Source organism: Castanea sativa, chromosome 4 (genome assembly GCF_040712315.1).
Source record: "Castanea sativa cultivar Marrone di Chiusa Pesio chromosome 4, ASM4071231v1".
NCBI classification, from domain to species: domain Eukaryota; kingdom Viridiplantae; phylum Streptophyta; class Magnoliopsida; order Fagales; family Fagaceae; genus Castanea; species Castanea sativa.
The window spans coordinates 9,072,213-9,203,781 of NC_134016.1; the positions used below are offsets into that span (position 1 = coordinate 9,072,213).

The 131,569-nt window shown below is 33.2% G+C and overlaps 2 protein-coding genes, 1 long non-coding RNA gene and 3 pseudogenes across 3 annotated transcripts; 1 reads left to right on the forward strand and 5 right to left on the reverse strand.

Moving 5' to 3' along the window:
* Positions 1-12,097: 12,097 nt before the first annotated feature.
* LOC142630326 (UPF0481 protein At3g47200-like) lies at positions 12,098-13,547 on the reverse strand (annotated as a pseudogene).
* Positions 13,548-26,957: 13,410 nt separating this feature from the next.
* On the reverse strand, positions 26,958-30,708 carry LOC142630885 (uncharacterized). Its single transcript, XR_012843465.1, has 2 exons — positions 27,238-30,708; positions 26,958-27,142 (listed from the first exon to the last, which is right to left on the reverse strand). It is a non-coding gene; the product is annotated as an uncharacterized LOC142630885 (long non-coding RNA).
* Positions 30,709-35,204: 4,496 nt separating this feature from the next.
* LOC142632413 (UPF0481 protein At3g47200-like) lies at positions 35,205-38,133 on the reverse strand (annotated as a pseudogene).
* A 32,252-nt stretch (positions 38,134-70,385) lies between these two features.
* On the reverse strand, positions 70,386-83,644 carry LOC142632414 (UPF0481 protein At3g47200-like; annotated as a pseudogene).
* Positions 83,645-87,528: 3,884 nt separating this feature from the next.
* LOC142632415 (uncharacterized) lies at positions 87,529-93,666 on the forward strand. The gene is made up of 6 exons (XM_075806821.1): positions 87,529-87,672; positions 89,868-90,104; positions 90,294-90,443; positions 91,358-91,450; positions 91,550-91,651; positions 93,478-93,666. The coding sequence occupies exons 1-6, from the start codon at positions 87,529-87,531 to the stop codon at positions 93,664-93,666; spliced, it is 915 nt and encodes a 304-aa protein (XP_075662936.1).
* A 7,110-nt stretch (positions 93,667-100,776) lies between these two features.
* On the reverse strand, positions 100,777-102,206 carry LOC142632416 (UPF0481 protein At3g47200-like). Its single transcript, XM_075806822.1, has one exon. It carries the CDS (start codon positions 102,067-102,069, stop codon positions 100,777-100,779), a length of 1,293 nt encoding a protein of 430 aa, XP_075662937.1. The 5' UTR covers positions 102,070-102,206.
* Between the last annotated feature and the right edge of the window lie 29,363 nt (positions 102,207-131,569).

Genomic DNA, 131,569 nt, shown 5'->3' on the forward strand with positions numbered 1-131,569 from the left:
TGCGGGTGCGCGGGCGATGAGTAGTGATTTTTGATTCTAAGTTGAGAACAAAAGTCTCGGAATGTGTCGTTGTCGAATTGTTTCTCGTTGTCTGAAACGAGCACCCTCGGAATTCCATATTTGCAAATAATACTTCTCCACACAAAGCTACAGATGTTTTTCTCCGTGATAGTAGCCAGAGCTTCTGCTTCCACCCATTTGGTGAAGTAGTCAATACCAACCACCAAGAACTTCAGCTGCCTCACCGCTGTTGGGAATGGGCCCATGATGTCTAACCCCCATTGTGCAAACGGCCATGGAGCTGCCATAGGGGTAAGTTCTTCCATCGGCTGTCTAATGAGATTGCCAAATCGTTGGCACTTGTCGCAAGCTCTAACGTATGTATGGGCATCCTTTTGCATTGTTGGCCAGTAGTATCCTGCTCGGAGTAGCTTGTGCACTAGAGACCTTGATCCAGAATGGTTTCCACAAACTCTTTCATGGATCTCCCTCATCATGTAGTCTGCTTCTCCGTGGCCGAGGCATCTTAGATATGATCGGGAGAATCCTCTTTTGTATAGGACGTTTTTAATCACGACGAATCGGGCAGCTTTAACCTTCAACTTCCTTGCGTCTTCTTTGTTATCGGGCAGCTTGCCTTCCTTGAGATACGCCATAATTGGAGCCGTCCAACCATCCTCATTGCTTACCTCCTGCATGCTAATGTCTTCTAATAATGATGAAAGTTGGACGAAGGACAATACCTGTTCAGGAACGATCATGGGTTCGGCCGAAGCTGCCTTTGCGAGTCGGTCTGCTTCTTGGTTCTCCTCTCTTGGGATTTGAATCATCGTGAGTTGGAGGTCATTCGTTCGACCCTTCACTTCCCCAAGGTACCTTTTCATCCTCTCATTCTTGCAATCATAGCTCCCATTAACCTGATTGGCCACGATTTGAGAATCGGAGTAAACGACCGCCTTCTTAGCTCTTGCCGTTATTGCAAGCTCCAATCTCGCAATCAGGGCCTCGTATTCTACTTCATTGTTAGTAGTGGTGAAGTCCAAACGGATCATGCATTCAATCTTGTCTCCTTCCGGGGTGTGGAATACAACTCCAACACCCCCAGCGTGCTTATTGGAAGATCTGTCTGTATGAATTCTCCATATGGGCGTCTCTTCTGCCCCCTGCTCCTTTGCGGTAGTAAATTCGGCAACGAAGTCTGCCAATATCTGTCCTTTCATTGCTGTCCATGGCTAATATTGGATATCGAATTCACTTAGCTCGATCGCCCATAAAGCCATCCGTCCAGCAGTTTCTGGATTGCTCATTGCTCTCCGTAGGGGTTTATCTATCAGGACATTTATGGTGTGTGCTTGAAAATATGGCTTGAGCTTCCGAGCCGCAATCACAAGAGCAAATGCGAGTTTTTCCATCTGAGGGTATCTTTCTTCTGCTCCTCTTAGTGCCCGGCTTATAAAGTACACGGGCTTTTGTACCTTTCCTTCTTCTCTGATGAGAGCTGTACTGACCGCGGCTGAGAAGACGACAAGGTACAGGAACAATTCTTCCCCTAGCATAGATGGGCTAAGCAAAGGCGGAGCGGAGAGATATATCTTTAACTCTTCAAATGCCTTTTGGCACTCGTTTGTCCATTCGAAAGATCTCTTCAGTGTTTAGAAGAACGGGAGGCATTTGTCCGTCGCTCTTGATACGAACCTGTTTAGGGCTGCTATCTTTCCGGTCAAGCTTTATACTTCCTTTACCGTCCTTGGAGGAGACAGTTCCATAATCGCCTTCACTTTCTCTGGGTTGACTTCAATGCCCCTCTAGGACACCATAAATCCCAAGAATTTTCCTGCGGTTACTCCGAGCGCGCATTTGTTCGAATTCAGCTTCATTTTGTACGTCCAAAGAGTATTGAAAGTCTCTTGGAGGTCCCTCAGATGGTCAGACACCTTTACGCTTTTTACCAACATATCGTCCATGTAAACCTGCACGTTTCTGCCAATTTGGTGCGCGAACATTTTGTTCATCAATCTCTGATACGTGGCTCCCGCGTTTTTAAGCTTGAAAGGCATTACCTTGTAGCAAAAAAGCCCCTGACTTGTCACAAATAGGTTTTCTCTTGATCCGTCTTATCCAATTTGATTTGGTTGTAACCGGAGAAGGCATCCATGAAGCTCAAAAGTTCATGTCTTGCAGTGGAGTCTATCAGTGTGTCAATACGTGGGAGTGGGTAACTATCCTTACGGCAGACCCTATTTAGATATGTGAAGTCGACACACATTCTCCACTTCCCGTTGGCCTTTTTTACCATTACCACATTTGCCAACCAATCAGGGTAATACACCTCGCGTATGAAATTCACTTCTTGCAGCTTCCGTACTTCCTCTGCTATGGCTCGGTCTCGTTCGGGGGCGAACACTCATTTCTTCTGTCGGACAGGGGAGAAAGAGGGTGATATGTTCAAACTGTGAACCATGATCGTTGGGTCTATCCCTGGCATATCCTCGTGGCTCCATGTAAACACATCTTGGTTTTCTTTGAGGAATAATGCGAGTGCTTGTCGGACTGTGAGGTTGGCCAAGGTGCCGATTCTCGTGGTTCGGTCAGGCCTAGAATCATCCAATTGTACTTCTTCTAATTCTTCCACTAGTTCTGCCACCGTTCTCTGTTCCTCGATGCTCATTGCTTGTAGGTGGTCATCCATTTCCATCATGGCGATGTAACACTCCCGTGCAGTCATTTGGTTTCCACGCAGCTCTCCAACTCCGTGTTCGGTTGGGAATTTGACCATTAGGTGGTACGTAGAGGTAACAGCCCTCTATGCGTTGAGAGTTGGCCTTCCTAGGATGGCGTTATAAGCAGAAGAGCATTCGACCACTAGAAAAGCTACCTCCTTGGTTACTTACTGTGGGTAATCCCCCACTGTCACAGACAGCGTGACGACACCCAAAGGGTAGACCCTTGTCCCTCCGAAGCCAACAAGGGGAGCATTTGTTGGGACCAGTCGTTCTCTACCAATCCCCATTTGCTGGAACGCGGGGTAGTAAAGGATGTCCGCTGAGATTCCGTTGTCCACCAAGACTTGATGCATGTTGTAGTCCCCTGCCCGTATGCTGACCACGAGCGCGTCGTTGTGTGGGTGATGAAGGCGTTGCGCATCTTCTTCCGAAAACCCGATGTTGGGGCTATCTCGTGTTGCTTTTAGTGAGGAACCTGTCGACTGGACGTTTTGAACCGTCCGCAAGTAGGTCTTTCTGGCCTTTTTGGACGACCCTGCAGAAGTAGTGCCCCGTACAATCATCCGTACATCTCCTACAGGTGGTCTGGGACACTCGTTTTCCCGTCGGGGATTCTGTTCCTAGATTTGATCCATTCTCTCCTTCCTCACGAACCTCTGCAACCTTCCTTGCCTGATGAGGGCCTCAATTTGTTGCTTCAAGTCATAACAGTCCGTCGTATCGTGGCCATGATCGCCATGAAAATGCAGTATCTATCTCTTAGCCTCTTGTTCGGATCTCCCTTCAGCTTGCTGGGAAACGTCAAGGTTCCTTCATCTTTGATCTGCATTAACACTTGGTCAATTGGGGTTGTGAGGGGGTGAAGTTCGTAAATCTTCCCGTAGGCGGTTTAGGTCGTAAATCTTCCTGTCGTTCTCTTGTCCTTGCCATTTTTCGTCCTTTGTCCGGTTGTGCATCTTCCTGTCTTTCCCTCTTTCTGGGCTTGTTCTCTCGAGCTAGCAAGGCATCCTCTGCGTTCATATACTTCGTCGCCCTATAAAACACATCGGACATAGTCTTTGGGTCATTCTTGTACAGAGAAAACAAGAACTTACCCTTTCGTAACCCGTTTGTGAATGCTGCCACAAGTATCTTGTCATCTGCCTCATCTATCGAGAGGGCTTCCTTGTTAAAGCGGGCTATGTATGATCTTAATGTCTCGTCTTCTTACTGCCTAATATTCAACAGACACGCAGTAGACTTCTTATGCCGGTGACTCCCGATAAAGTGTGATACGAACTGTGCGCCTAATTCCTTAAAAGTGCTGATGGAATTAGGTGTCAGCTTTCAGTACCAATCCCTCGCAGGCCCTTTCAAAGTGGTGAGAAAAGCCCTACACATGATTTCGTCTAGTACGCCCTGAAGATGCATTAGGGTCCTGAAAGATTTCAAGTGATCCAATGGGTCCTTGGATCCGTCGTAATTCTCCACGTGAGGCATGCGAAACTTTGGAGGAAGGGGGCATGAATTCACGAGCGCTGTGAAAGGCGAATCTGTTCTATGGACTAGGTCGTCCAGGTCGCTGGAGACTCGTCCTCTTAAGGCGTTCATCATCACATCCATACGTTCCTTCATCTCCTGCATCTCAGCTGCTATGTGAGTCGGCAAGGTGTCTAAGGCGGATGGTCGGTTGGTCTCCTGCCGTTCCAGTCTAGTCGGAACGTTGCTACCCTCAGGCCCTTCTGCGTTCCTTCCTTCCGGACTAGCACCTTCCTGGTCTTCCTCAAGTTCACTTTGATGTGCATTCCTTTGTTGCAGTTGCTCTTCTAAATCATGATTTTACTTGGTGAGGCGCTCAACCGCCGCTGCAAGCGTTTGGACTTGCCTCTCTAGAGCTATGGCATGCGGTTCGTTGCCTTGATTGTTGGTTGTTGCCATCGATCGAATGAGTACCATGCAACTTTTTGTCTCAGGAATAGAACAAAGGCTAAATATTCTCGTTTCCCATAGACGACGCCAACTGATGATGCCAAAAAATCACCAGTAAGCTGCAAGCACTTCCCCAAATCGAGGCAATACCTACAAAAAGAAAATAAAAGACCTAAAAGAGAGCATCAGTGTGGTGCCGGCCAAAAACCCTCCAAAGGTCAAGTTAGAATCTTTTTCTTAACCCTAGAGTGCCAGAGTTGAGTTAATTATGCGTACCTTGATGCTAGGGTTTCTGGGGTATTTATATTGGTGTAGGGTTATCATTCCTACCTTGGTCAGGAAACCCTTTCCTTTTAAAATAATACCTCTTTTTATTCTCCATTCTTTCTCGAGCTCTTTTCCATACAGGAGTCTTTTTATTATGGTCAAACGTGTAACACAAGAACTCCCGGTGTACACGCTTGTGTGGAGATAAAGCAAAGCCAAGTCAAACATATCGTGCGACGTACAACTAAGAATTTATGACAACCAATCAGTACCCGACGGATACTGAATGTTGACACCGTTCAATATGTATCCGTGCGGTATCAATCCGTCGACCTACCTCATTTCGACCCCACTTCGTCGTATGTTTTGAAGAAAGATCCGTCTCATACTTTTATCCTCTTCAGTACGTAGGTGGTAATTTTTCAAAACTTGGTATATATTGTCAACAAAATTCTCCTTTAAATATTTTTACATGAATTAATGATCATTTTTGGAATTGTAATAGAATTTCAATTAGTTTCAAAATTTAATTGGTCATATATAATATATTAAAGTAAAGTGGAGAGAAACTTTGAAGACTCTAAATTGCATTCCAAGTTTATGCTAAATGTCATTTTAAATGGACTCCAATTTTATGCAAAGTGTCTTTTCTAATCTAATTCTAATTACATGTCAATGATATTTGCATGCAAATTCAAGTATCTAAACGTAAAGAATATAAGAAGGCTCGATTTGAATAAATTATTTGTGTATATATATAGTATCCATCCATGCACATATAGATTATAAGCTAGTGATATATTCGAAGTATAATAAGAATCTAAATTAGTTTCTAATTGTAGTCTAATTTCACACCAAATATTTATTTTAATTTTATTACTTTTGGTGTCAAGTGACTCATTCAAAATATCAAGCGTTAAAGCTAAGGTAACCACTCCACTCACTTTTTTTGTTTCTGGAATTTTGGAGGTAGAGGAATGTAAAAAGTAAGGGAAATGAGAGGAGAGATGAGGGAATTGTTATTCATTCCCCTTGTTTGGATGTTTTTAAAATTAAGTGGAGGAAGGGAAACATATATCTATCCTCTTTGCTTGGATGTTTAAAAATTAAATAAGGAGAGGACATGGGAGGGGAATGATCATATAAATTAGGAAAATGCTAAAATCATAGACTATTTTATAACTTTTTTTTACAAACTATTTATGTAGTGAGTAGTTATTGGTAAGTAAAAAAGTGATGTTAGTGGTGGGCCTCTAAAAGTATTGAAAAATAGTTTGTGGATACATTACTCTAAATTAACATAAAGATAAAATTTACATATTAAATTTATTTAATATAATGGCCCATACTTGCTTATTTTGAGGAACTACATATAAATTGACATCATAAGGGCATAATTGACAATCAAATTTTTTTAATATAAGTTAAGCCCTCCTCTCTACTCCCTATTGGGCTATGTGGATTTTGGTTTGTGTTTTATCCAGTTTGTGACCTAACCTAATTTGGATGCGTTACGATTTTAAATGGGAGATTAGTTGGCGGGATTTTTTTTTGACTCATTTTGGATCCATTGTTTGGGATATATATACTAATGCTTCAGATTAGGGTTTGATGTATTGAAAATTGTATTATATGGCCACTTTTGTATTTTCTCTTCCTTAAAGTCTTGCAACTCTGTGGACACAGACATATTGTCAAACTTTGTAAATATTTATGTTGTGTGATTTTTCTTGGCACATATTTTTATCTATTTGTCGTTTCTCATAGGTTTAGGGATTAAGTTAAATTCCTAAGACTACCCTCAAAATTTGTCTAATTGGGAGAATTAAAAAAGTGGGGTTGTGACCCCTCCAAATCCCCCTTCCTCCCACCCCAAAAAACATTCAAATCGGGTTATGATCAAACCTAACCCTGGTCCCCTTCCTCTACTCCTCTCTCCATCCAAATAAGCTACTAGGTAAACTAAAATCACTTCATTTTCACTATTGTTAAATGAATTCATGCAAAAATATGAATTACAATCTAATTTGTATATAATTTTAAATGCGTACTCAATGTTATTTTGGTAAGATGACAATGAGAAAATAAATAAATACATTGATAGACAAAAATACTTGAGTGAAAAATGTTATGAAAACCTATCTCAGTTATTGAAGTGTAGCTGTTGATTGAAAGTCTGAAAGAACGACCTTTTAAGTACAAATTAACTATCAACAACTCATGCGATCTATAGTTCTCAGCTCTCACGAAGGCGACATGAATCCCATTAGGATATATTTGTTAGGGAAAATATATAAGATGAATTAAATCAAGCAGATCAAGAGTAAAATTGAAAAGAAAGAAAAATTTATTAATGGTTTAAAGCTGAGGTGTGAAACTTTACTCATTGTCTTAAAAAGTGATTTCACCCCACTAGATATAATTTATCCTTTGTGCAAAATTGGCTCTGACAATTACCCCCAAGATTCAATGGCAAACTTTGATTGTGTATACTCACAAAACAAGGCTTTGGACTAGTATTAATGTCCGAAAAAGTGAAGGAATTTGTAATAGAGTAAGGGACACGAAATAGAGGATTTTTGGACTGCTCTTCGTATACGTGAAGAGAACATTACCTCTGATTATACATTGCGCTAATTAATTAGAAAATTTTAAAGCAAATGGATGACAGAAAGACCAGCAAATCCTTATGATTGAGGGAATGTGCCTTAGCAGCTGTCTTCCTTCATTTTCATTATTGGAAGGAGGAAATTTGTTTAAGAAAAGAGAGATAAGAGATGCCGAAATGATGGGATGCTTTTATTAAGTTTATTATCACCTACTCTACCCCTCTTACTGATTTGGTCAAAGATTGTGGATAAGAGTATAATTTTTTGCTCTTACACACAATGAGTAAGAAGACACCAGCCAATGCTATCATCAATTCAAACTTGAAACATTTCCAACAATGTAATATAAATAAAGGATTTTACTAAATAAAGGATTTTTATAAGACTTTTTCTAAAATAAATGATTAAAAGCATATATTAATCGGACTCATGCATAATTAAATAAAGGATGATGTTAACACCAGTGGTATCCTTCCAAAAATTATTAATAAATTATTTTTAAAAAGTTTTGACATTAATTTTGTGAGAATGAAAAATATAAAAAGTCATCAGAAAAATTAATTACTTTTTTTTTTACATAAAAAGTTTTTAAAAGTAGTTACTTTTTTCTAAGTTCAAAATCATAATTTCTAAATTATGTTAAAAAATAAAATATATGTAAAAGTGCAACATTTTGCATGTAATAAACATAATCCCATACCATAATACTATGTCTTTTTTTCTCCAGTGGCATTACTGTCATATCTGAAATACTAAAGCAGGAAGGTGCAACATCTACTTGTCTCTGATAGGGTTGTCCATGGGTCGGGTTGGCCCAAGTTTAGGCCTAACCCGCACACGACCCGATTGGATCGGGTCACTGAAAAATTGACCTGTACTCACCCAAAATACGGGTTGGATCTGCCGAGTCTGGTCGTCGGTTGGGACGGGTCGGATTAAACGATTTGGTGGGTTTGGACCAAATTTGTAGATTTTCAAGGATTTAATTTTTTTGGGCCCTTTAGGCCAATATTATTGGGCTTTCTAAATTTTGTCATATCAAATTGGGCCTCTTTTACATCATTTCTTTTAAAATGGGTTAGTACCCTTTCAAATCGGCCTTCAAGGTCTGCTTGAACATAATCAATCCAAATCTATACTTCCTAGAGCCCACTTGGAACAAAAAAAATACAAAGTAAAAACGGGACGCAATAGAAAACAAATAATTACACACAAAATACCATTTTTTACCACATGCTAAACATCAATAACATGTAAAACCTAGACATTAATCAAACAAATAAAAATGCACAAAATCCCCTTTTTTTATCACTTGTTAATCGTTCACACATTACAATAAATGTTTTCCAAATTCTCTAAGCCTAAAGGCCTAGGCATTGGGCAGTACCTCAAAATTGCCTCATGAAAACTCAAGCATATAAAAGTCAATCTAAAGTTTAGATTCCAAACACATTAAACCTTCCAACCATTCCACACATCAAGTAATGTTCCAAAACCACACAGCTGCAAGCATTGCTACAAATACTACAACATCTTCATAATTCCATACAAATATATAAACATAGTATACCATAGAGGCAGCAAAGAAGGCAGTTACTGCACAAGTTAGTATAGGCAGGAAACCACCAAGGCAGCAGGCAATATTCCAAGCAGTATATATAATTAGTTACAATTATGAAATACTATAAGTATTTTCAAAAAATAGCTTTCCTAATGCAGTAAAGAACTTTGATTGAGAAGGGATCCATATTAATCATTGATCTTGTATTAGTTATCGTGTAGTACATTTAAAAAAATTTCAACGTATAATATTCTAGCTAAGCTAGGGAACATATGTAAATATAAGATCACCATATTCACTAGTTATTCATGAAATTTTATATAAGTATTTTATTTAAAAAGAACGATCATCAACATTAGGTAACCCTCTAAATGACCGATTCCATGTAATCACACGCATCACTCTAGCAGCATGATCAATATGTCCTTGGCGGCGAATATATGGGCGCGGTATGGGAATGGAAAAGAGAGAGAAGGTTGTTAGGGGCGGCAACGTTTGAGTGGGAAAGGGAATGAGACGGAATCAGTGAAGAGGGAAGGGGGTGAACAGGCGGAATCGACGGTGGCCTCTGCATGTGGCCGTGATTCTCTGGTCTGACTGGGGTTTCTGAGAAAAACAAAGGTGGAGCCGTCACGCCGTAGAGAAGGAGATGGGAGAGAGGCGTGAGGCTGTTGCTATAGGTGAGAGGAAGCAGGGGCGTGTTTGAGGAGAAGACTCTGCCTAACGCTGTTAATGTTAGGGTTAACAGCAATCCAATTAAAATGGGTCATGTGCAACGCTTAAGTGATTGCTTAGGTGTCTTCTTATTTAATTGACACCTGTCCCTGTTTGCAGCAGTGGTTGCAAACTTGTTTGGAGGAAATTCGTTTGCAGCAGTGACAACTCATAAGAGTACTTTCACATCTAGCTTAGTGTTACCAATATTGACAAAATCATCAGAAGGTTCTTGGCCAACACTCTACTGGTGTTCAAGCCATAACCTCTTAAGTGCTATTTGTTGCAAGGTTTGTCTATCCCCAAGCCTAGTAGACAAAGAAAGCTAATTATGAATTTTCACTCTAACATAATTTATGTTCATATTCAAATTCACACTTTATTTACGTGCTAACTCTTGCTTATCTTTATTGACTTATATAGAAGTACTAAAATCTAGGGCCCATTTGGTAGAGTGGTTCAAACCCACTTTACTAAATTTTAAACAACCTTACACACTTTTTCACTCACACGTATTTCAAAAAACTACAAACAACTCAACTCAAACGGGCCCCTAATCAGTAGGTTACTATGGATTTAGATATGAGAATATAACTAAAAAAGAACTCTTGTACTGCATTTATGAGAGCATTTGCATTAGCTTGTCTAAAACTTTCTGTCTATTTTAATATAACAACCAACTTTTTTTTATTTTACACAAACACTCACATCAAATTATCTATTATACATCATCTTTTATTTAAATAATATTTTTCTCACTTTTTTATTACTATTTCACACCTATCCACCGAACACACTCTCTCTCTATTTTCTCTAAACATCCTCTTTGCAAAAGTCACATCTCTCTCTTTCTTCTTCTTTTCCTCCTCCTCTTCTTTTTGTTTTGTAATTTGGTTTGATTATGGGCGATGGCCTATTTGGTATGTGATCCTAAACAACAGTTTTTAGTGTTTAAACATTGATTACGAGCAGTGGCTTGTTTGGTATGAATTTTGACGATTGAAAAGAATAGCTTAGTACCTTTGCATTATTAGTCACAGGTCAGCCATTTACCTTTGCATATAGAAACGGCCAGTTGTCTCTGAAGTGTTAAAAATATCTGTCCAAAGACAAATAGTATCGTACAACGATAACATTCATTACTTGAATTTATAGACAAATAATAGCTAGAGACCAACATTGATTAACGGACAAATAACTGTTATCATACTAAATGAGTTAGATGTGTAAAAATCAACAAAGCTCAAAGCTTTAACAATGGAGATGCAAAACTAAGAGGAAGATTTTCAGAGAGAGAGAGAGAGAGAGAGAGCTTTGTGATGGTGAAGAAAGTGGGAAATAAGGAAAGTATAACTAATTTACAAAAGTAACTTCCAACTATACGTGCAAGTTTAGATTTTTGGAGATTATCTTGTAAAGATTTCTAAATCCTTAACAGTACATTTAGAAATCATCTTTGTCAAAAATTGTGTCTTTGTGTTTGTAAGAAAATGAAGAACATGAGAGTAAAGTTGTAAGAGAAATATACACAGGTTTTTTAACGTGGAAACCCTCTATGTTGGGAGAGAGAGAAAACTACGGGCACAAGCCAGTCGAATATTCCACTATTTTCTGAAAATGGTTACAATGGAGGTATGGTGTTACAATGGAGAAAGAGAGAAACAAGATGCGGGAAGAGAGCTTCCACCGTAGTGTCAAAGTGTCTCTTGTATCTATCCTCATTTTCATTGAGTCATTTACCTTTCTTTAATTATAGTGGAAATAGGCATGTGTCACTTTCCCAATGGGTAAGGTGTCGCCTTTCCATTGAAGAAGGACAAGGTAGAGTCTTGACAAAATGGGACGACTACATGAATTTGGTGCTTCTTTGACATGTGTGTTTGTGCTTATACTACACGCAATAATGCTTCCTCAACAAGCTGGCTTTCTACTGTAATATTCCCAAAACCTATAGCATGCAACTGTGATTTGTTGCTACAGCTGTAATGGTCCATGACTGATCTTGCTATCACTTTCATGCACTATCTTGGACACATGGACCGCAACTATAAAGTAATATAATATATATCAAAGTTTTGTATTTTTCAACCCGTCCAATGAAGTATTTATTGATGGTTGGCTTTCAAACTTCCAGGCATTTTGTTCAATAAACTTTAGAGTGGATATACAAAACTAGTATTCTACAAGGATACTGAAACACAGCAATAGTGTATTTTACCCAACAATAGTGTATTTTACAACAATAATGTCTATGATTAACAATCTTAACAAGATCAATTACATTAACAATAATAACCAAGAAATGCACAAGCAAGATCAATTCCACCGAACAAGGAACAGCCATCCAAATTATACATATAGCCTTTGAACCTATGCTACTAGATGACAGAACATATTGTTTGTATAAAAGTGAGCACCAGAAGAATAATAGCAGCCACTGTTGAAGCGGCTCTCCAAGGGGTGCTAAAATATTGACGTCTTAATGTTGCCTTCCACTTGTGCCAAGGAATCTCATAGAAACTGTTCAATTTCTTATAGAGATCAATGTAATCTTTTCTCGTTGTTATCCATGTGATTCCGTTGTTAAGATTGTTAATCATAGACATTGCTGCATTGTTGTCGCCTAGGTAATTGACCAAGATTTTTTTTTTACAAAGTAAATCCACATCTTCTCTAGTATTTATAAGTGAATCCATCAAGATTAAGTAATCAGTGAAGTATGTATCTTTTATATAGTGAGTTTGCTCTAATGCCATAATGTTTCGAGTAACAACTTCCGTCCAAGCCATTAATTCTAAACTTGGGATTTTCAACACTCCTTTTTCAAAATTTATGTCAAAACGGCATTCACTCTCAACCACCTTGAACTTTACTCCTGCCTCGCGGAGCTGTGTTGCTGAGTACAAAAGTTTAGTATGTTGACTCTGTTCAATGACACTTTCTGGTCGCACCACCGGTGGAGGTAACATGAAGGTTCTAAGAAGATCGGTGAAGTGTTTTATTTTCACATCGGGATTGCGCTGTATAAATTGATTGCAGATGTACTTCCCAAAGTAGATTAAAGTATGCTGAAGTAAAGCATTGGAGAGAGATGGAAATGCAAGGTGGTGTAGTTTCTTAATAACAAAGAATGGAAGCTGATTTTCAAGTAATAGCAAGTCAAGCATTATAGCAGTAGCCCTTGGTTCCACAGCCATAGGATCATCACTTGTCAAACCTTTTGAACTACGTTCTAAAAGCTCAAGAATGAAACTCGCATCCACCAATATCATTTTCACAAACCTATCACTGTTGAGGTCAATAGTCTCGTCATAACACCCGCGAATTCTTTTTTCCATTTCCCTTATTTTGCCTACTAAATCATCCAAGTTTATCTTACTCCGTTTCACGAAACTGCTGAAGTATCTCTCTTTAAGCTCTTCCATGGCTTTCAATCGTTCGTTTTTGTGGTGAAACGGGCCAATTGAAATAACCTGAGGAGTGTAGGCTTCTTCATTCCATTTTCGAAGGTAGTGTGGAACCCTGTAGATACGACACCGAGTTGATGATTGAATCTCCAGCCTTCCGACTATTTCTCTAATTTCAATTACCAACTCGTCATTTTTTTTTTCATTTCCACCTAGAATGGCTGCTTCCTTTCGAGTATTTTGATCTTCATTATTTATTGAAGCAATTGCTAGTTGAATTTCCATACTCGCTGATTCTTCCATCTCTCAAGTTTTCTTCCTTAAATTTCCCTATGACAAACAAAAGACCCACTAGCATTAGAAATATTAGGTGATACTTATATAAAAAAATATTTTAAAAATGTGGATCAACTAGCTAGATGATTATTTATGATGCATGGACAAGCTATCATCGTCTACCATCATCATCCTAGAAATCAGATTGTAAATGACTCTAGTCATTTTGAATGAGAGAGTTCGATTTTGGTTTTGGAAAAAACAATAATTACTAGGACAAACAATTTAAGCACTTAAAATCAATTAATTTAAATCATTAAAAATTATTTGATAGAGTGTGTAAATTGTTTGTTCATATTGAAAATTGCTCCATTTAAAAAAGAAAGAGAAGGCAGTTGGTTAAACCATTTTTAAATTTAATTTGAGAAATATTATGTTGATAACATTTTTACGACGCTTTCATATCTAATTTTAAGTGGTAAGTTGTTACTTGTGGACAAAAAAAGTAATTTCAGCAGTTGATTCAAATTAAAACCAATAACAACTTATCACTTAAGATTTGTTGTGAAAGTGTTGTGTATGTATCATTTTTCATTTAATTTTTACATACTTATGTAATTTGAGTTTAAATTCTATAAGGATATGGTATAAAATCCTATGTTCACGCCCTTAAAGTATCATATTGCCACGTCAAATTATTTTAAACAAACGGGCCAGCCGCATACAATTATAAATTCCATTAAAATCCTATATTAATTGCAAATTTGGTAAGAATGTGGTGTAAAAGCTTATATTTACCCCATTCAATTAAATATTGCCACATCAGATTACTGCCATGTCAGATTTGCTTAAAAGTAAGAATATAGCCTAAAACACTAGATCACAGTCTCAACATATGATACACTCCAAAATTCGAATACTAAAAAGAAAAAAGAATAAGTAATGCTACAACTACAAACTATTTTACAATATTTTATAAATTATTGATATGACAAATTTTTACTAGTTCTAATTTGGGCCTATCACTAACATCAATTTTTTCTTACCAATAATTATTGGATAAAGTTTAGGTACAATTTTTTTTTTTTTTTGGTTAACAGTTTAACTACAAAATTAGTTATAGCCTAAAATTACAATCTTACTCAATATTTTTTTATTGGAAGTGAATTTTGACAAATCCATCATTAGATTATATCTTCTTCTTATGTCCTCTATGATTGCATAATTTCTAGAAAATTAAAGATCAAGAGCTATGTCATCAATAAATTATTTAAATTACAAATTTTTGTAATATAAAATTATGCCTAAAATATAAGCTTTTAAATCATATAGTAAATAATATCCGGTTGACACAAAATTTGACATGTGTATCAAGAGCGTAGAGAAAATACAATTCAGTGGTTAGGTTTTTAAAATATATAATAGTATTTATTTTATTGAATAAAGTTGTAGTCTTAAGTTAAAACTAGTTTTGTAACTAAACTTTGTCCATAATTATTTGAAAAATACTAAAGCCAAATCAACATTTTTTTTAAACTATTGTAAAATAGTTTGTGTATGTAGCACTACTCAAAAAGAAAGATGAAGTGGATACGGTGATTGGGAGAAGCTGCAGAGCTGCGGCCTTTAACAGTTACAACATTAAAAACTCGTCATAGACATTGTATCAAACAATAATTGAATGGTGATGCTCCTTTCCAAACTCCTTTTCTGTTGTCTCTTTAACTACATCATCAATTTTTCTTTTGTGTATGTTTTCTAAAAAGGGGAAATATATATCTTATACTCCTGATAAGAGGTTTGAGATAATCCTTACAACCAAATTATAATTAGATCAAGGCCGGCCCTAGACATTTTTAGGCCTTAGGCAAGAATTAAAATTGGGCCTTTTATATTTATGTATTAATTAAATTAATATTTATTTAATATTTTTATTATAATATATTTTATTTGAAATATATTTTTCTTGCATTTTGAGATACAAATTGACTAATTAAATTTTTGTATTCAAGTTCTTCCAACATCTCTTTTTCATTTTCTTCCAACTCTTTTTGATGAATTTCTTGTTCATTTGTGATATTTTCATCTAAATTTATTGTTGTATTTTGTTTATTACTAATAACAAATTCATTCATTGATTTTTTGAGACTCAATTAATGTTTCTTCTCTTTTTCTTTTTTTTAAGTTTTTCATATCCAAATACATATTTTCTAGTAAAAATTTCAAATAAAACAATATTTATAAATTTATAAAAAAAAAACACTATCTATAATATATTTATAACGACTGAAATAATAATAAAAAAAAATTTCAAATGTAAAGCAATAAAACCTGATGTATATAAAAAAAAGTACTATTGTAGCTCTAGTTTTGCTGAACAATAACAAGAATCTAGCATTCTCAAGTTCCCAACCTGCACAAATATAAAAACGCATGATTAAAACTCAATAATTTAAAGCCCAGACAGAAGTTCAACTCCACTTACAACCCAGCCAAAAATTGAAAGCCCAGCCAAAACCGATCCTATTACCTAAAAAAAAAAAAAAAACCAAAAACAAAAGATGCAAAAGACAAAAACCAATCCTATTACCTCAAAAAAGAAAAAAAAGAAAAAGAAGACAAAAATAAAGACAAAACTCTAAGGCCCACATCCCAGCCAAAGATAAGACATAAGAGCATCTCCAATAGCTTAGGTAAAGGCAAAATATTGTCTATAATAGAGAATTAGACCATAAAAATGGTCTCCAATAGATTCTCTATGCATGAATATTTTTTATGCTAATAAACAGTAGCTCATCAAATCTGATGGGTTACTATCCATTCTTCAAATGTTTTTTCCTATTATAATAATAATCAGATATTGAATAAAAAAATGTTGGAAGATGTGTAGTTGTTAAAAAAAATAAAGATTGAATGAAGAAATAATATTTAAATAAGATAAAGAATGTGATAGATAATCTGTTGGAAAGTGGATTTGAAAAAGTAAGTAGGTAATAGCTAAATGTCACTGTTCATTCTCCAAACAGTGTAAAAATTTGGAGAATCTGCTGGAGATGTTCTAAGAGTCCTAAGACTCTAGTCCACCCACAGCCACAAGTCTTATTAGATAAGACTAAAAGCCTCCATCCACAAAACCGGTAAACCACGACAAATTTTGGATTCTGGATCTGCAGAGTGCAGAGCAGAGGAAAAGTCATATAGTCTATATCTAGAGAGCATACAGTTCAAACGGATCACTGATCATATAGAAGGAAGCATGAGCCACCAACAAAAAATTTAAAAGTAGAACCAATGTAGAGAAAGAATGAGAGAGGCAGATAGCAAGAGAGAGAGAAGGTACGAGTAAATTTGAAGGATCGGAGTAGCAATGTTTACAAGAATGTTCCAAATTTTTTTGTTCTTTAGTTACAAGGATGTATCATATTTTTTAGAGGTTTCATTTGAAACTAGTTTTTTTTTTTTTTTTTTTTTTCTATTATCCGTTATTTTTCAAAATTTTGGGGTCCTTCTTCCACCTGGGGCCTTAGGCAATGGCCTGATTGGCCTAGTGGAAGGGCCGGCCCTTTATTAGATGGTTTTTGGTCTTTCCTTGACAAAAGAAAGCATTTTTTGGTAGTGTTAATTCCATTTAGAGGACTGTGTTTCATTACATTAGTAGTTTCAAAACACTAAAACCATTTGGGGAAGTGAGCTGGCTACCATGGATCTAACGTAAACAGCTTTTGTATTTATTTGTTTATTTGTTTGTTTTGTCTTTTTTTCAAAATGAGATTGTGATCCAATGCGTTAGACTCCATTATAATCTTTAGACAAATCTGATGCAGCAGGAAATTATTGGAGGGTGTAAATTGTAAATATAGGCTTTTACACAGCAACGTTATTGAATTTAATCTCTTCATTATTTTGCTAACCTCTTCATTATTTTGTGAAATGATAATGCATTATGCCGTAATTAGAGTGTGCAAACCATAGATTTTATATCACATTCTTATCAAATTTGACTCATTTAATTTTGGTTTTTCTATTAATATGGCTTTTTTCTTTTTTTATTTATTTATAATTTGGTACCCATTCCAAACTCAAATTTTTACATTTTAAACAATGTTATATACTTTTTCACATACTTTTTCACCCACATGTATTTCAAAAAATTATAAAAATCTCATCTCAAACTACTCTGCCAAACACACCTTATTAATTTCTTCTTTGAAGTTATTCAATTATCATGAAAGTCTTTTTAAAAAGCGCATTTTATTTTGTTTGTTGTTGTTGGCTTTTGGACTACTATAGTTGCCGTTTGTTGTAGTAGTATTTTGTTTTTATTTATCATGCCTACTTCATGACTTTGGTCTAAAAAAAAAAAAAAAAAAAAGGATGCAACTTTGGTCTTTGTGTTATGTTTTAGAGTCAATATTATAAACTATGTTTTTAATCATTATATTATAATTTAATGAAAATTTTATTCTTGGTGGGGGCATTGGAAAAAAAAAAAGAGTTCACTTTTTAGAGGCTTTTTTTTTTCCGATTATATTCTTAAAGTTTAATTTTCTCTTGAAATTACCGGTTATGATAATTATAATTACAATTCATGTTTTGTAATTATAGTTTTAGAAAAATCATATTCTTGAATTATCCTACAGAATTATATTTATTATAAAATTCAAATATTTAAAAAAGTAATAATTTTTTTTTAAAGAGTTGTCTAATTGTCTTAAAATAAAAGAAGATTTTAAAACTAAAAATTCAATTTGCTATAGATTTATAATATTTTAGAAAGAAAACATGTTTTTTTCTTTTTAAGGAGCCTTATAAATTGAGAGAAAGAATATTATTTTGGATCTAAATTGAATAAGATAATTCAAAAATAAAATATTTCTAAATCTATAATTAAAAACTTAAATCATAATTTATTGCATCACAATAACAAAAATTAACAAAATACACAAGCATGAACAATTTGCATTTTCTACTAAAAAATATTCTTACAGGGCTTTTTAAGAGTTAACAAAATATAATAATGAACATATTTAACTTATGTATAAATTATAAAATGCAACTAATTGCATATTTTAAATTGTACCATATGTATGTATGGGTTACAAGCTAGTTATTACTTTAATGACGAGGTCTGACACGACCCGCAAAATGAATGAAACACAATTTTGTAATGGGTTAATGTTTATTATAAATGGATTTGTGTCAATACAGGTTAATCTACATTGACATGCAAGACATGTTTGCAAGTATTCCGTGTGGATGGAGGATGTTTCTCCACATTTTTTTCTATATTTCATGCTGATTCGACTTTTGTTTGAATAAATTTACAATGTTATTTCTCAAAAAAAAAAAAAAGTTGATCTACATTGATACAATTAATAAATGGTCAATTTTGTGTTGTGTTGACCTTCATAACCCACCATCAACCCCAAAATGACCTAATTTATTATTTCTGTTGAGAAGGGTTTGCCCATTTTAACACAAACATGTTAGTCAATATAAATAAATATATTTTTTTTGATACAACATAAATTTGAATTAGAAATATTAGAGTCCATTTGAGAATATCTTATATAACTAAAACTAAAAACTTTTTGTTGAAAGTATTATAAATAAAATTAAAAAGTAGCTGAAATAATACAGTGAAACATATGAATAGTAGCAAAAATAAGCTGAATAGTAGCAATATTAAGCTAAATAGTTAAAAAAAAAAAAGGCTTTTTAAGCCAATGCCAAATGTAACCTTAGTTTACTATGAAAATCCTGTCATGGTTTTTACTAACAAAAACGAGTGGACATTGTTATTAAAACTTTTATAAAAAAAAAAAAATTAAAAAGGAGAAGATAGGGAGATGTCCTACGTACCTAAGGAGGATTGATATAATCCGTCACAACTTTCCGTATGATTATCTCTTTGTTTTTTTAGAAGATTCCTTATGAATGGATTTTCTAAGACAAAGTATTCAAACTTATAGACGTACCCGTAGGCCGATGCCTAGGTTAAGTAGCTAGGAAGTACAAGCAAGGAATATTAAGGAATTCAAGGTAGGAATATTTAACCATCCAAGGTAGGGATATAATAGGGGAGAAGTAAAGTAAGGAATCTATATAATAAAGAAAAAAAATGAATCTTTTCATTATTGTGCTTTTGGATTTTAAAGTGATTTTGTGAAGTGTTCGCGTCCCTAACTGCATTCACATCAATTTGTGTAAAAGTTTCTGTATATTTTAGCATAAAAATGTACTTTTTAAAACACCATCTATCAGATTATTTATTTTATACTACATTTCATTAAAATATAAAATTTTCTTAAAGTTTTTAATTGTTTTTCTCTTTTCATAAATAACAACCATCATTTACTATCTTCCTTTATGCTTGCAATATGTAATGAAAGAATAAAAAAATTAAATTCAAAATAAATAGCGTTAATGTAAATTTACATTGTTACTGCAGAAACAATGTATTTTTACTCAACTTTATATAACTTGAAGTGAGTGAATTTTGGATTTGGTTAGCTAAATGTTACTTTTTTTTGTTATATAACCACTAGTACGAGTGCTCTAAATTATCTAAGAAAACTATTCAAATTTATAGACGTATCAATAGGCCGATACCATGGTTAAATAGTTGGAAAGTCCAAGCAAGAAATATAATATATCTATGGCTATACACAACACGGTCCAACCGGTTTTAGGGGGCTTTTTTGCACTGCACCTACAAGGGCGGTTTCCCCTCATCCCTAACTGCACCTTACCTGTGTAGGGTTGGGAACTGATCTCCACAAGGTGCGGTGCATCATGCCGGGTCGGTGCGATTAATTCGGTCAAAATAATTAGTCCAAATATTCAACAACAAAAAAAGACCCCCAAAACCACATGAAACAACCCATGTAGAATCATCCAACAACCCAAATATTCATTTTAAAAAAATATATATATATATTCATAATATTTCTCTAATACCCATAAAAAAAATATCTTAAACAAATTCACAATCTTTCTAGAAAGCATAGAAACGTAAAACATAGTAGCCTGACATTAAGCATCAAATAAATTCACATATCTGGTAGCAAAGGAGAATTGGAGAAGCATTGTAGCCTATAGCCCTAGCCCCTAGATATTGAGAATCAAAACCACTTTAAAAAAACTTGTAGAGAATTGTTGTGACAAAATGGAGAGAGGAGAGGGTTACACTTGGTGAACAGCGGCAACGAGCAGCAGAGGACAAGGAGTGATAAAGAGAGGCCGTGTCTAACATAAATGAGAGAGAGAAAAATTTTAACCTAGGATAAAATGATGTTTTTCTTTTTTTTTTTAAATCTGATGTTAAAAACATGATTTTGAAACCTGGACCAGACCGTACAATCCAACTGGAAAAATCGCGAACTTCTCATTTTTATGGTTCTTTTAGCCTTAAGAACCGCTCTGTGGAAAAAAAAAGGGACCCATGTGAACCGTGAAAGGTTCTTGCGGTTCTCATAGGTCCCTTTTTAAAAAAAAAAAAATTAAAGCCTTAAATGGCATCGTACCAAAATATTTACTATATTTTGGTCGGAAAAAAAATATCTGTTGGTAAAGAATTTGAATAAAAGTAAAAAAGAAATCAGAAAAAATAAAAAATAAAATAGAGCTACGTTACTACCCGTTATTTTATGTCTTCTCAGGTTTGTTTCTTGTTTCAGCTAGATACCAGCTTCTCCTTCTTCTTGTTCTTCTTGTTCTTTCAGCTTCTACCTTTTGGAGCCATTTCTGACTTCTTCTTCTCTCTTCCTTTAATTTCAATCACTTTTGTTTGTAGTGCTTTTTTAGGGTTATGAGCTAGTCATATGGGCATTGGAAAGTGAAAATTGGAAAAATAAGTCTCAGACTTTGTTTCTTACAAAGCCTCTTGAACCCCACATGATATGATGATACATCATATCATTCTCTTTTGTCCACTTGTGCCGGTACAAATTGATGCTCTTAATTTTTTTTTAATAAAAACAATGGTTATTATTATTATTATTGGATAGATATTTCATATTTGGGCTTGAGATAAATATATTAAACATAGTGGACCGGCCCTAGTCATTTTAGGGCCTAAGGCGAGAATTAAAATAGGTTTTTTATTTTATACTTATGTATTAATTAAATTAATATTTATTTAATATTTTTATATCATAATATATTTCATTTAAAATCTATTTTTCATTTGAAGGAATATGATTCAGCATGTCATTATTATTTTCATTTTCTTATAGTTGAACATTATTATGATGAACTTGTTCATTTGTAACATTTTCATCATTATTTTCATTTTCTTCTAAATTCTTTTGAAGTTCATTATCAAGAGTTGTTGTATTGCAAAATTGAACATCATTGTTATCTTGTAATTGTATCATTTCATTATTTTCTAACTCTTTTTGGTGAATTTCTTGTTCATTTGTGATATTTTCATCTAAATTTTGTGTTATATTTTGGTTATTATTAATAACAAATTTATCCATTGATCATTTTTGAGACTTAATTAATTTTTATTATTATTTTTTTTTAAGTTTTTCATATCCAGATGCTTATTTTCTAGTAGACATTTCTAATCAAACAATATATTTATAAAGGCTAAAATAAAAACTAACTTTCAAGAGCAAATGAGAAATAGAATCTGATTTATATAAAAAGTATTGTTGTAATTTCACCGAATAATAACAAGTTTTTAGCAATCTCAACTTGCATAAATAAAAATTTATTCATTATATTACCAATGACTAAAATATATATATATATTTATATCTATAAACAAGATTAAATTAAAAAATAATAATAATTAACCACAACCACAACAAAAACAAGCCCAACCCAGCCAAGAAGATGCCTGCCAAAACCCACCGACAAAACTACATAAAATAAATCATATTACATTTACACCTATAACCAAAAAAAAAACACACACACACACAGGCTTAACACACACAAAAAAAAAAAAAAATGAAGGCCCAAACGTGAAAGTTCCAGCCATAACCCAGCCCTCTTAACAAATCTAAAGTAGAAACTAAAGCAAGCCTTATAAGTTAGACACTTTTACCTCAGGTCCTCAAGCTCAAAAGTCAGAAGACTCAAAACCCATTCTGCAGTGCAGAATGCCAGAATCAAAATGCAGGCGCAGCATGACAGCAGCGAAAAAAAAAAAAAAAAAAAAAAGGGTACTCGGCGATCAGAGGAAAGGAAGCCTGAGCCAGGCAACTAGGCCCAGCAACAGTGGAGAGAAAGAATGAGAGAGGCGGAGCACAAGAGTAGAGAAAAAAGCAGAGCAAGAATGAGAAAGAGACAGAAAATTTTTTAGGGATTTGAGGTTTTTTATTTGTTTTGATTATTGATTGTTTTGTGGTTGATTTCTTAGACCGGATTTTTTGTTTATCTTATTGAATTTTGGTTTGTCTAAAGGATAATGATGTTATTTTTGGGACAATTGATTTTATTTAGACCATTTTTTTTATGCTACCAATGTTTAACCAGGTATAATAGAAATTTTGTTTTTTGGTCAAAAAGACGTGCCGAATTTTTTTAGATTCATCTAAACCCAATTTTTTTTTCCTACTACCCCTTTTTTCTAAAATTTTGGGCCTCCCTTTCACTTGGAAGCCTTAGGCAATTGTCTAATTCACCTAGGGGAAGGGTTGGCCTTGGACAGTTAAAATATGGATTTATAGTTTTAATTGGACTATTTTAGTTAATTCTTCTATTTTGTACTAATTTAATATATTTATTTATATTTTAAATAATTATTAAACTAATTATGACATCATTACGGTTCGACCTCGGTTTGACTTCGGTCTAATTTAAAAACCTTGAACCTCTCTCTTTTACCGTTCATTGAACGATTCAGGTCTGACAACTATAATTAAAACGACGTTGTTTTGAACTTGATATTAAAATTAATGTTAAGTCCAAAACAGTGTCATTTTAGTATCAGTTTTTTTTAAAAAAAAAAACCCAAAACAACATCATTTTATAATGTTTAACTTAACCCTAATATGAGGGATTTCACAATTCACTCCAATACCAATGAGCTTGGTCTGCGATCGAATGCTATAAAAGATTTGTGCCCCCTCATCCTTCACCAATTGGTCGTTGGATGGATTGGTAAAGCACACGGTCCGACAAGTGGTATCAGAGCCAAGGTCATAGGTTCGAGTTGTTGGAGCCGCATTGTGAGGGATTTCACAATTCGCTCTAATACCAATGGGCTTGGTCTGCGATTGAATGCTATAAAAGATTTGTGCCCCCTCATCCTTCACCAATTGGTCGTTGGACGGTTTGGTAAGGCACACAGTCCGACACCTAATATATCGTTTTCTTCTTCTTCTTCTTCCTTCAAATTCAACCGCCTCTCGCTCTCTCTCCATCTCTGAGTTCTCTTACCCACTAAAACATATATACAAATATACATACACACATATATATAGCGGTTCAGTGTGGTTCTCATCGGTGGGCAAAACTCACCACCACTCGCTACACCTACTGCTGTCAGTATTAAAAAAAAGCTGCCAACTGTGGGCGCTAGGAAGTACGCCTTGACTAAGTGGACCGTGGCGAAGAAAAATGGAGTTGCCACCTAAATTAGGTCTAGGATCCATATTGGGCATTTTGGGCCAACCACTTACATATATGGGTCTACATATCAGATTATAGGTTCGGAGTCTATGTACCACTTGGGAAGGTGTTAGACACCCAAGACCGTCCAACTTGTGGGCCAGCCTCCATTATGTGTTGCTAAGATATATTTAATTAAAGAGTTTATTAAGAGAGCCCTAATCCTTAACCTAAACATATATCATGCACTTAAGAAAATAACACACAACATATTAAAGATCACATCACAATATAAAAGGAAACAAATATAGCACAATCAAAAAAAATAAATTAAACAAGGAAAGTTGACAATTAAATAAAACATACAAGGAAAAAATATCCAATAAACCAAACATGGCAAAAAGACACAAACAAGCATGGGAAAATAACTAAACACAATTAATTAACCATAATAGAGTCAAACATAAATCAAATTACACAAGGAATTTTTTTTTAATATAAAAAAACAAGACTTTTGCCCAAATTTGGCTTTGGGGTGCATATACATACTCAACTATGTGTATGCATGGTTGAACCATGCGCATGCATACTCGATGGATGCGTACGTATCTTTTAGCACAGATTCGAAAAATTACATTTTTATGAATTTAATCTAACAAAGATATAGCATGTGAGATCAAATAAACATGTTAGAAACCCTAAACACTAAACTAACATAAAGAAAACAAAACAAAGCATCAACATGAACAAATAATAAAGAAACAAAATCAAACAATTAAACTAAACTACATTAAATCATATCAAACTAACTTAGGAATTGAATTAACAATAAAAGAACAAAAAGAACAAATTATAAACCCTAACATCAAATTAATACATATCAAATATAATCATGAACATCAAAGAAATCAAATAAAACAATTATAAAAACTATGTTAAGAAACTCGTGAATCTTATTAAACAAAGAGAGAAGTTCATGGAAAGAATAATCACCTTGCTAAAGATTATGAGTTTAAAGATTGTTTAACCGACCCCTCAGTGCCTAAAACACAAAGATTAGATTGATAGAATAAAAGAATTAAAGAAAACAATAGTTTTTAGGAATCACAACTCAAGAACAAAGTTTAATTGAAAAGGTTTTGAGAAAATAATTTAGAAAACAAACTTTCTACCTTTGAACTACCTAAAGAGAGGTTTTTAATTTGTAAAAAATGTGCAAAGGTGCTGCCCTAAGGTTTTGAAAAGAGATAATAGGGCTTTAGAGAAGATGAAGGCAAAAAAATAACTCTCTCTAGTTAGGATTTTGATTGGAGACATAAAATGAGTATTCGTATGTTAAAATTAGGGTTTTTGGGGTTTTTTAATGGTCTTTGGACATTCCTAAGGGTCTAGGGCCCAACCCACATCAAAGAGCGATGTTTTAGACCCTTAAAAATGAAGTTCAATTGCCTTGAAAATTGGCCTGCATACACATCTTTCGAGGGTGCACACGCACCCTTAATTCATGCTTACGCATGCCCTAATTCCTGACAGTTTTGATGGCCCAACTTCAAATAGTCATAACTTAATATAAATTCAAATTAGGCAAATGTTGTGTTCAAATTGAAGCCCATGATGTCTACTTTCTAATGAAACAAACTTAACTCAAAAATTCTTTGTAGATCAAAATTTATGGTCAAAGCAGTGAGCAAAAGTCATTTTTTATAATCATTTTGAGCACTTTTGAATTGCGATTACTTCCAAACTATTGTAAACTCATTAAATACCCTTAGTTGACATATTTCAAGCTCATCGTTGGAGCTGTGGACCAAAATTTATTAACAGGTATAAAATGAGGTGTCTTCAAATTGTATCAATAAATACAAAACCCAAATTTTATCCCAATAGCCCATTCACAAAACAAAGCCCTCAATTTATCAAAGCCTATAACCCATACCAATGGTTAAAACAATTCCCAGATTTGAATTAGCTCAGACTCAGGTAAGGAGGAACCACAAATTTTTTAGTCTATTTTATGAGCAGCCCAAAAGGGAAGACATGGGCCTTGCCCGTGAGGCCTAGCTCAAAGCTACAGACAAAATCTTGATCATGATAATCTGCATACAAGTAAAGTGATACTATGGGTCCGTTTGAATAGAGCTTATTGCTGAAATCTGAAAACTGAAAACTGAAAACTGAAAACACTGTACCAAAATAATTTTTAAATGTGTGAATAGTACCGTGGGACCCATTTTTAATAAAAAAAATTATGTAAAGTGAAGTTTGTAGGTCCTGTGAACAGTACACGGGACCCACAGATGGGCTGAAAAGTCAGCAAATGCGGCTACTGTTCATGCACAGTATCATGAACAGTAACCGCTGTCCCACCTGACCCGTGCATCAGAAAAAAAAAAAAAAAAAACGCAGCAGCAGCAGCAGACGCAAACGCAGATAAGCTGTATCCAAACTCCACCTATATCAAACTTACGTATTTTTCAGCACGTCAAATGAAGTATTTATTGATGGTTGGCTTTCAAACTTACAGGCATACATTAACAATTGATAATAACAAAGAAAGAAATACCAAATTTGTGTATTTTACACAGGCAAGATCAATTCCATTGACCATATAGACAAAATAAGAAAGAAAAATTTATGGATTTGCTATCGAACGGGAAACAGCCATCCAAATTATACAGCCTCTCAACTTGAACCTGTTACTTGCATGATTAAACATTCTGTTTGTATAAAAGTGAGCACCGTAATTACACCAAAAGTAATGATTGTAGAAGTGGCTGCTGAAGCAGTGCTAAAATATTCACGTTTTAATACTGCCATCCGTTTGTGACAAGGATTGTCATAGAATATATTCAAATTTTCACAGATTTTCACAGAGATCAACTTAATCATCTGTCATACACTCATACTTATCCACAAGATTCATTAGTTAAGATTCTTAATCATAGATTCTGCTGCATAGCTGTCGCCTAGGTAATTAACCAAGATATTTATATCACATAGCATCTAAAGCTTAAATCAAACCAAAAAATATCCACACAAAAAAAAAAAAAAATCAAACTTCAAATTTGTTGCAACTCCATAGCTGATCTGAGAAGAAGGCTGGGTTTTTTCCTAGAGAGATAGTATTCGACGTAGTCCATTATAAATTATAATAGGTAACAACATCATCACCATCATCATGAATTAAAAAGCCATGACAAAAATACCTGGTATTGAGACATTTTCCCTACACCTCATCCAAATATGTCAATGCACTACTTTTCTTGTCTCTACAAAACAAATAAGCTAGTTCAAGATCTAATAACAGCAATCAAACGTTTACACATACATTCACTGTTAAAAAATTTCACCATAAAATTCACATTCCTTATTAGACCATTATTTAAAAATCAGCACCGGCCCTTTTATTGCTTCCCACAATAGTTGGAACATTGTTTGCTGCCAAACACAGCCAAGTAGTGCCCCACTGTCCTGCACCATATACCCCCATCTACCAAGTGCCAAAAAAAGCAGGATACCACAACAAACAAAAGCAAACACAAACGTACACAGAAAATTATTATACTCACTAATACCATGTCTTCATACATTAACAATGAATATAATCATAGATTTAACTAATGAGAGAGAGAAAAAAAAAAGTATTAATACCAAATTAGTTGAGTCGGCAACTTTTGTGGGTATTTTTTGGTTTGATTTAAGCTTTAAATGCTATGGCTTCTTTGGTTGCTTAGAAATGGATGAAGGAACTTGTTTTTGCTGGAGATGATTCTTGATAGAAGTTTCTATGGTGGTGGTAATGTTTGTTTATAATTTTTACAAAACCCTCCCTTTTGATCTAGTTTTCTCTTAATATTTTTTTGTTTTTTATGTTTTGAAAGGAGAGAGACATAAAAGAGAGCAAAAATACATATTTAGCCTCATTTTTAATAGAAGTGGGTGACAAAACCCTAACTGAGCTAACCTCAGATAGGTAAAGTGCTAAATTTCAAATCACAAGTAGACAACTTAAATTTTAGCCAAACCACACATGGGTAAGTTGTAATTAGTCCTTATTTTATTCTCTCTCCCTTTCTTTCTCTTTTGTGAACCATGATCAAAATAAACTCACCCTTCTTTCTTCTCATATCATCACCACACAAAATCAATTTGTACTACCGCAAGGAAATTGACTAAGATTTGTCAAATTTTTTATTACATGGAAAAATCATTCTCATCCCACAATTCACCAGAAAATTAAGAAAATGGATGAAGAACATTGAAACCCATTTCACCACTTGGAAAAAAATATCTATTTCATTCTCTTTTCCATCAACAAGTTCATTCTCGTCATTATTTGCAACTCAGAACTCAACTAAATGAATTTGTGAAGGGTGGTGTTCTAAGAGAAAAAGTAATTTGATAGAAGAAAAAATACGGACCACAGCCAAAACCTAGAAAAATCTCACGCTCAGTCCCACGTTCACTGCATAACCCAGGAAAATCTATCACTGCCAAATACCCATAGCCAAACTCATAGACTGGTCATTGTGAGGAAAACCCATAAAAAAAATTCAACAACCCAAAACTGAAAGGAAAATTTTTTAATAGTACCATAAATGCGTATTCCCCCTCTCACATGAACTATGAGTCTCACTATAAATTTAATTAGTAGAACCCACAGTTATATAAAAGAGGGAGAGTACGTATTTATAGTATTTTGAGAATACTTAATAATTACCCAAATTGCAAACTGATCGGTGACCCACCACCACAACTCGATAAACAAACCACCAACTCAATCACTCCCATCGTATTATCTGTAAGGGGAGAGATTTAAAGGGATGAGAAAGAATGAGAGTTTTGAGGGAGAGATACGGATAAGAGAAAAGAAAGAGAAAAAATGAGTGATTTTTTTATTATAAAAGGAGAGAGAAGACGAATAAAAAATTATTTTGAGTTTCGCATTCTAGCTACAGTAGTAGTTTACTTTAGCTTGCAGCTAAATTTTTTTAGATATACCATACTAATGTGGCATGAATTTTGTGATTTTAGCACTTGCTCTTATAGACAAACTATTCAAATTAGGCCGATATCATGGTTAAAAGTAGCTAGAAAGTACAAGCAAGGAATATAATTTATCAAGGAATTCAAGGTAGGGAGATTTAACCATCCAAGGCAGGGATATAATAAGGGAGAAATGAAGCTATATAATGAAGAAAAAACGAATCTTTTTATTACTGTGCTTTTGGTTTTTAAAGTGTTTCTGTGAAGTATTCGAGTCTAAGACCATTCGCATTAATTTGTGTAAATTTTTTTGTCTATCTTAGTATAAGAACTTATTTTTTTATTTTATATACTCACTTTTCAAAATACTACGCATCAAATTATTTATTTTACACTACATTTCATTAAAATATCCAATTTTCTTAATTTTTTAAATTATTTATCTTTCTTCACACACACGACAATAATCATCAATTCACTTTCTTCATCATTGAGATATGCAAAGAAAGAAAAAAAAATCTTAAATACAAAGTTAATAAAGTCAAGTGTAAATTTATATGGTTATGTATTTTTATACAACATTACGAATGAATTTCGAGTTTCAAGTTTAATAGGCTAAAATGTAATATATATATATATATATATATATATATATATATATATATATATATATATATATATATATATATATATTCTATTATACAAACACTTATGGCGAGTGCTCTAAATTAACTAAGACAAACTATTCAAATTTGTACCCATAGCCCATATGGCAGTGCCCCAGTTAAAGTAGCTAGGAAGTACAAGCAAGGAATATAATATATCAAAGAATCCAAGTCTGGGATATATTAAGGGAAAAATGAAGCAAATAAAGAGTAAAAAGCTGAGATAGAGAAATGCAACAAAGAAAGTGAATAATAAGTCATTAAAAAAATTGACACACGCAGTTGTTAGTGGGATACGTGTGATTTTGAAATTTATCTTCTTTTTTTTTTTTTTTCAGCAAAAACCTGATACTTCTTTTCTTGCATAATCGAGGGTTTTATTAGATAAACATATCAGAGTTTAACAAACGCTACATGACTACGGTACCCAGGGCTGGCCTTTCCCCTACGCGAATTAGGCAATTGTCTAAGGCTCCCAAGTAGAAGGGAGGCGCAAAATTTTAGAAAAAATGGGTAGTAGGAAAAAAAAAAGGGTTTAAGATGAATCTAAAAAAAATCTGGCACATCTTTTTGATCCAAAAACAAAATTTCTGTTATGCCCGGTTATACATTGGTAGCACAAAAAAAATTTTTGGTCTAAATAAAATCAATTGTACCAAAAATAACATCATTATCCTCTAGACAAACCAAAATTCAACAAGATAAACTACAAATTCGGTCTAAGAAATTAACCACAAAACAATTAACAATCAAAACAAATAAAAAACCTCAAATCCCTAAAATTTTAACCGTCTCTTTCTCATTCTTGCTCTGCTTTTTTCTCTACTCTTGCTCTCCGCCTCTCTCATTCTTTCTCTCCACTGTTGTTGGGCCTGGTTGCCTGGCTCAAGCTTCCTTTCCTCCGATCTAAATCATCCGATCGTCGACTGCTTTTTTTTTTTGCTGCTGCCGTGCTACACCTGCGTTTTGATTCTGGCATTCTGCAATGCAGAATGGGTTTTGAGTCTTTTGACTTTCGAGCTTGACGACCTGAGGTAAGAGTGTCTAACTTATAAGGCTTGCTTTAGTTTCTACTTTAGATTTGTTAAGAGGGCTGGGCTGGGCTGGGCTGTGGCTGGAACTTTCACGTTTGGGCCTTTTTTTTTTCTTTTTTTTTTGGTTATAGGTGGTGTAATAGGATTTGTTTTATGTTTTTTGTGGGTGGGTCTTGGGAGGTATCTTCTTGGCTGAGTTAGGCTTGTTTTTGTTATGGTTGTGCTTAATTTTTTTATTTAAATTTTAATCTTGTGTTTATATATATATATATATATTAGTTATTGGTAATATAATGAATAAATCTTTATTTATGCAGATTGAGATTGCTAAAAACTTGTTATTATTCGGTGAAATTACAACAATATTTTTTATATAAATCTTATTTTGTTTCTCATTTTCTTTACACTTGAAAGTTATTTTTTATTTTAGTCTTTATAAATATATTGTTTGATTAGAAATGTCTACTAGAAAATATGCATCTGGATATGAAAAACTTAAAAAAAGAAAAAAAATAAGAAAAATTAATGGAGTCTAAAAAAAGATCAATGGATAAATTTGTTATTAGTAATAAACAAAATATAACACAAAATTTAGATGAAAATATCACAAATGAACTAGAAATTCACCAAAAAGAGGTAGAAGATAATGAAATGTTACAATTAGAAGATAACTATAAGTGCACAATTTGTACCCGGACCCAAAAACAAGTGATGGGTTCAGGCCCAAAGAGCCTTATACAATGAAATTTGTAGAATATGAGTTTGAAACCTAGGTTTGGGATGTTGGAAGTTGATCAACAGGCTAGAATGCCACAATCTATACAAGTGACAAATGAATATAACGAAGAAACCTCCTCGGACGTAAGCCGAGGACAATTTGTATAGTATTTCCTTTACTAAGCCAAATATTACAATTCTTAGTTCTTTTTTAGCTAAGAAGAATGTCCCTCTTTCTTTCCTTTCTCGTCTTCTTATATACTTCTTCTTCTTCCCTGTTTCGTCCACGTGTCACACAAATCTTCCTCTTAGATACTTGTTTCATCCACCACTTTCTTGAAATCTTCAAATAATAGCTGGAAGGCTGAATTCTACTGTTCAAATGTCATTTCTCCATTAATGCGGCCAAGGAGGTAGATGCAGAGCCTTTAATGTGGTGGTAGCAGCTTTTTCCTCAGATATTTCTCACACGTTCCTACTTCTAAAGGGTGCTTGGACCACACTTTTACCCACCAGTTTTTCCAGAATTCTGCTTCTAAGCCGTTTAGAAAGTCCCAAGGTCCTTACAAGGCCTGTCCAAGAATATACTCCTCCTCAAACCAATACAATGCGGTTTGACCAGTGGGCCTAGAGATCCTGACCAAACAGACTTATACCAACCAATCAGGCCCAAAGCCCAAGCACTTTTACACCCCACAATAGTCCCTCAAAACTTTATTTTTCTTCCTATCCGAGGAGGGAAATAGAGTTTTGAACCAAACAGCATACCCTCCACACGCTTTGCAAATCGCCACACGTGTAGGGGTCCTTTCGTTCCCTTAAACCGTCTCTGACGCTTCGAAACCCGAAACACGCGCATTTATGACCGTAAGTTACATCCTGTTCCTCACGTTCAACAGTGAGATACACATCCAATGGCCCAGATTTGCTCTAAAAGATTGAGCGGGAGAATTTTAATTTCGAGGTCGCCTCCCACACGTCAAAATGCCTGGGAACCCATATCTCCATCCATTCTTTCAGAAATCAATCATATCTAAGTGCTAATCATTATCTTTACTCTCAAGAAGCTCGTGAAGAATCGCCTAATCAACTCCTGTAAGTTCTCCACTTTCTTTACTCATTCCTTCTCGGTTTCTATCCTCGGCCACCATCTAGATCCCTTTCCTTCTTCAAACTTTCATTTCATTCCCACAAAATGGGTAGATTTAAGTGTCTAGTTGATACCGACACCGGTATGGAGAATTTTAGGGCCAAATATCAGATTCCTCACGACGTAGGCTTGAAATATTGCTCAGTAGAAGCCATAGGTGACGCTAGGAAAAAGGGAGAGGTTATCATTCCCATGATCGCCTTCATAGAAGGTGGGATAACCCTCCCCATGAAAAATGTAACCAGCGAATACCTACGTAACCACAGGTTATGCCCAGATCAGTGCACACCAAACGTATTTAGGGTCTTAGGTTGTGTCAATACTCTAAATGAGTAAATGGGTTTGAACCTCACATGGCACGATGTTGCCTATATGTACGAGTGCCATAAACTCAAAAGTGTAAGATACTACATTAAATCCAAGTCTAGCGTCGTTAGGCTGATATCCTGTCTTCCCAAATCTAACAAAGGCATGAAAGACGACTATCTCATCACCTCGGGAAATTGGTTTGACGGTCCTCACTGCCCAGTCGAATGGGGAGAGCCAGGTGTGACTCCATAGGAGTTAGATTTCCTAACCCATGACTCAATCCCGTTACTTTTGCCGTTTTTGAATTATATTGCGCATTATTGTTTTTCCTTGATATTTATCACTAATTCGACCATGCTCATCTTCTCGGACATTTCTTTTCACAGATAAACAGCACGTACGTCTGCGTCTAAGCTTTTGCAACGTCACAGATTTGAATCACGTCCTTCGCTCCGAAGTCTTTGTCAGTGAAGACCTACAAGTGAGAGCTGCCCATCTGATACTAGGATACGATCATTTATCAGTGGACTTCCAAGAAATTGACAACACGATCACTGCGGGAGACAAACGATGCAGAAGGATAGACGTGGCACGACCTGGCTTCCTTTCTAACCGCGAACTCCCAGAAGATCCCTCCATCATCCTATACTCTCGCCCGATTGCAGCGATTCCTCTTTCGGCACATTCCCAGACAACTGCCGTCGGAGAAGAGCCAGGGTCCTCGTAACAATCGTTAGACGAAGAGATCGACCAATTTCAACTCGAGGAAGTTGAGAGACCTCCAGAAGATCCATTCGTCATCCTCTGATTAAAGTGGCTCACATGTTCCACTAGGTCTGTCTTGCCATTATAAATGGTAAAGGTGGGCTGGGTGAACCGTCTAGGGAGCCTTCCCTTCTCGATCTTGCTTAAGAAGGGCGATTTAGAGAGTAGGTGTAATGCTCGGCTCATAGCATTGTTCCCCAAGCCCCTGGAAGGAAGCTTCCTATGCTTACGACCTAGTAGGTCATCCCCTTCGTAAGAGAAGGTTTCGCTAGGGGGAGTCCTGGACCTTGGACTGTAACTACTTCCCTAGGACCCCCTTGAGGAAGGATTGGATGGGGGTGAAGTCCACCTTCGTCTGACACGGCGTAACTTTTTCTTGAGGTGGTCAATCTCCCTCTGCATGGCTTTGCCATCATCCTCATGGGTGGCACTGCTTCCACTACGCGTATGACTCGCGCCAGGATATACAGTATGCACACTTCCCTCTCAATCCCTTCGACGCTCAAGACGCTCAAAAAGATCTTCGTGTTGGGATTCTTGAGATTCTGCATGATGCGAACCTAAGCCTGCCATGATGTTCCAATTCCTTCAACGCTAGATTCCCCACAGACGGCGCCAATTGTAAGTGCACAATTTGTACCCAGACCCAAAAACAAGTGATGGGCTCAGGCCCAAAAAGCCTTATACAATGAAATTTGTAGAGTATGAATTTGAAACTTAGGTTTGGGATGTTAGAAGTTGATCAACAGGCTAGAATGCCGTAATCTATGCAAGTGACAAATAAATATGACGAAGAAACTTCCTCGGACGTAAGCCGAGGACAATTTGTATAGTATTTCCTTTTCTAAGCTAAAGATTACAATTCTTAGTTCTTTTTTAGCTAAGAAGAAGGTCCCCCTTTTTTTCCTCTCTCGTCTTCTTATATACTTCTTCTTTTTCCTTATTTCATCCACGTGTCACACAAATCTTCCTCTTAGATACTTGTCACATTCACCACCTTCTTGAAGTCTTTAAATAATAGCAAGAAGGCTGAATTCTACTGTTCAGATGTCATTTCTCCATTAATGCGGCTAGGGAGGTAGATGCAGGGCCTTTAATGTGGTGGTAACAGCTTTTTTCTCAGATATTTCTCACACGTTCCTGCTTCTAAAGGGTGCTTGGACTACACTTTTACCCACCAGTTCTTCCAAAATTCTGCCTCTAAGCCATTTAGAAAGTCCCAAGGTCCTTACTGGGCCTGTCCGAGGATATACTCCTCCTCGAACAACTCCTCGGACCAATACAATGCGGTCTGACTGGTAGGCCTAGAGATCCTGACCAAACAAACTTATACTAACCAATCAGGCCCAAAGTCCAAACGTTTATTCAAGTACTTTTACCCCCCACAATAACAATGATGTTCAATTTTGCAATATAACAAATCTTGATAATGAACTTCAAAAGAATTTAGAAGAAAATGAAAATAATGATGAAAGTGTCACAAATAAACAAGTTCACCATAATGATGTTCAATTAGAAGAAAATGAAAATAATAATGACATGTTGAATCATATTTCTTCAAATAAAAATAGATTTTAAATGAAATATATTATAATATAAAATATTAATTTAATTAATACATAAGTATAAAAAATGACCTATTTTAATTCTCGTTTTAGGCCCCAAAATATCTAGGGCCGGCCTTGTCTCTGCATAAAAAAGAGATGGAAATGCAAGGTGGTGTAGTTTCTCAATAACAAAGAATGGAAGCTGATTTTCAAGTAATACCAAGTCAAGCATCACGGCAATAGCCCTTGGTTCCACAATCAAAGGATTCATTTTTTCCATGGTACGTCTGAAGAAAAGCTCAAGAATGAAGCACGCATCCACCAATATCACTTTCATAAATCTATCACTGGAGAGGTCAATAGTCTCCGCATAACACCCGCAGATGCTTTCTTCCATTTCCCTTATTGGGCGTACTAAATAATTAAAGTCTATCTTCCTCCGTTGCACAAAACTTCAGAAGTATCTCTCTTTATACTCTTCCATGGCTTTCAATCTTTTGTTTTTATGGTGAAACGGGCCAATTGAAACTACCTGAGGAGTGTATGCTCCTTCCTTCCATTTTCGAAGGTGGCGTGGAACCTTGTAGATACAACACTGAGTTGCTGATTGAATCTCCGGCCTTTTGAGGATTTTTTTAATTTCAATTGCCAACTCGTTATTTTTATTTCTATTTCCACCTAAAATGTTTGCTTTCTTTTGAGTATTTTAATCTTTATTATTCATTGAAGCAATTGCTAGTTGAATTTTCGTGCTAGCTGATTCTTCCGTCTCTCAAGTTGTCTTCTCAAATTTCCTTAGGACAAACACAAAACCCACTAGCATTAGAAATATTAGGTGATACTTGTAACAGAATATTTAAAAAATGTGGATAAACTAGCTAGGTGATTACTTATAATGCCAACGGCAGCCTAACATAATTTGGGGACTAGAATTCACGTGGGACCTTTTATATATGTAAATATTAATTAAATAAAATTATTTAATTCTAATCAAATTTAGGATAATTTGATACATTAATTACATAATTTGATGAATAATACCAATTTAATTAATGTTAATTTCATATAGAGAATTGAATATCATTGTTGAGCCATAGATTTTAATATAAAGAAATAAAAATATATTATGATTAAAAAGATACTTTATTTTGGATATATCACAATGCATAGTTAAGTAAAGTTGTAATATAATTTTTAATTTAATTATTTGTTTTTGAGAGAGAGAGAGAGATAATTTGGTGTATGGCTTTGTAGGATATCTATTTATAAGTATTAAAGTCTCAAACTATTAGGGGAAACTAATCTATAATTCGTGATTTAACACATTTGCAACATAGAAAATTCAATAAAGACTTTAAATTAGATTCTAATTAAATTTCAATTTTGTGCCAAGCATAGTTATCAAATCATGAGCAATTTTTTTTTTTTTTTTGTATCATGTATCATATCATGTGTTGTAAAATATACAAACACCTAATAAAATCATAAAAAATTATAGATATACATATATAAAAGGTAAATTGATTATAAATTCATAATATACTCAACTAATGTTCAATTTAATCGTTATTTATGTAATAATATTTCACAAAAATAACTAAATAAATCAAATTAACATATGTTTGAAACATACATATTCAAATTGATTAAACTCGGAATTGATAATACTTTATATATGAGCCAAAATAATAATTTCTTTTTATTATCTTTCCTAATCAACTTCATCTAAGCCATTGCTGCCATGTTCATCATCTTGCAAAATTATATCTTCATTAAAATTTCTTTGTTATCATCAACATTTAATATCTATTTTCTTGTTATTTTATTCTAATAATTTTTTCTTTATATTTTTTCTTGACATTCTTGTTTTTTGGACTTATAAAAATAACAAATTAATAATTAATAATTATATTTTCATTGAATGCATTATTCAAAGCATAGAAAAGAAATTTACAAATATGACAATAAAGTGGCAAGTGTGTAGTCCAAATTTTGTAGGAGAAATAAAAGAGTAGGACAAAACACATGGACATGTAATTTTATTGGCCTTAATTAATTTTCAATAATATTGTGTTAAAAAAAAAAGTCTAAGAACTTTTTAAAATAAAATAAAACCACAAATTTTAAGCCAAAAATAAAATTATTTTAAAACCCACATGTTTATGTATTGTACGATGTGTACGATACGATATGACTTATAAGATATAGACCTATGTATCAAACGATTTATAAGTACTTACGATATGCCCTTACAATACGGAACTTTTTGTACACAATATGATACGTATCGTGTATTGTATGATACCAAAAACTATGATGCCAAGTGCCATACTAAGTGTCATTTTCAATATAATTCTAATTATGTGTTAATTATATTAATATGCAAATTGATGTATTTAAACTTAGAGAATATAAGAAGACTCAATTTGAATTAATTATATGTTTATATAATACTATAAATATGTACAATCCATTACTTATTGAAGTCGAAGTATAACAAGAACCCAAATTAGTTTCTAATTGTATTCTAATTTCAAGCAAGGTGTCAATTTTAATTTTATTAATCTTAGTGTATAATATTTAGCGTCAAGTGACTCATTCATAATATTTAGCTTAAAAGCTAAGGCTTCACCCACATTTTTGTTTTTGGAAGTATGGAGGGATAGGAATGTAAATAGTAAGGGAAAATGAGAGGAGATAGGAGGCGAATTGTTATTCAATCACCTTGTTTGATTTTTTATTTTTTTATTTTTTTTTATATTATGTAAGAAAAGGAAAAGATATATGTGATGAGGAATGAAGATACTCCAGATCGTCCATGGTCATCCACACCAGCAACCATCCAAAAGAAAGCACACCAGCAGCTGTCCAGAAGAAAGCACACCAGCAGCTGTCCAAAAGAAAGCACCAAGACGGGGCTAACGCCCATGGCCGTCCATGGACGAAGACAAACCCACATCACTCGTCCAAGGAAAGTGCCCATCCCCATCCTGAAGGGATTCGTCCACACGAGGACCCCTGGACGAGAATGTTACACTTAGGAATTATTAAATACATTTCATCACTCCGTAATATACGCATAACTTCCGGTGACCATTGTATAAGAAAATATAACTCCTAAACGGTTGTGGGAGTTATCCTTGAACCCCTCGACCTCCTCAAATCTAGGGGAGGTTACAATTCCAATAACTGTCCCCAGGACACTATATAAACACCCATTCAGACCAATGAAATGTACGTTTTTACTTCTCCCAAAAAGTTGGAATTCGAAAGATATAGAAAGAAAACGGCACCTCGATCTCACCGGTGCGCAGTCGACGGAGCGATCTCGTTTGCGCGAGCTTGACGGCGCGGTCTCGCGAGTGCGCAGTCGACGGCGCGATCTCGCACCTCGATCTCGTTTGCACGAGCTCACGAGCGCGGTCTCGCGGGCGCGCAGTCGATGGCGCGATCTCGCGCCTCGATCTCGTTTGCGTGAGCTCGCCGGCGCGATCTCACGGGCGCCAGCTCGCCGACGCGATCTCACTGGTGTGACTGTCGTTGCTCTCTCTCTCTCTCTCTCTCTCTCTCTCCTTTTCTATTTTCAATCTGAAAAATTGTATTTGAAGGTAAAATAGAAACGGAAATTGATTTACAGCTGGGGAGGGTTATTTTCCGGTCAACGTGGAAATGATTTTCAGTTTGACCAAATTTTTCGTTGAACCAAATACACGCAAATGCGGAAAATATTTTCTAGAATTGATTTACCGTCCAACCAAACGCAGCCTTAGTACATAATATATGTGTGTGATCTTGTTGTGGCCATCCAAGATTAAATATGCCCGGATTCTAATGTAAAATATGTTTAATGGTTGTGTTTTGAGAACAAATTGGTTGAAAAACTTGTTTTTGGGAGATCTGGGTTAAATTCAAGTGTTTTTGAAAAAAAAAATCATCTCATACTCATGCATTTCATTCATAAAACAATGTGCTTTGAGGAGTTTCTGCATTAAAATGCTATGTTTTTCAAAAATCTGAGTTTTCCAGATTTTTGATCGATCGATCGAACTTGTTGCTCAATCGATCGAAAATGCAATAAAAATTAAGGTTTGAATATGCTTGGCTCAATTGATGCTGGACCGATCGAAATTGATTTTCGATCCATAGAATCTAATTTTCGACCGATCGAAATTTGTACTGTGAGTTTTTAAAAGGTTTTTCTCTCACGTGTTCTTCACACTTTTCAAATTTTTTAAAAAACTTTTTAATTGTTCCTCTTCGACTGATCCAATCCAAGGCAAATTTTTCGTTTTCTTCCTAAAATTTATCAAGGGTTTTTGTCTTCTTGTGCTTGTAAGTCACTTTTACCCTTTCTTTTTTATTTTATTCACATTTTCATGCATTATTCATGCATTTTAGTTGAAATTTTCGAACTCATAATTTTTGGGGTTTTTGATTTTTAATAGGGGTGTGCAAAAAACCGAGGAACCGAATGAACCGACAGAAACCGACCGAACCGAGTCTAAAATTTCGGTTCGGTTTCGGTGCGGTTTGGTTTCGGTTTTATTTTTAAAAAACCGAAATTTTCGGTTTTGGTTTCGGTGTTGGATTTTTTAAAACCGAAACCAACCGAACCGACCGAAGTATATATATATATATATATATATATATATATATATATATTTATTTAAATATATATATTTTTATGTATCTCTTACACGTAACTGGTCAGTGGCTTAGCGGTTTGCTTCTTGTGGTTTGGCTTCTTGATCCTAGGTTCGAGCCTTCGCGTGGGAGGTGAGTATTTTTTGCTATTTAGTTTTTCAAAACCCTAGTAGTAGCATAAATACGAAAATACCCCTGTTGGCTTTCCCTTCTCTTTTCTTCAGCCGCCCCCTTCCTCATTTTTTTTCTCTCAATTTTTTCTCTCTTTTCTTTTCTTTAGCTTCCCTTCTCTTTTCTTCAGCCGCCCCCTTCCTCATTTTTTTTCTCTCAATTTTTTCTTTGTCTCTCTCTACCCTTTGGTCCTTCCCCAATTTTCTCTCTAATCTCCGCCCTTCTCAGTTCAGCCGCCTCATTCTTTTCTTTTCTTTTTGTTCTCTGAGTCCCATGGACCATGGCCATGCTTTCCTCTCACATATCTCTGTTCTTTCTTCAATGCAAATTGAAAAATCACTACAGAGACTTGGTGGTAGGCTCAAGCATGGTGGTAGGCTCCTGCTATGGTGCAGCAATGGTAAAGTTCTGTCTAGATCCTTTTGTTAATTCAAAATATTTTCAATTTTTTGTTGGAATCTGTGTGTAATACTGTAAATTGTTGAACAAATATTCTTGGAAGTTTTTCTTTCTCTGTGATTCTGATGTTTTTCAATAGCTCTCTCTCTGTTGCTCTATTTCTTTGTTTTTTATATGTGATTAAATTTAGGGATTTGAAAATCTCCGTAACCCTCTCTTTGAAAAACCGAAAACCGACCGAAACCGACTGAAACCAATATACACCGAAACCGATTGATTTCCAGCCATTTCGGTCGGTTTCGGTTGAGAATTTAACAAACCGAATATTTCGGTTTTGGTTGGCCATACCCATACAAACCGACCGAAACCGAACCGAGCACACCCCTAATTTTTAAGTTGTTTTCTTTCACATTTGATCATTGGGTTTTTGTCTCTAGATGTTATTAACATGATTCCCATGCACTAATTTGACTCATTTTGTGATTTGGGAAAATTTTGAAATTCTAGGGCTTGAAATTGAGTTTTTCAAATTTTTCCCAAATCACAAAATGAGTCAAATTAGTGCATGGGAAATGAGTCAAAATGAGTCAAATGAGTCAAATTATGAGTTTTTCAAAATTCTAGGGCTTGTTGGGATTTTTGAAATTGAGTTTTTCAAAATTTGGGGTTTTTGTTCTAAAACTCTATGTTCAAGTAAATTGTTGGTTTATAATATAGAATTGAACAAATTTCAATGCATTAGGGTATGCATCATATGTGCATTCATGTCATGTATCATATAGATTGTTATTTTCTATATTCGTTTTGTCTAACCCTTTCTAATGCAGTCTGCCTTGGGTTTTCTTTTTTTCTTTTTCTTTTTTTGGTTTATGTTTTTATCTTTCCTTTCCAACCCTTAACATCATGGTTAGGAAGACTAGAGCCAACAAGAAAACCACCACCAACCCTTCTACCTCGAGTTTCGATAGTGAGAGGTTTAGGTTTGAGAAAAACCAAGAGACCTATGAGAAGCTTAATATTTTTAGGTCTGTTTGAGCTGAGCAGAAGGTGATTTTAGATGAGCTTGATGGGGAGATTAGGAGGAACTTTGAGCGTAAGGGTTGGTTACCTCTTATGGATATAGAGTACCCTCCTCCGACTGTCTTGATAAGAGAGTTCTATTCGAACCTCTCTCTCCACTCCGATGATTCCAACACTCACTATGTGATGAGTTGGATAAGGGGTGAAGAGTATGCCATTACTCCTTCAATTGTGGCCTCTGCTCTTGGGATACCTTTGGTACGATAGCCTGTGTACCCTTATTCTAAGACCCCTCTTCTCGATGGCATTATGTCATATCTCACCTATATTTCCATTAGTTGGGGTACTGATTCTCGTATCACCTCCCATGAGCTTACTGAGCTCAATTACTTGTTTTTCCGGATTTTTTGTCATTCAGTTTGGCCTATCTCTCATTTGCACACCATTCCTATTGAAAGATGTGTTTTTTTGTATGCTTTTGTGACTGATGCTCCTATGTGTTTTCCGTCTCTTTTCATTCGTTCTTTAGTTGAGGTTCATAAGAGTAGTTCTAAGTCATATGGTCTTTTCTTCCCTGTTTTTATTCATAGGATTTTGTTACATTTAGAATTAGAGGAGTTTCCTATATCTGAGCCTGTCCATATCATAGCTCTCATAGGTGCCACGTTCCTTAGGCAAAGAGCAGCTCTAATGAAAGCTAGCTCTAAACGACCACGAGAAGAGTCTTCCATAGGTGCTGCATCTCATCCTCCTTCTTCAGGTGACCCCACAGTTGAGGAGTTTGTCGATCCTACTGCCTCTGTTGATCCTCCACCTTCTTCTTCGGGTGATTCATCTATTCGGAGTATGTTGGATACTGTCATGACCGTTCAGGCGGCCCATGGACAGCTTTTGGTGGATGTGCTCATGGAGCTTTAGGCAATGCGTGCAGATTTGGCGAGTGCTCGGCGATCTTCTCCACCACCTCCTTTTGATGATGAGCCTTGATTGCCCTTTGGCAATTCGTCACAAAAAGGGGGAGTGTTTATTGATGGAGATAGGGGGAGTGTTGTTAGGTTGTATTTAGGAGTTTCATGATGTATATTTTTTGGCTCATGATGTATTTGTTTTGGTCTTAATGTATTTATTTTTACGGGTTGTATATGTTAGGGGGAGACACTTTATTTTTTGTTTCTTTTATTGTTTCTTGTTTCACATATGCTACATTGATTATTGATTTATATTATGAGGTTATTCATGGTATAGGTCTTTTTTTCTTTTTCTTTTTTTTTTTTTTTTTTTTTTTTTTTTTTTTTTTTCTGTTTTGTGAAATCAAGAACTTTATTTTGTTTTACGTGTATTTTCCACACGTGCGTTTATGTGTTTGTTAAGTGTTTCAAGAAGATACAGGTTACAGGATTATTTGATCGTGCTACTTTCTACACTAGCAACTGATAGATAATAGTTAGGTTGAATTGTTTTTGGGCATGTTGATTTTTAAATGGACTGTTTGTAACTTTGAGCATTTTATGTTTGTAACTTTGAACATTTCATGTTTGTAATGTGTTTTGTCACGAATTACCAAAGGGGGAGATTGTTAGGTTCTAAGAACTTAGAGACTAATATATTAGAACTTCAATGTGTAATGTGTTGGCAAACCATAATCAAAACTTAGAGTCTAGATTTAGACTGCTCAAAGTATGTTTATGTGAAAAGTTGGAATCGAGTGATTGCAAAATTTATTGGACTAAATCTGCAAGGCTCAATCGATCAAAAATTAGACTCGATCGATCGAACTTTGTGCATATTGTTTTTTTCTGCAAAATTTCCAACTCAACCCAAGCCTATGTAATGTGTAGGGTTTTATGTTTTGCTGTGTGTGAGAATCTTCTGTGAGATCTAGAGGTGTTTACCTTCATACACACTTAGGGTTACTAAGATCGAGATTGATGTTAAAAATTTGGTGATCTCTTCGATTGCTGTTTCAAGTGCTTAAAGAAAAACACAAGTATGAGAACTTGTGGTTGCTTTGGATCAAAGAAAGAAGTAGTCCATGAATTCAGAGCTATCACGTACTTGTGGTAGTAAGTTTTCTACACAAGGTAATAATAGAATGTTAGTGGTCTAATTATATAAACTTCAATTCTTTCATAGTGAATCTGTTTTATCTTGAGAATAGTTAGGTTAAATCCTCTTCAGGTTTTTTACAGGTTTGGTTTTCCTGAGTTATCATATCATGTGTTATTTACATTTTCGTATTGCTTTACATGATATGATTTGATTGTGTTAACCTAGATTTGAATAATTTAACTAAGTAATCACTTGGCTAAATAACTAGGTTAAACAACTTGTGTTTTAAGGGATCTAAAAATGTACAGAAGGTAGTTGGTTAACCATTTATATATTTGATTTTTACTTACCAATGTAATTTCTGTTTTTCTATTACTATGGGTCTTTTTGGGTAAAAGTATTACTATGAATGTGCTAATGTTTATTATCTTCTTCGAGGATGTTATTCAACTATCATGAAAATCTCTTTAAAAAGGTAGGTAGTAATTTTTACTTGGTATAAATTGTCAATAAAATTCTCCTTTAAATTTGTACTTGAATTAATGATCATTTTTGGAATTGTAATAGAATTTTAATTATTCTCAGAATTTAAATAGTCATATATCATTTGTATATATATATATATATATATATATATATATATATATATATATATATATATATATATATATGAAATTAAGACGGATGGTCATATATCATATATAATATAATATATTAAATTAAGGCGGAGAGAAAGTTCAATCAAGACTCTAAATTACATTCCAATTTTATGCTAAATGTCATTTTATTTGTTGTATTAATTAATGTCAAGCATCTCTAGATTTTAAATGGACTCCAATTTTATGCCAAGTGTCCTTTCTAATCTAATTCTAATTATGTGTTAATTATACTAGCTTGTAACCCCATGCATGAATACACTTAAAGATATACAATAAGATGCATAATACAATTCCTATATATATAATTTAAATAATATTGATAGTCATTTTTTTTATTTTGTTAACTCTTTAAAAAAATTGTAAGGATATTATTAAGTATAAAATGTAAATTGTCCCATTTTTTTAATTATTGTGAACCACTTTTTTTTTTTTAACGATTCATTTATTCTAGACTCTTTGGTTTTTGTTCTTAATAACTCACTTAGATGAATATTTATGATGTGGTCCCAAATTTAATACTAAAATTAAGAAATAAAACTCTTTAAGAATAAATAATTTAAGACATATGACGCAAAATTAGAATTTTAATTTCTCTCAGCTTCACCTATTAATTTAAATGGTCATATATCATATATATATATAATGTAATATATTAAATTAAGGCGGATGGTCATATATCATATATAATATATTAAATTAAGGCGGAGAGAAAGTTCAATCAAGACTCTAAATTACATTCCAATTTTATGCTAAATGTCATTTTAATTGTTCTATTAATTGATGTCAAGTATCTCTAGATTTTAAATGGACTCCAATTTTATGCCAAGTGTCCTTTCTAATCTAATTCTAATTATGTGTTAATAATACTTTCTTGTAACCTTATGCATATACATGGATACACTTAAAGATATACAATAAAATGCATAATATAATTTCTATATATAATTTAAATACTGTTGATAGTCATTTTTATATTTTGTTAACTCTTTAAAAAATTTTTGTAAGGATATTATTAGATATAAAATATAAATTGTCCTTTTTTTTAAAAAAAATTGTTGTAAAGCACTTTTTATTTTTTTATTTTTTTTACAATTCATTTATTCTAGACTCTTTGGTTTTTATTCTTAATAACTCATTTGGATGAATATTTATGATGTGGTCCCACATTTAATACTAAAATTAAGAAATAGAACTTTTTAAAAATAAATAATTTTAGACATATGACGCAAAATTGGAACTTTAATTTGAAATTTTAATTTAAATTTCTCTCAGTTTCATCTATTATTATATATATAGATTTGCATGCGAATTTAAGTATCTAAACTAGAGAATATAAATTGACTCAATTCGAAATAATTATTTGTGTATATAATACCAGAAATATATATATATATATATATATATATATATATATATATATATATATATATATATATATATATATATATATATATATATATGGTTGAGTTCAAATTACACTTGGTGTAATTTTAAGCAATGTTACATCACTTGATATATTTTACTTTGATGCGAATTTGGACAAATCCACCGTTAAATTACATTATCTTCGTATATTCTCTATACTTGAAAATTTTCAAGGTGATCAAAGATTAATTGTCATGCCATCAATCAATTGTTTAAATTCAAGTTTTTGTAGTTTAAAATAATACATAAAAGATGAGTTTATGGATCGAATTGTAATAATATCCAATTAACATGAAAATAGACATGAATGTTAAGAACATATAGAATATACAATTCAACAATAAAATTTTTAAAATATAAATTTTATAATAAGTTACTGGATGGTGTAACGTAAGGATACCACTTCTTACCAAAATCATCCACTAAATCTCACAAATTGTATATTATAAAACAAAACCAAAATTTCAGCCCAATAACCCATTCACAAAACAAAGCCCGCAAATTATCAAAGGATTGATTGAACTAGTTCAGATTTGGATCATGGAACTAATTGGGCCAACACTCGAGTAAAAAGGGACCAGAAGTGTTTTGCTCTATTTTATGAGCAGCCCATAAGGAAAGAAAATAAGTATAAAAATTAAAAAAAAAAAAAAAAGACATGAGCCCAACCCGTAAGGCCTAACTCAAAGGTACAGACAGCCCCACGTGTGAGGCTCTGTAAACACCTAAAAGGCGAAGAAAGGAGTTCAAGAATTGCTTGCTGGAATTCCCATACTGGAGTGGAAAGTCGGCCAAAGTTTGTAACTGAGACAAATATCAAGTTCAAATCCAAGGCCTTCCTCCACAAATGTGAACCAAGCTCACAAAAAAGGGAAAGCAATCAGCAAATGGAAAAGGGTAAAAGCAGTGGATTTGAGGGCATAAAGGAATTATTTTACATCAATTTGGATCCATGAAAAGTCTAAAAAGAGGGCTTTGAACACTTGAGAGGCCAACGATTAGAAGACGACGATTAGTGGTAGTCAATGGTTAAGGTAAGTGATGGCTGGCATGCTGTACGAAATCTAGTGAATGCCAGAAAAAAGTGGATTTGATGCCATGTAAAAAAATGAATAAAAATAAAAGATGAAGAGAGAGGAGTGAGCAAAAAAAAGGAGAGTTACATGGTTGTCCTAATTATGGGAGATCAAAGTTCAACAAATCTAAATTGTTAATTGAGAGTGCGAGACAAAGATGTGGAGGAAGATCTACCCTCACTTGGAGAGAGAAAGATTGAAAATTAGGTTACACAAGTTTCTTCAGTAATGGATTAGGGCCATTAGGCTTTCTTTTTCAATAATTTTTTCCTTCTTCTCGATGAAATGGTGCTACTCCTCATGCTAATGCTCTCTTCTCATTGACTATCTAGCATGGTATCTCTTTTTGGACATAATGAAGAAAAGGCATTGAGAAAGGGAGTTTAGGCTTGAGAAGAAATTGGACATAAGTAGAGATCTCATGCGAGAGAGCATACAGTTCTGCTATAAGGCGCATTTCTAGAGATTTTCTTTATTTAGGCTTCTACCTCAACAAAATTTACACTTCTATAAAAGTATTAGTTCATTGGATTAACCAGTGGCATAAATGCATATATTAAAAGTCCGTTTGGATAGAACTTATTGCTAAAAACTGAAAACATTGTAGCAAAATAATTTGTAAATGTGTGAATAGTGCCGTGAGACCCATCGTGAGACCCATTTTAAATGAAAAAGTTACTAAAAAGAGAAGTTTTTGGGTCCCGTGAATAGTGCACAGGTGCACTGTTCGCAGGAGAAAAGTCAACAACTGCGGCTTAAAAAAAAAAAAAGAAGCTGAAAACGTGGACGCGCAACGTAGACACACAATCCAAACAAATACTAAATATCTATAGTTGTGCATTAATTATTTATATTAGAGGAATTTATATGATATAAATTAACAATTTAGATATATATATATATATATAGTTTCTCTCTCTAAAGACAGGTGGACTCCATCTTCTCTTTGAGTGTAGAATTTGGTGTCCCTTCTCTAAAGGTGTTTATTCATTCCTCTTGGTGAGAAGTACACCTAGAGGCTTGTGGGGTTGTTTTTTCTGGGTTTGCTGGGAAACAAAACTTCCCCTCTGTTCCTCCCCTCTGTTCCTTCCCCCTAACCCCCCCCCCCCCCCCACTAGATCTTTACACCGGTTTTTTTCTTATCTTCTTTTTCCCTTTCCTTTTTCGTGTTTTTTTTTTTGATCTACTAATTAGAGTCTCAGATGGATGACCTTACAAAAACATGGAGCAAACTTAATTTGTTGGAATGTGAAAGGTCTAATATTAGATTAACGGAAAAGCAAGCTGAAACAGAATGGGTGCTGGCTGCTAAATTTTGGACCCGACGAGCTCTTAACTTAGATGCAATAGCAAGAACTTTCTCACCCCTGTGGAGAGCAACAAACGGTTTCAAAGTCAGAAAGGAGGGTGAACATATTGTTCTCTTTACTTTTGGGGACAAAACCGAAATGATGAGAGTCCTGGCAAGAGAACCATGGAGTTTTGACAAAAATATGGTAGTAATGCAAGTATACGATGGCACAAAGGATGTGAGAGACATGAATTTTGATCAAATATCCTTCTGGGTTCAAGGGCATGACCTCCCACTTAGATTCACGAACCGAAGGGTGGCAGAACAGCTTTGTGAAGCCATAGGAAAAGTAACCCGTGGAGAGGATGAATCAACAAGGGAAGGTGATAGGTTTGTTTGCGTTCAGGTTACTCTGGATATCTCCAAACTTCTGTGTAGGGGAAGAGTGATTACACTGGATGATGGGAAGGATTTGTGGATCCCTTTCAAATACGAACGGCTTCCAAACCTCTGTTACTGGTGTGGGTCCCTACCACACGATGATCAAAGCTGTGAAATATGGGTCGAAAGCAAAGGAAGCCTAGCTACAAAAAATCAGCAATATGGCCCATGGATCAGAGCTCCTCCGTTTGTGCCATCAAAGAGTAAGGTGGTTACGGTTCCAGGTTTCTATGAAACGAGAAAGAAAGCAAATCCACCAGTAAATCCGGTCCAAGGTAGCAAGTTGCCAGTGGTGGTGCTCTAATCTGACAAACCGTCGCCTAAGGTTATTTGGCCAGAAAAACTAGATAGCTTTTCAAATCCACCTGCCATGATGGTCCCGGATTTTCAGCAGATAAATACAGCACTTCCAGAGTTGTATCAAGGTGATAAAACAGAAGAAGAAAGCATGTACGCTAGTGCAGTGGTGTTGGAAAAGGAAACTGAGACAAGGAAAAGCTTCGAGGTGACGTTGGAGTCGTAGGACAAGGAAATAGCAATGTATGGCATTGCACCCTCGGTAAGTCCTGAGATTTTAAACCCCTTGGGCCCTCTCAATCCCAGCCTAACAATACCCACAAATATTCCTAATCCTAAGGGCCCACTTGCCAACATAACCAATTTAAACCCACACCCGAATGGATAAATGTCTAAAGCCTCTCCTAAATGGACTCGGCTTGAAAGACAAGTGGGCTTAAATGAGGAAACTGAGGCTCTCAACGCTGCTCTGGGAAAAAGAATTGCTCACCTCCCTCACAGCGACTCGAAGCCCCCAAAACACAGAATCACTTATAGCGCTACTCAGAAAGAAAACTCCAACACAGCAGTAGAGGCTAGTTCCCAGCCCCGCTAAGAACAATGAGTTGCCTATGTTGGAATGTGCAGGGGCTTGGGAACCACCGTACGATTCAAGAGCTTGCAAAAATGGTGCGAGCATAAGACCCCTCTATCCTGTTCCTAGCCAAAAACTCGGTAAGGATCAAAGTGGTTAGTTCATCATCTCTTCTTTTTATTGATGTAATTGTTAATCATGGCCAAGTTGATTCTTGGAGGTTCATAGGCATTTATAAATTCCCAGAAACAAGGAGGAAGGTGGAAACATGGCAACTTTTACGTGAACTCAATGGAAAGTATAACCTCCCTTGGGTTTGTGCAAGAGACTTTAACGAGATCCTTAGAAGTCATGAGAAACTTGGTGGCTTGCCAAGGAGAGAGGCTGAAATGGAAGCGTTCAAGGATGTATTGGACGAGCTTGGTTTTGTTAATCTTGGGTTCGCAGGGAGGAAATTCACTTGGAGAGGTAAAAGGGGTGAGTCACTAATATTAGAAAGATTGGACAGTGCTTTTTCTACTTCTACATGGCTCGAAATTTTCCCAGCCTCCCAGGTTCAACATCTACATGCCCATGCCTCCGACCACAACCCAATTTTCATCAAACCCAAAGGTATTGTTCAATGCAAAAATAAACCATTTCGCTTTGAGAGTATGTGGATGAAAGAAGATGGTTGCCGGTCCACGATTGTTAAAGCTTGGGGTCTCCCATCTTATGAGAGTAGCATGACTCTGACCTCCTCAAAAATCAAGCATTGTGGGGAGAAACTAGTGGAATGGAGTCGGTCCTCTTTTGGGAATATTAAAAAGCAGCTAACCAAGGCTTCAAATAAGTTGGTTTTAGCCGAGGAGGCAGCAGCTAAGGGTTCCTCGTATGATCAGGTCCGAATCTTGAAGCTAGAAATTAAAGAGTTACTTGACAAGGAGAGCTTGATGTGGATCCAGAGGGCTCGAGCCCTATATGTGCAATCGGGTGATAGCAACACCCGTTACTTTCACAGCCGAGCCTCTCAAAGATATAAGAGAAATTGGATAACCGGGCTGCTAAATAACCAGAACACTTGGTGCACATCCGAGCACCAAATTCAAGAGATTGCAACATCCTTCTATCAGAAGCTCTTCACATCTTGCAACCCTGAAGAGAACCACCCAATTTTCTAGGAGATTCAACCAGTAGTGTCGGCGGATATGAACAAAAATTTAATCCGTAGTTTCACAAGGGATGAGGTGGAAGCTGCTCTCAGAACTATGGGACCTCTCTTGGCCCCGGGTCTAGACGGTATGCCCCCTACTTTCTTCCAAACTTATAGGTCTGTGGTTGGTGAAGATGTAACTTCTGCTGTGTTAAACTGTCTTAATAATTACTCTATGCCTGCTAATATCAACCATACTTTTATAACCCTCATTCCAAAAGTTAAGAGTCCGAAAAAAATCTCTGAGTACAGACCCATTAGCCTGTGTAACGTTATTTACATATTAGTGTCTAAAGTGTTAGCTAATAGGCTCCATGGTCTACTCCCTGATATAATCTTTGAGAACCAAAGTACTTTCCAGGCAGGGAGGCTCATAACTGACAATATCTTGACGGCCTATGAAACTCTTCGTTACATGAAACATCAAACAGGAAATGCTAGTTTTATGGCAATTAAACTAGACATGAGCAAAGCATATGATAGGGTGGAATGGTCTTTTTTAAAGTTGTTAATGCTAAGAATGGGCTTCCATGGAAAATGGGTGGATTTGTTGATGATGTGCATAACAACGGCTTCCTATTCCCTCTTAATCAATGGAGAGCCAACTGAAAAATTAGTACCTTCAAGGGGTTATTAGACAAAGGGACCCAATCTCACCCTATTTATTCCTTCTTGGCTCCGAAGGGTTACATACTTTGATTGAGAAAGCAACTCGGGATGGTTATATTAGAGGCATCTCATTATGCAGAAATGGACCTAGACTAACTCATCTGTTTTTTGCAGACGATAGTCTTCTCTTTTGCAGGGCTTCTCTTCAGGAATGCAATCACATCTAGGACATCCTCTCAGAATATGAGGCTGCTTTGGGCCAAAAGCTTAATAGGGACAAAACAACCCTATTTTTCAGCAAAGCAACCCCTCCTAATACTTAGGAATCCATTATTAATATGCTTGGTGTTCCTGAGATAAAGCAGTATGAGAAGTACCTGGGTCTCCCTTCTTTTGTGGGGAGGGGAAAAAAGGTGAGTTTTTCTTTCATCAAAGAGAGGGTGTGGTCCAAATTGAAAGGTTGGAAGGAAAAGCTCCTCTCCCAAGCAGGTAGAGAAGTTCTCATTAAAGCAGTAATCCAAACGCTCCTGTCTTTTGCCATGAGCTGCTTTAAATTACCTACATCTCTCTGCCATGAAATTGAGCTAATGATCCGCAAATTCTGGTGGGGTCAAAGAGGTAGCCGAAGGAAAGTGAATTGGATGAAGTGGCATACACTATGCCGGTCTAAACAGGAAGGTGGTATGGGATTTAGGGAGCTTCAGAAGTTCAATGATGCTTTACTAGCGAAGCAAGTATGGAGGCTCGCATCGAACCAAGAGTCCTTATTTTGTCACTTCTTCAAAGCCAAAATTTTCCCTCACGGCTCTATTTTCGAAGCAAAAAATAATATAGGGTCTTATGCTTGGAAAAGCATCCTAAAAGGTAGAGATACCATCCATAGGGGTATAAAGTGGCACGTTGGTGATGGGCGCTCCATTGACATTTTCAAAGACCACTGGCTGCTTGGAGGGGGTTCGGGTAAAGTATCATCTCCTTCCCTTGACCATGACTCGGGTATGAAGGTGGTTGCCTTAATTGATCATGAACAGCATTGTTGGGATTCTGCCCTTGTTGATGATATTTTCCTTCCAACTGAGGCGAGGGTGATTAAAGCTATCCCTTTGAGTTTAGTTGATACCTCAGACTAGTTGTATTGGCCAAAGAACCGGAGTGAAGTATACTCTGTCAAATCTGGGTACAAAATGTTGAGAGAGGTTGATGATATTGAAGCGCCAGTTGGTCCAAATACAGCTGTAAGAAAAGAAGCGTGGAAAAAAAATATGGAATCTCCATGTTCCAAATTGCATTTGCACCCTTCTCTGGCGTGCCTGCAGTGATGCACTCCCCACACGGGTGAATCTGGTTTGTCGAAAGCTCCTACAGGTTGATACCTGCCCAAACTGCAACCTGGCCCTCGAATCTACTTCTCATGCATTATGGTCTTGCCCGAAGCTTGATGTTGTGTGGCTCCCTCTTTTTGCTAATCTCATTGAGGCTACCTCTCCCCTCTCGACCTTTGCTGAGATTTTGCATTTAGCCTTTCAAGACCCCAACTGCATTGAGGTGTTTGCTAACACTGTCTCCCTAGTTTGGATGAGTAGAAACAGAGCAGCTTTTAGGGAGGATGGCTCAAACCTCGGAAAAATCCCAGAGCAAGCCGTTTCCTTGGTACATGAGTTCCACCATCTTCAACCTGTTCACTCAAAAATCCGAAGAATAGCCCGAGCGGTCCGATGGAAACCCCCTCCTCCAGGTATGGTGAAAGTAAATTTCGACGGTGCTATTTTCTCAACCCAGTCTTCAGCAGGTCTCGGCATGATCATTCGGGATCAAGCTGGACTGGTTTTGGCTGCTCCTTCACAAAAGATTCCCTTGCCTACCTCTGTAGAGACAGTGGAAGTGATAGCAGCGCGGAGGGCTCTCGTGTTTGCCAGAGAGTTAGGATTTGAGAGCGTGATGATTGAAGGAGATTCTGAACTGACCATCAAAGCCATCAAGGAAAAATCACTCCTTTCCTCAGACCTTGCCCACATTTTGAGAGGTATCCATGTTCTTTCATGCTCTTTTAGTAGTATTTCTTTTCTTCATATTAAGCGTATGGGTAATAGTGTTGCCCACCATTTAGCTCGAAGATCAATTTGTAATCCTCTGTTAGTTTGGATGGAGGAAGTTCCTCTGAACATTGTAAACATTTACAATTATGATCTTGAGCATATTCATGATTAATTTTGGCCCTTCCTTGTGGGCTGGCTTCTAAAAAAAAAAATAACAATTTAGATTTATATAATATAATGACATGTACTTGCACATTTTAAGAAATTAAATATAAATTGACTTCATAAGATTATAATTGAGAATTAAATTTGTTTAATATAAGTGAAACCCTAATGGGCAAAAATTGCAAACTCTCACGGTAACCAAATGAAACCCAAGAGGGTATGTATAAAAGGATTTTGCTAATGTTAAAAAAGGCAACAACTATATCTCATAAATATTACGTCACTATTTCTCAGTGCTATTACGTCATATATTACGTATATAAACTTTATGAAACACGTTTTAGGTTTAAAAGGTGGAATGCTCTTTTCTTGGTCGTTGGGTAAAGGTTGTCAAGTTCTGCATATTTTTCTTCCGTTGGTTTTGAGAGCTTGCTTCTTTTTTTCTTTTTTTTTTTTAATAATAATTATAGGATCACAATTTTTGCTATACACTTTACCATAAATATTTTATTTGCTAAATTGTGATTAATTATTTATTATTTTTTTTTAACTAATTCAATTTTTTCTATCAATCATAATTGGCCGCGTAAAAAGGTTTTGCAGTAAAAGTTGTAATACCAGTTTTTTTGTTTTTATTTAAAGGTACAACAGCCAGCTGTCTCTACAAAAATCTCATATTGCATTTATGAATTCTGACTGAAAACAATAGCTCGGTGCCTTTGCGCTGGATTATTGGGGCGGGCCATTCACCTTGCATATCGAAAGTCACAACGGCCAGCTGTCTCTGAAGCGTAAAAAACATATGTCCAAAGCAAATTTATATCTATACTAGTTAAAGGCAGGTGCCATGCACAGTTTTATCATAAACTTAAATAATATATATTCTATTTGTTAAACAATAACAAAATAAATAATTATTATATTAATAAAATGAATAAATTGTATTAAAAAAATAGACTAAAAAAATAATACATATAAGCAATTAAAAAACTGGAATGAATAATATCATACATATTATACAATACAAAAGCATAAAAAAAAAATTCTTTTTAATGCAAGAGTTACTTCAATTATTTCATAATTAATGTTTCAAACAATTAGAACTTTCGAATGTACAAAGTGCTTGAGGGTTTAGGGAGAAAGGGTTCTAGTTACGGGGCTAGCAGCATTTGTAATTATCTCTAAAAAAAAGTCATAAACTTAGACTCTTAATCAATTTCTATATATTTTCTCAACAATCAAACTAATATTTTAATAGTAAAAAATTAAATACAAAAAAAAATAAAAGTATACAACCCGTAACAATTCCCTAATAGAAAAATTAATGATTGACTAAAAAATCAAATTGTTATGAAAAATTTATATATCATCAAATTTATATAAGGATTTGATGGGAAAAAATTAGAGTAAACAAATACATACTTTCAAGGTTGTAGGTAGAAAAAGAGAAGAATAGAGAAAAAGAACAATATTGTAGGTATTCATTATGTATTATTTGAGATTCATATACACTTCACATTGAAGAAGTTGATATATACAAAAAGTCTAATGTTAGTTGAATAAAATTTTATAAACGACCTTTTTAAAATGTACCATATTGCTATTTTTTTTGTAGTTTGCTTTTTACGTGGAGTATTATATGTTTTTTTTTTATTTGCTATTTTCTTTTTACGTATAGTTATACATGTTTATCTAATAAAACACTAAATGGCAATTCCACAATTATTTAGTATGTGGATTCAACATAATTATTGTGAATTTATTGGCACATTTTTTTAGTATGCTTATTCTCAATTTAAGATTTTTATCAACTTAAAAATTATAGAAGAATAAGATAAGAACAAAAAACTATATCTATTTTTTTAAAATCTAAATCTAAAATGTGTAGTATGTTGCTTTATTTTAATTAAGATTTTTTAATAAAGGATTAGATGAAGAATTTGAATTGTAATTAAATTAAGATTTAGTATACCCACTTGGTGCAACCATGGCTTTTAAACCCAACTTTTATTAAATAGTATATGATATATTTAAAAGCAAAGTAGCATTTATTGTTGCTAAGCTCATGTTGCGCCACCTCATCCACCATGTCATTAGCCTTATAATTATTATTTTTCTTATTGATTTTTTATTTTTAAATTTTGTAGACAATATTAAATACATAAATAAATTAACTTTACACATTCATCTTAGGCGGTTTTAACTTTACATATAATTTTATCTTTACATATTCATATACTTTAATTTAGATATTTATAACTAAAAATAAAATCAATGAATAATCAAAAGCCAAAAACAATGTCTATACATATCTATCTATACTATATATAATACAGACACTTTACAATAAATTTATAAATATTTTTTTTTGACCACATCATTATCATCCTTTCTTATTTTTTATTTTTATAATTTTTACTTTATTTAACCTTTTATCTTCTTCAACTATTGTCTTCTTAGTTCAATCTTCCATCTCCTCCAATCATTGTCTTTTTAAAATTTTCATTTGATTCTTTTATAAGTTTTTAAATTTTCTCCATCTTCTTAAATTCTACTATTTTCTAAATTTTCTCAATCATAGTCTTTTTAAATTTTCAAAAATTCATCTACTTCATCCATTCCTCTTCCATCTTAATTTTCTTATAAATTTATTTTTACTCCATTTCCACCTCTCTCCCCCTATTCCTTCATGGCAACAAAGGTCAATACTCTCTCTCTCTCTCTCTAACTTTGTTTCTCTTTTGGTGGATTCTTTTATTGTTTCAACCATTTTTTTTCCTTAAATGGTGCTTTTTGTTGTTATTGATTTAATTATCACATCACATTTGTTTCTTTTTTTGAAAATTTTTTATCAACTTTTATGCATATTTATGTATTTAGGTATTCAAGTTCCTAATCACAAGTTCGTTTTCTTTATCCAATTGGTTTGATTTGATTTGGGTTAATAATTAGTTGTTTTGTAAGTTAGGATTTGATTTTTATTAGTAATCCATTTACATGTTAAACTATGAGACTTTATTAAGTTTTGTTTATTTTTTAGTCCTTTTGGGTGGAAAAATTTGTAGTGTTTGTAGAGAAAGTACTCTTAATAGTTGTATTTGAAGTACCCTATATTGCCACTTATTTAGATAAAAGTAAAGATTAGTCAAATAAGACTAATTGGGTGAGTGACATATTTTAGCTTTTGCAATTGTATGATTATTATTATTATTATTATTATTATCTATAAGAGGATTCCCCTCTTTGGACTAGACTTTTATGTGGTTCAAAAATACCACTAAACCTTACGCTTAATAAGGAAAAAACTTGATGACAACTCAGTAAAAATATATCTCAAACTTCACTTAAAATACCAACAAAATAGGTCACTCTCCTACGAATCTATCCTTTCAAAACAAACTTATCCAAATTTTTTATAAAAAATGAAAATTATGACACTAGACAAAAAAATAATAATCTCATTGCACACGCAAAGCACATGTGATAAGGCTAGTTATTATATAAGGATGCATATAGAAACTTAATTAGTAGATTTTGCTAATAATTGTTTAATTGTAATATTTTTGGGTGGACAATTTTGCAGTTTCTGCAGAGAATATAATCTTAATAGATTATCAACAAAAAATTGTTTTCATAATTGGTCCTATTAATCATTGTTAAGCGGCAATTGATATAACATTTTGTTTGCTTGCAAAGCATCTTCATATGGATATGTTTTGATTCGGTATATATTTATGAATGTATTGAGATAAGCAATGTATTCAAGAAGAGAGATCATGATCCTACTTTGTATACTTCAAAAGAGATAAATTGGTTTGGGATTAAAGATAAATTGAAATTTTTTTAATGGTGAGAAAACTCTATTTTTATCATTTATTTCTAATTATCATTATTTTAGCAAATTTGCTCATAATATGAGTAGATGAAAATTTTAATATAAAAAGAAAGTAAAAATATATTATTTTTGATTTATAGATAACACAAAATTCATTGTTTAAAAAAAGAAAGCAATATGACATTGTTTATTTTAGAAAAAAAAAATTATTTCTATTTGTTAGTTTTGTAAAGGGTTACATCTAAATTAAATTTTTAAAGTTTTGTGCCAAAATTAATAATGTATTAACACGTAACATAGAAGCCAAAAAAAAAAACCACAATGATAATACTAATTCACCTAGACACTTTTATGGGTGTATATATATAGATTTTCAATTAGTTTCTCTCTAACATCCACAGTTGTTTAACTCAAAATCTTCTAATGTAAGCTTCAAGGGTCACAAATCACAATTTTACAAAGAACCGTTTTTTTTTCTTTCTTTCTTCATTTTAAATAAAGGACAACAAATGTCTTGGAGTATCTTTTAATTTGTTTTTGAAAAGTTGTAGAAATCAAAGTGCATATGTCTTTTTTTTTTTAATTGTTTCCTTGAATGTCATACAATTATTTTTAGATACCATTTGCCAATGAGGTTAAACATTTTCAAAAACTAAAATAGTCAAATAAAATCCAAATTGAAACACATGTATGCATACATATGTTGAAATTCAAAATTTGCAAGACTGTTGAGGATACAATGGCTTTAGTCAATTTTGCAATAGCATCTTCAAATTAATTCTTGGGAAACCATAGGATCATATCTTCATCATTGTTGATGCTCATTTTGGGAAGCGCAGTAGGAAGAAGAAGCCCAACAACATGGGAATAAGAGAGTTAGTAATTGAATAGAAAAGCCATTAAACCCAAGCGGCAGGAATAATGGATCATAGATTCATAAAATAAACAAATGGACCTTGAGGAAGAAAATGGGCCTAAAAAGGCCCGAAAAGAGAAAAGTAGTAAATTCATGGACAGTATGTGATGTAGAAAAGAGAGAATGGGTCACAGCAGCCCAGAGTAATGCAAGTAAAGAAAGTAAGGGGTTAATGGAGAGTCCATAAATCTCAAGGATGAAGGATAGAATAATTGGGCCGAGGAAGCCCAAGGAGTTAGTAAAGGCCCATGAGAAAACACAGAATTGTAAAGGGACAAGGATGCTCAAAAGAAAATAAATGGGACATAGGAGCCCGCAAGCAATAGGAAGCCCAATGATCATACTAGGTCATAAAAAAAAAAAATAAGCAGCAAGCCCAAAAAGGCCCAGTAAGTCTGGGGTAAATAACATCACAGCAGGAATAGCGGATTGATGTGGCAGGAAGTAATAGCAAGATCATAGGAAGAAAGCAGAAAGAGTGGCCTGAAGGAGGGAAAGCCTACAATCAAATAAAGCCCAACCCCAAAGGGAGCAAGCCATAAAGAATGGGAAATCAGGAAACAACCCACGCCATAAGAAATTAAGGATGAACGGCAGAATGTGCAGACGGGTCTCTAGACCGTGGCGAACGCATGAGCAGCAGACAGGTTTTGGACCAACATAAAAATAAGGCACGCGCAAGGCCCAAACACCACCAGTCTGTACCCAGCCAATACAGGAAGTGGTGGGTCATGGGTCAGAGGTAAGAGAGCATGGTCTGGCGGCAGGGAGATGGGAAAAACCTATTTCGTGGTTCCTGTTCAGGCTCTTTTGGGAGAAGTGTTCTACTGGGATGATATACTGCCCAAAAGAAGTAAGGATGAGTTGGAACTACTAGATGCATGCCATGAGGGATGGAGAGAGAAAGCACCCATGTCGTGGCAGGTAAAATGCCAAGGCAAGCAAATAAACAAAATAGTCTTCTTTGTCTGGTGATGTGGAGTGACACGGCCAGCACAGGTAAATGGTGCTGGTTGAGCAACTGACTAATCAGTAATGGTTGGCAAGGGCACCTACACCAAACAAAGGTGGTTAAAGGCTAAAATGGTAAAAGCCATCCGCGACAGGCATTATATAAGGGCCCTTGCCGTGCACAGTGAAGGGAGGGGAAAAACACAAACACAGTAATAGTAACCTCTAAGAGAACCACAACAACTAGGCAAACACTGAAAAAGAAAACGAAAAGAAAAGAAAGAAAGAATTAGAGAGAACAAAGAAAACAAAAAAGGGAGAGAATAGAGTGACAGACATGCACCATATAGGTTGATTCCCTCCCTCTCTCTAAAGCCCATGCTCGCTGCTAAAGGCAAAAGATCCTTCTAGACATCAGTCATTTAGGCCCATTCCCTCAAAGCAGTTAATTTCTTCCTGAAGGAGATTATTCGCATTGAGAAAATGGTTCCCTTCTTGATCTGAGCCCCGTAATATAACTTGGTATGGCAAACTAACATTTCTTTCTTTGACTTAATAAGCTTATTATTATTTCTTCCGCATTTATTTTTGCTATTTCATAAAAGGGTCATTCCTTGTTATGGCCCCTTATTTACTTTTGTCTAAGTAGCGAACGTAACTCTTTTGTTATCTTTGTTATATTTGTCTGCCATAATTTTCTACAGCAACTCTGCCTGCTATGGGCATGTGATCAAAATCTTGACCAACGCGGTATAGTTTGTGCACAAGCCGAACCTAAGTGGGTTGCAATTGGACCGGTCCCGACTCCCTAATCCTGAAAATTTTTGGGCCTAATATGGCAAGAGACAACCCAGCCCAACATTACAAAAAGGCCCACTACAATCATTTCATAGCAGGGACGGACTCAGGATTTTAAGTTAGAAGGGATTGAAGTATAAGAAAAAAAAATCCAAATATGCATCCATATAGTATTAACAAATTTTAAATACACAAATTTCTGAATACATTAAGATGCAATTATCTACCAAAAAAAAAAAAAAAAAAACCTAAATAATGTTTTTTTTAATACTAGACTGGCTATGTTTTTTATTTATTTATTTATTTATTTTTTTACGTTAGAGCATTCACAGTTGTGTTGCTAAAAAAATTAGCTTTTTGCATCTCAAAAAGCTAATTTATCTATTTTACCACCTCACTTTACAATACACCCAACATCAAATATTTTATTTTTTACCACTTTGTTTAAAATAATATAAATAACTTATTAAAATAATAAAAGAAGAAAGAGGATTTGAGTTTTTTAATTGATGGTAAAGAGATAATCTTTATAAAATATTGTATTTTATTTTTAGCAACTTGCTATAGTCAACTGGTATTTTACTTATACTAGTTTACTGTAGTTGCCAAAAAAAAAAAAAAAAAAAATTTAGCTTATCCAATAACACATGGTTTTCTGGTAGTAAAATAGTTTTTTTTTTTTTTTTTTTTTTGCTAAAATACAATTACCATTGTAAATGTTTTTATTATTTTTATTAAGTTTTGGGCTTGGATAGTTGCTAATTGGAGGGGACTTAAGGTTTTGAGGGGAGGCAACTACAAAAATTATATAAATAATGTAAAAAAAATTAAAAAATTTTGGACCAGGGGGCTTGGGCCCCTTTGGGCCCCCACCTAGGTGTGTCCCTATCTCATAGGATTGGAAAGTGCATTTGAGGTGAGTTTTTTCTTTTCTTTTTTCCTCTGATCTTCTTTGTTTTAGACTTCAATTATGGAATCTAATTGGCTTTTCTCCTATTTTTGGCTTTAAATAAAATATATACATAATTGAAGTAGACAAACAATCATAATCCAAATTAATTTTTTATTTTTGTACCGTACGTCAAATTTAATTTTCTTAACTTTGTTGTCAAATAAGCCCTTCATAATACTCGCACAAAAGCTTAAATGACTATGTCATTTACCAAGGTAATATCACCTTATCATCACAATTGTTAAATGTTTTTATGTGTAAACATGGGTTACAACCTAAAAGATATAAAAGTGGAAGCTAAGAAAACAAATTCAACAAACACTCTAAATTAGATTCTAAATAAATTCCAATTTTAATGCCAAGTGTCATTCTAATTGTTCTATTATTTGATGCCAAATATCTCTAGATATTAAATGGACTCTAATTTCATGCTAAGTGTCCTTTCCAAAATAATTCTAATTATGTGTTAATTATATTAACATGCATATTCATGTATCTAAACTTAGATAATATAAGAAGACTCAATTTGAATTAATTCTACGCCTATATAATACTATAAATATATACAAACACAGTCTATTACTTACTAAAGTCGAAGTACAATAAGAATCCAAATTAGTTTCTAATTGTATTCTAATTTCAAGAAAAGTGTTCATTTTAATTTTCTTAATTTTAATGTTAAGTGACTCATTCATAATAGTTAGCGTGAAATCTAAGGAAATCCCTTCACCCACCTTTTTTGTTTTTTGAAGTTTTGAGGGAGAGGAATGTAAAACATGAGGGGAAATGAGAGGAGAGAGGAGGGAACTTGTTATTCAATACTCTTGTTTGGATTCTTTTTTAAAATATATGTATGGAAAGGAAAAGATATATCCCTCCTATTTGTTTGGATGTTTAAAAATTAAGTAAGGAAAAGAGACCGGAGGAAAATGGTCATATAAATTGACATAAGGATAAATTAACAATTTAGATTTATCTATACTAGTTATAAAAGGATTTCCCTCTTTGAATTGGACTTTTATATGGTTAAAAAATACCCTCATTAATGAAGGGTAATTTCTTTTAGAAATAGGGTCATAAATGTCAAATAACGAATTTCATTTTGAATTAAAAAAGAGAACTCCTAAAATTTTTAAGATTTTTTTTTTCCTTCATGTTTATTTTTTTATTCTCAAAATTTTAGCATTTTTTATTCCTTTTTCATTTGAATAAAAGTAAAACACTCCCAATTAAAAAAATTAAAAATTAAAAAATTAAGAGAACCTAAAATTTAGCCTTCTTTCTATTCACGTTCATCTTATTTTTCCTACCCAAAATTTTCTCTATATCACTAAAGAAATTACAGTTACTGCTTATCTCTAAAGTTTATCATTTTTATTTATTTGAAAAATAAAAATATATATTTTCAAATTATAATAGATGCAAATTATTAACCTTTACCCAAAAAATAGAAGAGCCTCTGAGCACGTGCAACACGTGTGCTTAGAAGCTAGTATAATATAATGAAATGTACTTGCACATTTTAAGAAATTAAATATAAATTTGTTTAATATAAGTGAAACCCCTCTCTTATACTCCCGCTAAAACGGTCTAAGTATCCAACTGTGAACAATTTATTTAACTTTTTACTGAAAATACTGTAAATAAAAGATAAAATTTAAATATAATGAATATGTGACTCACATGAAACTTGGAAATAATAGGGAAAAAAAAGTTGGCTTATAAGTAGATCCAAATGGGCACTAAATGGGGGAGTTAAAAAAGAAGGGTTTGGACTTAGTATATCCCACCAAATCCCCCCCTTCTCCCTTTAAAAAACATCTAATTGAGGTTCATTGAACCTCTACTCCTCTCTCCATCCAAACAAGCTTCTAGATAAAACCACATTTTTATTGCTATTTATTAAATGATTTTGTGCATAAACACAAATTACAATTTAATTTGTATATAATTTTATGTGTAGATAATGTTATTTCGGTAAGATAATAATGAGAAAATAAATAATTAGATTTTTTTTGAGAAAATAAATAAATAAATAGATTGACAGGCAAAGGAACTTGAGTAGGACATGTCAGGAAAGCCTATTTCGGTTATTAATGTGCAGCAGCCAAAAGACTGACGCTTTAAAAGTTCAACTTAACTATCAACAGTTCATGCTATCTATTTTTCTAAGCTATCACTTCTCATAGCAACCCAAAGAAACTCGGAAAGGTATATATAAAAAGACAAGTGTACTGGAACTGCAAATTATTTTACAATTTTTTTATCACGATTTTAATGTAGTAAATTGTGAATGGTTAATTATCATTTACACATAAACTTATAATTTTTCTTCACTAATTACACTCTGCTACGTTATAATTGTGGTAAAAAATTATGAAAAATTATGTGATCTTAATCTTTTCTAAAAGACAACAACTATATCTCATAAATATTACGTCACTATCTCTCGTTAGATTTACATCATAAGTTTTCTTGTCACTTTAATTAATTTGTATGTATATAAACTTTATGAAACACGCTTAGGGTCCTACTAACTTTAGGATACGTAAAATGACACAATTTTAAAAACACACAAAATTAAGTTATATGGTGAGTTGTAATTGATAGATGTATGATGGTGGGTTATGTGAGTATATATATTCACCACTCACAACTTATCATATAACAAATTATAATACAAAATTATATATTTTTATGTGACTTTAACATTAATGCAGTAAAAAATTCTAAGATATTTTTCTTCCGTTGGTTCTGACAGCTTGTGCTTTTAATCTGCTTCAGTACTTGCATTCCTCCATACTAACACAACCGTTACACCTAATTCAGAGCTGAATTGGAACTAAGAGGGCAGCCCATGAATAGATTGTACAAACTACAAAGTTCAACTTGTGCTCAAGCTTTGATAGTCTCCTCACTATCTCCTTCAAAACCCATTTCCTTATAAGTTATTACAAGTAGTATACAACAAGTATGACTGTAAATAAGTTAGAAGTCAAGGCTCATACCAATACACTAAATAGTAGTAAAAATTTACAAAGAAACCAAGAAATTATGAGGGCTAAAACAAAATCAAAAAGCACCTAACCTATGGCACGAAGATTAAGACTATGGGTATGTATATATAAAGCCGCAGAAGTGCAAGAGGTGAAAATAGTAAGTGGTAGCACGAAAAGTTTTGTGTTTTGTGAGAGAGAGGAAAGTTTTGAAACAATGAACCCAATAATATAAAGAATCCTTATCTTTTAAATTTTAATGAGCCCTTATTTTTGATATGGCACTTGAGGAATGTCCTAATACAATGAATCTAAGAAAATAAAGAAATTCTTATCTTTTTTTTTTTCTTTTTTTTTTGAGAGTAAAGAGTTTATGTGGAAAAAATTCATTGACAAATAGATCTCTCTCTCTCTCTCTCTCTCTCCCTCTCATTTATCAGACTCTCTCTCTCCCTCTCATTTATCAGACTCTCTCTCAGTCTCTTTCAATTTAACCGTGTTTTTGTTTTAAATCATGTGGACAACATAGTAAACAGATATTATCGTAACTATTAAATTGTATACGTGGCAAAATTTTAGATAAGTTTTTTTTTTCTTATGTGGCAACACAGCCTTAATTGTAGGGAAATACTTCTGCATTTATATATAAAAAATACTCCCTCCGTCCGAATTTGTTTGTCCTCCATTCCATTTTGAGATGTCCCAAAATATTGTCATGTTTCTAAAAATAAAAATAATTAATTTACTAATATTCCTATTATACCTCTACTTTATTTTCAAAACTATTTGAAAATAAAACTAACAAATATTTAAAAATAAATCTAATTGGGGCACCTTTTTAGTTGCTTTATTAAGAATAACTTTTTTTTTTTAAAAATTTTTAAAGTTGATAAATTTATTTAAGAGTAGTTTTGTAAACTTATACATTTTTATAAGGCAGACAAAACAATAAATGATGTTCCCTTCAAAAGTTGACTTTTCAAATAGGATTCTTTATGAAGCTTATGGTGAAGTTAACTATCCATGGTAAATCAAGAAATAGGGAGTACCAACTACAAATTGTAAAGGCTTCTGACCTAAATAAAAATAATTTAATATGACATACATGGTGATATTGTCACTATACAGTACAAAGTTGATACACTAGCTGCAAATTTTGTTGTTGTTGTTAATTTTAATGCATAAACTACAATATTAAGTTAACAATTGTGCATTAGGAATACAACTGAATGGCAAACACTAACAAGTAAAAATTTTAGTCACAGACTGAAGCCCCATTACATATCATGGAACAATTGATGTGCATTCAGGAAAGTAACATTAAAAAGAAAATAATTTGACTCCAAAATCTCATAATTAAAACAGTGAAGAAATTAGCAATCCTGATAAACAAACCAACACATTAATAACATAAAATAAAATTAGCCAGACATTAATGTAGCCACAAATCACTATATACAACCTCAAGAGAAAAATTAAAAATAATAACTAAAAAATACCCACTAATTTTTTGCCACCATATCATAGCACTTGATATTAACAAAATCTAATTGCATAATAAAACTCTAAAAAAAAAAAAAGAAGCCAAAACCCATATATTATATGTATAGAGAGAGAGAGGGAGATAGAGTATACTGTTGACCCTCATCGAAGGCAGCAGGAGGAGGAGCATCTTCGCTGTTGTAGTGAGAGACAAGAGTGTCGAAGCAAAGCACAACCATTTCACGGTTAGCCGCCACCATTTTTTTCTTTTCTTTAAGAAACGTCAAACAAAAAAAAACGTTTTTTGTTTTGTTTTGTTAAATGTAAAATTTGATTTTTTCAGGTTAAAAAACGATCAGAACATATAAGGTTTTGTTGGGTTTGGTTTTGTTTTTGGTCTTCGCTGGTTTGTATGTAATGGGAAATAAAATGAAAAAGAGAGAGTCTGAGAAAGATTAATAAAGATGGTCCCTGAAATAATTGAGGATCATGGAAGAGAGAGAAAATCACAACTCATAACACAACACTAACACTGAACACTAAACACAAAGCAAAGCTTTTGTTTCCACTCTTCACAAAACTCTCTCTCTTTCTCCCGCTATTGCTATTGCTATGTCTTTTTTTAGTGTTTCTACTTTCTACACAACCATACGGCTTCTTTCTGCAAATTAAAATAGTTTAACTTTTTTTTTTTCTCTCTTAAAAAAAAAATAATAAGTGTGCGTTTGGTATTATTGAAGTATGTAGGACTTACTCCTTTCCTTACATTTATTTTCCTTGTTTAGTGGGTAAGTGTTTAGGTAATGCAATTTTTTGAGTGATTTTTTCTTCTTCCTCCTTTTTTATTTTTTTTTTTATTTTTATTTTTTGTGTGGAATGAATAGCTCGAACTTTCAATAAAAAATTAGCCAAAGTCAGCAATTATTACCTTATAAAGATGTGGTGGAACATCTTCCCCGCAATAATCAATAACATGTCTTGCATATCTCAATAGGTTATGAGTTAAAGCATTACCTATTCTACGAGTATGTGAAAAAGAAATCTGATTAAAAGACTCAACAATCAGCTTAACAGCAGAAACTAAATGCCCAAGGGAAGCAAAAGACTCCTCACTCTGGAAGGCTTTGATAACTGTCTCGGAGTCTCCGTCAATAATAATGTTAGAGAAACCCAGATCAGAGGCAAAGGTGATGGTTCTGACAGCAGCTATTGCTTCCGCATCTTTTGGAATATTTTCTTGTAGACATAGTGGCGTTACGTACGGGATTGAGGCCGGTTGTAATTATAGACTATCGTGGAAAGATGCCTGAAATGCAGGAACGACTATTTGCGTTGGTTTTACTCAATACTCTTTGTTAGTAAACTGTCTTGGAGTTGCTTACCGCCACTGTTTCAAATTTTATTGATTTATTTGTAATTCTTTCTCAAATAATCATCAGTTGCAGAACTTATCTTTTTTTGTTTGTGTATTAGTTTAATTTTATGAGTTATATGTTAATATCTCCCAAAATTCAGTGTTGTAATCTGATGTCTTAGATCTAACATAAACTGATTGCGTTTCCTTGTTTTGGACATCTTTTTATTTGTGCACTCGGAAATCAATATTAGGTACACAAAGGAGGGTGTTCCTTTTCTCTTCCAACTCACTCTTAGGAGAACCTACATTTAAACCCCCACTACCCCACCTCCTGCGACTACTCTCATAGTTTTGGGACTGAAGTTTTCTGTTTTGTTTTGTTGTCGGCGTATCTCTTAGGATATGTTTGGTTGGGGTGAAAATAAGGAAGATAGAAAATAAGAAGAGGAAAATAGGGTGAAAAATGTTGTTTTCCACTATTTGGTGGAGAAGGAAAATAAGAGAGACAGAAAACAGGGAGAAAGTTTTCTCTCCTGGGCCTACTTTCTGTTTTGTTTTGTTGTCATTGTATCTTTCAGGGTGTGTTTAGTTGAGGTGAAAATAAGGAGGATAGAAAATAGGGAGAGGAAAATATGGTGAAAAATGTTGTTTTTCACTATTTGGTAGGAAGGAAAATAGGAGAGACAAAAAACATTGAGAGAAATGTTGTTCTCTTGAGCCCACTTTTACACAAATACCCTCTCAAGTCTCACCTAACCCTCTTCTCATCCTTACACCTGATGACTTTTCCTCATCTCATCCTTAACACTTTTGCCTCTTCTCATCCTTACCTTCACAGCACACCAACGTCAAGTTTGCTTCTTTTTTTTTTTTTTTTTTTTTTCAACATGACCTGATACATTTTTGTGGTTACAAAATTTTTTGTCCAATTAAATTTATATGTACACTATTGTAATTTTTACATTACTAATTTTGCATTTATTATAATTTGAGATTTCTACTTTTTTCAATTAAAAAAAAAATCTAAGGGTGTGATGAATACGTAGGGTGAGTTTTGTACATTGGATGAGTTTTAAAACTAACAAAAGAGTGAACTTATTTTGTAGGGACTTAGTGAGTAGATGTAGGAATTTAAATCAACATAAAAGTAAGAGTTTATTAGAAGCAGGAAGACATTTCAACGTAAATGTAGAAAATTATTATTTTTGTCAATTTACTATTTTAACTCTATTTTTAAGTTTTAGTTAGGGGTATTTTTGACAATTAAAAATGCAATAACTAACTTTCTTTTGCCAATTTACTATTTTAACCCTATTTTTAAATTGTTGGTTAATTAATTTAGGGGTATTTTTGATAGAAAAAAAAACTAACTTTCTAAATCCTCTTAATATATACAGATAACAATATAAATTTATATGTATGATATGGTAAATTTTATATTATTTAATGAGTACAAATAAATCTATTTCTTAAATATTATGTAACAAGGGTATAATATTCAATTTATATAAATTACACTTTCCATCATTCTCTTTTTCTCTCCAACTAAACAAAAGAGTTTTCCACTCTCCTACTTTTCCACTCCTCCAACCAAACACATAAGAGAAAAACCAAATATTTTCTATCCTCTCACTTTTTCATCTTCCCATAATTTTTCATCCTCCCACTTTTCCATTCTTCCAACCAAACGGATAAAAATCTCACCCAACGTATTACCCTAACCCCTTTTCAACCCAAACACATTCACCGCAATTCGATACACAACATTCTTCTCATTTCACGACCTTATTCTTCCTAAAACATTTCCCCCAAAAAATTCCAAAGTCCTTTTTTCATTTTTCTTTTCCAATACAAATTAATAACAACTCGATGCAATCCAAAATTAAAAAAAAAATTTGGGAATTATATACAACACCTACAGTACCAAAATGAAACTAAAAGCCTAAGTTCATTTCCGAGTGAAAATTAAATAACCATTAATTCATTAAATCTGCAAAATCTAAGAGAGAAAATTCATAATTCATGTGCCTTTTGTAAAACTCACATAGATCTTCAACTCCAAATCCAAATATATATATATATATATATATATATGAAATTTAATAAAAATACGAATACATACGCATTATACATATATAGAGATTGAGAGAGAGAAGGAGATGTGAAAGGATACCGTTGGAGATATCGACGAATTTTCCGACAAGTAGATCTGAGCTCCGGCGAGGTTTTCAGTGAAGGGTTTGGGCACTCTCGAGAGAAAGTGCAGTGAAAACTGTGAGAGAGAGAATAAAGAGAGAGAAACGTAACAGATCAGAGAGTGCGTAAAGTTCTCAAATAAAAAAGGTGGCAGCACGTGCCACGCATGTGCAACCGCGCTGGTCTGTATTGTTTGAGACTTCTCTATTTTGCGTCAATGGACCAATAACAAATTGACACGCATAGTTTAGTGGGATATGTGTAATTTAGGTATGTAATTAATTTGATTTATTTTATTGTTTCAGTTAGTTTAAACTTTTTTTTTTAAACAAAAAATTAAAAATTAAAAATTTAATAAAAAAAAACTTTAGAGAAAAAGGCTGCATGTTTATTACTAAAAACTAGCTACGTTGACTAGGATTACAACATATATATATATATCAAATACTGACTCAAATCAAATACTGATTCAGTGTGAACTTCACTAAACTTGAAAAAAGAAAAATCGTAAACCCATGCACCCATATCAAATTTTTGGCATATCATGGGCTCATCTTCTAAACAAAACAAGAATCAGAGTAAATTCAAGGTAAAAAAAAACTCAAATGAACAAAAACAAAAGAGTGACAAAACAAAATTTTCGAACAAACCTCCAAGAGCAACTTTCAGCCAACCCAAAGAAGCCAAGAATCCTTCAAAGATTTCTCTTCTACTCCAAACCAAACCAAGCAAGTCAATATTTAAAATCACTAGTGGTAGTGAACTTTCAACAATGCGGGAGAGTTTCTTCTTCAGAAACTTTCAAGTAAGCAAAAATAATTGTCTTTTGTTTGCGAATAACAAGAAGGTTCAAAGTCTTTCTGTTGCTTCAGTAACGGTTAGCTTCAACCGCGGAAGAAGGCTTCCGTTGAACACTCCTTTGTCGAGCTAGGGTCGCCGATTGTGGCCGTGGGAGTGGTGTTGGGGTTTCAAGCTTTTCAGATTTGGGGATTTTTGAGACTGGGGGGTTGACCAGCTAAGGTTTGGAACATTGGCTTGGGTCATGTGGGTCAGTGGGTGTGAGCCTTTGAGGGTAAATTTGTCTCACTAGAACTTTTTAATCCATGTGGGCCAATTATTGTGCGCCATGTGTTTATAAGTTTAAAAATAAATTAGTTTGGTCAATATCAAATACCACGTCAATACTCCGTTAAACCACATAAGACCTAAACTAACAGATATATACAGAAGGACAAAAGTAGAACATTTTGCAAAGTTTAGAAATAAAAAATGAACTTTTCAAAGTTTATGGACTAAAAAACAAACTTTTATGAAAGTTTAGAGATGAAAATGATATTTTACCTAACTTTTTTTTTTAACCAAAAAATTAAATATTAAAAAAAAAAACTTTAGAGAAAATGGCTGCATGTTTATGACTAAAATCTAGCTAGGTCGGCTAGGATTATAGTATTTAGATGAGAAGGAACATCCTTCATCCACACTTTGAAATTGCTAACATGTCTAGCAAAGCAATGAGCAATAGAATTACCCTTACTTTTAATAAGAGAAAACCACAAATAGCAAAGAAACTTGGAATATCTTTCACCTCCTCAATTAAGTGACCATAATTTGCTAGAGAAACCTTGTCATTCTTTAAAGAATCAATAATAGTCACCGAGTCTCCATCAACATGGTAGAATTGAGACCAATTTCTTTAGCACAAGTGACAACTCTTGATGCTGCAATTGCTTCCACTGCAGCCACCAAGTTTGGAAGTGAAACTTGCTTGGCCATGGATGCAAGAACCTGACCCAACTCGAATAAGATACATGGGTTTAAAATTTAGCCTATATAAATAAATTGATAGGTATCTTAGCGCGTTGATATGAACAATCATCATAGAGTAAACATTATAAATTGAAATTCTACCGTATCACGATTCAATTTATGCAAAAGCTCATTGATAAAAGGAAAAAAAAAAAGAACAGCTTCATTGATCTAAAAATGAACAATATTACAAGAAGGTGTTAAATAGAAAAACATAGTTAAAGATCCATTAAATCTGATGAATATATCTTTTGTTAATTTTTTTGGCCTTACTCTTTTTTTCTTTTTTTAGTTTGATAGATTATGAAAGAAATTTGAAGGGAAATCGTTTGATAGGTATTACCGTGTTAGAGTGTTTTTTTTTTTTTTTTTTGCTAAAATCCAAAATTAGGCCTTTAAGTTTCACCTTTTGTTATTTCAGACCTCTAAGTTTTAGTTTTGTTATTTCAGTCCTCTAAGTTCAAATTTTGTCAATTAAGTATTCTGTTAGGCTTTTGTTAACTTTTTCCGTTTACTAACCAAAATGATGTCATTTTGGTTTTTTTTTTTTTTTCTTTTTCAATTTTGTAATTAATAAAAACAAAAAACTTTAAAAAAAAAGGGCAGAAAAGGGGAACGATGTCGTTCCCTACCCCTAAAAACAAAACAAAAAATCACAATACGATTGAGTCCTACTTAAAGAATTGAGGGAGAAAGAAAGAGGGAAGGAGAAAGAGTTAGGGATAGTTGGATTGGCAGGGGAGAGAGAGATATTGTGAGTCGGCGAGGGACTGTGAGATTGAGACTGAGATAGAGAGAGAGATTAAGATTGAGATAGAGAGAGATATTGACATCGAGAAAGAAGGAGATGAATTGTGATTTCTTAGTTACCATACAGAGGCCTAATACTTATTCTCATACTAATTTGTTGTACGGTGCCTGTTTCCTCTCTGATCTGCTAGTCTTTTTTTTTTAGTTGTAAATTGTTTTTGCTATTTTAAAATTTAAAAAGCTTTTCTATTTTTATTTTTTGTGAACTATATTAGTTGCTTGTAGTTGTAAGTCTGTGATTCTGTGCTTGGGAGCTATATTTATTATTTGAATTTGTGTGCTTTGCTATTTTGAACTTTGGATTTTACACGGCGATCCATATTGTGATTTTTTGTTCTGTTTTCAGGGGCAGGGTCATTCCCCTTAGCTGCCTCTTTTTTTTTTTCAAGAATAGTGTTTCATTTTTTTTAATTACGAAACTTTTATTAAAAAAAAAAAACCCAAAACGGTGTTGTTTCGGTGAGTAAATGGAAATGGTTAATAGTAGCGTAACAGAATAATTAATTAACAAAATTTGTAACTTAGAATACTAAAATGACAAAACTAAAACTTAGAGGACTGATATGACAAAAGGTGAAACTTAAAGGATTAGTTTTGGATTTGAGCATTTTTTTTTAACAGACCAACAGTTTTAGAGCCCATAGTCAGTCCAAAGCGCAAGGTCCAATACCCATGAAAATTAAATACCACTTCTTACCAAATCCAAGCCCGTTAAATTAACAACAACTTGTATCAATTAATATAAAACCCAAATTTTAGCCCAATAGCCCATTCACAAAACAAAGCCGTCAAATTATCAAAGCCTATATAACCCATACCGATGAATGGTCAAAACAATTCTCAGGATTAAATTAGCTCAGATTTTGGGTCATGGTACTAATTGGGCCAACACTCAAGTAAAGAGGGACCACAAGTTTTTTGGTCTGTTTTATGGGCCAGCCCAAAAGGGAAGATTTGAGCCCAGCCCGTGAGGCCCATCTCAAAGCTACAGACACAATCCTTTTTTTTTTTTTGGGAAACAAGCTACAGACACATTCTTAATCATGATAACCTGTATAGAATGCTTTCTAAAGATTGATAAGCTACAACACCAGGTAGTACTATAGCAGACTTACGTATTTTTCAACACGTCCAATGAAGTATTTATTGATGGTTGGCTTACAAACTTCCAGGCATTTTGTTATCAATCAATAAATTTTAGAGTGGAGATACAAAACTAGTAGTCTACAAGGATGCTGAAACACAACAATCTGTGTATTTTACACAGGCAAGATCAATTACATAAACTTTTAATAATAACAAAGAAAGAAATACATAATTTGTGTATTTTACACAAGCAAGATCAATTCCATCGAACAGGGAACACCCATCCAAATTATTTAGCCTTTACTGTTGGGATGATAAAGAATATTGTTGGTATAAAAGTGAGGAACAAAAGAATAATAGCAGCGAATGTTGAAGCGGTTCTCCAAGGAGCGCTAAAATATTCACATTTTAATGTTGCCTTCATTTTGTGCCAAGGATTCTCATAGAACTTATTCAATTCTTTACAAAGATTAATGTAATCATCTCTCACTGTTGCCCATACGAGTCCCTTGTTAACATTGTTAATCATAAGTGTTGCTGCATTGTTGTGGCCTAGATAATTAACCATGATCTTTTTATCACAAAGTAAATCCACATCTTCTTTAGTATTGATAAGTAAATCCATGAAGAAAAAGTAACTTGTAAAGTATGCATTTTCTATAGAGCAAGTTTGCTCTAATGCCATAATATTTCAAGTAACAACTTCCGTCATATCGTTTAATTCTATGCTAGGGATTTTCAACGCTCCTTCAAATTTTATGTCAAAATATCATTTACTTGTACCAACCTCGAACTTTACTCGTGCCTCAAGGAGCTGTGTTGCGGAGTACAAATGTTTAATCAGTTGAGGGTTTCTTTTTGGTTGCTTCTCGGGTGGAGGTAGCTGATAGGTTCTAAGAAGTTCGGTGAAGCGTTCTATTTTCATATTGGGATGGGCCTGTATGGACTGAAAGTTTGAGCAGCTAAAGAATTTAATATAACGCTCCAGAAAACCATTGTAGTTTGAGAGACAGGGATCTCCACCGAAGAGAGATGGAAATGCAAGTTGGTGTAGATACGACATTGTTTTGATGATTCAATCTCCGGCCTCTCGACCATTTTTCTAATTTCAATTACCAACTCATCATTTTTTTTTCATTTCCACCTGGAATGTCCGCTTCCTTTTGAGTATTTTGGTCTTCATTATTTATTGAAGCAATTGCTGGTTGAATTTCCATACTAGCTGGTTGAATTTCCATACAAACATTGTTAAACCTTTCCTAATTTCAATTACTTAAAATAAATAATAAATAAAAACCCCAGCCCATCCCCACCAGGCCACCACTACAACCACCAGCGCCGGCCCCCTCAACATCACCGGTCATGGCTAACTACCGTTGCCTGGTCTGAACCACCGTCTCTCTATATTCAAATCCAAACCACTGTCACGCTACCACCCAAAAATAAATCCAAGAACACAACAAAAGTGCAGGTGCGATAAAAAAACTGTCCAAATCAAAGAAAACCAAACCCACAATACAGAAACAAGAAGAAGAAGTGAAGACTCCAATTTGCGCATCACCCATAAATCCTTTTTTTTCCTCAATAAAGCTATGGATGTACAATAGCTTTCTTTTTAAATACTTTTTCCCCTTGAGCTTAGTTTTCCCCTTTTCCTAGTTACACAATAAAGTTATGGCCTTTGTTCAAGTTTTGTTTTTGGCTGAAGAAATTGATACATGGGTTATATCCAACCACTGCCCTCCAACTACCATCACTCCACCACTAGATAAACCCAACAGATCTGAAATCCATGAACAATCCAACACATTCAGTACCAACATTTCCGTATTATTTGAAAATTTAACAAGAAAGTTAGAGAGATCTAAAAGATTTGGATTTGAGAAAATCAAAGTCTTGCTTTGAATGATGGTGATTCTAGATCTGTTGGTGTTTTTGGTGGAGTGATGTTGGTTGGTGAGGAGCAGTGAGATGTCTGGGATGGTGTAGATTGGGTGATGGTTTTTTCCGTGACCAGAGAAGCCGAGGGTGGCGGCTGACGGTGCCTGCATGTTTGGTGGTGGTGGCAGCGGAGGTGTTTGGGTTTTGTTTTATCTTATTTTATTTAGTAGTTAAAATAAAAATAATAAGTCATAATGGTAGTATTTAATCAATTAAGTGAACATGTGGCTAGTTTTTATTGGTAGAGTATAGAGTGGAGTAGAAGAATGAGACAGAAGATTTGGACTCACAAACACAAGACCCACTAGTATTAGAAATATTATAGGTGTGATATTGAGAAGAAGTTTATCACTTGCTCCGCGACACTAATTGCCTTGGTGTTAGCGTGTGAGTGTATTCCCTTATCTTATCCCCTTTCTTTATATATATGTGTGTGTGTGTGTGTTTGTTTGTTTCTCAAAAAAAGAAAGAAAGAAAAAAATTATTGGTGATACTTGTAAAAAAAAAATTAAAAAATGTGGATAAACTAGCTAGGTAATTACTCATGATGCATGGACAAGCATTCATCGTCTACCATCATCATCCTAGAAATTAGATTGTAAATGACTCTAGTCATTTTGAATGAGAGAGTTCGATTTTGGTTTTGGAAAAAATAATAATTAATAGGATAAACAATTTGTGCACTTAAAATCATTTAATATTACTAAAAACAATTTGTTAGAGACTTAGAGTGTGTAAATTTTTCTTATTGAAGATTGTATTCCATTTCGATAAGAAAAAGAAGGTACTTGGTTAAACCATATATACATTTAATTTTTACTTACTAATGTAATTTTTGTTTTTCTATTACTATGGGTTTTTTTTGGGGGGTAAAAGCGTATTAATATGAATTTTGGTAATGTTTATTATTTTTTTTCTAGGAAGTTATTCAATTAGAATGAAAATCTCTTTAAAAGGGTAGTTATTAATCGTTTTAGAACATGCTATATATTGTCAATAAGATTCATTTATATTTGTCTTGAACTAATGATCATTTTTGGAATTGTAATAGAATTTTAATTAGTTTATATATATATATATATATATATATATATATATATATATATATATATATATATATATATATATATATAGGGATTAGGGTTATTTTAATGGGTGTCCTTAAGAGAATTTTTTTTTTTTTTATACAAGATAGAATTCTACTCTAGCCTAATCTAAGTATATATGTGTGTGAAACTCCCTTTTATGAGAGTTTTATGAGAAAAATAAAATACTCTCAAAACATTAATTGTTTTTTTTTCTTTTCCCATAAAAATTTTCTTAAAATAGTTTGTTAATAATTGGCTTAAGATAATTTGCTAACATTTCTCATATATATATATATATATATATATATATATATATATATATAAAGTTAAAGCTGAAAAAAAAAAACTACAATTAAATTTTAAATTGAATTTCAATTATGAGCTAATTTTAAGCTACGTGTTTCATTTAAATTTTTAAATTTTTGTGCCAAAATTAATAATGTATTAACACTTAACACAAAAGCCAAAAAACTACAATGATAACACTCATTCACCTAGACACTTTTATGGGTGTATATATATAGATTTTCAAATAGTTTCTCTCCAAGATCCATAGTTGTTTAACTCAAAATCTTCTTTTCTTCTTCTTCTTCTTCTTTTTTTATTTTTTTTTATTTTTTTATTTTTATAAAAAAAAGGATAACAACTGGGGATGTTTTGGAGTATCTTTTAATAGGTTTTTGAAAAGCTGAAGAAATCAAAGTGCGTATGTTTTTGAGAGGTGCTAGTCCACAACATTTTCACAATGTTTTCACAATAAATCATAAGTGGTTAGTTGATATTGGTTCAAATTTGAACCTATTACTAAGATTATTTTTTTACTCCAACAACATCAACTAGTAACAACCTGCTACTTAGGATTTGTTGTAAAAATGTTGAGAAAATGTTGTGGACATATCATTTCTATATGTTTTTTTCTAAAAATAATAGTCTCCTTGAAAATGAGTTTAAACCTTTTCAAAAACCAAAATAGTCAAATAAAATCCAAAATTTTAAATTCAAAATTTGCAAGAATGTTGAGGATACAATGGCTTTAGTCAATTTTGCAACAGCATCTTCAAATCAATTCTTGAGCAACCATAGGATCATATCTTCATCATCTCACAAGATTGGAAAGTGCCTTTAAGGTGAGTTTTTTCTTTTCTTTTTTCCTCTAATCTTCTTTGGTTTAGACTTTAATTATAAAATCTAATTAGGCTTTCTCTTAATTTTGGCTTATATATATATATATATATATATATATATATATATATATATATATATATATATATATATTATTGAAGTAGAAGAATAATCATAATCTAAATTGAATCCAAATTAATTTTTAATTTTTTAAGTTTGTACTGTATGTTAAATTTAATTTTCTTAATTTTGGCGTCAAATAACCCCTTCATAATACTAGCATAAAAGCCGACATGACTATATCACTTACCTAGGTAGGACCACTATATCATCACAATTGTTGAATGTTTTTGTGTGTAAGCACGAGTTACAACCTAGAATATATAAAAGTGGAAGTTGAGAAAAAAAAAAATTCAACAAAGACTCTAAATTAGATTCTAAGTACATTCCAAAATTATGCCAACTGGGAATAGTTTATTTAACTTTTTGCTAAAAATACAATAGAAAAAAAGATAAAAGTTTAATGAAATGAATATGTGACTCACATGAAACTCACAAATAATAGAAAAAATAAAAAATCAGTTGGGTTATAGGTACATCCCATATAGGCACTAAGTAGGGGAGTTAAAAAAGAAGGGTTAGGACTTAGGATACCCCCTCCAAATCCCCCTCTCCTCCTACCTTAAAAAACATCACAACAAGGTTTATTAAACCTCTACTCCTTTGAATAAAACCGCATCTTTATTACTATTGTTAAACGTTTTTTGTGCATAAACACGAAGAACAATCTAGTTTGTAATTTTAAATGTCATAGACAATGTTATTTCGGTAAGATAATAATGAGAAAATAAATAAGAATTATGCTAACGGGTGCCTTTAAGGTAATGGTTAACAATTTATTTTAATAAAATTTGATACTTTTTTTTTGGAAAATAGAAAAAGTTGTCAATATATTAATTGTTTTTTTTCTTTTCCTATAAAAATTTATGGTGCATTTTCCAATAAATAAATAGATTGATAGACAAAGGAACTCGAGTAGGAAATGTTACGAAAGCCTACCTTATTAATGTGCAGCAATTGAAAGAACGATGCTTTAAAAGTTCAATACTTACGCTCCGTTTGTTTCGATGGAAAACTTTGTGGAAAGATAGTTTTCTTTATTTTGCATTGTTTGGTAGCATAAAAAAATATGAGTCAAAGGAAAACTATTTTTGGTTAACATAAAAAGTATGGCTTATTTTTAGAGATTGTTTTCCATTATTTTTTTTGGAAAACAATACTATTTCACAGTAAGCTAAATAAGAGAAGTTAAGAAGTTGTTTTTTAGCTCATTTAAAGTTTCTACCAAACATTGAAAAATAAGATAAATTTATAAAAAATATTTCTTGAAAAATGACTCATTTTTTAGAAAATATCATTGTTGAAACAAACAGAGCATTAACTATCAACAGCTCATGTAATCTATTTTTCTAAGTTCTCACTTCTCATAGTAACCAAATGAAACCCAGTAGGGAATATATAGAGAAGAAAACTATATCTCATAAATATTACGTCACTATTTTTTAGAGGCATTACGTCATATAGTTACCAATCCGGGAAAATGACTTGCTTGGATTCCACGGATTTTGTTTGATTTATTATTATTATTATTATTATTATTATTATTATTATTAAGATTAAGTACTGGGTTTTCCAACTTATGCTTTTAATTTTGTTTTTTAAAATTGGAATCACAACTAAAATTTATTTTTGGGAGTCAATGGAAATAACACAAAGAAGAATCAGCATCTAAGAAGGATTTGCTAATCTAAATCTCTATCTAGATTGGGAAAAACAACTGCAACATATGGCCATTCCTTTTTTTTGTTGAGTTTTGATTGACTCTCGGTCTCTGGAGGCATCTCTAATTTTTCGAAAGCAAAGACGTTGATTAGTGCTTTCAGAGGCTTTTTCTCGTGGTTTTGATTAAGAATTTATCTCTATATTTTCTAGTAATTCTAGTGTCATATAAAAAAATCATAATTTTTCATACAATTATCTTATGTAGAAGATTGTGACCGGTTGCATGTTGCTTTTATATAAATCTACCACTTGATGTGATAGTACACATGACAATCCATGTGATATAAAAAAAAAATACTTCCTCTATCCCAATTTGTTTGTTATATTTGAAAAGTCAAACTTTTTAAGAAAACATTATTTATTGTCTTGTCTGCCTTTTAAAAATGTATAAGTTTATAAAACTACCCTTAAATAAATTTATCAGTTTTTTTTTTAAAAAAAGAATTATTCTTAATGAGGCAACTAAAAAGATGTCCCAATTAGATTGATTTTTTAAATATTCGTTAGTTTTCTTTTTAAATATTTTTGAAAATAAGGTAGAGTTATAATTGGAACATTAGTAAATTAATGACTCTTATTTTTAAAAACAAGACAATATTTTGGGATATCTCAAAATGGAATAGAGGACAAACACCATAACTATTTTGGATTATATATCACACGGTTATACGAAACATTATGAATCAATTTAAGTTAAGCACTGAACAGTTAATCCTGCCTAGGAGACTAGGAGAAAATAGGTATCGAGATATTTTTCTTCGGTTGGTATTGAAAGCTTTTTCTTTTTTGGAAATATTAAATTTAAGGCACGAAAGCGAAATAGCAAGCTACCTCTAGAAAAAATTAGGGTATGTTTGGTAACTATTTTTTTTCCCTTATTTTCTATTTCCAAAAACAATTTTCTATTTTTGAGATTAAAAAACTTGTTTGGCAATTCAAAATGGACAGAAAACAAAAACTGTTCTCAAAACTCAATTTGTGAAGGAAACTGAAAATATGTAAAAGGCTATTTTTAGTTTTTAATTTTCAAAAGCTAATAAAAATACACATTTAATTTAATAAATCTATCCATTGGCCTTTTTGACCATTATTATGTTGGCCAATCAGTCGGGGTTGTACACCTCCCTAATGAATTTCGCATCTTGCAATTTGTGGACTTTTTCAGCTATGGCCTTGTCCCATTCTTGAGCGAATACTTGCTTCTTCTGTTGAATAGTGGGGAAAGAGGGACACATTCAATCTGTGCACCATGACAGAAGGGTAGATCTCAAGCATGTCTTCATGGCTCCAGGCAAAGACATCCTCATTTTCTTTTAGGAACGTCACAAGCACTCATCGGACCAGTGGACTAGCAAGGGTGCCGATCCTAGTCGTCCGCTCAGGCCTGGAGTTGTCGAGGGGTATCTCTTCCAATCCTTTGACGGGTTCTGCAACTGTCCACTGTTCTTCTATGCTCATGGTCTATAGATGGTTGTCCATCTCCAACATTGCTATGTAACATTCATGTGCCGCCACTTGATCTCCACGTACTTCTCCAACACCGTACTCGGTGGGGAACTTAATCATCAATTGATAAGTTGAAGTCACAACTTATGAATTGAGAGTAGGTCGTCCTAAGATGGCATTATAGGCGGACGAGCAGTCGACCACAAAGAATGTTACATCCTTAGTGATCTGCTGAGGGTAATCACCAACCGTTATGGGCAATGTGACTACATTGAAGGGATATACTCTTGTTCCATCAAACCCAACGAGCAGGGTGATAGTTGGAACTAGCTGTTCTCTTTCAATCCTCATCTATTGGAACGTCGGGTAGTAGAGGATGTTAGCAGAGCTTCCGTTGTCAACTAGGTGTGTGTTGTAGTCACCTACCCATATGCTAATGACAAGTGCATTGTCATACGGGTGATGGAGACGTTGAGCATCTTCTTTAGAGAACCCAATGACAGGGTTGTTGACCTGCACCATCTTCTGGATGAAGCCCGTCAGCTGGACGTTCATAACCATCCTTAGGTAAGTTTTACAGGCCTTTTTAGATGAGCCAGAAGCTATAGTTCCTCCCACAATCATTCTTATGTCTCCTAGGAGCGGCTTAGGACACTTGTTCTCCTTTCGGGCTGCTTGTTCTTGCGACGCATTCGTCCTTTCCTTGCTTGATAAGAGCTTCTATTTGCTGCTTCAAGTCGTAGCATTCGGATGTATCATGAACGTGATCATGGTGAAAACAGCAGTACTTGTCTCTAGACTTCTTACTAGGGTCTCCCTTCAGCTTGCCAGGAAATGTCAAGGCTCCTTCATCCTTGATCTGCATTAAGGGTTGATCGATCAGGGCATTGAGTGGGGTGAAGCTTGCGAACCTCCCAGTGGGAGGCTTAGAGCGTTTATGCTCCCATCGGTCTCTGGTCCTAGCCATCTTCGGTCCCCTATCTTGCCACGCATCTTCTTGTCTTTCCCTCTTCTTAGGCTTCTCTTCTCGGGTTAGCAGTGCATCTTCCGCGTTCATGTACTTAGTACCCTTGTAAAGTACATCCGACATGGTCTTTTGGACGTTTTTGTACAAGGAAAATAGAAACTTCCTCGTCCATAACCCATTGGTAAATGTAGCCATTAATATCTTATCATCAGCTTCATCAATCGAGAGGGTCTCCTTGCTAAAGCTGGTTATATAAGATCTTTGCGTTTCATCCTCCCGTTGCTTACTGTTCATCAAGCACGTGGTGGACTTCTTAAACCTGTGCCCTCCGATAAAGTGCGAGGCAAACTGTGCGCTTAACTCCTTGAAGGTGCTGATGGAGTTTGGCGTCAACCTACTAAACCATACCCTTGCGGGACCCTTCAGCGTAGTTGGAAAGGATTGGCATATGATCTCGTTCGCCATGCCTTGCAAGTGCATTAAAGTTTTGAAAGACTCCAGGTGATCTAAAGGATCTTTGGATCCGTCGTAAGCCTCTACCTGCGGCATGCAGAACTTCAGCAAAAGGGGGAATGAAGTGACGGATGCCGTGAAGGGTGAATTCATTCGATGGACCGTTGAGGTCGCTAGACACCCGTCTTCTGAGGGCGTTCATCATGAAGTCCATCCGTTCCTTTATCATCTGCATCTCTACGACCATGTATGGTGGAGCCGCCTCTGTGGCAAATGGATGGCTTGTGTCCTATCACTCTGGTCTGCTTGGGGCGTTGCTGCCTTCCAGCTCCTCTTGGTCCCTTCTCTTAGTGCTTGTGCCTTCTTGGTCCTCCTTCTAAGTGTTAAGCCCTGCGTTCTTTTGGCATAGCTGCTCCTCTAGATCATGGCTTTACTTGGTGAGGCATTCTACGGCTGCGACGAGAGTTTGAACCTGTCTCTCGAGTGCGGTGGTGCGTGGTTTGTCTCCTTGAATATTATTGGTGGTCGCCATCGTGCGAACAAGTACCATGTAACTCTTTGTCTAGGAAGTGGTAGTATGGCTTACAAGTTTCCCACAGACGGCACCAACTGATGATGCCGAAAACCGTCAGTGAGCCACACAGTCCTCACGTGCTCAAAACAGAACTTGCGAAACAGAAACAAAGAAGACCTTGCAGAAAGTACCGGTGTGGTACCGGCCAAATACCCTCCGAAGGTTAAATTAAAGAACTTTTACAACTCTAGAGTGCCAGAGTTGGGGTAAATTATGCATACCTTGGTTTGTGAGGGCTTTGGGGTTTTTATAGTAGTGTAGAGTTGACATCCGTTCCTTGGTGGAGAGGGCCTTTCCTTGCAGGGAAGATCCTCATTAATAATCGCATCTTATGGGATCCTTTCCTTGTAGGAATCCTCTTGAGTAGGATTAACCTTGGGGTGCAAGATGTTTCCTTATATACACATTCGTGGGGGCCAAGTAAGGCCATGTTGGACCCGTCACAAGTTGCTTTCTCCCCGTCAGCTTCCTATCTTACCTAGGCGTTCTAGTCGTCTAACACAGATGTTGTCGGGTGCAGAGGTGGAGTTCGTCGGCCTATGATATTGTCTTTCTTGCCTTTACTGAATGCATAAGTAAAGCTGATGGGTTTATTGGGACCGTCAGCTTTATCGCATGTGAATGAGTTTAAACTGATTCGGAATTACCCTTATCATTTATCAATAAGATTCCTTTGTTAAGATTCTTAATCATAAAATCTGCTTCATAGCTATCGTCGAGGCAATTAAACAAGATATTTTTATCACGAAGCAAATCCACATCTTTTCTAGTTTTGATGAGTAAATTCATAAAGATAAAAGTAATCTGCAAAGTATCCTTCTTCTAGTTTTCAAAACCCTTTTTTCAAATTTGATGTCAATGTCAAAAGACTGAAAACACCATTCACTTTTACCATCCTTGAACTTTACTCCTGCATCATGGAGTTGTGTTGCAGTGTACAAAAGGTCAATCATTCGATAGCCTCTATATGGTCACTTCCATGGTGGAGGTATCTGAAAGGTTCTAAGAAGATCGGTGAAGTGTTCTATTTTCACATTAGGAGAGGCTTCTATGAACTGCATGTTGAAGTACCTAAACTATTTAAAAGAAAGTTCAAGTAAACCATGGCCGTTTGAGAGAGGGATTTGCATTGGAGAGGGATGGAAATGCAAGGTTGAATAGTTTCTCAATAACAAAGAATGGAAGCTGATTTTCAAGTAATAGCAAGTCAAGCATCACAACATCAGCTCTTGGTTCCCCAGCCATAGGATCGTCACTTGTCAAACCTTTTAAACTACATCTAAATAAAAGCTCAATAATGGAGCTCACATCCACCAATATCATTTTCACAAACCTATCACCGAAAAGGTCAATAGTCTCTGCATAACACCCGCAAATGATTTTTCCCATTCCCCTTATTGTCTCTACTAAATACTCCAACTTTATCTCACTACGTTCCACGAAACTCCTGAAGTATAATCTCTTTATTCTCTTCCTTGGGTTTCAATCTTTCGTTTTTGTGGTGAAAGGGGCCAATTGAAATAGCCTGAGGAGTGTAGGCTTCTTCGTTCCATTTTCGAAGGTAGTGTGGAACCTTGTAGATATGACATTGAGTTGATGATTGAGTCTTCTGCCTTTTGAACATGTCTCTAATATCAATTACCAACTCATTATTTTTATTTTCATTTCCACCTGGAATGTCTGCTTCCTCTTGAGTATTTTGATCTATATTATTTATCAAAGCAGTTGCTAGTCCATACTCGCTGATTCTTCCATCCCTCAAGTTGTCTTCCATAAATTTCCTTATGACATTGACAAACACAAAACGCACTAGCAATAGAAATGTTAGGTGATACTCGTAAAAAAATATTTAAATAATGTGGATAAACTAGCTAGGTGATTACTTATGATGCATGGACAAGCTATCATCTTCTACCATCATCATCCTAGAAATCCGATTGTAAATCACTCGAGTCATTTTGAATGAGAGAGTTCAATTTTGGTTTTGGAAAAAACAATAATTAATAGGATAAATAATTTAATCACTTAAAATCATTTAATATTATTAAAAACCATTTGTTAAGTGTGTAAATTGTTCGTATTGAAGATTGTTCCATTTCAATAAGAAAAAGAAGGTAGTTGGATAAACCATCTATATATTTAATTTTTATTTACTAATGTAATTTTTTTTTTCTATTACTATGGTTGTTTTTTTTGGGGGAAGGGGAAGGGGGAGGGAGAGGAGTCCAAATCTTTTGTCTCACTTTTCTTGCTCCACTCTATACTCCACCAATAAAAACTTGCCACGTGTTCACCTAATTAATTGAATACTACTATTAATTAATAACGGTAGCATTAATAAGTCAATAATGATAGTATTTAATTACTTAGGTGAACACGTGTCAAGTTTTTATTGGTGGAGTATAGAGTGGAGCAGGAAAAGTGGGACAGAAGATTTGGACTCGAGGGGGAGGGGGGGGTAAAAGCGTATTAATATGAATTTTGCTAATGTTTGTTATCTTTTTTCTAGGAAGTTATTCAATTATAATGAAAATCTCTTTAAAAGGGTAGGTATTAATTTTTTAGAACATGCTATATATTGTCACTAAGATTCATTTATATTTGTACTTGAATTAATGATTTTTTTTTTCGAATTGTAATAGAATTTTAATTAGTTTCAATATATATAATTTTGAGCTACGTGTTTCTTTTAAATTTTTAAATTTTTGTGCCAAAATTAATAATGTATTAACACCTAACATAGAAGCCAAAAAACCACAATGATAACACTCATTCACCTAGGCAAGAACATCTCACTTAGACACTTTTATGGGTGTATATATATAGATTTTCAATTAGTTTCTCTCTAGCATCCACAGATATTTAACTCAAAATCTTTTCTTTAATTTTAATAAAATGACAAAAACTAGGGATGTTTGGAGTATCTTTTATTAGGTTTTTGGAGTATCTTTTATTAGGTTTTTGAAAAACTAAAGAAATCAAAGTGCATATGTTTTTTCTAAAAATAATTGTCTCCTTGAAAATGAGTTTAAACATTTTCAAAAACCAAAATAGTCAAATAAAATCCAAATTTAAACACACGTATGTATACATATGTTAAAATTCAAAATTTGCAAGAATGTTGATGACACAATGGCTTTAGTCAATTTTGCTATAGCATCTTCGAATTAGTCCTTGAGAAACCATAGGATCATATCTTCATGAAGATATAATCAAAGTGCCTTTGAGGTGAGTTTTTTCTTGTCTTTTTTCCTATGATTTTCTTTGGTTTAGACTTCAATTAGAAAATCTAATAGGGTTTTTTCTGAATTCAAAGAAAAATCATAATCTAAATTGAATCCAAATTAATTGTTTAATTGTTTAATTTTGTACTGTATTTCAATTTTAATTTTCTTAATTTTGGTGTTAAATAACCCCTTCATAATACTAGCACAAAAGCTAAAATGACTATATCACTTACTTAGGTAAGACCACATTATCATCATAATTGTTAAATGTTTCTGCAAATAAGCACACGTTACAACCTAGAATATATACAAGTGGAAGTTGAGAAAAAAAATTCAACAAAGACTCTAAATTAGATTTTAAGTACATTCCAATTTTATGCCCGATTGGAATAATTTATTTAACTTTTTGCTAAAAATACAGTAAATAAAAGATAAAAATAAAATAAAATGAATATGTGACTCGCCTGAAACTCGCAAATAATAGAAAAAATAAAAAAAATAAGTTGGCTTATAAGTACATCCCATATAGGCACTAAGTAGGGGAGTTAAAAAAGAAGAAGGGTTGGGACTTAGGATACTGGATACCCTACCAAATCCCCCCTCCTCCCACCTTAAAAAACATCAAAGCAAGGTTCAGTAAACCTCTACTCCTTTGCATAAAACCACATCTTTATTACTATCACTACAAAGAAAGAAAAAAAAAAGAACTAGACTATTGCGGCGGTTTTTTTTGCAGCAGGTGCAAAAACTGCCGCTATATGTCACATATTGTGGTATTTTTTGGGACCGCCGCTATAGGTATGATCTTTTGCAGCGACCTACAACGGCAGGACATAAAACCGTCGCAATATATATGTTTTAGCGGCGGTAGCTGAGCTATAGTGGCACTCCAAAAACCCGCCGCAATAGATATATCATTTTGAGTGGATACTATAGCGGCGGTATACAAAAATGCCGCAATATGCGAGCTGTAGCAGCGTTTTGTATGACCGCCATAGTAGGGAATTCTTTTGCAGCACTTTGTCTTAGTTATTTTGGCGGGTTGGACCACCGCTATAGACCTAACTCCCTGCCTCTCCCCAAATCTTCCCTCTGTTTTTTTTGGCTTTTCATTTTTAGCGCCTTTTCATTTTTGCCAAAAACACTGTATCTCTCTATCTCATTTCACTCTATCTCTCTAACTCTTCAAAGTCCCAAAAACACTATTCACTGTATCTTTCTCTATCTCATTTTGCTCAAACACTATTTATCTTTTAAACTCTATCTCTCTTTCTCTCTCGTGATCTGTAAATCATAGGCCCAAAATCCCACCACCGCCGCCACCTTCACAACAACCCCACCACCACCACCAAACCACGTCAACTCAGTGGCCACCTAGCAACCCCAATCCACCTCGTTGCCGCCACCTCATTTCACTCCCAAAAACCAAACACTCTCTCTGTAAGTTGTCTCAAACACTCTCCCTATTTATTTATTTATTTATTTTTTTTTTTTATCTCTGCGTTGGTTTGTTAAAGAAAATTTTACATTAGATTATGGGTATCCCTGTGATTAGGGTTTTTCTCCATTTTTGGTTTGAGTTGTTAGATGTGTCCAAATGCATTATTATTGTCTCAGTTTGTGTTTCATTGCTAACAATGAAGTGGAAAATAAAGGAAAATAGAGAGCTTGAAATTGATTTTTTTTTGTCTTGGTTTGTGTTTGGCTGCTGAGAAAATGGTAGAAAGGAAAGGAAAATTAGAGGGAAATTAGCTTGGTTCAGAAGTCTGATTTTCACCCTCATTTCTTTCCATTTCCTTTTCTTCACTTTCTTCAGCTTCAACCAGGTAGCCAATTCCTTACAGTCCTTGAACTATTTGTTTCACTATATATTTTCTTTACAAAACAAATTTGGTGTTTGATAGTTTATTTATTTTTTATAATTTCTTGGTTTTATCTTAAAGGACTAAAATGAGATTTGGGTTTTGAATTTGATTAGCTTGGTTGGAGGGATATTATACTAATTAGTCCGTTACCTAAATACTTTGTGAAAATAGTGGTTCAATGGTGGGTTTTTATAATTTATTTGCATGTCTTAGAATAAATATTATAAAGTTGATTGCTCCATAAACTGTTCTTCCAAAACCAAAACTACTATTTTCTTTATTAAACTCTAACAGACGAATGAATTATTAGTGGAGGGCTATTTTTGTTATTGTTTCCCTCTTTTTTTTTTCTTTTTTTTTACAAGTATTTTTGTTGTTAATAATAATTAGTTACATGCAGCATTATATTTCATTCATATTACATCTTTTTGCTTTTGTTTTTGTTTTTGTTTCTTTTTTGTTATGTTATGTAATGTGTCCAGCATTATATTTCATTCATATCACCTTGTTTTGTACTTGTTGTTGTGCTTATATACTTGTTTTTATTTTACACTTTGACAGTTGAAATGGCAAGGCAAAAATCAAATTTGCGCACGCGTTTCAAGAGCATAACCGTGGAAGGAGCTTCTACAGAACATGTGGATGAAGAAATGAACCAAGAAATGCACGAAGCTTCTACGCAATTTATGGGCTTACAACTTGATAACAAAGTTGCTATTAGTTTGCTTAAAAATTCTATTAAAAATAAATAAATAAAGAAGCAGCATCTATGTCTCAGCCCCTGTCCTATATGTCTCATGATGGTTGTTGTCTATTTTTATATTTTTTTAAATGCGACAGTTTTATTTGTTATGCATGTATGCATGCTGAAACTCTCAAGTTCTATAGTTAGGTTCATGTTAATCATTTAATTGCTAATCAATACAATCATGCTCAAGTATGTCATTTGATAATGTAAAGAAAATCAATAGGCTGGATGCTCTGGGCTTCAATGGGTTAGTGATTGTTTGGAAGGCCTGAAAAGAAGAACACACAATCAAAGGATAACCGGGGTGGACCAGCCAAGAACCCTCCGATGCCAAAGTTAGTTTTTCTCTTAAATTCTAGAGTTCCAACTTTAGAGGAGTTATCAAAACTTACCTTCACTTGACATGAACGAATGTTTATATAGTGTGGTTTTTGAGCGGTTACTTGTCTCATAACTTTCCCTACAAATAAGGAGGTCAGAGGGTTCAAGGTTAACTTCCACAACTTCTATAGGAGTTAGAACATTTTATTTCCTATAACTGTCATGGAAGTTAAGTCACGAGAAGGAAGTTATAATGATGAACCAATACCTAACTCATGCCTCCAAATAGTGACACGTGGTCCGATTTAGTTCTTGTACACTAATTTCTAGAGTTATTCCCAAGTGTCAGAGCTCATCCAAGGGTTTTCCTCATAGATGAACCACATGCCTATGGACGACCGTCCCGACAGGGGAAGCCATTCTAGCCTTCTTGCCCTAGACGACCCCTATGGACGAGTCGGAGTTCGTTTTCCTTTTGGTTCATCATCATTATTCAAACAATAATAGTATCAATCATAGTTGCAAATTTAATAAGCAAAACACATATCCATGCCTTCTCTCTAATCCACCTAGGTAGTTGAGTTTTATTTAAAAATTCTTAAGTTGAATTTAAACGGAAAATTTGATTCCATTTTATTTAAACTGATGCTAATTTCTTAAGTTGAATTTTCTAATATTATGCCCCACCATCTACTAACTAGTAAACAAGAAGATAGAGAAAGAAAAGACCTTTGTTTACAATTTTTTTTTTTGGTTCTCATTGTTTATCTTTGTGTTTGTGTGTTTTTAGATAAATTAGCCATCTTTAATGAGAAATCGTTTGTATATAGCAAATATGAGGGTCTTTAGGGGTTGGTTTGCTTTTACTTAATCTTTGTTGGGTTTTGATTGTTTAGAGAGATATTTATTTGCAGCTAGTTTGTATTGTATGTGAAATTCTCATTGTATCATTTTCAAGCAATTTCACCTATAAAAAATTGTGATAATGCTTATCTGGGTGCCTTTTATTTTTATTGGGTTTTCATTATTTATCTTTATATTTGTGTGTTTTTAGTGAATTTAACCATTTTTATCATGAGTCATCTGTATATTTGATACTTATAAACAAGAGTCTTAATTAAGAAAGCAATTATGGTTTTTAGTTTTTCTTTTGTTTGGCTTTCTGGGTTGGTTTGCTTTTTTATTAATCTTTGTTGGGTTCTAATTTTTAGATAGATAAGTATTATCTACAGCTAGTGAAATTGGCTATTTGTATGTGAAATTCTGTCAATATGTCATACTTATGTAGTGACTATGGTATAAGAGTCTTAATTGATAAAGTTGGTATTTTTTTAGTTTTTATTTTGATCTTTGTTGGTTCCTGATTGTTTAGATAGGTTTTTGTCTATAGTTAGTGGAATTAGCTTTTTGTGTGTGAAATACTCATTATAAATTATGAAAATGGTTACTTTTTTCTTTGTTTGTGGTCTTATCTTATCCATAAAGTGATTATGAGGAACTGATGGAACTGGAAAAAAGAGAGCAAACATTTTGCTTGTTTTTGTTGTTTAAGAAGTGATAATGGTTAAAATTTTAACATTTGATAAGTGTCTGTATTAAAATATGTGCCAATTTTTTCTAGTAATGCATGATTTATAGGACAATAAGAAAGTGTTATATATTTTTTCTAATAAGCAGTTAAGATAAGCAGACAAAACCACATTTTATTCAAATTATGTTACAAAGTGATCAATCTGATGTGAACTCTAAATAAGCATTATATATTTAATTTCATATATATATATATATATATACTTACTTTAAGGATATTGTCTCCTTTAAATTTTAGATGTGCAGCCACCTGTACATGTCACTCGCGGGCCAAGCAAGTACTTGGAGGTTGGGGATCTTCCCGATGACCAAGTAATTGAGTTGCCACTAAATAGTATGCATCAGCCAGTTGATGAAGGGGCTAGGGCTTTCACTGGTTTCTTGGGAACGATTGCACGGAAACCTCACATGTGCTCAATAAAATATTTGGATTGGAGGGACATGCCAGAAGAACTTAAAGAAAAGTGTTGGCGTCTTGTAGAGGTAAACCAGGAACTTATAATACTTGTAATTATGGCATTTTAGCATGCTTGTTGCAGTTCTAATTCTAACTCAACTATTTGATTGTAATTTGCTAACTCAGTTATTTGATTGTAGCAAAAATATGTTGTCCCTACTAATCCTATTGCCTATGCGGGTTTGAAGAAATTTACCTTACAAAAAATTTCATAGGCTTGGAGGGATCACAAGTGTACGCTGAAAATAGCTCATTACATACCGTATCTAAGAAACAAAGCACAGGTGAATAGCAACCGGCCGAAGGGATGCATACCAGAAGATTGGGATGTTCTTGTTGACCATTGGTATACTGAGGATGCAATGGTATGTTCTTTTAATTTGTTTTTTAAGATGTGCTTAATCTGTGTTTTTGGTTTTCATTACTGCCATGTTGTAAATGTGATGGTTATATCTGCCCAAAGAGCAGGTTTTACTTTACTGATTGTTGCTTGAAAGTTGTGACTTAACAAAGTTGGTGATCTGAGATAGGTCATGTATTATTCAGGAAGTCACAAACTCTCTCTTTTTTTTCTTTTCTTTTTTTAAAGTTTAAAATGCAATGTAAATAATGTTGAAGTTTTGTAGAATTTATAAAATATGAACAGTATACTTTCCTATCTAGTCATTGTTAGCATTGTCATGATTCATAAAGTTTCTCCAAATTATGCTTTGATTAATAACATGTCCAGATGGTCAAGTATTTCCGGACTGTCAACATGCACTTTCCTGTATGTAACAATCATTGACTCAGAACCTAGTGCCCTATTACATCTTATTAAATGATCAAATTCATCACCAAGACTTACCTTATCTTCTTTCATTTCATACTCACACTTACATAAAGTTAAAAAAAAATATTTAGACTGTCATAGTACATATATCAAGAGAGCTAATAAACTGATAAGCAATTCAAAGAGAAGAATAGAGCTTACAATTGAGGTTCTGAACTCCATTGATGAACAACTGCTTCTCCAAAGCTCCATCCATTGGAACCAGTTTGCCTATGATTTTCAACATCCTTCTTCATTAGCTTAAAAATGAAATGTGGGTGAGAGCTTAAATTATATGTACTAACAAAAATGTTGTCGATAACATTACAAAAACAAACTGAACCTCCAACTGCCTTACATGTCTTACCCTTTTTTTTTATAGTTATTTTTTCAAAACTACCCTCTTGAGCTAATCAAAGATTTTGTCTTGCCATTCTGATGGCATTCTCTGACTCCGTAATTTTATAGATAGAGTCAGAGAAGAATAGGGACCGTCATTCTAAACAGGAGGACTTACGTATTGCTAGTTCATGCAGCTTTGTCGTGCACGCTGCAAAGAAGGTAAAAAGTATTATGATTAATTTTTAAATGATTTAACTTATCTTAAGTTTATGTGGAACCAATATTCATCACTACATAAATATGCAGTTCATATTGCAGGCAAAAGCGGATGGACATCCTGTAGAGCGTACAACATTATATTCAATATTGCATACTCGTAAAGATGGATCTACAGTTAATGAAGTAGTGCAAGCAAAAATGGTGAGTAATCCATTTTTGGTTTAATTTTCATTGTCAATCATTGCATCTGCTTCAATAGAGTGGTTTCACAATAACCATACTGTTTAGCATGCTTGTTGTAGTTCTAATTCTATGTTGTAAATGCCCTGACCATTTTTTCTATCAAGCCCATGATGTCCATGTCATTGTAATATTGTTGATTATTGTATGCCTTAATGGCGGGGTTTTGTTCCACATGGTTGATACATTTTTTTTACTGGTTCAACTTCTTGTATTTAACTCTTATATCTTTGTTTCTACTGTCAAATTGATTTATTGATGCGGTGAGTCCTTAGTTTCATCTTGGTGCCTGCTATATTGTTTTACTTAACTACCTTGATATGCATTTTGAGGTATGACCAGTTGCATTTCTGTAATCTATTCTTTGGTATTCATTAGCAGAGTGCTCATAAATTGTGTGGGTGTATTGCTTGTCTGACTATGTATGTTGAATTTTTGTTTTCCTATTGACAATTTTGAATTTACTGATGAGAACTTAATGGTTTTTAATTTATTGGAATCTCAATAAATTCAAATATTTGCAGCATGGTCTACTCTTTGAGGTGTGAATTCAAGGAATTCTCTGTAAAATTTTATAAAATTGCCCCCCCACCCCATGCCCCATATGTGCATAGTTGCTAGATTTCTTTTTTGGTGTTTGAAATTACTAATAATCAGAATTTTGTAACAAGATTGGGCTTCCCTTGAATATTAGTGCTCTAGTTATTACCTTTACTAATTAGTAATTACTACTGTGCCTTGTTGGCTAAAGTAGTAAAGCTACTCTTGAACAAGCTCACTGTCTTAATTTAGGAAATTATACTATTCATATCTCTCTCTCTATTTTAACATTCCTTTATTCTTTATTATTGTGTCCTTCCTCTTTTTTTGAGCAAATAATATTGTGTCTTTCCTAGTACAATGTTCTAAGACTTTAATGTGAGACAATCACATTATTTTTTTTCCCCAACCTCTGAATAACCTTCAACAAGGAATCACATTGGATAACTTAAGTCAATGTAGGTTTGTATTGTTAAATAATCTGATTAAACATGGAGTTGAATTCGGTGCCAAGTTGAGCAATATCAACATTGAATTTAAAACAATGGTTAATGTAATAACACTTGCCAATGCTTTAACTTTTGTATTGTTTGGAACAAACATTAATTTAACATGGAAAACTTCATTTCTCATTTCAGATTATGTATTTTTTTTTCGTATGCTTTATTCATTAAATCATTCATTATGCTATTATCCAAATTTCAATATTTACGTAATGAGCATTTTATTGAATATTAAAAGATGTATATGCATCAACTGCTACTTTTAGGTATTGTTTAAAGAAGGCTAGCTTAGCTGCACGTTCACATATTGTTTAAGGACGTTTTTTGTTTATTTTATGACTACTTTAGTTGGTTAGGGTCTGATTATTACTCTAAGGACTTCACAATATTCTATCACTAACCTCAACACATATAGTTTTAACTAAGCTTTCATCTCCACAAACTTTACCATAGCTTCCTGTATTCTTTCAATCCATATATGGTATATAAGAGACTTTCATTTCATTAATGACAGATGAAATGAAATTATATAGAGAGGACAACAAGTATTAATTTAGTTCCTCTCTTATCTTTATTAATAGTATCTTGTATTGCTATAGAGAGGACATATTTTGGTTGCATCTTATTGTATTCATTATATTGTGTATGCTTCTCAATATAATTTTTGTTGTCTTCAATCAAATGATGTTACTAATTTCTAATTATTTTGTTTTATTCAAACCCAAATATCATGATAAAATGAAGGAGTTGTTGGCTAAACCATCGAATCAACTGCAATTAGATGACACAAGTGGTAGTATTGCATGGGCATCGGACGATGTGTTTGCCAAAGTGATGGGTAAGAAGCGCAAAAGTCGTATTCGTGGGGTAGGATTTGGTCCAAGCCCAAGTGGCCAAAGTAGCAAGAGTGCTCTCACGGACCTTCAAATATGATCAAGTCAATCAAGGGACGACGAAGTTGCACAACTGAAGACTTCCTTGGCTAAGATGCAGGAGAAATTGTCCTCTTTTGACGAAATGAAGGAAAGACTTATCCAATTTGAAGAGATGGAGCAAAGAATGGCTCGCATGCTTCAACAAGTGCAACAAATAACTTCACAATGCAGTTAGGTTGGCATTAATGATTTTGATTTTGGGGTTTCTAATGGTTAATTTGTGTTTTTGGGTTAATTTGCATTCAGATAGTAATAAGGTTTGTGTTGTGTTTTTTGAGCTTTCTTTCTAAGCTACATGATTTATACTTTCAAATTTTGATGTAATATGTAACTTAGTGAAGACTTTGGGCTGATTAGGGCTAATAACGTTGATTAGCACTTAGGCTGATTAGCACTTGGGCTATAGGCTATAGCATATCCCATCCATTGATAGATGATGGAGTTAACCTTCAACCTACCCATAGGGACCTCTCATAGATATTTTCCCCCCATAATTTTGTTTGGTATATGTGGGACATGGATATGCAACACAACTTATTGTTAGGTGTTAGTTGAGTGGATATTCTGAAATTTGTAAAAATCATACCATTATTTATTAAAGGTTAGGTGCTAATTATTTGTTTAGCTAAAAAATATCTTTCAAATTAAGCTACAAATAAAAGAAACAAGGAACCTAACATTCATATATGATGATGCATAATTAGAACGCAGGAAATGAATCTCCACTTTCTTTCTTATACCCAATTGTAAAAAAAGACATGTCCAGTCCATATTAAGAAAGTATAAATAGTTTGGGATTGGGAGTATATAATATAGGTTAAAACTGTTATAGTTAATGGTTAAACCCGGTTGGAGTTGGAGCTGAACTGATTTGGTAGTTACTTTTGACTTTGTGAGAGAGGTTGAAGAAAACAGGTATAGTGAGTGAGTTATGCCTGACATAACTGAAAACATGATGTAGAAGAGAGAGGTAGAGGAGGGTTGTTGTAATAAAACTCGAAAAAGAGAGATGGGAAGGGATGATCCATGTCATGATATGAATAGAATTAGAATCAGAATCAACAAAATTTGTAATTTTCATAACAATGGGATGCTATGTAATTGGCAAGTGCAAAGTTTTTGTAGCTTAGGTTAGCTTTGTCAACTGGAAAGGTAGCTTAGCTTTGTCAAACACTTGAATTGTTGAATTGTTGGGACATGAGCTGATTGTATTAGGCCTATGTTTTAGAAAACCTTTTTTATGAGATGATGGGAATGTAGGCCTCAGGCTTTTGCCTTCTCTTCTTTATTTGAGTATCTGCCACTGTAGACATTTTGTTGTTTAAATTTTCATTTACCACTTGCATTGGCATTCAGTTTATGGATGCATGGTTATAATTTAAGCAGGGTTTGTTCTTTAGGTTGCATACTATTTTCAAAATCTAAGTTTTGCCCATTTATGTTCTTCCTTATAGAAATTGAGTTTATACTTTAAGGTGTTGGATAGTTGTATTGTGATTTCCATATTGTAGTTGCAGCCTTTGATACTCCAAATTTCCCTTGTAAATTGTAATCCTCGCGTATTAAGTAATTTTGGATTCCAATATTTCATATTGTTGTGTCCTAATTATTGCCTTTCTTTTTGTATGTAGGACGTTCCTCCGATCCTACAATCCCAACTCTCCAAAAATCATCAGTTGCATCCCATCAACTAGGCAGTTTATATATTTTATGTTAAGGACATTTTGTGTACAAAGCACCACATTTGAACAAACACATTTGTTGCAAATGTTGAAAAGTTATTTTGAAACACTTTGAAACTTTGATTATGGTGTTAGTTTAATTTAAGTGTTGAAGGATTTTTTGTGTACAAAAGACCACATCTTTCTTTTGTTAATTTTATGATTATAGTTATAGACAATGTTATGTAGTTAATATAATATATTTTGACGTTAATATTATGTTAGTTTGGAGACATTTGTGGTGTTGTTAATTAGTTACATTTGTGGTATTGTGTTAATTAGTTATAGGTTCTTTGTAACAGGTCTCTAAAAAAAAATAGTGGTTTTAAAACCTGCAAAAAAAAAAAAAAAAAAACTATAGCAGCGGTCAAAAAGCGCCGCTAAAGGTGCATACATTATGACCTAAATGAAGCCCCATATTGGCTTTTTTGCCCGCCGCTAAAAGGTTTACACATATAGCAACGTTTCTCCCCGTCGCTAAAAGTGCAATGAGTCTGTTTTAATTGGTTCTCTATAGCAGCGCCTTTTGCCAGCCACTAAAGGTGGACACCAATAGCAGCGGGCATAACCCGGCGCTAAAAGTCAATTGACACGAATTTTGAAAGCATATGGCGGCGGTCTTCTGCCCACAGCAAAAAACCAAAAAGTCACTAAAAGATGCATTTATAGCGGCGTTTTTTGTTACTACCGCAATAGAGCTATTGGGGCAATGCAAGGCTAGCGGGTAAAACCCCGCAATAGGCCAAATGGGCTTTAGTAGCATTTTTTTGGGGTTTTGCGGTGGTTTTGGCCCGCCGCAATAGCCCAATTTTTTTGTAGTGTATTATTAAACGTTTTTGTGCAAAAACACAAAGTACAATCTAGTTTGTATATAATTTTAAATGTCATAGACAATGTTATTTCAGGAAGATAATAATGAGAAAATAAAATAAATTAAGGGCGATCGCCCTTCTTCTTCATCTTTTGTAATTTGTTTTGATTATGGGCGGTGGCCTGTTTGGTATGTAATCCTAAACAATAGTTTTTAGTATTTAAATACTGAAAATTGTGGTTTTAAAACGAAAAGGTGTGTTTGGTAAATATATTTGATTAAGAGTGTTTGAGTTACGATTCTTAATTTAGGGTGTTTAAACACCCTATTTTGTGAACTCATATGAACAAGTCTTTAGTTTTTGAGTAACAATCTAAATAGCATTTTGTTGTAAATATATTAAAAATTGTACCAAGATGATTTGACCAAACACTATAGGTGGGGGACTCTTCTCCTTCTTCCACGGTTTCCTTTTCCCCTCTTTCTTTTTTGTTTCACACCTACAACCTTACATGTCTCTATCTTCTTTGTATCTTGTGGGAAGCACTTTGTTATGAGCATCACCATTAAATCCTTAGATGTTAAGATGATAACAAAGGGCCCTATTTGATATTATGAACCTACGGAGTGAGAACCATGAAAATGATTGTGGTGGAGATAGACCGGGGAGTCTTATCAGAAATCATAATAATCCGATATTTAGAAGTAAATTACAATCATACACAATATCAATGATGCATGTTGCAATTTCCCCTAGAGTTTAGAATTTTTGTACAAATTTCACAAAACCCATCTCACAATATTGATAGATCCAAATGTGAAATCTGTTTAAAAAGAAAGAAAGAGTATGAAGATATCACTAAGGCTTCGTTTGGGAGTTCATAAGAGAATGGAATGATCATAAAGGAACGGTCCAAATGGAAAGGAATAAAATGTATTTAAGCAAGGGAAAAGAATGAAATGAAACTAAGTAATCTTATTTGGATGTTTTAAAATATAGGAACGGAAATAAATGCAAATGAATGGAATGTAATAGCCTGTTTGGAAGTTAAAAAAAGGAGCAGGAGTACAGTAAAGGGAGGGAGAGTAATTTAATTACCTTGTTTGGAAGTTTTTTAAGGAATGAGGGGGAGGGGTTTCAACTACCTCTAACCCCTCATTTTTAATTCTCCCAAATTGGAGAGATTTGGAGGGAGAGTAGAGTAGATAAATTATTGACCAAATAAATTCTCCAATTTACCCTTTTTAAATTAACAAAATTACAAACCGATTAAATATCCTTTGTTTGTTTCCTGAGAAAATTAAAAATAAACAAACAAAAGTGTTGACCGAAATTTTTCTCTTGAAGTGACGAATATGCTCCGATCTTCAACCCAGTTGGTATTGGTTGATGCTAATCCCACATCGATTAATGCGTTGCCAGCGGAGACTATCGTTCCCATTACCTTTGCCTACTTCTTCTTCTTCAAAGCTGTCGTCCACGCTCGTTGCGATCGATCTCGAGTAGGTGGCTGTGCACGAGATTGGGCATTTGCTTGGGCTCGGACATTCATCGGTGGCGGTGGCTTTGGATCAGTATGCGTTGGGAGCAATCGTCATCTCAGTTTTCGCACTAGTCGTTGCGATTTATAGCTTCATCGCCGCGAAGAAAAAGGTCACTGGAGAGGCGCGAATCGAGGCGGTGAACTGCATCGCCGCGGCGACCCGGAGATTGTAGATCTGCTAACGCTGTCGACGCCGACGTTATCATCGTCGTTACTGGCGTCGCCGAACCCGCTCCATTTCTTTTTCTCTTCTTTCTTTCTCGGCAACCAATCAGTGCACTAAGCATTTCGATTTCTTTTTTTTTTTTTTTTTTGAATTACAAAAAATCTGCTAAAGTTTATGGATTTGCTTCAACTTTGGCTTGCTATGTGCGTTTTGTTCAGGAAATTAACATGTTAATTATTGAATATTAGACACAGTAGGCTAATTTGGTTGATGATTTTTGGTAATATGTTAGTAATTTTTTAAAAAAATCGTAATTTACAAAACTGATAAATTAATCATAGACCAATGTTGCAATTCATTTTCAAATAGGGGTAAATTTTTTTATTTAATCATATTCTCTCATTTCCATCCTAATTTTTAGAACATCCAAACAAGGGGGAAAGGCTGATTACTCCATTCTCCCTTATTAATTTTACAAACATCCAAACAAGGTGGAGGGTAATCATTCCCCTCTACTCTCCTCCCTCTCTAAACTTCCAAACAGACAATAAGTAACCTTATTTGAAAATAACATAGAAGGAAATAAATAAAATCATTTTATGAAAATATTACTGTTAGACCCTTATTTTAAAATAAAGAGCTAAATATATAGGGGTATTTTGGGAATTCTAGTAAAAAAATTCAATAAATCTAATTTCATTCCCTCTAATTTCTCCCAATTTAGGAGGAATGAAAATTTGAGTTTTTAAGGGAATAGAGAAGAATAAATGTTCTTTCCTAGTCATTTCATTCCCTACCACTTAAACTCTCAAACAAGAGAATGAATTTTTCATTCTCACTATTAAAACTTTCAAATAAGGGAAGAGATGAATATTCTAAAATTATTCTCTTCATTCCATTCTCTCCTCCCAAACGAGGGTTAAGGGAGACGAAGACCAATGATGGAGATGAAGGAAAGAAAGTAAGAGACTTGAGGGTTTTGAGAGAGAGCAGAGACCCATTAAAGAGAGATGAAAGAAAACAATAGAGATAGGAGTCTCTGATGAGAGAGAATAGGGGGAAGCAAAAGTGATGGTAATAGGTGGGAAAATTTCTCTCCCATCAAATAAAATATTAATAATTCTACTATATATGTTAGATGACAACTCACATTTAAAAAAAAAAAAAAAAAAAACATATACACATATCAAACACACAATTATATTCTTTTCACATTTAGAAAAATGTTATTAGAAATATGGTACCAACCATATTTTTTGCATTATGACTACTTTTTAAACTACAACTTTTACATCATTTTAAACATCAGTACTTAAACACTACTACCAAACAAGACAGGGTTTGTTTGGGCAGAAAAAACCGAAATTTTAGGTTTGCAATTTGTGCAGATTTATCCCCGGCTATTGCTACTAGTTCAAAAGCAACATACGTTAAATAAGTCAAGAGCATCCCCAAGATACATGGATCATTTTCTAAAATATATGAATGAATTAAACAATTCTGAGTCAGTCCATATTCTGTGTGAAATAATATAGTTATGGCATTACACACATCAATTAATCTGCTTCAGTACTTGCATTCGTCCGTATTAACACAACCGTTTACACCTAATTCAGAGCTGAATTGAACCTAAGAGGGCAGCCCTTGAATAGATTGTACAAACTACAAAGTTTAACTTGTGCTCAAGCTTTGATAGTCTCCTCATTATCTCCTTCAAAACCCTTTTCCTTATAAGTTATAACAAGTAGTATACAGCAACTATGACTGTAAATGATAATCAGCGACTAAAATGTGCCAGATCAAAATCATCAAAACAATATGATCAAGGATACAGTGAATATGATCCCAGTTCAGAAAAATCTTTATAAATTAAGAATGCTAATAGTTCATACTCACACGATCAGCATGTAGATGAACATGGTTATGTCCATAGCCATGTTGGTGGAGGCCAAAATATAACAATAGCTCAGAAAATCTGGTAGCTAATTAAACACACGACTGTCATGAACACCATTAAGCCCTTGGACTAGGAAAATAAATACAAAGCCCTTTACAACCAGCAGACTCTTGAGCTGGAACAGAGATGTAACAATCATTCCCCATCACAACACTTGATCACCCAAGTCCTATACCTCAACCGGTTGAATCGTTCAGTCCCTCTTCTAAAACCATAGGCGTTACTGTGTTAGAGACTTTTTTTAAAAAAAAAATTTAACAGACCAACAATTCTAAGAGCTCATAGTTTGGCCAAACCCAGTCCACAATACCCATGAAAATTAAATACCACTTCTTACTAAAATTAGGATTGAGGGCCGATAAAGCCCACAAATTGTATCAATTAATAAAAAACGCAAATTTCAGCCCAATAGCCCATTCACAAAACAAAGCACTCAAATTATCAAAGCCTGTAATACATACCGATGATCAAAACAACTCCCAGAATTGAATAAGTTTAGATTTGGGTCATGGAACTAATTGGGCCAACACTCATGTAAAGAGGGGCCACAAGTTTTTTGGTCTATTTATATGAGCGGAAGACATAAGCACAGCCCGTCAGGCCTAGCTCAAAGCTACAGACACAAGGATAACCTGTATAGAAGACAAGCATTTTTTTTTTTTTTTTTGAGAAGGGTATAGAAGACAACCTGAAACACAACAATAGTATCTTTTACATAGGCAAGATCAATTACATTAATAATAATAACAAAGAAAGAAGTACTAATGTAATAATAATAACAAAGAAAGAAGTACTAATGTAATAATAATAACAAAGAAAGAAATACTTAATTTGTGTATTTTACATAGGCAAGATCAATTCAACCGAACAAGAAACAGCCATCCAAATTATAAGGCCTTTGAACCCATGCTACCTGATGGAATATACAGTTTGTATAAAAGTGAGCACGAGAAGAATAATAGCTGCTACTGTTGAAGCGGTTCTCCAAGGGGTGCTAAAATATTCACGCTTTAATGTTGCCTTCCAACGATTCCAACGTTTCTCACAAAATCCATTCAAATTCGCATAGAGATCGATGTAATCTTGTCTGTTCATTATCCATGTGATTCCTTTGTTAAGATCGTTAATCATAGAATATGCTGCATTGTTATCGCCCAGGTAATTTACCAAGATTTTATTTTCACAAAGTAAATCCACATCTTCTTTAGTATTGATAAGTGAATCCATCAAAAATAGGTAATCAGTAAAGTATGTATCATATATATAATGAGTTTGCTCTAATGCCATAATGTTTCGAGTAGCCACTTCAGTCCAATCATCTAATTCAAACTCGGGGATTTTCAACACTCCTTTTTCAAATATTATGTCAAAACGACAGTCACTTTTTTCAACAACCTTGAACTTTACTCCTGCCTCGTGGAGTTGTGATGCAGTGTACAAAAGGTCAGACCGTGCATGATAGACACGTTTTGGTCGCTTCACTCGTGGAGGTATCTGGTAGGTTCTAAGAAGATCGGTGAAGTGTTCAATTCTAACATTAGACCGGTCATGTTCAAAATTAAAATCAAAGGAGTCCGCAAAGTAATTTAAAGAGAGCTGAACTAAATCACCGCAGTTAAAGAGACCGGGATCTGACTTGCACGGATATCGAAATGTAAGTTGGTGTAGTTGCTCAATAACAAAGAATGGAAGTTGATTTTCGAGTAGCAACAAGTCAAACATTACAGCTGTATCCCTTGGTTTTACAAACATAGGATCATGATCATCCCTTGCTTTAATTCTTGGTGTCTCTCTAATGAAAAGCTCAAGAATGAAGCTGGCATCCATCAATATCATTTCCACAAACTCGTCACTGGAAAGGTCAATAATTTCCTCATAACACCCGCGAATGCATTTTTCCATTTTCCTTATTTTGTTCACCAAGTCCTCAACCTTTGTCCTACTCCGTTTCATGAAACTCCTTAAGTATCTCTCTTTCTGCTCTTCCATGACTTTCAATCTTTCGCTTTTGTGGTGAAACGGGCCAATTGAGACTACCTGAGGAGTGTAGGCTTGTTCCTTCCATTTTCGAATGTGCCATGGAACCCTGTGGATACAACTTTCTGACGATTCCATATCAGGCAAATTCAACATTTTTCCAATTTTGTTTAGCAACTTGTCATTTTCATCGCCAGTTCCCCCTGAAGAGGAGCTTGCTTCCATGAGTGTTTTGAACTTCGTTAGTTATTGGAGCAAGTGCTAGTTGAATTTCCAAACTGAATGGGTTCCACGGATGAGCATCTGTTTGGCTAAGTGTTGGTTCATTGTTTTCATGACTCAAATACTCAACATTTGAATGTGGATGATGAAAGGTGAAAACAAGACTTTGGTGTTTTTAGAACTTGGAAACTAAAACTCAGTGGCAAACTTGGTATATAAGATTACGGTGTGGGCCCTTTAACAGTGCATTGACAGATCAGAATCAGGCTATAGGTTATTACTGTTGCAGCTACCCTGTTTCATTTCATTTCTCCCCCAAATTTTCAGCTAAAATTATCCCTCTTCTCACTTCCCTCTCTCAGCCTCCTCCCACATCAGAGTCAGGCCTCTTCTCATTTTCATTTCCCTCTTCATCCCCATTCCCCAGTGAGCTAGCTCCATGACCAACAGTCTGTGATAGCACTGAACCAGGCCTGAGAAGAACACTGCGTGATAGAACTTTGGTTGGTTCTATGTTATGAGTAACTTTAACTAGTAGTTGCCTTGGGTATGATCAGGAGCTCCTTAGTTCAAGTTCGAGCTCCCTAGGCCAGCAATATACCTCGGTATAGACCCACCCGTTGCGAATAGTGATTAATTTTGAGAAAACACTGGGAAGCCAAAAAAAAAAAACTTTAAAACCAGCCCTTGTTTTACATCAATATAGATAGAACTCACTCCTATGCCACCACAAAAAATGAGAACAATATTAATACCAAAAAAATAAAATATAAAATAGTTAAAGACTTATTTCATAGAAAATTGAATATACCATAGACCTTCTGCAACTTTTTTCCCAGTTTCCCAGGACATGCTTTGCAACAAAAACACAAATCTTCTTAGGACAACACTAGTATTTTGGTTTAATGAGAAACATGCTTAGGCAGGAGCTGTTGGGACTACGAATAGGACTCACTAAAACAAGTAAACTTTGCACATCAGTCTTTCCAGAAGGCCTTAACTCTTCTCTACCACTTACCTTACTACCTTTACATTTATGTGGCGTTTGGTACGGGATAATGTTTTAGGATTCTCAGGAATGTTTAAAGATTCTCATATTTGGTTGCAAATCACGCTAAGGAATCAGATGCCAGGGGCATCTGGATTCCTCTCTCAATGGGAATGTGGATTCCCTTTAAAACAGGTAGGAATTCAGATTCTCAAGCTTAAAGGAAACTGTATTTTTTATAGATTGACAATTTTAACCCTTTTTCATTATCATTTAATCAATTAAGATAAAATATAAAACAAATTATTATGGATTAAAATCTTTTAAAATTATTATTAAGAATAAAAGCATTTGATAATTTAAATAGTTATTTTTGTATTATACCTGTCATTTTGAAATGTTAGACTATAATTTTAATGAATTTTTCATAATTAATTGTTTATATTTGATTTTTCATTATTTATTTAGAGGAATTTTTTTTTTAAGGATTTGGTAGTTCTCATTCAAATCTAAGGATAGAATAGGAAAAATAAATAATTCATTTAAGATTCATGAGAATAAACCAAACATTATTATCTCACATTCCTAGGAATCTTAAGATATTCCCAATGAAACCAAACATAGGAATAACTACATTCTTAGGAATGTGATTCTTAGGAATCACATTCCTAAGAATTTAGATGCCAAGAGTAATATGGATTCTCACGTACCAAACGCCATATTAAGGGTTAATGACAGATGGAGATGCTTGTAAATGACAAAGTTTATGTGCAGAAAAGAGCGTAAAGCACATTTTTTACAACTTTGCAGACAATTTACAACAAACACCACACATCCCAATTTAATTTAATATATCCCAAACAGGACACATAAGCATATGGTGATATTCAAATAACCAACATACCCATCAGAATTTATTCTCACCAATTAGCATACATAACATTAAACCCAAACTCAACAAAACCCACTGATTGCACAAATATTGTTGTGGGAAACGGGATTAAACATTAGAGGCCCAAATCTCATAATTCATTCCGAGGCAAAGTAGAGTAATCCAAGAAAATGGTTGATTCTAAATCAAACCCAAACAGAGCAAGAGACACAGAGCCATAGCCACATGAGAAAATTACCTTAAAGGTTCAGCGGGTCACAACGACGATTAAAGTAGAGTTCAACCCTGAGTTACGTGACTAAGTTTTCTAACCAAACAAGAGTTTTTGACATTTTCAGTGATAGAGGGGTTTGGGTGATGAGAAATGGGTTTTGAGGGCCAATCCAAACGAGCTGTAAATTACTCTAGTCATTTTGAATGAGAGAGTTCAATTTTGGTTTTGGAATAAACAAGTATTAATAGGATAAACAATTTAAGCACTCAAAATCATTTACGCTGTTTGTTTTAATGTTAAATATTTTCAGGAAAATAATTTCCCATTTTACCGTGTTTGTTTCGCATAAAAATATTTAGTTGAAAGGAACCAAATGGCAAATTTATGTAAAATATATTACACTTAAAATTTTGGTAAAACATTTTACATTTGCTCTCTCCCTCTCAGTCCCTCTAATGCATGCTCTCCCCCTCAAATACCTCAGTCACTCTCACGCTCTCTCTCCCTTAGATACCTCCCATGACTCTCTCCCTTCTCACTCTCAACTTCTCCATCCCCACAAAACAAAGCTATCAAGCCACTCTCAAGTTCACGGCGCCACCCATCTCCAACGACTCTAATCGCCAACTACACCTCCGCCATCATCAGCTCCACACCTCCACCCACCGGTTCTCACATCTGACCATACACCCACCGATTCTTGGTCCGACCATACACCCACGGGTTCTACCTCCATTGTCATCAACTCACCCACTGGTTCTCAGATCTAGGTTTTTTTGCCACAACATGGGTTTATTGAATTGGGCTTTTTGGTTGGTTTAAGGGTTGTGGTGAGTGGCTGGGATGGTTTGTGTCATGATGATACCTGAGTTTTTGGTGGCTACAATGGTTTGTGGGCCATGGTGAGGGCTGTGTTTGTGGGTGGTTGGCTGGTTTTGGTGCTTTTTTTTTTTTTTCCCTTTTCCGTGGATTTGAAAGGTCAATAGAGTGTCGGGTGGTGGTGGGTGGGTCTATGTGGTGGTGGTTTGGGGGTAGGGGGTGGGTTGGTTATTGCCAGATCATATGGAGGTTATGAGATTGTTAAAAAAATTTCATTTTCCTGAAACATTCATCTTTTACATTTTCATGAATGCAAACCAAACACTGGAAAATGAAAATATTTTCAGTAAAATATTTTACATGTAAAATATTTTGCTGTTGCAAATATTATACGAGTGTTAATATTACCGAAAATCATTTGTTAGAGTGTGTAAATTATTCATATTGAAGATTGTATTTTCTTACAATTTTTTCATTTTCTAGAAGACTTTTTCTAAAATAAATGATTAAAGGCATATATTAATCGGATTCACGCATAATTAAATAAAGGATGATGTTAACGCCAATGGTATCCTTCCTAGAATTATTAATAAATTATTTTTAAAGACTTTTGACATTAAATTTGTGAGAATGAAAAATATAAAAATTCATCAGAAAAATTAATTACTTTTTTTATATAAGAAGTTTTTAAAAGTTGTGAAACATTTTGCATGTAATAAACACAATCCAATACCATAATACTAATTCTTTTTTTCTCCAGTGGCATTACTATCATATCTAAAGTACTAAAGCAGGAAGGTGCAAAAGCTAGTTGTCTAATAGGGCTATCCACGGGTCAAGTCAGCCCGGTTTGGGCCTAACCCGCACTCAACATGATAGGATCGGGACACTGAAAAATTGGCCTCCGCTGACGACTCACCCAAAATACAGGTCAGATCCGCCGAGTTGGATTAAACGATTTGTCGTGTCTGGACCAAATTTGTAGATTTTCATGGATTTAATTTTTTATGGGCCTCTTAGGCCAATATTAATGGGCTTTCTAAATTTTGTCATATCAGATTAGGCCTCTTTTACATCATTTCTTTTAGTTACAATTATGAAATACTATAAGTATTTCCAAAAAATAGCTTTACTAATGCTGTAAAGAACTTTGATTGAGAAGGGATCCATATTAGTCATTGATCCTGTATTAGTTATCGTGTAGTACATTATACAATTTTTCAACGTATAACATTCTAGCTAAGCTAGGGAAAATATGGAAATATATAGGATCACCATTTTCACTAGAAACTAAAGAAATTTTATATAAGTATTTTATTTAAAAAGAACGAAAAATCAAGAACAACAGCTCAAACGACAACCAAAAACAACAACAAAAGTAACACACAAACAATAACAAGAAGTTAAAATAGAAAGAGATGATACCTCAGAGAAATCTTAGTTGTGACCTTGAAAAGGAAGCAAAAAGCCTACTTGAACAACTTTCAACTCCTGTTTAAAATTAGGATTTCAAATTTTTAAGTTAGGAAAGCAAAATGAATCAAACAAATTAGCATTAAATACAATTAGATAAGTAAATAAGAATGTGTTTGGATTTCATTTTTTAAAATAGGGGTTCATCTTCTTTTTTTTACAGTGAAGATACAAGTATATTGATCATAGAAAAAAAAAAAAAAACAAGGAATAAAACAGGCAGATAAGAAAATAAAAATGTGTTCGGATTTCATCTTGTTAAAATAGAGGTTCATATTCTTTTTTTACAGTGAAGATACAAGTATATTGATCATAAAAAATAATAAAAAATAATAAAAAAAATAATAAAAAAAACAACAACAACAACAACAACAACAAGAAAAAAACAGGGCAAATACAAATCGCACTCAGAGCACACAAAAAATAATGAATTAAACTAACTATAATGTCTGTCAGTAAAGAGTATACATGAAAATAAACACAAAGCACAGTCAGAAAAGTGATAACTCAAGTCTTCGAAAAATGAAAACACAAACAAACATACTTAAATTAGAGGTTCCATCTTTGAAAAGTGATAAATCAAGTCTTTGACTAACAAATCAAATAATAAAAAAAATTAGGATTTCATCTTTGAATCCAATCTCTTGGTCAGTTTTGGTCCCTAATCTTTATGTTTTAAATCATTTGAACAAGATCCCTTAATTTTCTTTTCATATGATTCTTATTACTTATCAAAAAAAAACATTTGAACAAAACACTAAACTCATATCACAAACACAAAATACAGAAAAAGAGGGATGAAAAAGGAAGAAACTTTTCTTGATCTGAGACTAGTAAGCTGAGTTAGAGAGGCTGAAAAGACCCATGGTGGAAAGTGGAAACAAAGTGAGGCGGTGGCAACAGCAACCAGCAACCCAGTGGAGTGAAGAAACTAGAAAGATTTTGATGTAAAGGAGTAAAGGGCTTTGTTTGTTTCAAAATAAAAAAGAGAGATTTTGAAATCACTAGAGACTAGTAGAGAGTAGAGACAACGGAGAACGCTCAGAAAAGACCAATCAATTTATAAGAGAGAGAGATGAGGGTTGAAAGCGTTTTAGCCTTGAGTCTGAGCCGTTTAACGACTATAGATGATTACTATAACAACTATAGATATTTACACCATTTTAACTTAACTGATGTTGGTAATTATAAACCTTAAAGTGTAATTTTAAACTTTAAAGTGTAAATTTAACACATTTTTTCTATTATATACATACCAATATGAATGCTCTAAAGGTGCATTAAAATTTGTTAGAATGAAATTGGAGAGAGAGAGAGAGTTCTCAAAAAGGAAAAAAAAAATGTGTGTATGTATATATATACATATATATAATAAAGTTTTGTGTATGAACACGAATTACAATCTAGTTTGTATATAATTTTAGACTCCAAATAATAAGAAATTGTCATATCGTCATTTTACTTAAAATTCAATACATTTTATCATATCTAATAATATCACATCAATCTTTTACTTAAAATTTAAAATATAGTGTTCATTGAAATAATATCCTGTATGATCAAACATATTTATGCTTTAGAAATATGATGATGTGGCATGTAGACATGGCAAAACGTGTTAGAATTTTCTGACCTGACCCGACTCGAAAAATACTTGACCCGAACCCAATTTTTTTACCCGAAGCAAAAACGAGTCGACCCATGACCCGACCCGATTTTTTTGCGAGTCAACCTAACCCAATCCGGATAACCCATGACCTAACCCATAAAAAAAAATTCGCTAAAAAAATATTTAGAGCCTGTTTGTTATACCATTTCAAACTCACATTTTTACATTTTAAACAATATTACACACTTTTTCACCCACACATTCTTGATATATAAAGCCAAAATTGAGTGAAAATCCAATCTAACTATCGATAATATAATGTATTATAAAAGTTAGATAACCTGGTGGATAAACAAAATGGTGACATGTGTTCCTTTCACAATGCATAAAAAAATGAAACATATCATCATTTGTAATTGCCTCCATTTATTAAGTATGATATGGAAAAATAACGCTACGTGGTAGACAATTATTGGTATATGTCAATATTTTTACCATAAGCCAACAATATATAAAAATTATTATTAAAAAAAAAATCCTTAAATGCACACTATAAATTCCACCATTATGATAAAGATCCACTATAGGCACCTTTAAATACTTTATCAATTATTTTCCTTTTCTTTTTTCCTCATTTTTTTTATAAGAAATGTTATATTCACAACATTTTCACAACAAATCTTAAGTGACAGGTTGTTATTGGTTGTTATGAGTGGGCAAAAGAGTAATTTAAGTTGTGGATTTAAATTACAACCAACAACAACTTATCACATATGATTTGTTGTGAAAATGTTGTAAACGTAACACTTTTATTTTTTAATTGAGTAACCTAAAAGACATGTTTTAAAATTTGCTGAATATGTTTAATGTAATACCATAATAAATTACAAATGCTATTATAATACATGACTTAAAAGGATTTATTTATTTATTTTATAAAGAAAACATTTCAAATATATTTCATTGGCATCTAACTATAGATCTAATTATCAAAATATATATTATATTTAGTAATAAGAATGACTCTTTGTTTTCTAAGGTAATACAAATGTATGATTATATAAGCCTGATATCTCTATTGTTTTAATTACTTTAATTGATAATCAATTGCCTCATCTCCATTATATTAGGAAAAAAATTAGGTTTTAATTTATTTATTATTATTAGTGCACCTCAATAACCATTCAATAGTTAATAGTTACATTCTTGCTCACATATATATGAGCAAACCATAAACTGGAGTCTACAGGTCTGAGAGTAAGATTTTTATTTTGGTCATTATTAACAAGATGAACCTTAACCATTTATTATTATAAAATTTTTACTTTCAAATAAGTTTAACTAAAACTTAATTTGGATTTTTTCTCTAAACACTTGTTTCCTATCTCTCTTTTCTCTCTCTAATTTTTTCAAGGTTTCTTCTTTATTAATTTCATCCATCTCTACATAAAAATCCTCAAGTTAATGACAAAGCAAATGGACATTGAGTGTATATTAAGGAACAACTTATCTAACTTTTTGCTAAAAATGTGTTAAAGTATACTTCTACCTTGAAAAAAGTGAGAAAAAGTGGAAAAAAAAAAAGTGAAAAAAAATAAAATTTGGAAAGAAGTGAGGTTTTAAAAAGCTATACATAAAAGTTAAAAACTAAAAACTAATGCTAAACACACTCTAAAATTCAAAAAAAAAATTTCAAGATAAAGGTACTTTGAAAAAAGTGAGAAAAAGTGGAAAAAAAAAGTGAAAAAAAAGAAAATTTGGAAAAAAGTGAGGTTTTAAAAAGGTATACATAAAAGTTAAAAACTAAAAACTAATGCTAAACACACTCTGAAATTCAAAAACAAATTCTCAAGATAAAGGTAGATCTTATTTTACTTATTATTAAAAAATATACTTTTATCTGTCTGAATTATGCATACAATTTAATCTATTAATTTCTTCAACACATTCATTCAATTTATATATTTTTTAATCATTATAATAAATACTACTATTGTACACTTGATTTCCTTTCTACTCAATTTATATTTTGCATATATATATATGTGTGTGTGTATGCATATTTTTGTATATTTTTATTTTTGTTCTATTTCAACAAAATTCTTTTGAACTCTTAGTTTAATTGTGTAAAGATTAAATAATCGTAAATTAATAAAATTTTGTAAGTCTATGAGAATATAAGTGAAAGTTATTATTTTGGAGAGAAATCTTGTCCATCTAACCCGCTCCTCTTTCCCTCTTTTCCTTTCTTCATCCAAACAAGCTTCTAGATAAAACTACCTCTTTATAACTATTGTTAAATGTTTTTGTGTATAAATATGAACTACAATCTAGTTTGTATATAATTTTAAATGCATAGACAGCATTATTTCAATAAGATAATAATGAGAAAATCCATAAATAACAAAATTTGGTTACAAACTTGGTTACAAAATTTGATCATACAATTTTACTCAATATTTTTTTTTATTGGATTTGAATTTGAAAAATTCACAGTTGGATTACTTTTTCTGCTTATATACTCCATGCTTGCAAATTTTTTAAAAACAAATAAAAAACAATTAGCTATATTATCAATCAAATGTTGAAATTTCAAGTTTTTGTAATTTAAAATTATGTGTAAAAATTAAGTTTATGAATAAAATATGAAATAATATATATGTTTTCTTTTTTTGAGAAAGAAATAATATATATGTTAAGAAAATAAAGAACATATAATCCAACTTTTTATTAAAAATAATATATATTCCAATGGCAACAATTTCACTCAATATCTTTTTATTAGATGTGAATTTTGACAAATCAACCACTAGATTATATTTTTTTTTCTTATATCCTCTATGCTTGCAAAATTTCTAAAAGATCAATGACTAATAGCTATATTATCAATTAAATATTGAAATTTCAAGCATGGTTTTTAAATCCAGATTGAACCAGCCGGTCTAACCGTGTTAAATGTTCACCAGTAATGAAACCAGTTTTTTATGAGTATGAACCGCGATTCGACCTGGAAAACTGTTTGAATCGTGAGCTGGTTCAACTAGGTCAAAGAGTTGACTTTATTTTAAAAAAATAGAAAAAAAAAAAAACCCATCAGTCCACTTGGACTCCTTGTGTTTAAACGTGATCAATTACTATATTTATTTTGTATTTACATGATTTATAATTTCTCAACTTATTATATCACCTCTCTCTCAATTTATTAAATATTACTAAATTTTTTTTCTTTGATAAATTTACTTGTGATTTAATAATAATTCATTTGCATGGAAATTTACTAAATTAATTAAAAGTGATTTTTTTTATTTAATCAAAATGATTTATACTTGAAGGATAATTATACAAAATTATTTCTATGCTTATTTATGTTGTATTATTTTCTATTAACCTTATAATATCATGAAATTTTTATAAAAAAATTCTGTTTCAATTTTTTTTTAGATATTTTTAGTCAATCTTGCCAATATTTACAAATTTAGTACAATTATTTTTATTTTAATTAATTACTAAATTAATTATGACTTCATCACCGTACGACCTTGATCCAACCTTAAAAATTTTGAACATCTTCCTTTACCGGTTCTTTGAATAGTCTGGGTCTAAAAACATGATTTCAAGTTTTGTAATTTAAAATTATGTATAAAAATTAAGTTTATTGATCGAATTGTAAATAATATATAATTGGCATGATATTTGGCAGGTATGTTAGGAACATATAGAATATATAATTTAAAAAAGATTTTAAAAATATGTTGTCATGTATTTTTTTTTTTTTTTAGTAAACATTGTAATCATCAGCTATAATCAAGTTTGTAACCAACTTTCTCAATAAATAAATAAATTGATAAACAAAGGTACTTGAGTAGAAAATGCATGAAAGCCTACCTCAGTTATTAATGTGTGGCAGCTGAAAGAACGAAGCTTTAAGTACAACTTAACTATCAACAGGTCTGCAATTTTGTTTCTCCGTCTATGTTTTAGTTCTCAGTTCTTCTCATAGCAACCAAATGAAACCAAGAGGGTATTTATATAAAAAAAAAGAAAAACATAAATTCCACAAGCTAGTCTGAGGTATGTGATAATTCCATTTCTCTAAACCTTGAGGTAAAAAAAAAAAAAAAAAAACCTATCATAACACCTCGTTGTCATAGTGACATGCCTCTCCCAATCCCATCGGATAGTTTATTCTAGACACTCACCGGTTCAGTCTCCTCATAATACACATACGGAGTAGTACTCTCTCATAAAGTAGTAAAAATTCCATAAAACCATTATTCTATGACAACTTGTTGACCAACAAAAGCCCATCTTGTTCTAAACCCCTTTTTTAAAAAGGCAACCAATAGTGCAACCATTTCAGCCATTTCTACACTCTAGCCTCTCAAATAAATTAGTAGTAGTCAATGTTTAAGGCAAGTGATGGCTAGCATGTTGTACGAAATCTAGTGAAGGTCAGAAAAAAGTGGCTTTGATACCATGTAAAAAAATGAATAAAAATAAAAGATGAAGAGAAAGAGAAGGAGTGAGCAAAAACAAGAAAAGTTGCACGACGGTCCTAATTATGGGAGATCAAAGTTCAACAAATCTAAATTGTTAATTGAGAGTGCGAGACAAAGATGTGGATGAAGATCTACCCTCACTAGACTCGGAGAAAGAAAGATTGAAAATTAGGTTAAACAAGTTTCTTGAGTAATGGATTAGGCTTTCTTTTTCGATAATTTTTTCCTTCTTCTCGATGAAATGGTGCTACTCCTCACCCTAATGCTCTCCTCTCATTGAATATCTAGCATAGTATCTCTATTCAGCTCTCCTCTCATTGAATATCTAGCATGGTATCTCTTTTTGGACATAATGAAGAAAAGACATTGAGAAAGTAAGTTAGGCTTGAGAAGAAATTGGACATAAGTAGAGATCTAATGCAAGAGAGCATACAGTTTTGCCATAAAGTGCATTTCTAGAGATTTTCTTTATTTAGGCTTTTACCTCAACAAAATTTACATTTATATAAAAGTATTAGTTCATTGGATTAACCAGTGGCATAAATGCATATATTAAGTATCTATAGTTATGCATTAATTATTTATATTAGATGAATTTATATTATAAATTTTATATAAAACACTATTTTTATTTGAGATTACTAATAGGATAAATAAATTTATTTTGTTATGTTAATTATGTTAAGTGGCGCATTAATTTTTTTGTGGGAGGTGGTGCATTAATTATTTAAATATAAATAAATTTTGTGTCATTTTTCTGGATAAAACCACATCTTTATTACTATTGTTAAACGTTTTGTGCATTAACACAAAGTAGAATCTAGTTTGTATATAATTTTAAATGTCAGACAATGTTATTTCGGTAAGATAATAATGAGAAAATAAATAAATAGATTGACAGACAAAGGAACTTAAGTAGGAAATGTTACGAAAGCCTACCTCAGTTATTAATGTGCAGCAGCTGAAAGAACCATGCTTTAAAAGTTCAATACTTAACTATCAACAGCTAATGTGATCTATTGTTCTAAGTTCTCACTTCTCACAGTAACCAAATGAAACCCAGGAGGGTATATATAGAAAAGACAACAACTATATCTCATAAATATTATGTCACTATTTTTTAGTGGCATTACGTCATATAGTTTATCAATCCGGGAAAATGACTTGTTTGGATTCCACGGTTTTTGTTTGATTTTTTGTTATTTATTATTATTAAGTACTGGGTTTTTCAACTTCTGCTTTTAATTTTGTTTTTTAAAATTGGAATCACAACTAAAATTTATTTTTGGGAGTCAATGGAAATAACACAAAGAAGAATCAGCATCAAGGACTTGCTAATCTAAAATCTCTATCTAGATTGGGACAAAACAACTGCAACATATGGCCATACCATTTTTAGTTGAGTTTTGATTGACTCTCTGTGGGCATCTCTCTAATTTTCCGAAAGGGAAGACATTAAAGTAGTGCTTTCAGAGGTCTTGTCTCGTGGTTTTGATTAAGAATTTTATCTCTGTATTTTTGAGTAATTCTAGTGCCATATAAAAAATCATAATTTTTACCACAATATTTTATTTCGGATACTAACTATGTCAATATTTTCCATTACAACATACTATTATGGAAAATATATCAAAAGGTTATACGAAACATTATGAACCAAATTTAAGTCAATCCCTGAACAGTTAATCCTGCCTAAGACCAGGAGACTAGGAGAGAATAGATATCGAGATATTTTTCTTCAGTTGGTAATTGGTATTGAAAGCTTTTTCTTTTTTTGGAAGTATTAAATTTAAGGCACGAAAGTGAAACAACAAGCTGCCTCTAAAAAAATCTAGTAATTCACTAGAGGGTGTTGGTTTGATGAGTTTTGAGTTATATAACTTAGTTTTCATAACTCAAAACTCAAAAATTGTGAGACCCACTCAAATTATGTTGTTTGGTTTAGTTTTTGAGTTGAGTTTCTTAACTCAAAACTCAAAAAATTGAGTTAGAGTGATGGAAATTGAAAAAAAATTTTAGGAGTTTCCAAATTTTGAAAACTAAGATATCAAGTATTTTTGTAAATATTTGATGGTTGGGTCCCACGATCAGACGCTCATGTGCTCAAACATCTTTTTCTTCTTCACTTTTTCTCTCCACCGTACTGATATTTCTTCTCTCCCTCTCCTCTTTTCTCTTTTCTCCCATACTTGCTTATTTTGAGGAACTAGATATAAATTGACATCACAAGAGCATAATTGACAATTACAATTTTTTAATATAAGTTAAACCCTTCCCTTTACTCCCTATTGGGTCATGTGGATTTTGGTTTGTGACCTAACCTAATTTGGATGCGTTACAATTTTAAATGGGAGATTTGCTGCAGAGAAATTTTTTTGACTCATTTTGGATCCATTGTTTGGTGGGTATATATATATATATATATATATATATATATATATATATATATATATATATATATATATATATATATATATATATATACACTATTGCTTTGGATTAGGGTTTGATGTATTGAAAACTGTATTGTATGGCCATTTTTGTATTTTCTCTTCCTTAAATCCTTGCAACTTTGTGGACACAGACATATTGCCGAACCTTGTAAATATTTATGTTGTGTGATTTTTCTTGGCACATAGTTTTATCCATTTTTCGTTTCTCATAGGTTTAGGGATTAGGTTAAATTCCTAACACTACCTTCAAATTTTTCTAATTGGGAGAATTAAAAAAGTGGGGTTTTGACCCCTCTAAATACCCCTTCCTCCCACATCAAAAAACATTCAAATGAGGTTATGATTAAACCTAACCCCGGTCCCCTTCCTCTACTCCCCTCTCCATCCAAATAAGCTTCTAGGTAAACTAAAATCACTCCTTTTTCACTATTGTTAAATGTTTCCATGCATAAACATGAATTACAATCTAGTTTGTATATAATTTTAAATGCGTAGTCAATGTTATTTTGGTAAGATAATAATGAGAAAATAAATAAATACAGTGATAGACAAAAATACTTGAATGAAAAATGTTATGAAAACCTACCTTGGTTATTGAAGTGCAGTTGCTGACTGAAAGCCTGAAAGAATGACCCTGTAAGTACAAATTAACTATCAACAACTCATGTGATCTATGGTTCTCAGTTCTCACAGAGGCGAAATGAATCCCATTAGGATATATTTGTTAAGGAAAATATATAAGATGAATTAAATCAACCATACGAAGAGTAAAATTGAAAAGAAAGAAATTTTTTTAGCAATGGTTGAAAGCCGAGTTGTGGAACTTTACCCACTGTCTTAAGAAGTGATTTCACTCCACTAGATATAATTTATTCTTTGTGCAAAATTGGCTCCGACGATTACCCCCAAGATTCAATGGCAAACTTTGGTTGTGTGTACTCACAAAACAAGGCTTTGGACTAGTATTAATGTCCGAAAAAGTGAAGGAATTTGTAATAGAGTAAGGGACACAAAATAGAGGATTTTTGGACTGCTCTTTGTATACGTGAAGAGAACATTACCTCTGTTTATATATTGCACTAATCAGGGGCAGAGCCAAAAATTTTGATTTGGGGGCAAGTTATGATGCTAATATATTAGTTAAAACAAATCTCTACACACACACACACATATACAAATTAATTTTCTAAGAGAATTTATTATCATCTAAATTTTAATGATTATATAAAAGCCATGTATTTCTTCTATTAGACATGTACAAAAATTTATCATTTTTTACATAGTTTAATTTGTTAAACCTCTTAAATTATATGATTTTAATGCAATTTCTCTTTCTTTTAAAAACACCATTGAAATGACTCAGAATTTAGGAGGGAGATTAACTTCAATTTTTACATGATACATTTTTTAAAATGTAAATAATATACATATTATAAATAATTTTTTCAAATTTTGAGGGAACTTTGGCCCCCACCCTTGTATATGGCTCCCCACTGGCACTAATTAAAGAAAATTAAAGGAAATAATTGACAGAAAGATCAACACATCCATAGCATCAGCCATGGTGAAAGTCGACCATATTGTTCCTCTTGTTTATCTTTTTCGTTTTTTATGATTGAGGGAATCTGCCTTAGCAGCTGTCTTCCTTCATTTTCATTATTGGAAGGAGGAAATATGTTCAAGAAAAGAGAGATAAGAGGGGCGGAAATGATGGGATGTTTATTAAGTTTACTATCACCTACCCACCCCTCTTACTGATTTGGTCAAAGATCGTGGATAAGAGTAGAATTTTTACTCTTACACACAATATTAGCCAATGTAGCCATCGTCAATTGAAACTTGAAATATTTTCAATATAAATAAAGTTAATAGTGCCCTTACGACAATTGTTAATAAATTATTTTAAATTTTTTTTAATATAATGAAAATAAAAAATATAAAAAGTTATCAAAAAATAGAATATATGTAAAATTGTGCATAACATTTTGTATGTATTAAAAAAATCCCATCCCATAATACTACATCTCTATTTCTCCAGTGGCATTACATCATATCTGAATCCTGCCAATTAGACTGAGGATCAACGGATATAGGCTAAAGAGATGTTTTTTCTTCGGTTGGTTTTGAAAACTCATCTTTAGAAGTATTAAAGCAGGAAGGTGCAACAGCTAGTAGTCTCTAAAATCTCGTGTTGCAATTATGAATGAAAAGAATCGCTACTTTTTTTTTTTTTTTTTTTTTTTGCTGAATAGAATCGCTAGTTCATTAACCTTTGCATTTGGAATTGGAATTATGGATAAAGAGGTTTTTTGTGTGTGTGTGTGTGTGTGTGTGTGTGTTGGTTTTGAAAGAAAAAATCTCGTATTGCATCGATGATTGAGAAAAAATAGCTTGGTTGTTAAGGAACTTTGCAGATAAATAATGATTTGGCCCCATTCTAGATCGTGCTAATCAGATGATAGATTATTTTTTTCCTTGTTGATTCTAAAATTTTATATTGATCTTAGTATAAAAGTAAGAAAGAATGTGCAATAGCTCAAATATAACTATAGAAATATCAATAACTCTAGACCCACAAAATTTTTCATAATTTCCAAAGTCAGAAGTTGTTAATGATAGATGATGATATATGAAGTTTGTGATGAACCTGGATGTGAAACAATAAAAACCCAACTAAACTATTATAAAGAAAAAATGCGAAAATTATTATGTCTATAATATTATTCTAGAGGTATAGAATCATACATCAATGATAGTGCGTAAAAATAAGATTGATTTTATAGTTTTTGTCTACATGAGAGGTAGAAGAAAAAAATTTAATTAATTAATATTGTTGGTTTGAGAGTATGATACCAAAAGTTTTGGAGTTCATCTAATTTGACAAATCTTAGTATTTTCAATAGGGATCTTCAAAATTAACATCCTCTCACTTTAATTATCGAATTATTGAAAAAAAAAATTGTAAGAGTACCATTGTTATGGTGGGAATTTGAAATTTGAGATGAAAAGAAATATTTAATTTAATGCATTAATAATAATATGAAGAAAAAAAATAAATTGTTTTTTTTTTGGTTGAGAAACTATAAATAAATTGATAGAAAAAGGAACTTGAGTAGGAAATGTTACCAAAACCTACCTCAGTTATTAATGTGTAGAAGCTGAAAGAACACACTTTAAAAGTTCAACTCAACCATCAACAGCTCATGCAATCTACTATGTTTCTAAGTTCTCACTTCTCACAGTAACCAAACGAAACCCAGGAGGGTATATATATAAAAAAAAAAAAAAAAAAAAAAAAACTTTATCTCATAAGTATTACGTCACTATTTCTAAGTGGCATTGCGTCATATATTTTCCTGTCCTATAATTAATTTGTACATATATAAACTTTATGAAAAATGTTTTGGGTTAAGAAGGTAGAATGCAATAAAAAAATCTTAGATATTTTTCTTCCGTTGGTTTTGACAGCTTTTGTCCTAACATATGCTCTATGGCATACGTCAATAAAAAAAAATTTCGTTTTTTTTTTTTTTTGATGGCGCAACAGCCGGCTGTCTCTAAAAGAATCTCATATTACTATTTTATGAATTCTGACGACTGAAAAGAATAGCTCGGTACCTTTGTATATTGCAATATCACCGGCCAGCCAATCAACTAATTTTTTATTTTAGTTTTTTTTTTATTATATAGATATGAGTATTTTTTTTAAATTTGTTTATTGTGTTTTTAGTAGTTTACTTATATTAACCTTTTCGTCTTTTGCATAATATTAACTTACCTTAAAAAAAAAAAAAAAGATAAAACTAGCAGTGTAAAATTAGACAATAATTGGTATCCAATTTAGAATCAAATTGGATTTTCATTGAGTTTAATCATTTATATATATATATATATATATATATATATATATATATAGTCATAGATGACTTTTACTCTCTTTTTTTAATTTTTGATTTTAGTTTTTTTTGGATATACACATGAGTTTACTTTTCTTTCTTTTTTTGGTTTATTGGGTTTTTGATGGTTTATTTATATTAGACTCTTTGTCTTTTGCACAACATTAATTCACCAAGAAAAAAAAACACTTAGATAGGTCACGTGACATAAATTTAGACAACAATTAAAATCCAATTTAGAATCTAATTATATTATCTCTCAATTATGGCTTTAATTATATATATAGATGTTGTAGATAATTTTATTTTGGTACAATAATAATGAGAAAAGAAAAAGAAAAAGACAAAGCTTGGCTACAAACATGATTGTAGCCCATGGTTAATATTCCACTCAATATCTTTTTATTAAATGTGAATTTTGACAAATTCATTATTAAATTACATTTTCTTCTTATATCCTTTAGCTTGAAAAATCTCTAAAAGATCAAAGACTAATAGGTATATCATCAATCAAATATTGAAATTTCAAATTTTTGTATTTTAAAATTATGTATAAAAATAAAATTTATGAATTGAATTTTAAATAATATATAATTAATATGAAATTTGACACATATGTTAAGAGTATAAAGAACATATAATTCAATAATTAGATTTTTATAATATGTTGTCATATTTTTTTAAAAAAAATATAACCAAATTTATAGTTAAAATTTTGTCTATAAATAAATAAATAAATGTACAGGCGAAATAACTTGAGTATAAGATGTTACCAAAACATACCTCAGTTATTGATGTGCAGCAGCGGAAAGAACCAAGCTTTAAGGACAACTTAGCTATCAGCAGCTCATGGGTCTATGTTTCTCAGTCAATGTTTCTTAAGTCCGTTTGATACAGTAATTTAATAATGTATTTATTTTAAATAATATTGTACTTATTTTTACACATTTTTTTATCCATACACATTTTAAAAAAATATAAATAATATTACTAAAATAATATTACCAAACATCGTCTTAGTTTTCACTTTTGGATTCTCAATGCATCCAAACTAAACCGTGAAGGCATACATGGAAAAGACAACTACTATATCTCATAACATTTACGTCACTATTTTTCAGAGGCATTACGTCATTAATTTGTACTTTAAAACTGTGTTGGTTGGGAATCCTTTTTTGTTTTTGTTTTTACTGCTGCATGCGTTTCAGGAACAAGGCATCTACTGTTCACACACTTTTCAATCTCTTTCATAAAAAATAGGTCTTACGATACTATTTATACATTAAAAAATTATTTTGCTATAGTATTTTTAATTTTCAATTGTATCCAAACGGACCCTTTATAAAGCACGTTTTTGATTAAGAAGGTGGAATGCAATAAAAACTCTTCTCAGTTTTTCTACCCAAAAAAGAAAAAAAAAAAAATCTTCTCGGTTCGGTTGTTTGGATAAAGGTCATCAATGTTTTGAACAAGAGCAGCACCACCTTATGACTAGGGTGGTCCCAAGACCACCATGACCTAAAAAAAAAAAAAAACATAATAATTTTATATTTTATATTTATTTACCTTTAAAAAAAAATTTGGGAACACTTTGAATTTTTTTTATGCCAATAAAATTAAAATTTGGTCTATAATTTGAGCAACTTAACAATATATTAGAGTTTTTCAAGTAAAAAGAACCACATATTTTTATATTCTTTTAAGCCTATATTACGACTTTACTTTTAGTTTTTACTTTACCTGACATATTGTCATTGTACGACTACTTTTCCTCAAAAACATTATAATATAGATTACACAACTAATTGGTCAAAGTCACTTAAATTTAGTTTTTTTCATTGTGCAACTACTTTTCTTTTTTCTTTTTCTGATAATTTTGATTACAAAATAATAGTAGTTTTAGTTAATTAAGTAAATAAACTTAAAACGTCACTTAATTGTTATAGAACATCAATTAATTCATTATATATATATATATATATATAATAAAATTTTTATTTTTATGATTATAATTAAACATGTGATTGTCCATTCCAAGAAAATTTGATTAAATTTACATGAAAAGTGTCACTAAATATTATGTTTTTACATTTTGCTATCATATTATTAGTAAAAAACTTATTATATTTTTATTTATATAATTTAAAATTTTATTAATTAAATTATTTATGACGTCACCGGTTCTATCATCGGTCGGATCTCGGTCCGACCAAAAAACCAGTAACTAGTTCCTTTTTCGGTTCTTTTACCATACTGGTTTATAAAACCATGGAAAAAGCCAAAAAAAAAAAAAAAAAAAAAAAAAAAAATTGAATTAAAATCTGGAAAAAAAATTATTATAAAACCACTAACACGGCCCAAACCAAACGCCAATGGAAAAGCCCAGTACAAGATCAATCTCATCTCAGACTTAGACTATCACTACTCCAACACTAACATAATTACGTTTTTAATTCAACAAATATTCTTTTTAAAAATCCTCACTGCCTTAGTGCCTTGTGGATTCACAAGTCATTAAACAATTTAAACTAAAACTAAATCAAACCTAAAGGCTAAAAGGAAATAAGAAACTCACTTACTCTCCCCAGCCATCGCCATCCATCCCTATTCAGTAATACTAACAACAACCACAACTGAGCTCTACAAGCTTTATATTGTAAAACTTTATGTATTTGCGTGTCTTTTTTATTGTTGTTGTTGTTGTCAATATATAAATTTTTCTTTTTATTAAATTGTGTAATTTATGCTTCTTAAGGAATACCTTGGAAAAAATTTCTAGAGCTGCCATTGGTTTTGAATCCAGCCAATGAGATATATATGGAGATATTTTACTTCCATTGGTTCTGACGTCTGACGGCTTTTGTTTTTTTAAGTATCAACAAATAGTTTGGTACCCTAATAATTTTCACAATTTTGCCGCAATATACACACTAGGCAACTTGTGACTAGTGAAATTGTGGATTCAGATGAATACCTTCTTTTTTTCTTTTTTCTTTTTTTCCGTTTACAACTCACCACGCAAGTAATTTGTTACAAGAATTATGAAAATTATTGTGTAATAAAGTTACTATGGTTACAGCCTATGGGCAAATAATGTTAAATTTAGAAAATGAAAATAACAAAGCCCACAACTTATATATCAAAAGTCTATACCTATGTGGGTTTTGAGTCCAAATCTCCTGTCTCAATTTGTCTGCTCCACTTTATACTCCACTAATGAAAAATTGTCATGTGTACACCTATTAAAATCAAAACATTTTCTTATTTTAGTTTCTAAATAAATAAAAAACCTAAACCACCCCCCATCAGCCACTACCGGTCCTCCACCACCACCAGCCTTCGCCGACGTCATCAACGACCAACCATCACCTTTGCCCACCAGCCTCCACCACCACCGATCACCAGAATTAAAACCTAGACTATACCATAAGCCACCACCACCACAATCAATTCTCCACCATCCCCAACTTAGCCGACGTCATTAATGTCCAACCACCACATTTGGCCACTAGCCACCACAACCGTCCCTTCTCAATCCTACCAATCATCATTACTCCACCACCCAAAAAACCTAACAAATCTAGAATTCATGAACAATCCAACACATTCAATACCAACCATCCAAAATTAATATATTCTTTGAAAATTTAATAAGTAAGACATATCTGAGAGATTTGGATATGAGAATGAAAGAGTCTTTGTCTCTCTTTGTATAATGGTAGTTCCAGATCTGTTGGGTTTTTGGGTAGAGTGATGGTGGTTGGTGAATGGTATAGAGATTGGCTTGGATGTCTGGCATGGTGGAGGTTAGGCGACGGTGGTTGCCGTGACCGACGACTTTGAGGGTGTTGACTGCAAGCGCTGGCCAAGTTTGGTGGGTTGAAAATTGGTGGTAGTGGTAGGGAGATGTTTGGGTTTTTAAAATTTTTTTATTTTTTATTTTAGGTAGGTAAAATAAAAAAGTCATAAAGGTATAATTTAATTAATTAGGTGAATATGTGGTAAGATTCTATTGGTGGAGTATAGAGTGTAGTAGACAAAGTGAGATAGAAGATTTGGACTCGTGGGTTTCAGTTAGCTCAACTAATAAAGTTTCTGATGGGTAAATAAGAAATTTAGAGTTCAATCCCCGACTACACCAAAAATCGATTGGTGTCTTGGTCTAATGATAAAGAGCTATCATTAAGAGTGGACGCTATAAATTAGAACTATCTAAAAAAAAAGTCTATAAATATTAAGTGTCAAATTAAAAATTCTTAATATTCTTATAAAAACAATACATTATACTGATGTCTCTTCCTAGAGCCATGTGACAACTTCTTGAAAGATTTATAGGTTGTATATATATATATGTAATATAATATAATCAAATACAACTATTAATAATTAGATATATTTTTGCCAAAAAAAAAGTCAGATATATTGGTACTTGACCTAAGTTGTGACGTGAAGTATTGGCCGTAACTATCAATAATCAAATATATTTGATTGTTAATAGTTGACCTATTCTTCTTTTAAGAAGTTGGACAAATTAAAAATTCATAATATTCTCATAAAAGCAATACTATATATATTTGAAATATTTATGTGCGTAATTTATACCGATGTCTCCTCCTAGAGCCACGTGACAACTTCTTGAAAGAAGTATAGGTTGTATCTATACAACTATCAATAATCAAATATATTTGATTGTTGATAGTTGACCTATTCTTCTTTCAAGAAGATGGTCAAATTAAAAATTCATAATATTCTCATAAAAGTGTGGGGCTGGTTAGGGGGCTATAATAGGCTACCCCTACTTTCACGGACATTTGTCAATAGTTGGATCTGAGGTTGGTATGATGGTTCTTTTGAGACATCGGTATAAATTACATGATATAAATTGTCACATGGCTTTAAGAGGCGACATCGGTATAAATTACGCACAAATATTTCAAATATATATATAATCAAATACAACTATCAATAATTAGATATATTTTTGCCAAAAAAATTCAAATATATTGACAGTCAACCTAAGTTGTCACGTGAAGTATATGCTGTAACTATCAATAATGAAACACAACTATCACTAATTAAATATAGGGTGGCAACTTTGTATAGATACAACATATACTTCTTTCAAGAAGTTGTCACGTGGCTCTAGGGGGAGTCATCGACATAAATTACACATAATTTTTATAGATACAACCTATACTTCTTTCCAGAAGTTGTCACATGGCTTTAGGTTGAGACATTGGTATAAATTACACACAAATATTTCAAAAAAAAAAAATATATATATATATATATAATATAATCAAATACAACTATCAATAATTAGATATATTTTTGCCAAAAAAAATCAAATATATTGATAGTCAACCTAAGTTGTCACGTGAAGTATATGCTGTAACTATCAATAATGAAACACAACTATCACTAATTAAATATAGGGTGGCAACTTATGAGTATTTGACTATATGGGCCAACACTAATCTGACATGTTTATTAAACGGGTCAAGATTTATCAACCCTAATATGACCCATTTATTAAACAGGTCAGTTATGTCAACCTGTCTATTAGATTTTATTAAAATGAAAAAAAAAATTATGAAAAAACAAACAAATAAATATTTTTAATATAAAATTAAGAGCTAACGAATAACTGCAACATAAATAATCATTCAAAACTAAAACATATCTCAATATTAAAAATAATTAATCACAATATGTCAAAAACGTGAACCACAACAACTAATAAGTTTATATACCTAAGATTTGAAGAGTATATTAGTAAAATGTCATTTAACTAAATTAATTAGACAGGTTAAACGGGTTTTATAGGTTGAACACTGACTCAACCCGTTTATTAAATGGATTAGTCGTGTCAACCCAAATATGACATGAACTTATTAAGTCCTAATCTATAACCTGTTAATTTCATGTCATGTCTTGTCGAGTTTGTGAGTCGTGTCTAATTTTTCCACCTCTAATTAAATATATTTGATTAGAGTTATCAATTATCAAAAATAGTTATCATGACTTTTGAGTGGAGTTGTGGTGTGCCTTTGAGTTAGAACTTTTTTCTATTTTTTTTCACCATTTTCACTATTAATGATACTTTTCACAGTATTTTATTGTTGATTGATGCTAGAGTTACTATAAATTTTACTACTTATATCTTACAAATTGGTATGTCACCAATCACAAAAAATAATTTCAAACATTTATTAATTATATATTTTTTAAGTAACACTAATAACATTTTTACCACATCAATTTGTAGACTTTTTGTTGTAGATTTTGTAGTATGAATTGGTTGTTTTTTAAAATTTATTTTAATAATATGAAATATTTTTATTTTCTTACAATTGTTTAGTTATTTTGTTATTATTATTATCAATTAATATTTTTTAGATCATTTTCAATTCAAATAATATCTTTTAATTTTGCCCCCTTTGAGCCAAAATTTTGGCTTCGCCACTATAGTGTGTCATTGTGTTAGAACCTTTTTCTCTCTCATTTGTATGTGATTGTTTCTAATATATATATATATATATATATATATATGATTGTTGATAGTTGACCTATTCTTCTTTCAAGAAGTTGTCACGTGAAGTATAGGCTCTGACTATAATAATCAAATACAACTCTCAATAAGTTCAATATTGATAATCAAATATTTGATTTTTGATATTTTTTTATTTTTTATTTTTTTGGATTTTGTGATTGATAGTTACAACTTACACTTTTTTCAAGAAATTGTCACGTGGGCTCTAGAGGAGACATTAGACGAGACATAGAAAAAAGCAAAACCAAAAAGAGCACTATTTATTTATTTTTGGCTGAGTTAAAGACTTTATATATTTTTTTTTTCTGAATAATTAAAGACTTTATATTTTTTTTGAGAAGATTAGAGACTTTATTAAATAAAACAAGTTTAATCTCATTAATATTCCACCTACCCTTTCTCATTATAATTATTAATTTTTGGGCTGCCTTTCGTGACACTAGCAGTATTATTTTTCTTCTTGGGTGTTTTTATAAGTTTTTTTTTTTGTGTCCCTTTTTTTTTTTTTTTTTTTTTCCTCTCCAGTTGTGGAATTTTTGGAGGAAACCATTGTTTCTTGAATTTCTGACTTCTGCTACTAGGAGTGTTTGTTTCTCAGATTTGGGGGTGGGAGTGTAAATGGGCAATGGCAGCTCCAGTTGCTTCTCCGATTAGCATCTCTGGCATTAGTCGTGGGGCTGAGTTTTTTGGTTTTGATTTTGTGAAACTGGTAATGAAAAGGGAGTGATTGTGTATGGTTTATCTTATTCCTTGATTTGTGAAATGTTGATGTGGCATGTTATGATTGGAGGGTGTAAACTATAAGTTTTACACCACATACTTAACAAATTCGGACACTTTTCGTTTTTGAAAAGTAATGAATATATATGTATATATCTCACTACAAGAAATATGTACTATTACGGCGATTTTTTTGCGATGGGTGCAAAAACCGCCACTGTACATAGGGTCTATTGCAGCGTTTTTTGGGACCGCCGCTATAGGTATAGTCTTTTGCGGCGTCCTACAGCAGCAAGACATAAAACCGCCGCAATATATATGTTTTAGTGGCGGTAACTGAGATATAGTAGCGCAATAGAAACCCGTCACAATAAATATATCATTTTGTGTAGATACTATAGCGGCGGTAGAGAAAAACACCGCAATATGCTAGCTGTAGCAGCGTTTTGTATGACTGCCGCAATAGTGACTCCTTTTTGTGGCGTTTTTTCTTAGTTATAGTGGTGAATTGGACCGCCGCTATAGACCTTTAAATCTCCAACCCCAAAATTTCCCTTTCTCTCTGTTTTTTTTCCATCTTCCCTCTTATTAGGTTTTCATTTTCTCACTTATTCACTTTTCCCACTTATTCACTTTCACTCTCTCCAAAACCCTCACTTCATATCCATCTCCGCAGGCATCACTTCATCTCTGCCGCTGCCATCGTCACTTCATCTTCGCACTCGTCGCCAAAGCTTTCAATTCGAGCTAACCTACTCGCTGGAGACTAACCCACTCGCCGGTTTCACTCATTTCTGGTAAGTTTCATTTTAACTTTCCTTCATCAGATCAATCTATTTCATTTTAACTTTCCTTCATTTTTTGTTTTTTTTTGTTTTTTGATTGGTGCTTCTCGGTGCAAGGAATGTTATGCTCGAATTGTCGGAGACATCGTGAGCTCTCTCTCTCTCTCTCTCTCTCTCTCTCTCTCTCTCTCTCATTTCTTTTTGTGTAAATTCAGAAACCAGATAACAGTTTTTTTTTTTTTGGGAATGCAAATTTGGGGTTTTTGAAGCATAATGATTGTAATCTACAAGAAGATACAGAGGCATTTCAATTTCTTCAGATATCTTTCTCCCATTCTCTTTTTACTTTGAAAAATGTATTTATTTCTTTCTACAATTTGCTTTTTTTTTTTGGTTGCAATTAAACCGACCTAAAAACAATACATTATGAAGATGTGCTGGAACATCCTCCATCCACACAAAATAACAAATCACATGTCTAGCATGTCTAACTAGGTTATGAGTTAAAACAGTACCAAATCTACGAGTATGTGAAAAAGAAATCTAATTAAAGGACTTAATAATGAGCTTAACAGTAGAAACCAAATGCCTAAAGGAAGCAAAAGACTCCTCTCTCTTGAAGGCATTGATAACTGTCTCGGAGTCTTCCTCAACAATAATGTTAGTGATGTAGGGAAAAAAATTACTATTTAATTTTTTGTAATTTATTAATTTTGGTATTTTTGTGTAAAATCCGTTATTTTAGGTTTAGGTTGTTTATTTCCTTGTTTTTAGGTGCTTTTAATGCTTTTTAGGTCAAATTTGATTCCTGTTATGGTTAGGTATTAATTAAGAGTTATTTTAGAATACATTTTCTTATCTGTCAAGTTTTATAGAGCCCTTAAATAGGCCCCTAAATCTGTAAACGTTTTTCATAGACTATTATCAATACGCACAAACGTTTTGTCAAATATCTTTAAATGGATTCCAGTTTTTATCACCGTGTGAATTCAAGGAACCCCTCGTGGATTTGAGGTTCACTACCTAGAAACTAACAGTTTAGTTTCCGTCTATCAAAGAGAGCATCGTGTGTGCGATTTTCAGGCTTTTGTCACATCAGTTGGTATCAGAGCCTTGACATACCCTGGTCTGATGGGTAATCAGTGAGACAGTGACCACCATAACAACGACGGCAATGTAGACACCCCATTTTGTACCTGGTTAATAAACTTTAGTCCCTGGTCCCAATGATGAGCTTGACATACCTACAAAAGGTAATTAAAGTTATTTTGATATTTTGGAAGTAATCACAATTCAAGAGTGCTCAAATTGCTTTGAAAACGATGCTGAAAAATGATCTTTGCTCACTATTTTAACCATAACTTTTGATCTAAAAATATTTTTTAGTGCGGTTTATTTCATTGGAAAGTAGACATCTTAGGCTTCAATTTGAACACAAATTTTGCCTAATTTGGACTTAATTGAGTGAATAATGACCGTTTAAAGTCGGGCTATCAAAGTTGTCAGAATTAGGGTTTTTGGGGACGCATGCGTACGCATGCACGTACCTGCATATGTAGGCCAATTTTCAGAAGCCCAAAACTTCATTTTTTTAGGGCCCAAAGCCTTCCTCTTTGATGGTCCCCAGACCCTAGACCCTTTAGAACGCCCAAAACACTCTGAATAGGTTTGAAAACCCTAGTTTAAACATATAAATACAACCTTATGCCTCTAAACTAAAACCCTAGCACAAGAGAGTTGATTTTTCACCTAAATTCTTCCAAAAACTCTTTTCTAACTCTGATTTCCTACATGCACAGCCACCAAGCACATTTTTGGTTCTTCAAAACCTCTCTCTATTATTCATTAAGGCAGAAACTATTGATTTCATTCCAAGAAACGTTTTTCAAACATTCTTTCTAAAGTTTTTTCAAGAATATCTTTTTATTTTTGAGTTGTGATTACTAATGGATTGTTGAATACTTTGATTCCCTTTATTTCTCATTGAATCTTGTTGTGTAGGCACTGAGGGGCCGATTAAATATCAATCAAGTTGTGTTCCATAAGCAGGGTGAGTCTCTTTCATGGCTTTTCCTTGATTTGGATTTTTTTTTTTTTGTTCTTGTTGTTCTTAATTTTATTTATGTGTTATATATTCTTAGAAATATGATTTGATTTGTTTAGGATTGATTTGTTGTGTCTCACCGTGTTTTGATTAATGAGATATTGATGAACATGTTTTGATATGTTAAGTGTTGTTTTTGTTAGTTATTAGATCCAATGAATGTTTAGGAATAGATTTTTTTTATTGTTTTTTTTTTTCTTGGATATTTTTGTTGTTATTCTAGGTTGTTTATTTTAATATTAGAAGCATTTTAGTTTCTAGGTTAGGGTTTGAGGAGTGTATATGTGCGTTTGCTTCTGCATGCGTACGCATTCAACTAGCCCGCATATGAAAGCAAGTATGTGCACACATACTCGTGCCTAGAAACCCTAATTTGAGTTTTTTGCTTTTGTTTCTTTATTTCTTTTATATCATATGCTTCTATTTTGTCCCTTTTTTAATGTATTTAAGTCTCTGTGTCTTTGTTTGATTGTTTGTTCGTCTTTAACATGTTAGATTAGGGTTTCTCTTTTTTGATTTCTTTCCTTTACAATGAACATGCATATGATATGATCACGCATTGATGCATTCATATGTACATGCATTTGATTGGGATATAATCTTGTTTAGGGTTGATTGATATGATATGAGAATTTGAATGGATATGTTTTTGTTCTTAATATTCTTGATGCTCTCCAATAATTCTTTGATTCTACCATGATTTATTTGTTTCCTTGGATAGATAATACGATATGCATGATAGATGTGTGCTAGGCTTGATGTGAGTTGCCATGATAGATGTATGTTAGGGTTTTGGGATGAAATGTCATCTTGATTGCTAGATGAATGCTAGTGTGTGTGTGTGAGTTTAGAATAACGATGTTGAATATGCCTTTAATGAAATTAAGAGGTAAGACACAATGAGTGGAAGCCAACTAACGGGTCAGGTGGGGTTGGGTGCCTAACACCTTCTCATCTCCATACCTAAACTCCGAACCCATACTTTGGTAGCATGATTAGTGCTTCCACGTAAAGGCGTTATGTAAATGGTTCCTAGACCTAATCTAGGTGGCGACTCCATCTTTTCTCCACCCCGATCCACTCGGCCGAGGCGTACTCCTCTTTAAAGGAGAAAGCTACCATGCTCACAAGCGACAATGACATTGACAACACAGTCCTCACTAGGGCTAAGTTCCTCGAGTTTCATGAAGAGGCTCGTGTTGAGAATCGACAATTTTGTGAAAAAAGTCAACCAATTTTAGGTGAAATCCAGCAAATGATTGCTACTCTTCTTGCTAGGAAATCATCTCTGATAAGAATCAACAAGCATTCAAGGATCCATTGCATGTTCTAGTTGGGTCAATTACAAGAGCAAGATCCAAGAAGATCAAAGAAGCACTTAATGGGCTAATTCAAGAGATTTGAACTGATTCTAACGCAGGACATTCCAAGCTTGGCCTAAAGAAAGATGAAGGCATTATAAATTTAATCCAAGCTATTGAGGGCTGATCTGGCTTAATTGGGAGTGATTTATGGCGTGGATTAATGGTTGATTGACTTTTCAGCTCTATATCAGATAATGAAGATTTTTTCTTATTCTGGAGCTGCTATTTCAGACAAAATCTACCTGAATTTAGGGCTTTTATTATTTAGAACATTTTTAGCTATTTCCTATTTTGGATCTACTAAATTCAGACCAAATCAACTTTTAATTAGGGTTTTATTATTTAGTACGTTTTTTATATTTTCTATTTTTCAGTCATGTCTTATAAATAACATGCACTCATTGTAATAGAGGATTATTGAATAAAAATCAGAAAAGGTGAAGCTTTGCTCTTCTTTTGGTTCTTCAGGAACTGTGAACTTATCAAGAATTCCTCCTTGTGGCGTTCAAACTTTATACATTCGGTTCGTGATTCAATTATAATCATTGGGTCAAGGTCTGTTACTTATACTTTTGGTTAATACTTTTGGTTCGCATTTCACTTATAAACGTTGGGTCAGGGTTCTATCAAAATCTAAATTTTAGCATTCTTGGGAAAATATTCCAATATTATTTGTTGGGTCTCAAAGCGTATCGATTGAGGTTTGCACATTTGGTATCAGAGCACAGGTTCTAAAATCAGTTTTCTATCTCTTTATCTTTTGTTTCCTGTTATCATCCTATCTTATTCCTTTTTTGTTCTTTATTCATCGTTCTTATTTTTTTGACGTGCACTAGGTTAAAATCGTGCACCTAGCTCCACACAAAAAAAAAAAAAAAAAAAAGACATCAGAAAAAAAATAGAAAACAGAAAAAAAAAATTGTTTGTAGTTTCAGTTCTCTCCGACCAAAATATTATTTTCTTTTGTCCTCTTCCTTCAATTTAGTGTTTCTGTCATATTTTCTTGCTGTTGGTATTTGTTTAAACACTACAAGTTGAATTTCTTGATCAAGTTTATTAGTTTATTGCAGAACTGAAAAGGGGAAGCTACAAGTGGAAAAAGGCAAGAGTGTGTGAGACTAATATCGGGAAAAA

Excerpts from the sequence above, each read along its gene's own strand:
- LOC142632415 (XM_075806821.1), top strand. The coding sequence starts at position 87,529 with ATGGCAAGGCAAAAATCAAATTTGCGCACGCGTTTCAAGAGCATAACC. Across the intron at positions 91,451-91,549 it reads TCGTGCACGCTGCAAAGAAG|GCAAAAGCGGATGGACATCC; the intron begins GTAAAAAGTATT and ends TTCATATTGCAG. Across the intron at positions 91,652-93,477 it reads AAGTAGTGCAAGCAAAAATG|GAGTTGTTGGCTAAACCATC; the intron begins GTGAGTAATCCA and ends GATAAAATGAAG.
- LOC142632416 (XM_075806822.1), bottom strand. The coding sequence starts at position 102,069 with ATGGAAGCAAGCTCCTCTTCAGGGGGAACTGGCGATGAAAATGACAAG.